Raw genomic sequence first — 144,179 nt, 5'->3', positions numbered from 1 at the left:
TTGCATGGGGGTTTTCTTTCTTTACTTCCCTGACATACAATAAAAAAGATGCCATAGTAATGTTTACATACCTGAAACACCACACTTTCTTTATGAAGCCATATTTCAATTGTTCAATAATTGTATCTGGAATTCTTATTTCCTGAAAAATATCAGAAAATGAATTGTGTGAATCCCAATACACTGGCTTTAGATGTTAACCCTCCTTGAAGAGCAGTCAGTTCAGCCTTAACTGTGGAGCTGCAACTGATGCCTCTATAAAACAGGGAATGTAGATTATAAATATAATTTAATCTAGATGACTGAACCCAAGCTCTGAATAGGTTTTGGCAGCTGCTATGTAACCTCAAAAGTGGTGTTTGAATGACTGGTGTTTTGGCTGGTGTCTATGATACAGTTTACCACTATCAGGATCCATGGAGTTGTTTCTTTTTTAAAGGTCTCAGAGGGTGGCATTGGATAACTGATTAGCTGTCCAAGGGCATTCTTTTGTGGTTATTCCACAGCTTTATTTTGTTCTCCTTCTGTTCCCACATGTATATAAGGCCATGAAGAAAGAAATCATGATTTTACATTGGATGTGGTACTTCCAAATACAGGGATGACACCCCAGGCTTTCTGTATCACTGAAGTAGTTATGGCAGATTCCTTCAAAACAGCATATTTCAATCTATCTGCCTTCTGTAACTCAAGTTCACAACATAGATATCTTGTAGGATCCTTTCCTTATGTATGTTTTGGAAGAACTAGTGGCCACTAGCATTATTTATTATGTGCATTGGTCAGATGAGTACACCGATGATAGAGGATGCAGATATTTTGCAACTTGAGGCTGAGTTATCACAATAGTCACTATATGGGAATATGCCATTATATATGGCATTCCATTGAGTTGTCTTTCCTACAAAGAGCACATTATACATATAGTGTGTAATTTGAACGGACTTTTAGAATATTTCATGTATTTCATATGTAGTGTCATATTATCGTAGAAAAGTAGGGCTGGAAGGGACTTCAAAAAGTTATTTCATTATCTTGAGAACCCTGCTCAAGGCAAAGAAATTACAGGCTCTTATTGCCCTGTGCTTTGTGACCACAGACAATAGTTTGTCCTAATCCTCTTTATAATAAGTCTTCAGATATTTGAAGATTATCAAACCCTTCCTTAATCTTTTTTTATCCAGACTAAATAATCCCAGTTCTTTCAGCCTTTTCTCATAAGTCACTTCTCTCAGACTTCTAGGGTGCCTATGCTTGTGCAGTGAGGCTGCTCCGACATGCTGTAATTACAGCGCATCGGAGCAGACTCAGTTAATCAAGGCTGCTGAAGCACAGTAATTACCACAGTCCATCAGACTCCACCATCTCGTGTAGTAGGGTCCCCACACTGAAAAATGGTGGTGGGGTGCTTTCACTAAAGCATGCTTGATGATCTTTTGTGAAACCGCCCTGCCACCATTTTTCAGCGTGGGGACACTGATACATTAGACGCTCCTATTGCTCCCAGAGCCCCTAGTCATTTCTGTTGTTCCCTGATGGACTCTTTTTAATTTATCCTTGTCTTTCCTGAAATGCAGTGCCCAAAACTGGATGCTATATTCCAAATGAGGCCCCACCAGTGCTGAAGAGAAGAATCACTTCCCTTGACTTGCACTCAATGTTTCTGTTAATACAGCAATTGGTTCCACCTCCCTTCCAACAAGAATACTTTGTTAGCTCATATCATAGCTAACTTGTGGTCTACTGTAACCCCTGGTCCTTGGCAATACTGCAGTCTAGCCAGTCCCTGTATTTGCACATGTGATTATCCTCTCTTAAGTGCAGGACTTTGTATCTACTGAACATTATTTAATACATTTTAGATTATTTTTCTAATTTATCTAAATCTGAGGTCCCTTCCAGTTTACATTTTATTATTCTATAATTAATTCTATCCTCCAAAGTTTCTGTAATTTCACCTATCCCCCCAAATCATTAATGAGTGTATGAAATAGTACTGGACCAAGGATAGACCCCTACTTTCCTCTGGGACTCCAGGCTTAAATGGTTTGGTTCTCATGTGTCTCAGATACTGCTTATCTCAAGATATGATAGCATGGCTGTTAAGAAAAGCTAAGGCACGCAGGTTCAAAATCCCTTTAAAGGGAATCATGGCAGGTGGCATTTTTAGTGAGGTTTGGAACATGCTTGTCACATTAATCCACTGAAGTCTTCATCTGTTGCCCTCCAGTTTGTTTTGTAAAGCATATCTGTTCTTCTTGGCTTTCCTGAGTGGAGAATACTCAGCTTCCAGGAGGATCCAGTGTGAGAACCTTAGAGATTTATCACATCAAGGAGGGATTTTAACTGTGAACATCTGTTCAGCTGGATAGTGCATGGATTTTAGTGATAGATTACATATGTGTACAAATGCATATTATAAATTTTAATATATGTATTTAAACAAGTTTTTGCACCAGATCATAGGGTTATAGGAAACTAGGGGTAGAAGGGACCTTGTGAAGTCATCTAGCTCAGCCCTCTTGTCCATCCCTGACTAAGCCATCCCAGCCAACTGTCTGCCTAACCTTCTCTTGAAAATTTCCCCTGATAGAGATTCCACAATTTTGCTATGTAGCCTATTCCAATGATTAACCACTCTCACAATCAGAAAAGTTCTTCCTCATCTCCAACCTAAATTGCTTCTGCTGCAGTTTGGGGATATTTTTCCCCTACAGCCACAGCCTCAGATGTGTGTTAGGATTTATAATTTTCATGAGCCTGATTTACAGTTTTACTGAGTTGTATTTTATATGCAGGTAAATGAAGACTATAATTTAAGGGGAGAACATAAATGCTTTTGAAGTCTTTGAAAAGTTTTCAGCAACTGTTCTTAGCAAACAGGAGCTGGCAGTTTATAAGATATACATATTAAGTCTGGTTATAGGCAGTCTAAGTTAGTCCATTAAACAACAGGCTATGGCAAGATTTAAATAATTTTTACCTGTAAGAGTTTTCCCTGCACGTAGCATCAAAGTGTTAAAGCTGAAAATGTTGGTGTCACCTTACTATGGGGAAACATAAGATCACAAAGGATCCATCAATTAAAAGATAAAACAATACACACTTGCATAATGGCCATCTTTTTTGGAAAATACAGTCAAATTATGATAATTTTTCTATTCTGTAGATTTAAAAACTATCTATAAAAGAATTTTATATAACATTAGATGCTTGCTTTTACAATTTACCCCTGATCCTGAAGACACTTATGCATATGATTCACTTTACACGTAGGCTATTTCTCAATAACTGTAGATCTTAAGTAGGCCTTAAGTGTCTTCAAGTGTACTTACGTATAACCATTAAAAATTCTATCATCTACTCTCCTTCCTCAGACTTCTTCTCTAGGACTCTAAAGATAGCAGGAGGAATGGGATGTAGCTGCACAGCTCTTTCATTATTTCACTGCCAAACTTTCATGGCCATGGAAAGGTGCTCATGCATCCTCAGCAAGCACTGTGGTCCAGAAGGTTCCAGAAGCCAAGCAGGACTATGTAAGAGATGAATATGCAAAGGAAATACAAAAACAATTCCAGTTATTGACAAATAAGCTTCTTTACTGCCCATTTGTATTGCAGCATTTATTAATATATTATGTATTGTATTTGAAGATTTTCCAAATAATCTACTACAGAGCATGGCCTTGCCTTCTGAATTGTCAGGCTAGGTAATCAACTATCATTGTATAGTGAATATCTTTTCAGATATTAGAGTAATGTGACATTATGTGACTTCTAACCTAAATAGCACAGTGAATCTCTAGATTATCAATTCTGTTATTTATAAATCAGCCTTCTTTCAAACTATGCTGCCTGGGGCAAACTACAAATTCTCTTGATCTTTTTTCCTATTTATCAAATGAGGGTAACAATATTTATCTATTTCACAGGGGTGAATATGGGATTAACTATCTCTGCTTATGCCAAAGCTAAATTTGTCCCATAGCATTTGGTATTACCACCCATTAGTGGTAAGTTGTATAATTCATTATTATTATTATTCTTACCTATTCATGTTTGGACATACATGAAGAGGTTTCTGATCTGCTTTTTTGGCACTAGCAGGAGTTTTGCATGATCCTTCCTCTAAGGTTAGTTCATAGAGAAATTAATTGTCTTAAAAGTCAAGTTTATTAATGAATCCTCAAGTATTCCAGGCTATTTGTTATTAAAGAAGGCATTTCTTGCCATGAACACTGCATGCCCCTGGAGACTGGGGGGGCCAGGGTGAGCTCCCGCAGGTGGTGGTGGCGCTGTCAGCAGTGGGAGTGTGGCAGCGGCAAGCAGGGAGCTCCTGCAGGCAGCCACAGCACTGTTGGTGGGGTGGGGAGAAGAGGGTGGCGAGTGCTGACCAGCAGTTGGCGACCACCTGCAGACACTACTGGCAGTGTCGGCAGCGGCCAGTGGCGACCGTGGACTGCCTGCAGACACTGCTGGCGGTGTCAGCAGTGAGGGGGTGGGGTGGCAAGTGGCAACTGCCTGCTGGCAGTGGCAATTTTGCAGGGGGTGCACCGCCATGCTCAGGGGGTGCACATGCATCCGTGTGCACCCCCTACGCATTGCCAATATTTCCTGCCGATTTCATAGGATATTTCTGAAGCATCTTTAAGAAGAGAACATATGAGTGGGTCAGGAAAGATCCTTCCTTCTGTATCATACCAGACAACTTTAATCAGTAGAAGTTTTGCTTGTAGAACATGAAATGCAGATCAGAGGTACATTTTACCTCTGGGTTAGCTTTTAGGTAACATTCTGTTAGAATTAGAAGTCTAAGTCCCATTTCTAAAATTAATTTAGGAGCCCAAGTCCCACAATTCTTTGAAGTCACAGTGGCCCAGATTCACAAAGGAGCCATGTGTCCACCTTCTATTTAGGCCCTTAACTCCCACTGATTTACTTGTGTGCTCATACAATAGGGTGCATCAAGTCCCTTGCAATCTACACCTATGGGTGCAATACCTGCAAGTATATGTGCACAGATAGCAGTTGACTGTGTACTGTTTGCACTGACCAGATCCTCTTCCCATTGAAACTTTACCCTCCAATTTGACACATTCTAATGTTGTACATACTGCTAATAAATGGTCCTCCTTCCCATCTCTGTATCATGCCATAACTAATAGAATCTTTTTAAAATGGAATATGGCAAGTTTGTATGTTTTTTTGATCAGCTATAATTACACTTGGGTCAGAGTATCATACATGCCAGAAAAGCTGCATTTACTAAAGCCTTTTTCACTGAAAATGTATTAATAATGTATGACCATGATTTGAAGATAATGTAATAATTGCTTGCTTGATTATGTAGCCAAAATAATCATTTCAGAGCTGTTTGATTTTTGCATGGTGACTGCATTTCGTATAATTTTCAGGGCAACAGAAGCTCATCTGTTTGTTATGGTCCAGAAAACAACACTAAAATAATTCTCTTTCAATTTAAACCTTCCACAGCACTTAATTTTACTTTAAAAATACACATAACCCTTGTTCTTATATTCCAGAAAGAAAAATCCACATACAGATTAAATTCCTGAAGCATACATTTTACTCTACTTAAGATCACACAATGGCAAAACAGATAAAGAAAAAATGAAGACAAACTGAGTTGCACATGGTAGCTTATTTGTTAAAAAAAAGTTAACATTGTAGGAGCTTTAAATATAGGTTTCAAATATATGTGTATTAGGTTGCTAGTTTGCTCAAATGGAAATCTGCTGGGAAACCAGGTCAGGTAGTGATTCACAAATGTTATATGCCATCAAAAAACTGTGGTTACAATTAAAAATCTCTCCAGGAGATGCAATCCAAACATATTGCTAAGGAAAAAAAATAATGCAACAATAATAACTACAACAACTTGACAGACAAAATCTAACCTCTTAAGTCCTGTATCCTAAATGAAGAGGGAAACAACACCACCTAAAAGTGGCAGGACATAACCCCAGTATATTATTTTACCTATGCACCAGATGGCCAGTCACTTTTTGAGCTAGAGGGGGAGGTTCCGAAGCCCTCACCTTGGGCCCGACTCTTCTTTCATTGACTTCAGCGGTAAGAGAGGGCAACGTTGAATATTCCACCTATATTTTCCTTCATTTCAAATTTGTACATATTAATTGTATTTGAAGGGCCAAATTCCAGTCCCCATCTATGTATATCCATCCTGATTATCATTTCCTCCAGAAGATCTGGAGAGGCTATTCCATGAGTCTTCCCTGGCATGAACTGTTGGCTATTGTGTGATTAAGATCCAAGATTTGGTGTTAGGAAATTTTCACATAATCTTGTGTAGTTTATCTATTCTCCCAGCAGAACTAATTTCTATCAGGATGTGTGTTTGAATCTGTGGGGTGCATGTGTATACGTGAGACAGAGATGAAAGGATAGGCAGGTAGTCAAAATATAACTTCAGGATTATGTTGCTTTTTCCAGTACTTTGAAGAGGTCGTTTCTGTAAATGACCAAAGAAAGCAGTTTAGAGAGGACCAAAAAATTATACGCTGAAGTTTATTCCTATGTTGAGGGTCAGTCGAAGGCTTATGCATGGCCTAAATCTCACATAAGCCCTTATGCCCTCAGAGAGCATGTTGCAATGAGATAGAGTATTAAAATGAGATTATGCCAATGGAAGAAGGATGGATAATTCTTTTTGGTGTCACAGTTAAAGGGGCACAGAATTGCAATGTGAAGGAAAATAGAGAGAAGTCATATTGGTTAATAAGGGGCTATTCAAATTCTGAGGATAAAAAAATTGTGCCAGAAATGGACACTGTGGAGAGACACCCTGATTACCTATACACATGCTCAGAGGTGGGAGGGACAGAGTGTTTTAATTAGAGTAGTTCCTGGACAGCTGCTATAACAAAAATGACTTACTGTCCTGTGTACTAAGCCCCCCCACATTTCAAAATAGCTGCAGGGGTGCTTTAACTAAAGCTCATTCAATGAGGTTTATTTAAAGTGCCTTGATGGCCATTCAAAGTGTGGGGGGGCTTAATACATGTAACAGTGAGATGATGATGGAGCATCTTAATTAGAACATGGAGCAAACTCAATCAAGTCTGCTTCAATATGTTCTAATTGGAATGTGAATGAGCACATTTATAGGCAGCCCATATGGTCAGATAGTGCTTGCAGGAGAGGGATACAAGCATAAAAAATGAGAATTAGTATCTTTCAACTAAACAGCTAAAAGGGGGCTTTTATAAATGGAATATAGAAAGAAAAGAGGGAAATACCTCCCATTCCGGTCAGTTATTACTCTACATCTCAGTTACTTCTACAGCAGTTTTATCTCCTGTTCCAGCCATCACTTCTGCCCTAACTGCTGTCACACCCACTAAGTTTCTCATTACATCCAATGCTCCCTCCTTCAGTTTCACCTAACATTTGGTACCAGAATGGTAGTTTACCAAGTATCCCAGCAGAGATGCTGATAACTTAGCAAAGAAATCAGTTGATACAGAGAATTATACAGTGAACTTACTGAAGAGCCATGAAGAAACAGTAAAAAGCCAAATGATCTAAAAAAACAAAAGTAAGAACAACTGCCCCCAAACAAATAAACAAAACAGTTGGGGAGGAGGCTCTTAGCCAGACTGGCTGACCTGCTCCACCTAAGCCCGCCGGGGGATGGGGGGACTACTGCCACTGCTGGCCTGCTGAGCAACCCTTGCAAAGCCGGCAGGCCAAGGCACCTAAGGGAGCCCACCCCTGCCCCAGCCCTGGAGCGAGTTGTAGGCAAGGCAAGAGCCCCCAAGGGGACCCTTGTGTGCCTATACACAAATGCCAGGACCTTGGGGAACAAACAGGAAGAAATGCAAATAAATAAATGCAAATAACCATGATGTCATAGGGATAATGGAGACCTAGTGGGAATTCACCCATGACTGGGCCACAGGTATAAATGTCTATACCCTGTACAGGAGGGATTGAGTAGACAAAAGGGGCGGGAGCGTAACTCTATGTAAGGAAAGCTATGTGTCCCTGCAAGCCGACATTGGCACCTATGGTGGACTTGAGACCCTTTGTGTTAAAATCCGTGGGGAACACGGCACAGGGGATACTATGGTGGGAGTCTACTACAGACCCCCTACCCAGGGTCAAGATCTTGACCAGGAGTTTGCCAGGGTATTGGCTGAGGCCAAACACTCCCGGTGCATGGTTGTCATGGGAGGCTTTAACTACCCAGACATCTCATGGGAGGAGCGCTCAGCCAAATCTGAGTGGGTGCAAAGCTTTCTCTCGTGCGTGGATGACCTCTATCTGATGCAGAAAGTCTACGTGCCAAAGAGAGGTAAAGCGCTGCTCGACCTGGTACTGGCAACCAGGGACGACCTGATCAGCGACCTAATGATTGCAGGGAAGCTGGGTGACAGTGACCGCGAGCTGATCACCTTCACCATCCGCCGTAAAGCTGGTAAGTCAGTCAGCAATACAGAAGTCCTCGACTTCAGGAAAGCTGACTTTGACAAGCTCAGGAGGCTTGTCAGTGAGGCCCTAAAGGGCCACAACCCAAAAGGGAGGGGAGTTCAGGGCGAGTCATTGATCCTCAAGGGAGCAATCCTGGATGAGCAAGCAAAGTCTATCCCGTCTCAGAGGAAAGGCAGCAAAAGGGCACAGCAGCTCCCTTGGCTCTCCAGGGAACCAGTGGGTCTCCTGCATCTTAAAAGGAAGACCTACAAAGGAGGGAGGACTGGATCTACCACCAAGGAGGAATACTCTGCTCTGGTCTGGACCTGCAGAGAGCAAACCAGGAAAGCCAAGGCTGCGATGCAACTCCAGCTAGCTACAAATATCAAGAACAATAAAAAGTCCTTTTTTAGATATGTGGGGAGCCAGAGGAAAAGCAAGGGCAACATTGGACCCCTGCTAAACCAGATGGGACAACTGACAACTGATGCCCAGGCAAAAGCAAACTTGCTAAATGGGTAGTTTGCGTCAGTTTTTCACCAGTCCCATGGGATGCCCCTGCCCACTGCGGGACAAGGAGGCCCAGGTGACGGAGATTCCTTACCATCCATCAAAGCTGACCTCATGAAGGAATACCTTGAGAGGCTGGATACCTTCAAGTCAGCTGGCCCTGACGGTTTACATCCGAGGGTACTCAAAATGCTGGCAGGCATCATAATTCAGCCCCTGGCATGTATCTTTGAGAACTCTTGGGGCTCTGGTGAAGTGCCCTATTATTGGAAGAAGGCCAATGTGGTGCCTATCTTCAGGAAAGGGAGGAAAGTGGATCCGGCAAACTACAGGCCCATCAGCCTGAAATCTATTCTGGGGAAGGTCTTGGAAAAGATTATCAAAGAGGCCATCCTATACAGGTTAGCTGACGGCAACATCCTGAAGGATAGCCAACACGGGTTTGTTGTGGGGAGGTCTTGCTTGACCAGTCTCATTTCCTTTTACGACCAGGTGACCTATCACCTGGACAAGGGGGAAAAGATTGATGTCATATATCTTGACTTAAAAAAAGCCTTCAGTCTGGTATCCCACGATCACCTCTTGGCAAACCTGGCTAACTGCAGCCTCGACCTCACCATGATCCACTGGCTGGGGAATTGGCTCCATGGTAGGACCCAGAGGGTGTTGGTTGATGGAAGTCAATCGTCATGGTGTGCGGTGACCAGTGGGGTCCCTCAGAGCTCTGTCCTAGGGCCCTTACTTTTTAACATCCTCATCAGTGATGTAGACCATGGTGTCAGAAGCGGGCTGGCCAAGTTCGCCGACGACACCAAACTCTGGGGTAAAGCATCCACACCTGAGGACAGGAGGACGATCCAGGCAGATCTTCACAGGCTCATGAAATGGGCGGATGAGAACCTGATGGTGTTTAACACTGAAAAATGCAAGGTTCTCCACCTTGGGAGGAAAAACCTGCAGCATGCTTATAGGCTCGGCAGTGCTACACTGGTTAGCACTACAGATGACAGGGACTTGGGGGTCATGACTGACCACAGGATGAACATGAGCCTTCAGTGTGATGCTGCAGCTAGTAAAGCACGCAAAACGCTGTCTTGCATCCATAGATGCTTCTCAAGCAAATCCTGGGACGTCTTTCTCCCATTGTACGTGGTCATAGTGAGGCCACAGCTGGAGTACTGCATCCAGTTTTGGGCTTCACAATTCAAAAAGGATGTGGAGAAGCTTGAGAGAGTGCAAAGGAGAGTCACGTGCATGATCAGAGGTCAGGATAACAGACCTTATTACAAGAGGCTGAGAGCCATGGGACTCTTCAGCCTGGAAAAGTGCAGGCTCAGGGGCGATCTGGTGGCCACCTATAAGTTTATCGGGGGTGTTCACCAGGATCTGGGGGAATGTCTGTTCACCAGGGCGCCCCAAGGGATGACAAGATTGAATGGTCACAAACTCCTCTGCAACCGTTTCAGGCTGGACATAAGGAAGAACTTCTTTACTGTCCAAGCCCTCAAGGTTTGGAATAGACTGCCGACGGAGGCGGTTCAAGCTCCCACTTTGAACGCCTTCAAGACACTTTTGGATGTTTATCTTGCTGGGATCCTATGCTGGGCAGGGGGCTGGACTCGATGATCATCCGGGGTCCCTTCCATCCTGAATGTCTCTGAAATCTATGAAATCTATGAGATGCTCTGAAGGCAAGCCAGAAAGAAAAGAAAAATGAAAAAACAAGGTTGATGTGAAATTATTGCTCATACTCCCATTAGGGCTGGCTGCAATAACTTGTAAAATAACAAATATTAGAAGGGGAGAAAATACGGCGAGTGGAACTGAGCTTGAGAAATGGGAAGCATAAATTTTAAAAAAGGGAATGCGGAAACTACAATAAATCTATACTTCAGTATAGATTTCATGAATTAGTGCACATATTAAATGAACTGCAGTGGTATTGCCTCTGAATTGACCATTGCCATGTGGACCAAAAGCTATCTATAAAAAGGTGTGAAGATAGATATTGAGTTACAAGAAGGGCCCTAGTGGGATCTTGTAGGCGTTAATATTAGGCATGGCTTTAATACATTTCATTATTAATGATCTGGAAGTTTATAAACAGCAAATTAATTACACTAAAATTAGGAGGCGAGGCAATATGCTGCCAAAATTTTGCTCAACTATTTTCCATCTCAGCTGGCAATATGTTGACAGGAGTGCCAGGGGGGGGAAATTCTGCCTTACCAAACAAATATGTCTGTCACTTCTACCTCCCCACTCTGCCCAAAAGTCCATTGTTTCCATTGCGGTCTCTCTCCCAGTCTGTAGGTGTTCCCATCTTCACCCACTGGCCATTACCTTTTAACCCACTGTGTTTTCCCTTCTTTTGTTCTCTCGGAGGCTCTCTCCCAGGTAACTTCCTGGCAGTGCTAGCAGGCAGGAGTGTAATAGTCTTGGCTGGTGACTGTGGAACCAAGAAAGCCATTTAGTAGTCTCCCATTTAGGGTGCCTTATTTGGGGAATGAGTCTTTTTATTCCTGGAGTGGGTCCCCCAACTGCTGAAGGTCTTCCAAGCAGGTGGTGGGATTGGGTGTCTGATAGCTTGTGTGGAATTCACAGATGAGTCTGATGAGTGAGGGAACAAGGCTCCAGGATCACTGCCTATGCTAACTTAGTAGGCAGGAACAGTGGTGCTCATCAGTAGCTACAGGATTTTCATGCAGGGTCTCAGCAGATTTGGCTTTATCTCCTCTCATGTTTCCCATGTGCCACTTGGTGAACCAGTGATGGTGTACCTTTATGTGTACCTAGAGAAAGATGTGAAGCTATTGTAGGGGAGCTTTTTTAGCAGCAATTACTTAGGTAATGGCCATAATGGGCACAGTCAGAGAGAGCTGAAAATTTTAACAAATTAAGGTCACCCCAGCCCCAGCATTTGTGGGCAGAATGCATAACAAAATTTTGGTCACTTTTTCCCTACATGTAACCTAATTTTATGATACTATTATGGGCAGTATTCAGACACCATGATGACAGTGCCACACAGAACCTACATAGAAAATGGTAACTTCAAATATATCCCTTCATTTTTAAATATGTTCATTTTTCTTCTGGTGGCTATTGTAAACCCAACAAGAATTGGGGTGTGTGCTTGTACACAGATGTGTTTTGGAATATGAACCCCCACAAAGGTTGGTTTTCAGTATCTAGACTTTCTAGATGTAAGTAAGTGTACAATGTAATGCCCTCTTTTAAAATTAGGAGTCAGATGGTAAAGTATAATGCAGGAAAAGTTGGGCTGTATTAGGACGGATATATGAGACCTTTTGAACATACTAAAACTCCTGATCATAGTTTTCAGAAGTACTGTACTGGGTGATGTGTACAGTATCATGCACATTATTAATTATTATTGCTTAAATAGTACTTATTCGGTTGTTTATTAATTACCTATCACCATACTACATGGGTACATAAATTAAGTAATGATCTTAAATTTAACTAGCAAATTGAAACAAAATGGAGCAGACATTTCTGTGCTGAAGTTAAGCTTTTTATCATACTCTTTTTTTGCTTGAAGAATCTTTGCACTTCTTAGTTTCACACTGGACTGGAAAATGAGATGCCAAAATACAATGGATCATGTTGCTTTTTTGATACTTACAGTTAGAGTAGAAAGTACAGGACATACCATGAAAGAACCTGTTCTTGGAATATTTCTGTTACAAATATCCCTGGTGGCACTTGAAAGGATAAAAAAGTTAGTAGAAGTATCCAACTTCATGCTGCAGGGCATAAACCAATCACTAACTGCCTTGGGTTGGAAAAAAATTCTAGTTTGGGCAGATCACTCAATAACTGTCTGTTATGAGTGCACCTTTCTCTGAAGCATCTTTACTGGCCTGCACCTGAGAGAATGTGTAACTAGATAGTAGGCAGTCAGACATTGTCCAGATGGAGTATACAGTAGCTGGATGGATGAACTGATAGATAGCTACCATTGGTCTTATACAATACCATTCCTTTGTTCCAGTATTGTGAACTCAAAGGATTCAGATAATGGTAATTATCTGCACCTCTAGAGCTCTAGAGATTTGCCCATTTCTAATACTTTTACATTTGGCTTCTTAGAGTTGCTTTCTCAAATTAGCAGCCAAGTATGCAATCTCCTGCTTCCATTTGTTTCTGCTGTTGCCATGATTTAATAGGGACAGGGGTGGGAGAGGTGCAGCGCTAAGCAGAAAAATGGCGAGATGCCAAAAATTGAGTGTTAACTTGGAGCTACAGCAAACAGGCAGACCGTTAGCCTGAGGCTGCACAGTAGCCCCAAATTCTGCCATTTTGACTGACAAATATTGGTGGATTTGCCCTTCCTCCATTATATCCAAGAATACACATTAATATCCTCCTGTCTTTTCAAGGGTGTTGCTTACCCTAGGGGCCTAAGTTGATCAGATGGCGCTGACTGTTCTAGAAAGGCAGCATAGTCCACTATATAGTTTGGTTCTACTTTGGGCTTGCTGAGAAAGTCACATCACTTCTCTGGATTTCTCTGACACAGTGTGCCTTATATATTTAGATTATAAGATCTCTGGGGGGCGGGGATATTCCCTCGGTGTCTTTGTACAGTACCTAATGGCCTCATTTGGCACCTTCTTTACTCAGCAAACTGTTCTGCTCAACCTGCTCTGCTATGCGACTGTCTGTCAGGGGTACAGTCATGACAGGGGTATGTAATTGTAGCTGGACCCTAGAGGGTCATAACCCAGGGAAAAAAGGATCAGATGGTGTCAGGAATAGATAGGGTCAAGACTAGAGTCAAGAATCAAAGGGATCAGGGAGTAGATGGTTCAGGAGACTGAGGTCTGCAAGGGGCAGAAGCACAGCTGGTCACCCTGAGTACAGCCACAAGCTCACATGGACAGGAAAAGAAAGCAGGGATCCAGACCAGAATCACTAGCCAGGGAGCAGGTGGATGCAGCTGTAAGGAATCTGGGTGCAGGTGATCACCCAAGTAAAGCCACAAGGCAGGAACTGACTGTTGGAAGACAGAGGTCTGGACTAGAGTTAGGAACAAGGAGAGGCAAAGGGGCAGCAAGTCCAGAGCAGTGGGTCCTAGGCTAAATTCTGGAACAAGGAGTCAGCAGGCAGGAATAAGAAACTGGAAAACTAGGGATCAACAGGCAGGAAAGTAAGAAAAAGCAGTCAAAAGCCTAAGGCTATACAAAGACATCTGTCCTGTTGTGTAGCTTTCTGGGTACTGAACGAGCTGCTGCTTATAAGCAGGAAGTCTTGCCCATGCAGGGAACTGGGGCCAGCTGGAAACAGGCCACTGGCAGCCAATCTCTCTCAAGTAGCCAGCTGGGGCAATTTAGCTTGCCTGCTGCTCTGACATCTGATACTGTCCTCTCCATAGTGCCTCACTACCCAGCTGTCTTCATGCCCCTACTACATGAGATATGGTTAATGTTAGATCCCCCGACTCCATGCGGTGCCTAATGACTAGGGAGTTGAGGGTCCGATTGCTCATGGATCCTGGTACTCATTAGCCAGAGCAAGCAGGGAGCAAACACCAACACACATTGCTTGCAACAGCTTTATTCAGAATGGAGACAGCTTCGGACGAGCTCCCTCACAGACACATAGCCCGTGAAACCAGGGGAGCTGCAACAAACAATAGTTTTTTTCACATTTATACACTTTAGTTCAGGTTCATTATTCACTCCGCCTATGTCCCTCCGGTTCCACCCATTTCTCCTCCAATCTCCAGCTCCACCTCTGTTTACTGTTTGCTTCCTTAGCATGGTATTGCCTATGCATTTCATTCATTTACATGCCTCTCTGCTAAGAGCGCATGTGTAAGACTCTGACCTCCGCTTCTTTTGGTCACTTGCAGTTTCTTGCTGACTCTTTCATTTTCTTACTGACTTCAGCACCATCTCCAAGCCTGTACTTCTGCTTTGTCCCCTAATGATAGCCATTGATCTGTATCCTATTTTTACACAACACATCATGCACTTTGCGCCCTATCCTTTTGTTAGGAATCCACTTACTTAAGCATTAGCAAAGTTAGTTACTTTTAATATATCATCCAGCCTTATGACTAGCGGCTTTTGCTGGGGTTACTTTTAATATATTATCCAGCCTTTTGACCAGTAGCTTTTGCTGAGACAGGGGAAAAACCCTTCATTCAGCTGCACACTCAGTACTTCCCAAAATTCATATCGTTACCCTAACAGTTACCATATTTTCAGTTCCAATAAAAGGACACCTGTTGGGGGACACGTCACTCCCCACGCACAGCCCCCTGGCCCTGCCAGTGCCCCTCACTCCCAACCTGCAGCCCCCTGTCCCTGCTGCTGTCCCTCACTTCTGACCCGCAGTCCCTCAACACCCGCCCCCCCCCCGGCTATGCTGGTGCACCTCAGTCCCAACCTGCAGGCCCCAATCCCTGCTGCTGCCCCTTACTCCTGACTTGCCGACTCCTTGCCCTGCCAATGCCCCTTGCTTCGGACCTGCAGCCCCCTAGCCCTGCTGGTGCACCTCACTCCTGACCTGCAGCTCCTTGCTTCCCCCAGCCCTACTGGAGGGGGCCCCCAGCTGCCCCTATCCTGACAGGGCTGGGACATGATAGCTCCGATTCCTGTGGGTGGCAGCGAAGTGAGTCTGGCCCCGGCATGGGAGGGAGAGAAGAGGGGATGCCTGTGGCACCCCCCGCTCTGGGCTGGGGCTCCAGCACCATGCCAGGTGGCCTGGCCATGCACCTCCAGGCAGTGCCCCACAAGCACAGGCTAGCTACAGAGCTCCCCACTGCCCCCTTCCCTTGCTGGAGAAGAAGGTGCCTTCTCCTCCCCCACCACCCATGCCCCTGCCGTGCTGCAGCCCTGGTGCCTGGACAGCTTCCCCCAGTGCTGGCAGGCACCGCCCCACACACATGCCCTTCCACACACCCTGCCACACACACACGCCCCCGGACAGTCACCAAGCCCTGGCCTTCTAAACCCCTGCCCCTGCAGACTTAACTGCATCCAGCTGCTGACGCTGCTCCCATAACCCTGCCAGGCTGCACGCTGGCCACATGCATGCACGTGCAGATGCACATGCACCCGCTGCCACCAATTGCCCTCCCCCTGCTCCTGCTAGTGTAGCTGAGCAAAATCCCAGACATTGGTTCAGATTTCAAAAAACTGCCTGGATGGAGACTGGAGGGTCCAAAAAGAAGACATGTCTGGGAAAACCTGGATGTATGGTAACCCTAACATGAGATGGCTATTAAACTTAAGCAACATTTGGGATGATAAGACACAACACTTCATGGTTATTGAATCCTTATCCAACCCATCAACTATCTAGAAGGGTCGGTTTGGTTTTTGAGTTAGAGTTTGGTATCCTTTTATTTCCTTTCAGTTGTTCTTCAACCACCCCTTATATGTCTGCAGCATTTTAATATGAGCTAGAGAGTCAGCGAGTTAACATCTAATTTTATGTTAACTGCTTGTGTATTTACAAGTATCTACATTTGCAAATGGCTACTTACAGACCTGTTCAGTCACTTTATGTAGGGAGATGTCTATTTACATGTGTATGCAGAACACAGTATGCAAGTTAAGCCTCCAGTTTCATATGCATGCTTTCCATCTGCATTTGCACCTCTAGCTTTTGAAAAGTATTTATAGCCACAGAAAGAGCCAGCCCAGGCAGAAATATTACATTTCACTGAAGGAAAGTTGTTTTAGACCATTTCATAAGGTTTCACCTGTGAGACATGAGGTTGTTTTTTGCTAAAAGTGAAACTTTCAGCATAGGGAAAAGATAAAGCATTATTCATAGTCTCACTTGAAGAGGCTTGAAGAGGCAGAGCGTCTCTTCCTCCATCCAGGATGTTTTGCTCAGCTTTAAGCACGTTTCAGGGTGCGATTGGCTTAGTCTATAACCAAATGCTATAATTTGGAGTGCCCCGTAACAAAGAGTTTGTCATGTGACCATAACAATCACACTAGATCAATACAAAAGGTTATCATAATTATCTGTAGCTTCTTCATTCTTATACTAAGAAAATTGAAATGTGTAGTATAGTTTTAAGGTTTTTTACATGCAAGGCAAAATTCCTGGATCATCATGGCTACAACATCATTCAAATACTACCAAAGTAGTATTTGACAGTATTCAAAGTAGTATTCACTGACAGATGGTCTGTAAAAGAGCAGGAAAGGAGAGCAAGAAGAAATATTTTGTTTCTTACTATGTATTATTGAACTGACTGACGCTGGCGGAGTCATCAGAAAACAGGGCTCTACCTTAATCAGAGTTTGGATGCAAAACATATTTTGTTGCTGAAAAAACAAAGATTAACCATTCTGTATGCTCTTTCTGTATAAAATATATGAGCAGTAGTCTGACTTACACTATTATATGCATCAGGCCAGATAAGCTCACCTACGTATGGTGTGAAATGTTTACTATTTTGCTAAATGTTTTATTTAGTATAATTAGCTCTTCGAACTACTCACATCTATGATATTCAATAAGGATTTAAAAATTCAGTTTTTCTTCCAAGACAGCATGTGACCTTTTCTTTAGAGTTATAATTACAGTATTAAGGGCCCAATACAGACTGCTGTGGAGTACCCTGAATTCCTGAGACCCTTTCTTTCTTTTTAAACCCCCCAATAAAGCAATATGTGATAAAGCAGGTGGACTGTATTTTGTCTTAAGTCACTTCTTCAGTGAAAGCTTGATAAACACAGCCCTCTCTCTTCCCCCCACTCCCCGCACTCCCCCTCCTTTGTATCCCTTCAGGAAGTGAAGTTATAAAACACTCATTGCTTTCAATGGATGATAAGAACAGGTCCAAACCACTATCATATGGCCATACACACATGTATGGCTTAGGGCAAAACTGACGCCAGTGGTCTGATTTGAAAGAGGTAAATCAGTCCCGTTATTTTTAAATAGAAAAGTGACATGGTTGTGATCAGCACACATGACTATCATATGCATATGAGGAATACGTAATGGCTGCACTAGTTTCTAAAATGATTAAAAGGAGATTTGTTTCAAAGGCAATTTAGGAAAATGCCACGGGGCTTCTGTGAAAATATGCCTCTCTCATCAGTGTATTTGCCCTGTAGAAACATGCTTACTAAATCTGTAATATGGTTTACTAAGACTTCCCTGCTGCTGCTGCTACAAAAATACAAAATAAAACAAAACAAAAACCCCTTTCATATCTTCCCCCTTTACTGGGCTACTAGATTACTTTGACCTCTGATAGTAAAATAAAAATATAAAATATAAATCTGAGGCTTGTGAAGCAGCTATATTGAGCAGTGACTAATACAAGGAAAAGGGGGTAAGAACCCCAACATTATTTCCCTTATTTGGGAAATAATTATTCTATATTTGGATTATATAATATCCCATTATCCATTATATCCCAGTATTTGGGATAGATTTCTTGGTCATTTCACTGGCTAATCTTAAGGAAGAAACAGATTATATATTTCCTGCTGAATTACCTGGAAATGTAACAAGGGCCACTTGCCAAGCAAGCTGATTGGTTTAGCTCCTATTGGTCCTAGGGCAGTCCATGCAGAAGTTAAAAGGTTAGTGGCTTTCTTTTTTGGGTCCAGTTTGGCTTAAAGTACTATTCACACAGAAGGTTTCTTTCCCGAACTCCAATGGCCAGTGCTCTCCATCAAAGGCAGTTCTATTTGCCAAACTGGGGTTTAGGTACACTTCTCAGGGGACTTTTCCTATGTGCATATACACAGCGTGCAGCACAGCTTTCCTTAGCTACTCACTTTGCTTTAATAAAAGTCCTGCACACATCTGTATCACATGGCACTAGATTCTGTGCTTAGCCCAGGAGAGAAGGGTCAGATGTCAGAGAATTCGCTATGGCTCCCCCTTATCACAGCTGGTTTTAGCACAACATGACTTAGAGCTGTTACTTTAGGTTGGCCCAGTGTCCTTAACTGTGTGGATGCTAGGAGATGACGGGTGTTGCAGAGCCCTGTTCCACTTTCTACGGTCCTAATCTCAGGACACCGCTGCTTTCCAACATGATGCTCTGCAGAAGAGTTGGGCCAGAGGAGCCCGGCATATGGGACAGAAGGTTTCTCTCCAAAATCAGCATTCTTTGCAATTCAGGTCAGGCAGGGTCAAGTTACAGCACCAATGCGTTAATGAGTCTGGCCCATTCAATTCAAAGCATCGCATATTGGTCACATTTGTGTCAGTTTTCACTAGAACACACCTAGCTCCTTCGTTTGGAGAGTTATTTTGATTGCTGAGCTATTTGAAAGCCCTGTGTTACTAGCCCACCCCACCTTCTGGGACACCAGACAACCCTACTGTCATATGTCTTCTGAAGTCACATTTTGCCTGTGACACCCCTTGCCACACCTCCATCTTAAGCAAGAGGGAGTGGGGAGACTTAAGGATTGGTGACACGTTTGTTTTCAGATCTCCTGTAGCCTACAATGGCATGGCTCCAGACAAGCCAGAGTTCATGATGCATTTGACATTAAATAGTTGGTTCCCTCTGGCTTGCTCACCTCCTAGCACCATGACTAGCTTCAAAAGCAGGGGGTCAAAGGTGCTCACATCCCTATATGCCCCATAGATTTCCCAGGACATAAGAGATATGGGTTTAAGTCTACTGAAGTTGAGGACCCAGGTCCTCCCATGTCCTGCCCAAATGCTCTAACCATTGTGCTATTTAAGGGGGACTCCCCACATAGATATCTCCCCTATTTCCCCATCTTTGTTCCAGTCAAAGGACACCCATCAGCCTTCCCCCAGGATAGCCTGCAATCCTTTTAAAAGCCTCAGGCTGGCTGGGCCCAAACCTTTCTGAAAACAGGTGGACATGAGATGTGCTTGCTACTCCCTGCCCCCACTCCCACTCCAGGCTCAGTCCCTAGAGTGACGGTGGGGGTAGCAAGTTTAGCAGCATCTATCAAGCAGGGGGCTGCTCCAGGGATTCAGCCCTTAGGCTCTTCACCCCACCTCCCACCCCTAAAAAGTAAAGATTAAGGATTTGATTCATGGTGATAGCAGATTTGAAGAAACTATTTACCAACAGGCAGTAGGGGGAGCAGAGGTCACTTCAACAACCCCAATGAGCTTCTGTTCTGGAGACACGTGCAGGATATTAGGTAGGAGATGCTGATGCTATGCCCTCTGAGGACTCTGCTAAGACAGAAGCCCTGTTTGGGGAAGAGTCCTCTGGAATCCAGACACCTTGTATTGCTTTGATTTGAGGAGTTTGACTTGAGGACCTGTCCTTTATCGTTGATATAGATACAAGACCCACATTGAATGCTGCAGATCAAATCCAGGGTATGTAGCTCCAAAGTCTTTTTGATCACGAAGGTGTTTTCTACAAATAACCTTGGTACACTTTTGCATTCACTAAGAGATACTTAAAAATAAGGCAAATGACCATCAAATATCCAGATAAGACAATGGCTAAAGATGAGTATTATGTGCAGTTAAGTCTGCATAAAATGACAAGCTGGTTAGAGAACTTCCCTTTTTTAAAGCACCATTCCAAAATACAAAATACATTTTTTTCTTTACCTTCAGTGGGATACCACTTCTAGTAAGCAACACTTGAGAAGTTACTTAATGTTCCTTTCAGTGAAATGAATGAGAATCATGCATAGCTTGTTCCTTTCCCATGCTGTTACATACAGAGAGTACATATTCTAGAATAGATTAAGCTCTTTTTCTGCAGCAGTTGAGGCAATTGGGGCAGCAAGTTTAGCAGCATCTATCAACAATTTTCATGCCCCACAGTTTTATTTACACACACAAAAACACACACACATTTTCTTGCATACATGCCCCAGAATAAGACATGCACCTTGTTTTTGAAAGGCAGAATGAAGAAAACAAGATCTTCCCTTGTAATAAGTAATTGAGTAGCAGTTCCTGAGGAGCTGAACCTACTCATTGTTTTGCTCCCTGTGGATCACATGCAGGCTTTGCTTTTGCCCCTTCTTACCATATTACCTCACACATAATAAATACTCGAATGTTCAGCAGCTGGCTTTTGGAAGGCATGTGGGAAAATAGTGTGCGTGTATGTTACATGTTTTGGCTGCTTTTCAGTTACCTACCTAATGATAGATTTAGCCAATTAACAGAATCCCTTATGCATGCTATACAGGGCTACATCAATTGTTATTGTTTCAAAAGTTATGTTCATTCAGCAACCAGAAAACCTTCTGTGGGTCATCCTACTGTCTCTACAAAGTCATAGTTCATGATCCAGCCAAAACAACCTTCGAAACAGAGGCCAAAAACTCCAATCAATGGGTGAACTTATGTTCACAGTTTAAATCAATTCAAACATCTGGCCAGCAGCTGGCAGATAACAAGTACCACCAAGAATTACAATCTATTAATAATCATTTTCAGAAGTATGGGCATTATCCTAATAAAATTGGCCTTGAAGCCATTTTTGGTCTCAAATTTCATAAAAAATAACCTGTTAAAATGTATGACAGAATAGAGCAACAAGAGCTATTTGCAACCATTTGGTTGTTACAGGAGTTTCTGGGAACTGAAGTAGAACTGCAAGAGTATAGTTCCTTAACTATAATATTGGTACTCTTTCCAGATTTTAAAAATTGGTGCTTTAAAATCTGTGTAATTTCTTTCATAGCCCATCACAAAAAACCAAAAAAAACCCCAAACCACACTTGTTCTATATAATTTCATTATGGACCATTAATCAGAAACTTCCATTAGATTATATCCTATAAAGCATTATTAGGGAACATTCCTTTCCCCATTGTTTTTGTATGTATTTTTCATGGTAATTTTACCAGGAGCGTTTCATCCCTGCTATTTGCAAATTTAGATTTACTAAGGGCTTATATTTAAGACTTAGACAGAAAATAAGACTATAAGCAGAAATTTTGAGAAAATGTAGGTATCATGAAGTATATGGACAAGTGCTGTGACTACTTGGCCTTCCGCATATTTAGCTTGCTCTACGACTCCTTGATTTCTGCTTTCATGCCTCTGTCTTCATAACAACCACTACTTCCCTCACCAATTTGTCTTGAGACCTGCACTACTTGCTGATTTCCCTCATCAACTGAAGTCTACACTTTGCTGACAGACTCTGCAAGCAGACTGGCTTAGTTTTGTCTGATTAATGTACAATAATTCTCAAATTATAGTGATACTAGTAGTGGTGCCAGGGATAAACACTCAGAGAAACTGATGATGACTGATTTTTGGTGTTTGGGACATGTGCATTAAATTGCTTTTTATCTCTAGGCATGAACACGCAAATATGTTGCTGCACATCATCTATGTAGTGTGGTATTATCTCACAGCACATATGAGATAGCTTAGCACTCAAAAGAAAGTGTGTTAATTTACCTTGCATTTGCTGTGTGTTGAGTGTTCATAAGCATTTGTCTAAATTCATGAGTTATCTAAATGCTCAAGCACCTAGGGTGCAGATAGGAGTGCAGCTCCCAGCTGTAACTCAGAACGATTTCTGCAAAGTGTTCTGAGCTATGTTACCCCAGACCAAACAGAAGTTCACTGTTGGTTCCAGGGGAGAAGGGAATCTAGCTGTGGGCACTGCAATGCCCAGGGCTCTCTTCCAGTGATCGCTGCTTTCAGAATAGGAGGGGGGAATGGCAGTGGAGAGAGCTTGTTCTTGGGGGTTGGGTGTGTGAATTGGAGCCTGCCCCCCACTTCGAGGGGGGGCTCCAATACACCCACCCTACCCTCGGGGGGGGGGGGGGGGACGGGGCACTGAAAACCCCCCACACTGAACTCTCTCTGCTCCCTTTTCCCCTTACCATTCTGGAAATAGTGATATGCTGGAAGCTTAGCAGTCACAAGTTAAAAAAGACCTTACAGTTTAACATCTTTATTTGATACTTCATGCAATGAGGATTCAGATTTTCTCCCAACTGGCCATTTTTGAAACTTTACAACCATGCACTTTTGTTTTGTCACAGCTACATGTTTCCCCTCGCTTTATGCTGTACATGCATTCCTGGAACACAGCGCGTAACTCAAATTTGCATAAAGGGAACCCACTTTACAATATAACAAATAGGGATACATTCCAAGGCCTTGACTGTACTGACTCCCAGACCCATTTTTACCACTTTTTACAAGACAATTTTGGTACTCACCAACAGCAGACAGTACACACAAGCACTGGGAAGTGGTGAACGTTACCATAACTGGGATGGCAACTACAGAAACGTGTCACAGAAAACGAGCGAGGAGAACAGATCTACACAGGAGACTATATTTTGGTGCACGTCACTTCCACAATGCACCGCACAAAGCAGCTGACTGAGGGCTTCCACCACACTGATCGCATAAGAGTGAATTTACCTTGCATATAACAAATTTTTGTTATAAAAAGGTCATCGCATGAGAGTGAATTCGCACATAAAGAACCCGCATAAAGCAAGGGAAACCTGTATAAACTGCTTTCTGTGACCAGATCAGGTGAAAATTGTCACTTCTGTCTACACCACTAAATTCACACACTGCCTTACCACACAGTAAGTTGTTAGTGTACTCTATCCTCTTTGAAAATCTGAATGTCCTCCCCTCTCCCATCTCTTTCAAGGACTTCAAATTTGAGAGAATGTGTCCATCATTCTTCTTTTCTCTAGCCAATGGATTGATTGCTCCTGTACAGATAGATTGCTCAGGACTTTTTCATCACCTGTCTCAGTTTTTAATGGTCTCTTCTTTCCAGTATGTAGGTTGAAGATGTGTGGCTGGTATTGCTGATATTTATGTAGGATACTGCTCAGTATCTGAAGTATATGTACTCATAACAGTTGTAGGATCTTTTCATTCCTGTCATCTGCCATACAAGCAATAGACATTGTGTTCTCTAACAGACCTTGTGTTCCCTTAAGTAGGGAGACAGGAGAAAGAATCAATCCCTAGTGTTCAGCAGAACATTGGTATTCTCCATATTTCCTGTCAATTAATGTTACAGCTGAACTTCCCAAAGGGCAATACATGGATCACTTACAGATCATCACATAATATGGGATGCCGGAACTCTTGAATTAAATGACAGATAAAGATATTTAAACATTTTCCCAATACTATTATCCATGTAAGCAGATGCTGTTGCAGGCAAGAAAGTTATTGAGTCATCAATAGGAAGGAAAGAAGGATATGGTAATCCCTCCAGTCCCCTGAACAGAAAAGTAACATGGGCAATTTTTCTAAGTTTGACAAAGGGCAGAGACTATATTTTAGGTTGTTTTTGAAAGAAAAAACCTTTCAGAAAGTACAAATGAACTAAGCCCAGAAAACTGTGAAATTGCTCCAGAATGGAATCAGAGCTGCTTTACAATGATTTGTGGATTCTTTGTTTTGACCTGGTTATTTGGATGTCTACTGAATGAAAATGCTGTTTTAGTTTCATAGGGTTTTATGTGAGATTAGATGTCTACAAACTGAAGATTTAAACTTCTTCATGTCTAAATCAGTGATTCCTACCCAGGGTGCTGCAAGACCTTTTCAAAGATGCTGCTATGCCCAGCACCTGTGACAGGCAGTAAATGTTTGTTTCTCCTCTTTCCTGTTCTGGGCACTCCAGTGCCCCACAGACAAACAGCATCTCTGGCTGCTCCTTGCCCCCAGGCAGCTCTTGTGTTAGCATGATCCCAGGAGTATACTGTGCTGGGCACAAGCTGGAGGATGGGCAGTAGGCCTGTGCAAATTGGCTAGTATTTGCTTTGGAGTTGGCCAGTTCAGGGGACAGTGATTCAATTAGGTGATTTGAATCACTGTCCCAAATCGATTCAGCTGCCGCCGCCAAATCTCTGAATCTTCGAATCACCCAGGCCAGGCCCATCCCCCACCTGCTCTCCTAGTCCACCAATGGCTGCCCTGCCCATACCAGCTCCTTGCACTCGGAAAAAAAAAAAAGCCCCAACTCACTGGGTGCTGCTGGGCAGGGGGGCAATCCCTGCTGCCCTCCACTGCCTCATGCTGCATGGAGGGCTCTGCACGAGCTCCCCAACCCCCCCGCCTGCCGTCTTAGCCCCCCCATGGCTGCCCCGACCACTGTGGCTCTGGCCCTTTAAGAAAAAACAAAAAAAACCCTGAGAAAAAACCTGCACTAACTGTTCCTGCTTGGCAGGGGTGGGGGAAGGGTGTGTTTTGTGACCCCACTGCCCCGCACCATGTGGGGGGCTCTGCACCAGCTCCCCAAAGCCCCAAGGCTGCTGCAGGAGTGGAGAGTCCTGGAACTTTTCTCTTTTTTGTTTTTTTTCCTTAAAGGGCCGGAGCTGGCCCTGGCGGGGCAGCTATGGGGGTGGGGCTGGGGGAGTCAGGGGGCTTGTGGCAGAGCCCTGCATATAGCATGGGTGCCGCAGCCACCGGGGACTGTCCAAATCAGTGAAGCTCTCTGAATCTTTTCCAAAGATTCGGAGGGCTTTGAATGGATTCAAACCTTTTAATTAGCCCCCTCATTCAATTCGGATTCAGAGATTTGGCCAATTAAGCGAGCCGAATCTCCTCCAAATCGAATCACCACCCAAAGCTTTGTACAGCCCTAATGGGCAGCTGTTGGGCTGCACTTTTCAGCTTTGCTGTTCCTGTGGCCCTCATACTCATGGGGCACGTGGGAAGGGCCATAGGTACATATGGCTCCAGTTGCCAGCTTTCGAGTCCCTAGAATTGAAACATTTGTCCCCCCAGATACAGACCAGGAGCTGGGAGAGATAGTAGAAAAAAGCAGGTGACAGTGGAGCAAGGGCTCCTCCTCCCTTGCTCTAGATTCTAGATTCCCATACACTAGATTCTAGCTAGATTTTTAGCCTCAAGTCACCCCAGCCGAGAACCACTGATCTAAATGCTTTGTTACCACTATTAAATTAAATGCTATGATTTTAGGTATGTTGTCTGGTTGCAATATACCATTTCTCATATTCCTGAAAGGAAGAACTATAGGTGTCTATACTCAGTCAGACCTACTACATCAGTACACCTTAGAAGTAAAAGGCACAATGTCCAACACCTGACAGGCTATATTGGAGACACCAGAAAGGGCATATATGTACAGTTAACCCTGCAACTATAATGACCCCCATAAACCAGATAGTGTTTGGAATTATTCATGGTTGCAACTTAGTTTTTCTTCTCAAAACCAGTAAAATAATTTTCTACCAGTACCTGCTTTGTTATAGAAGACACTTTACCACACATTATTCTGTGATATTAACAACCCCACTGATTAGCAATGTATCAAAGTGATATACCTTAATTGAAGCACTTACTGAAGCAAGAAAGGGAAGTTAATATAATTATCATGAAAGATAAAATGTACACCTGCAGTAAGAACCCTCTTATCTGGTTGAAGACATCCTTCAACTGATAAGGACACTGCTGAATTGGGGCTTAACCATACATCTAAACTGGACTGTTTTTGACATCATCCTTTATGCTTATGACAGCATGACATTTTAGCTCAAGTTTTTACCCAGGTCAGTGAAATGCAAACTGTGGATAAATATTTTAGTAGCAAAATATACTCTCTCATGGATATCAAAAGCAACCTGTACGCACAGATTCCTAAAGTTTTCCAAATACTGTTTTTGTCTATTCATATATAAAGAAGAGTCCAGAACAGAATCAACAAACGATCAGTTTCAGGATACAAATTTTCAAAAATATTCCAGAATTTCAATCTTCATCTCTGTCCATAGACAAACTGTGGCTTTTTTCCAACCCAAAATTTATTAAGATTTATGAGTAAAGAAAATATTACATCTTAAGTTATTACTCATCAGTAGCACTGGAATACATATTTACATTTTTATTTGAAGTCTTCAGAACTTCAGTTCTACAACTGGGCAACATATCCATAAGTGTTTCATAAACTTTCAAACACATATTTATACAGATATTTTTGCATATATATATATATATATATATATATATATATATATATATATATATATACACACACACACACACACACACACACACACACACACACACATATAAAAATATTTCTGAGACCCAAGAACTGAGAATAGTCAAAAGGACATTATTGCTACATTTCCATATTTACAAAAAAAGTGTGTAAAACCATTCAGAACAATAAGCCACCGCAAAATAAGTTTTGAAAGACCCTAAATTATAAAAATATAAATTTCAAGTACACAACAAAAAGAAATCTCTTTCAGCGAAGTGCCCATGAAGTACCAAGACATTTACAATTATAACACCTAGTAGCTTTCAAAGTCAGTACACTACAAAATAACTTTCATAGCATTAAAATGAGAATTCTTAACAACAAAAATACATAAGAACTTCTCCAAACAACTGGCTAACTTTGGAAAGGTGCAATAGCTTAAGTCCAGTGCAAATGAGTATTTTAAGATTGACAAATTTAAGTATAATCCAAACATGTGCTTATATAAAAAGAGTGAAAATGAGTGGCATTCAATATAACCTATAGGCTGTACTACCAGTGTCAATATTTACAAGTATCTTCTATTTGGGCACTTAGTTACACAACAAAAATAAATGTAAATGCCACTAAGAACCTGGTAGTTTAAGTTTAAATAAGAGAGTGTCTAAGTGCGTTGTAAATAAATAGATACTTAACCAGTACTTTGTCTCCTAAATGCTTCTTTACTGATTTGTCCATGAGGAAAACACAGAAAGAGAAGAACTAGCAATATTTCTGCTGGAAAAACGAGGGGTCCTTTGGATACTTAAGCACAGACGTAGGCTCAGAGCTAGTATTTTTTTAGGTGCAATATACATTGACCCCATATCCACATGCCTGCAGAACAAAGCTGAAGCAGCTACACAAAGATCCAGTGTTTGCCAGTTAACAAAATTCTCTTCTTCCAAGTGTTCCCCTCACATAAGACAGACGGAAAGATAAAGGGCATTTAAACACATGCTCTGGGACTATGGTGGGGGGCTCTGGGACTATGGTGGGGGGCTCTGGGAGCCGCTCTAATTAAAGAACCCGGAACATCTTGTGTATCAGCATCCCTGCACTGAAAAATAGCAACAGGGGGCTTTAACTAAAGCTTAAATGAGCTTTACTTAAAACACCCCCACTGCCATTTTCCAGCTCAGGGATGCAGATACGTGAGACACTGGAGTCTGCTGGCGCACAGTAATCACCACACTCCAGCAGACTCTATTAATATATGTCATTTCAGCATGTTGAAGGCTGCTTGTGTATAAGTGCCCAAAGTGACTGAGAAGAAAGCCCTTCCCAGGTTGTGGTACGTATATAGATCCATCTGTGGGAAAGTTGCACCCATGTAGGAAAGGCTAAACAAGGAGAGCTGTTTTTCAAATAAGGCGAAACAATGACTGCCTCTCCTTATGATATGTAATCTACTCGAAAAGCCTTCTCTGAATCCTGATCATATTGCTAGGATTTGGCAGAGAGAGGACCTTATTCACATTTGTGTGCCTACTTTTAGATACAAATATTAGCTCTACACTCATTTGCTTGCACCCCTTAATATTGAGCTTCTTCCCTGAAATGAAACAAAACCAAAACTATGTGAAACAAGAGCTGGGAGGATCCCCAAGGAGGAGGTGGAAGGATCTGTAATAATCACCTTCCTCCAGGTGTTCAGAAATGCAAAGTCCTCTAGTGGTACAGTAGCTACACAAGCTCTGTGTTCATTTTAATCCTGTCCTATGAATACAAGGTACCCTCTTCTCATTTGACTTCTAATCAAGAATATCTGCCAGTGACATTTTTATTTCTGGGAGTTGCAGAAAGGGGCTTAACAAGCAACTATTTGCATTGATTTCTAAAATTTGGCCAAAAAAAAATACTACTTGGACAATGTATATAAGCTTTCCTAGCACAGATCTAGAAGACTGTTTAATAGTTGAGCTAGCTTCTAACTGACTAGTTCCAAACCTAGGTTGAGGATTCAGACTTTTTTTAATTTGGTTCCCTTCTGCAAAATACACACAGAACAGCAAAATACATGCAGCTCCATTCAATGCTACAACAATAGCTGTAACCATGCTGGGTGAACTAAGTTTATGTACAATGGTATGTGGTAAAGTACAGTATTACAGCAACACTTCCACTATCCAGTGGTAAGGAAAGAAGAGAAATGATTAAAGTAAACTTGTCTTCCTCCACTTCAAAATAAGAGCAGCTGTGCCATCTGGGACACTTTCTTTCCAGATGCCCCATTTCATCTCAAGCATCTTCACGTACCAGGAGGGGCTGAGTTGATGAAGAACTGCTACCCACAGAATTAATCCTCACAGAGTGATCTGCAAGATGTCCTTGATTGGCAAGTTTTGCTGGAAGGTTTGAGTAAGCCTGTAGAACACAAGTGGTATTATCATAATTTCACTGCCACCTGCCAGTATTTCACCTGCTTCCTTCAAAGAATCTGAGTTCATCCTTGCCATTAGTATTCCTGTTTTACCACATGCCATGGTGACAGGTATCCAGCAGAAATATTTTCTTGTAAAATTTAAGAACATACTGAAGCAGAATTTGAAAGTGCTTGTGTTTAAAATGATTCAGAACCTCAAAACTCACTTATTAAAATGACAGGAGGTTTTTAAACAAAGACCAAAAGCATGAAATGGAAGTTATCTTTGAAAATCCCTGCCATTAAATATTCAGATTTCTCTTCACATTCTTGCCTTTGTTTCAGTAATCCTTGAAGCTTGCCTAAATGTTAAAGGAAGCAACTGGACACTGGAAGATGCAGTTATGCAGTTTCATCTTTTCTTAAATGATTAGGGCAACACTTATATTGGACCAGAACAAAGTACCTAAAATTTTCAGGAATACATTTTGGCTTTGTACTCCAGCTTCAGGGACGTCTGGTCACTTGCTCCTTAAGTGCAGCTTAATAAGTCATTTCCCACAGAGCAAGAGCCACATTTCTAAAATGCCCTATTTTCTACATTACTACTTTTGTCCAATTATCCATGTAAAATGGTATTCTGGGCACAGCCCTAAGAGATGTAAGCAGAGCAAGATGCCAGTCTGGCAACACTTAATTTCCAAGATGACAGACACTATACAAGAGAAAAGAGCAAATCAAAGAGTCTGAAAAGCTAAGAAAGCAAGAAACCTTTGTCTTGAAAATGCTTCACTGAGTAAAGATTAAGCTCCATTTTCATGGTTGCTGCACTATTTTTCTATATTTTATGATATGAATACATCCTATTTTATGACATCTACAAAGCCACCATATTTTCAAAACATTAAAACTATACTCTTAACTTTTATTTATGTTATGTTATGCCTCTACATAATGCTTAGAAGGTGATATGACCATGCCATTTGGAAATGAATGACAGAAAAATAAGAAAGTCATGTGGTTATCCTAGCAAACAAAATTTACAGACAAAAGCATATATATTAAATGTTGTGCAAGAGTGATACTGTAGTCCAGAAATCATGTAAGAGGCAAGGATTTCTTAGGATGATTTCTTTTATTGGACCAACTATGTAGTTAGGATAAAGTGTGAATGTAAGATTCTTCTTTAAGTTTGACAGATATACTATGCCTGGCTTCCTGTGATCAGAGGCCTGAGGAAGAATGTCTTGCATTCGAAAGCTTGTCTAACTTTATCCCAAATACACAGCTGGTTCAATAAAAGATATCACCCTGAGAAACTAGTGCCTCTTGCATAAGTTGAAAGGACGCTAAGGATAGAATCAGGTTCTCCTTAGTGTATCTAAGTGGCAGTTTTCTATCTGTTTGGTTTAGCTTTATGTTCTGGATGTAAGTGTGCAGGTGTGGACTGAGTGCATGCAGTAAGGATACGCACTGGCTATCTACATGTGTGCATAACTGAGCATAAGTTCCACCCCCCCAACCCCCCCCCCAAAAACCAAACCAAACCAAACCAAACCAAACCAAACCACAAAGGAGGTCCTCCACCTTCAAACCCAGTAACTGAGTGGTTTAAGGCTGAGCCACTGCTCCTGCATTTCAGTCATTGGATAAAATGAATGGAGAGCAGCACAGTGTCCATTCCATTAGGGGCAATGGCCTACTCCCTTCTAAGGCAACAGCCTTACATCACCATGGGCTGCACCCTCCCAGGGGGGCCAGCTTCAAAAAGAGCACTGGAGAAGGGTCCTGATGATGCCTAACCTTAGGTGTGATGGTTACAGCACTGTGCTGGGAAGTCAGAGAGATGCGGGTTCAAACTCCTCTGGGCAAGGGGGCCAAGAAACACTGTCTCCAGCTTCTTGGGCAAATGCCCCAACAACTCAATTATTGTAGCTAAATCATGGGAGTACCCACCTCCTCACAAAATCCTGGTTTTCTGGCTAGCTATATTTTCATAAATTAGAGATAAATGTGTGTACAGAACGCGCTTATGTACATATGCGCATAACTGTCAGGCCAGTATGTGGGCTGATGTGAATGCTTAGTTTTTGTATGCTCACTTCTGTGTCCATACTACTACTTGTGCATAAGTGCCAAAAATGCCTGTACCACTATGATGCAGAAAGGGAAATAGAGTATTACCCTCCCTCTCCCCACCCCCGATCTTTTCAGAATCTTGAGTAAATCATACTGGATTTTGAGGAACTTATTATTATGGACTGAGCGCCAATCCGGAGGCTCATACTTACACAATTAGTATTATCTGATAGCTGCTGCTCAATTAGCTGCACAATTTGCTTAAATGTTGGTCGCTGTAAAGGATCAGCATCCCAGCAACTCTTCATTATCTCATACCTGTGAGTATATTAAATGAAATATTATTGACTGGGCAATTCCATGAGAAATACCTTTTTATTTAAACGATTATTATTTGTGGATAATAAAACTGAGGTCAGATACAAGCAATTTCAGCTTAACTATGTTTCTAACTTGGTTTATATAAAACTATTCATAAAAAATTAGTCACCATACAAATGGTGTCACCAGCACATTCAGTTGTGAATGAAAAGCACTCAATACTTCAGTAGTCCTTAGGCAAAAATCTCTTTCACAGCAATGGACATTTTACATACAGAGTAATTGCATCACAACATCCTTCCTATTTAAAAATAATCTCCAGTATCAAATCATTTGAAAAATTTAACTACCAATTTAGTCTTTAAAGATGCCACCCTGCCCTGCCTTCTGTCTGACTGCAGACTAACACAGCTATCTCTTTCTGCTGTATATGTTATATAATTAAGATTAATTTAAATAATTGTTGACAAAATTTAAACAACTAAAAAAAATAAAAACACCCCAAAACACAACATAAGATGCATTAGTTTGAATCAGGAAGCTTTGTTCCCTGCATTGCAAGACTGCTTTGTGGATTAACAGTGGTAGTTGTTCTCTCACATTTCAACTGGTGTGCATTCTGGACTAAACATTCTGTATCCTTCCTTGATCATCTTATAAAACTTGGAGTCCACGGGCATTCCAGGGTAGGGGCTGCTTCCTGTCAATACAACATGTGACTGATCAATACCAACTGATTAATATTCTTGATTATAAAATGAAGAATAAAAGCTAGTTGAAAAAAGCTCAGCATCCATGAGGTCAATAAGTACTTTACCTAAAGAAAACAGTTCCCAAAGTAAGATTCCATACGACCAGACATCGCTCTCAAAGGTGTAAACACAGTTGAAAATACTTTCAGGTGCCATCCACTTTACTGGTAGTCGAGCCTTTATAGGGGATGAGGGCAAAAAATAAATTAGACAAGCAGGTAAGAAAACTTAAAAATATAAATTACTAAAAGGCAGATGATGGTTTTTAGGTGTTACTGAAAAAAAAAATCCCTCTGCAAGTCATGAGAACAGGAATGCTGTATAGGAATGGATTCATCTTTGTACAAGTTTGTTTACACTTAACACGGTTTCTTACACTCTGTTTTGTGTGTCCTAGCTGCAACTGTTATATAGTTGTTTTTCTGTATACTGTGTGATTTCCAGAATATATTTTTAAAAGGAAGACAGCAAATCAGTAAAAGATTTGTACAAATACGGTATGGTGACTTCAAATAGTCATTCACTGAATATGCAAATCTCAGTTTGGTTTGGCTATTACATGCATGCTGATTATGTCACCTCCTCAGATGTTTCAATATGTTAGCAAACACCCAAGGTAGCTTCTTTAGCTCCTCCTCGGAGCAGGAAAACCTGAACGTTCACATTAAAAAATATATATGTGCATTTGTATTTTGTCTACTCATATTAATGCAAACACATGCATACTCTCTCCCCTAGAATACTAAATGCTGGAAAGGAAGAAATTAAACGAAAAGCTGAAAACCCTTTCCCCCAATCCTTTGACTGACTTCATTCTCTCTCTGCACACCAGCTTCGCTCTGGTTCCCAGAGTTTGTATCTGTAGGGGGAGAATCCCAGCCCCTTCCTTCTAGGTCAGCTTTGAAACAGTGTATACAAAATATATTACAATTATACTGTAGGGAAAAGCCTTTATTTCACATACGGAAAGGAAGCAGGAGGAGGAGGGGAAAAAAAGAAATAAATGCAAAAGGCAGGAAAAATAAAAAGGAAAAGGAAGGCTAATACTGTTTGCCAATTGTTTAACACTACAAGTGATTTGAAGAATATCTGGTGTGAGAAGAGAGAGGCAATTTGAGTTTACCAAGTAACATTTATATTGAAAGTATTTAGACTTTGGGGGGGAAAAAAAGGAAGGAAACCTATGACACAGGGGCTGGATCTGGCTCATCAAGTGATTTCATGCAACTCGTGGAGCTCAGACATTGGCAGTGGTGAAGTCAGGCATTGGAAGAAAGCAGCAGCAGCAGCTAGGTTGTGAACAGTAAACTACCTTGAACAGAGCTGCATAATTCTGGCCTGTCATGCCTAAAAGGTTTCGGACTCCTGTGTAGCTAATTGGAAAACAAGTGGCTTTCAGCACAGTCTGTATTCCCAACATGGTTTAAGATCAGGCCAGACGCAGGCAGCCTACAGCCATGGCTTCCCCAGGCAGCTGCATCCTATCCTCCTCCTCCTTTGATCCACTTAGTCTAAGAAAAATCCTATTGTCAGGCAACCTAAACCATAGTCTAGACAATCAATATTTAATTACTGACCATCTCACAAGCTGTTGGCCTGTGCTTAAAAATCCTAGCTGCACTGAGTGACCAAGGAGAGCCTGAGCTGATGCTGAAAAGTAAAGCTACCTTTTCACTTTAGTTTCTGTGTAAATGCCACCGAGCAGCTCTCAGTCAACCTGCCATTTTCCAGCACTGCTCCGTGGACTCCAATTGCATCCTATGCTGAACTTTGGTAACAGCACATATGGGTAGGACAGAAATGGTGGTGGGAACAACAAATACAGAGTAATACCTATTGGTATGGCTAGTCAACTTTAAAAACCACCATGGATAACAAATCCACAGCATCTGACCAAATCACAAGGAAGACAATTCCTAGTAGGATGCTTTAGTTTAATCTTACATGAGCTCAATTCTCTCTCATTTCTACTTAGGTCCCTTTACTGCTGTGGCAATAATTTGCCCCCCCTATGTTAATGTCTCTTTATACTGCCATGAAAGTATGAAAGTATTTTAGCATAACTAAGAATTGCCCAAAGTGAGTTTTCAAACTTTTCTTTATTGTCTAGATAGAACATCTCTTTCCAACCCATATCTGAGATACAGATTATACATTGTGTGTGTTACCATTTAAAGGTTAAAATATGTTTTTTGCTAACCTCAGAATGTGTAACCAATGAAAATCAAACTTGTTTCCACTTCCCACTTTGTGTCCTACCACACTTGAATAAAGTTTCAGTTGTCTGAGTGATGTTTAAAACAAAGCAAACATCAGGCAACTCAAATTTTAGAATATTTTTGTAACAATAAATTATTTTAGAAATGAACAAAAGAAATGCAATACCACTAAGTTTAGAAGATTTTCAAATAAATGTCTTTGGCCACCTCTACTCTAGGAGTACTTTATTGATATAGGAATGTGTGAAATTATACTGGTGAAGCTGCAGCTACACCAAAAAAAAGCTGTGATTTTTAATCATTATAGAAAAAAACAACCCTCTGAATGAAACACTATATGAATAAAAGCACACTTTGCCAATATAGTTGCACCTACACTAGGAGCTTCTGTTGGCACTGCTGTCTGGACACTGATACACCTCCTCATAACCATGACAAGCCAAAACATGTTGAAAAAAAATGAGGAGGGTAAATACATACTGAAACTGAGATTTTTTGGAAATCAGAATAAGTTTGAACACTTCCTCATTTAGAATAGCTGGAATAAATATTATGTACTTACATTTCCTTTGACCACATAATTTGAGTCATTCCTGATATCTCTAGCAAGGCCAAAGTCACAAATTTTTGTGATGCGACCATGAGTGAGAAGAATGTTTCTTGCTGCCAAGTCCCTGTGTATGCACTAAGGTAGAAGAAATAAATAAAACCTCTGATTATTTTGTCACATATTCAGTAGCTTTTTTCAAAACTGCTACTTGAGCATGCATTTTCTTGGACACACATTTATTTAGTTATACATAATAATACAAACTGAAAGTTATTTTAGTCTTAGGTGCAAACTCAGATAGCTAGGAATTAGTGCCTGATATCCTTTATTATATCGGAAGGAGCATGTGTGGTACTTTCAAGAGTGAAACTTGCCTATGTATTCCCATAGAATGAGTTGTTTTCTGTTCTTAAAGCTTTCTTGAAGTTCTATATTTTCAGCTACAATTTAGTGTTTGCTCCAAGCCAATATTCCAACTATATTTTCTAACTTATGACAAGTGGGGAAAAAAGCAGTTTATCTTCCAAGAAAAAAAAAAATCTTTATTTTATATATGCATAAAATACCACCTGCATGTGTGTAGCCGCAGTGCATCACATAGGCAGTAAGGATTACAGCCCAGCAGCATGGAGAGCTGTGTGCAGTTGGTAAGTTCTGTTGTGGTGGAAGGGGAAGGGAGAGGGAAGGGTCGCGGGGATGCAGATCAAAGCCCCAGCGGTGAGGGAGGGAGTGGGGTTGGGGTGCAGGACAGAGCTGTGGCTCATCCGGAGGGTGCAGGGAGGAGGGGCAGCTCCCTCTGCTGCGTGCACTCCAGGATGGCATGGTGGGGTGCCCCCCCAGATCTGCAGGGGCAGGGCGGGTGGCTGCTGTGGGCTAGGGCCTAGGCTGCACTAGGCTTTTCACAGCGGAGGCTGGGCCAGGCTGTGTTTGGGACAGGGCAGGCGGCAGCGCTGGGAGGGAGGGTTGTGGGGGCTATGGTGAATTTTGGGGTGGCTGCAGCCCCCCCCCAACCCTCTCCCAGCGCTGCCACCACCCGCCCTGAACGCAGCCTGGCCCAGTCCCCACCAGGAAGAGCCCAGATCAGCCTTGGCCCCAGTCTGCAGTGGCAGCCCGCCTCGCCCCATGCAGATCTGGGGGGTACATGCCCCCCATGCCCTCCTGGGGTGTGTGCACCAGCAGTTGCACCCCCCCCCCCTTCCCTGTACCCCCTGGATGAGCTGTGGCTCCGTCCTGTGCCCCACCCCACCCTGGCTGGGCAGTGCCTGCTGCAGCCCCAGCCCTACTCCCCTTCCTCCCCCCACCCCAGATCTTTCTTTTCCCCTCCCCCTCCACCAAAACAGATGTACCAGCTGAACAATTCTCTTCAAGTTGCCTGGCTGCATATCAGAAATTGGATTGGTATTGGCCCCCAAAAGTTCTATCAGTGCACCCCTATATTTTATTTATATATATATATATTTTTTTTTTTTTTTTTTTTTTAAATAGCTTCCATGACTTAGGAGAATGTGATGAAAACTTGAAATATGGCAGAAACAGGGGTTAAAAATTTCAAAAGCACTTAAATAGCTCAGGCACTGGGATTCCATTTAAAAAAATTAGTTGGGACCAGATAATCCTGTAGGTGGCTAAACAGATGCTAGATAAAGTTGAGGCATCTAAGACATGAAGACTGATCCAGATTGACCCCACTCAGTAATCACAAAACCATTTAGGTGCCTATATAATTAAGTGCCTCTATCTTGAACTGAAAAGACTTGTACAACTGTGTTTTCTCAAAAGCAACCCAGATGGGCCATGTAAGCACCTCTTTTGTGCAGCTGGTAAGGGAGAGCATGGAGGGAGATGAGGCTTTAAAAAACTTTTCTTCTCATGTAAGGTGTGCCTGGAATGATTTAAAGTGCATATTATGGAGGACACAACTATCTAGCCACATGGTGAAACTTCTTAATTTCTTCATTTTTCTTTTAAAACTACATTATAAGAAATGCCATTACAAAAATTACTTAAGAATAACATTAAGGTTGACATGTGAAGCAGCCCAAGGTTTAGAAATGACAATTTAAGGTTGACTTTTGGATGTACATCATGGAAACTATCTTTAATTATGTGGCGATCTATTATTTTTCCCACAGGACCACTGCCTCATTCACACCACAATCTAACAAAGTATTTTACTCAGTATGTGCTGCATTAAGAACGTAAGTAGTCCCAGTGAAGCAGGAACAAGAAGAAACGGTCTGGGGTTAAAAGTACTCCTGCCTATTCCTGCAGAAGCGAATGGAAGATGGTCCACTGGATGAGGAGGAATGTTCTTATAGTTAACACAATATGCTCCAATTAGGAATTTTATCCCTGTCTCTGCCATAGACACATTCTTTCACCTCAGCTTTGTACTGTATAATGGATATTATACTACTCTATGAATTTACACTAGTGCTGCGAGATCAGATTAATTAATGTCTCTCATACATGCAGATCCTGCAGTGATGAATGTCAACAAGAAGGCTATATATGGAAAGAAAACATTTCATATTCACTGCAGGTTTTGGGCTGATTTGCTTCAAATAGTTTCTGTGGGGCCACTCAATGAGGAGAATAAAAAGAAATAATAAGCAGACACTTTGTGCACAGAGCTGTGTCTATCCTGTGCAGTGGATGAGATAGGGGTCCTGAATATACACATTAAACCCTGCATTGTAATGTGTATACATAGGAGCTATGAAAAAGATGATTAAAGTTGGAAAGTGGACCAGTGTGCTTTTAAAGCTGGGTTATCCAAAAGCAGCACTCAAGAGTCTTTAATGCTGCACCCATTGATGTCAATGGAAGTTTTACCATTGATTTCAATGAGGGCAGAACTGGCCCAATATTTGGTGTTTCTGAAAGTTCCATTCGCAATATGGGCTTCTTGTTTTGCTTTGTGGGTTTTTTTAATTACATAGATTTTTTAAAAAACATTGTATTAATGTTTACTTGAATCTTTCTAGATTTTACCTTTCCAAAATGATTAGAGGCTTGGGAAGCAAGACTTATGAAAAGAGACTGAATGAACTAGGGTTATTTAGTCTGGAAAAGAGAAGACTGAAGCGGGATTTGATAAAAGCTTTCAAAAACCTGAAGGGCAATTATAAAGAGGATGGAGATAGCCTTTTTGTTGTGCCTGGAGCAGACTGGAGCAATGGCCCCAAACTGCAGCAAGGGAAACTGAGGCAGGAGATTACAAAGAACTTTCTGACTAAGGGTGGTCAAGCATTGAAAGAGACTACCTAAAGAAGTTGGGAATTTCAACCTTTGGAATTTTTCAAGAGGTGGTTAGATAGACGCTGGGCTGGGATGGTTTAGTCAGAGATGATCCTACTTTGACCAGTGGCTAGATTAGAAGACATCATGAGGTCCCTTCCACTTTCCTATAAACTTGCACAGCAACGTAAGACGGGCAGTGTTCTCCTGGGCCATTGAGCAGGCAGACCTCTGCTCATCTCTCCTCCAACCGGTCTTTAATTTGTAATTGTTTAAGGATGCCATGGTTTAGAGTAAGTGTTCTAAAGCATTCAGCATTTTAATCCATTTTGGAGGGATAGTCACCTTTCAGGATTGGATTAATTCATAAACTCCATTCATTCAAAAATGCTGATTCTATGCTAAAGAGGCCCCATAAAACTTCTGTATGGTTTGTGTAGCATCCAATAGCAAAGAAACCAGCTGGAGCTTTAATTAGACTAGCTAAGTGCTCCAGAGAAGAAAGCAAAGGCTGAAGACCAGAGTCCTGAGCCCAAACTTGAAGTAGCTACCCCATAATTATTACTGTAGAGCAAGTGCTATAGAAACAAACATATCAGCCACTCTAAAGACACAAAGCTGGTGTGTGTGGATAAATTGAACAGAGGTTTTCTACTCCTTCAGTCAATCCCTACCATGTCAGATAGCTCTGTTCTAGGGTACACAAAAGAGGGGCTGCAATTCCCATTATCTTCAGTAGTAGATAGGCAACTATTCTCTTGCATTATACACCAGCAAAGTAAAGCTGAGGGACAAGTCATTCCAAGCAGAACAGCAATTTTCAGTGCAAAATTATGGATTAGCAAAGTGTGCAATAACTCGAGTTACTCAAAAGAAATGACTAATCAAGTCTTCAGGGTATAGCAGAATCAGTTCAATTTATAGGGTTTTTTGTTTTTTTTTTAAAGAATACAGTGGCATTATTTCAATGTCATTATGTGAAGAAAAGTGCAGATGCTTACCACCACTCACATTCACAACTTACATTTTTTGAGGCCAGGAAGCTCATGCCCTTTGCTACCTGGTAAGAAAAACTTAACAGATCTTCAACATCAAGTGCCAGTTCATCATCTTCCAGCATAGCAAGGGTAACATCACGATCAATATATGCTCCTAAATGATACAGATGCAAACAACTTACATGTAGGCTACTTATAATTGCCTAGAAATACATTTGGTTTGCATTTAGCAAAATTGTGGTACTAGACGAATACAAGTCATTTAAACACCAACTGCCAGAGGGAAAAAAATAAAATTTGACCCATTCTAAAATGGAAAAAAATATAAATCTGCTTTATTGTTTTATTATCATTATTTTTAACCCTGGTTACATTGAACTAAGGCTTTAACTAAGCACGTTAAGTGGAAAAAATTTTCAAATTGAAAAAAAGAAAAAAAATCTGTATTCTTAATTTTTGGAAAAATGTCCCGGCTGCATACTTACCTGACTTCCTTGATCTTTTTTTCTCAGCATTTGGTGGAACTGCATAAGAGACTCCTGGTTTCATGTCCATGTATTCATTGATGATATCACTGTAGGGACAGTGGATGAGAGTGATTTTAGCACAAACATTTTTAAGAACAAATCTGAATATAACATTTGACAATGATTTAACACTGAATTAATAGTTTTTTATGAAAGAAAAACAATCATATATAAAAAGTGATGAGATTTGACATAGATTGCAAGGATGTGTCTAAAGAAATTAAACAGATCTCAAAATTAGGAGTTTGATTCAGATTAGAACCCAAATGTTTGGTGTCTATCTTATTCATAGCTAAGGTACAGTCCAAAATAAAAATGGCTAGGTGTTTCAGATGACACTCTAATGATTCCTTTTTAAACTCAGCATAGCTTCTCTCACTGTCTTTTGGTAGTTCTAGTGACAAAAGCCAACTGAATACTGAAGAAGTCCCAAACATTAGTTGGGTTACAAGCCCACTTAGATCTTTGCCAGTTTCTGTACATTTTTAAAATGAGTTTGTCCTTCCTTGCATGAAATTCAAAGATATGGATTCTAATACCATATGTCAGTAATACGGATCTAAGAACATTTTTGGAAAGCTGAGTATAATTTCATTTAATGTATTTTAAAATTGTACAAACACAAATAAAAATCAATTTGAACTGCCCAAATACCTTTTATCCAAAATTATCTAGTTACTTGATAAAGAATCCAAGTTTAACCTCATGCCAAACCTGGGGGGTAGTTAAGAGTCATATACCAATAACTTTATCCACCAGTGAAGTGCTGCTTTCTGGGATGTTAAAGAGTTGCAATGTGACAGCACACAGCAACACTAGAATCTGGAAGAATTCAAGGTTAAACCTCAATCTTTTTACAAACATGCACTCAAGTGGTGCAATTCTGTTTTCTATGAGCCTTGCTACACATTGTATTCTGAGCTGCTCAAATACTGATTTGTGTTAATGCTTGCTCCAGTTTGGAGCAAACCTTTTGACTGTCCCCCACCTGCCCAGCTGTGACTTGCCACTAGAGGGTTGGAGAGCCAGAACAGGCTCCTATCTCTGCTCTGTGAGTGTGAGAGAGAGAGATGGGTTAGGTTCAGGGTGGGGAAAAGGAGGAGGCAGCAGGAACATGAAGCTGAGAGGTGGAGAGTTAGTGGGATGGGAGGTGGAAAGGAAATGGGGGTGGGGAAAGGGCGATGAAATGAAGGAAGTCAGCCACTGAAGGGATAAAATTAAAAAGTAAAAAAGTTAAAAAAAAAGAATTTAAAAAGAAATAAACAGGAAGTAAATTAAAGTAGGCCTCATGTTTTAATAAATTGGGATTTAGGACTGGGGTGTGTGCGGTGTTGGTTGTGCTTCCTACAGTGGCTGGGAGGTAGGAGGGGGTGAGCGAAGGTACTTTTGGGGAGCAACTGCCCCTGCCCTAGGAAGAAAATGTCAGCTCATGGGGACCTGATCTGGCCCCCAGCCTTGTTTCCCCTCCACCCATTGGAAGTAGGAAAGTCACACCCCCAGGGATGGGAGGGGAAGCTGGCTTGGTGCCAGAACTACCCCTTGGCCAACAGAGTTTAGGGGGTAGAAAGTTTGTCAACACAAGAGGGTGGGGGACAGGACACTGCATCCTGCGGTGTCGTGGAGCAGTGTTTCTCAACCTTTTAAGTAGCAAGTACCCCCTAACTTCTGAAAATTTTAATAAGTACCCCAACACTCAATTTTCCAGGGGATTTCATATTTACAGACTAATGTGTGCCATGTTGGAAGAAAGGTTGTGTATATAAGGCCGTGATATGACAGATGTCTGATCTGGTGTAAGTAGGGTTGCCATGTTTTACACCAGGGGTGCACAGCTCAAGTATGTACCGGGGCTAGAGGTGATGTTGGCCAAAGCTAGGAGGGCTGAACCTAGTGACGCGCAAAGCACGGTACACCAAATTATTACCGGGGAATGTAAAGTGCCGTGCAATGCACAGCGCACCAAATTTTTTGCCATAGTTTTGAGGAAAGGACGAAAAGAGGGAGAGCGAGAGAGTGTTGGGGTACCCACGTACCCCCCACCTGTGTCTCGTGTACCCCTAGGGGTACATGTACCACAGGTTGAGAAACTATGTTGTCAAGGACTGCAACCTGGGTGGCTCATTTGTGGGGAGTAGCCACACATTAATGGGACATAAGCTGGGTAATATGGAGCAGAGCTAAACTTGCCCTAGAGTCATGTCATTTTAAGCTGTCTAAAGTATGCTTAATACCAGTTCTTGGTGTTAACATGTGGACAATCCAGGGTTTAAGAGCTCCAGGAGCTGCCTAAAATTAGTGTGTAATAAGGCCCTATGTGAGTCTACAGATGGCACCTCCAGGAACACAACTGAATCCCATCATAAGGCAATGAAGGAAAATACCAGAAGCACTGGTATCTCCAAGTATCACCTCGCCAAGCACTGCTTATACCTGACCCTGCTTCTCCTTCAAAGCATGCGGCACATACCAAGAGAGCATAAGTTCATTGTAGTACAAGGTATTAAATATGTAGTGTCCTGTCAGTCCTTTTTGGAGTTTAGTCACTAATCACAGTAACAGGCTCAAGGCTACAGAGAACTGACTGAAATACAGAAAAGAACACGTGCTGCTGTAGCCTGATGTGCCAAATGGTGTCCTTAGTACTTTAAAGAAAGCAAAGAATTAGCAAACAAATCTACTTTTAAATATATTTGGTAGAAACACTTGGCTGTGCATAGAATGAAAAACACACATGCTCTGGGAGAGGGGGGTGCTTTAATTGGAGCAGCTCTGAGAGCTGCTCCAATTAAAGCGCCCAGAATGTCTCATATATCACCAACCCCATGCTTAAAAATGGCAGCAGGGCCACTTTAACTAAAGCTTGTTCAATACAGTAGTTACCATGCTGCAGCAGACTCGATTAATCAAGCCTGCTCTGACATGCTGCAATTACATGATGTCAGAGCAGCCTTGCTGCTCGTGTATAGGTGCCCAAAGAGTTTACCAGCAAACAGACAGAAAGCAACCACAAAATAATGGTGAGAGAGAGAGTTGATAGTTGGGGAAGCCCTAATGTGAAAATGGTGATACATGTTGTCCTGTCACAACATTTGGTGAGATTTAATGCAACAACTTTTCCCAAATACATAAAGGAATAAATTTTTGATGTGAAAAGCCATTTGTTACTGCAGGAACTCATGATAATGCAGAACATTAACACTATAGCATGAAGCAAACTGTCATTCAAGTTGTAAAATAATTATTTGCAATGATAAATTGTAATTATTAAAATGTGGATGGTTAGAGCCAAGGAACAGAATTAAATATTCAAAGGAAATTTGATGAAGTAAAAATGAAATTGTGTATAGTAACTTAGATTATAACCTTAAAAACCTTCATAGCCTTATTACATTGTATAAATGTAATTATTTTTATGGCAGTGTAAGAATGATGTAGCTGTAATGGTCCAGAAATTATTCAAGAGACAAGGTCTTCTTAGAGCTCTATCTGTTTGACCAACTATGTAGCTGGGACAAAGTTAGACAAGCTTTTGAATGCAAGACATAGTTTTTCAGGTGATTTTTAATGGGATTATTCTTTCAAATGCACCCAATCTTGAAAAAATACCACAGAACAAGCCTGTTGTGATTCTCTTTATGAAGTCATCTTTGATTTCCCACATCTCTGAACTTTCTGACAATACATTTACATGTTGATAGATCATCCTTACCAGGAAGGCTCTTTCTTATTCAGAAGGTTCTTGTAAACTGCTGTTTCTGCATGTTCATCATGCTTTGGGCAAATAAATGAATCCCGTTTTCTTCTCAGAAAATTCAGAAGATCACCATAGCAGCAATATTCTGTAATGACCAGAGTGGGACCTACAGATGCAGGAGTTTAAAAAGCAGGTGAGTTTTGCTGTAAGAATTAAAAAACTTATGCAAAAATATTTTTCAGCTAAGCATACAAGTTGTCCTTTTTAAGTTATGCCACTGCACTACTGCCTAGACATGAAAGTCAAAGAAAAGTAACACCAACAGTTTCCCCATTCACAGACTAGTAACTATTGTCCAATTACAGCTATGTCATTCCCAATTAATTTTTCCCCCATCAATAGCATTGCATTGTATAAAAATTAAACAAATAAGTCTTTTTTTCCCTTCCTCACATGATAATGTTTCTGGCCAGACACATCTGTTTGATTTTGTTCACTTCCTGAAGGAAGTTATTTGTTCCAAACGTTAGAGTAATTCAAGCTTTAGACATTAATCCTTTTGATTCACTTCTGTTTACAGTAGAGCTTCACACTCCTTCAGTAGTGTTTTGGAAATGATGTAGAGTGTTATATTCAGCAGTATAATAGGAAAAATCATTCAAACAGAACAGCCTGCTGAGACAGAAAACTACATTGCACTAGATCTTAGAATATTAAAATTAAATTTGAAAGGGGAATCAAGTCATCTACAGAATGGATGTTTATAGATCAAATATATATTTTCTGAATGAATAACTGCAGCTATGACACTTGAATATGTAATCACACTGCCCATTATTTCATTTGTAGGATTATTCTGTACCAATACATTCAAATCTGAATGGTTTCACATAAGATTAATCATTATGGATTTGATATTAGCAAAGGCTACGGTTAAAATTACATTAGGATTTTCATTATAGTCATGCTATTTTCAAATGCTTATAACTTATAAAATCCTCACGTACCAACTCAACCTAGAAATTTTGCTTTATGGTACACTTGAGTAACATCCCTTCACCATTCAGTTCATGAACATACTCAATGTTTTGCATATACGTTGAGCTCTAGATTTTCCAAGGTTCTACTCTTGGGGGAAAAATAATATTAATAATAAAACCCAGAAAGTCTCCAAACCTTAAGGTATGAATTCAGATGCACTGAAGTTAAGAGATGGTAGATCATATATATTTAGCTATATTGTACGCAAGCTTTGGTTCTTTTGCCGATTTTTATGTGCATGTTGATGTTCTTATATTCTTAAATATATACTGTTTTTGCCTGAATCCAAGATGACTTTGAATTTAAGATGACTCCCCCCTCAATAATTACATTCTATATGTGGCAGGGGTGTAGGTTGTAGCCGTGTTGGTCTAAGGACATAGGCAGACAAGGTTCCTTGGGTGAATCTGATATCTTTTATTAGACCAACTTAAATAGTTGGAAAACAATTATTAAGCAAGCTTTCGGGTTCAAAAACCCTTCGTCAGGCTAAGGAAGTTTCAGCAGTTGGTGTGTGCTCTTCCTGGATGGAATGAAAAGTAAAGTAGCCAGAGGCTGGGCTGGTATGCGTACAAGACAGGTAGTCAGTGCAAATGTAGATTGAGGAGTCAATGGGTGAGAGACAGGCTGGGGCGGGGGAGGGGAAGAGAGAGAGAGAGAGAGAGAGAGAAAGGGGATGAAAGTGGAGAGATACCTGGGGAGTCATATGTGGAACATTTATAAATTTAAATAAATTTATAATTTTTGATGTATAGAATCTAATTATCACAGGATCATCTTAAATTTGTCACTCTCACTGCTGCAGTGGGGAAAGCAGCGGTAGGAGGCATGTAGTTCGGGGGGGGTGGGGGAGCATGGGGGGGGCAGGCAGCCTACTTGACCCTTTTCGCTCCTTGCAGTGTCCCCCTTCCCATGGTGCCTGTGCCCCTGTCACTTGCCCCTTGTAGTCTCTTCCCCACACCTGCCCCCAACAACCTCTGCCAACCACAGCTCCTGCTGCCCCACACAGCCTCTTCCCCAACCTGTTCCATGTACTTGATGCATTTCCAGGAGGGAATGGAGCCAGGGCTGGCCTGACTGAGCAGCAGGGAAGGGGGGAGGAGAGAGGGGAGAGAAGTTCTGGGGAGCAGGTGGCTGCTGCAGCACTGACTATGGCCCCGATATGGGGTTAAGGCCAGAGCCAGAATCACAGCAGCCTCCTGCTCCCACCACCCTGAATTCAAGACAAGGGGCTCTGCCCCCCCTCCATGTTGAAAGGGGGGGGGGGGGGGGACAACTTGTCTTGGATTCAAGTAAATATGGTGAAAATGTTCAGGGTGTGCAACGTACACAATTTGCTTGCTTAGAGATCCTTCCTTTTCCACAACTTTGTCTGATATGTGTTTAGGGCTGATAACTTCAGCATTTCATTAACAATTTTTTTTTAAGTTTCAATAGATTATTTCAGAAATGTAGTAGTTACCTGTGCCAGTTCTACCATAGGCACTAATGAACAACCAATTTTAACATTTGTCTTATTTTTGAAAGCTAATGTTACTGAAAACAATGTATACCACACATTTTGTGAGGAAAAGGTTTGTTATGAAGAAAATATTATATGTACTAATCCAATGATGTTCATGAAAGCAGTAGGCCATGTCAACAAAAAAAAACAACCTTTATTTCTATGAACAGTTACCATTTTTCAAACATGGACTAAAATCAGGAATAGAAATCTCAGAAGAGACATTTAAAAGTTACTGCTGGGCAGGAATCTGATTTCAGCGTTCTAGTCCTGGTACTTAACACCACTAAGGAGTCACCAGGTCTCTTCTTCTGACAATACGGAAGTTTTAAAACATCAATAATTTGGTTGCTAACTCTACCTCCAATAGTGCAAGCTCCAAGAAGATTCACGATATTAATGTGGTTACCAAGGTAACTCAGAACTTTCAATTCAGACATTAAGGCTTCTCTTTCCGTTAAATGGGCACTTGCTGAAATGAGAAACATGTTGTTCAGCAAATTAAGCATCTAAACATCTAAGAGAAGTTAGAAAAAAAACACTAAGTACACAGCAAAAACTTACGCTTGAGCATTTTTACTGCTACTGTCATTGCAGCATCAGATTTAAACAGGCCATATGCAGTAGCCTCAACGACTTTTCCAAAAGCTCCAGCACCAAGAGTTTTACCTAATTAATGCCAGACAAAATAGTTTGTTACAATCTTGAAAAGTTTTCCATGGTTCTCTTTATGTTTTAAAAACCCCACAGTGCTAGATAAATGAATCCACTTAAGCCTACTTTGTTAACAAGAACTACTTGAAGGCAAGAAATAATTTCTTCAAATTGCATGCAAAGTTAGCATTCATTGGTCATGCCGGCACAACAAACTTAATGAGCCTGGTATGGATGCCCTCAAATCAGATGTATTGCTCCTGATGGGTTGCCTCCTAAGCCAGAAAAAATATAGCCAAGTCCAGGCAGCAGCTCTGTAGGCAGGATGCAGGCAAACAGCTACACTACTTCTAGTGTAAGAAGCAACCTGCCAGAACAACACAAGATGATTGAGCGGGGCTGCTGCTGGGCACAGCAATTTTACGGTGTAGACATGGCTATTCTTCTACAGCTGACTATTTACATTTTATTGACGGCAGTTGCCATGCTTGACATGTTCTCATTTTACAGTGTTTGAAAAATTCATATTAAACACTCACTCAGGCAAATAAATTTGAACTAACCAAAACTCAGTCGATTTCTAGGAAATTCCCACTTGTGGTCATAAGGAAGCTGTGTTGGGTCTATATAAACATAGTTGTTTCCATTTATTTCTTCCACAACTTTCCACTGAACTTCATATTTGGGTTTCTGGGGGAAGGGGAAGAAAAAAGAAAAAGAATTACCATCTCACCACAAAACCTCTCACAAAATGATCCAGTAAAATGAGTGTACACATCTGATTTTACCTGGAGATATTTGTACACAAGAATCACTACTATGATGCACATCAGTCCTGCTCCTACTCCAAACCCTATCAGTAAAGGAGTAAAAAGGGTATGTGTGTTGGTTTGTTCTAGAAAAAGACAAAGGAAATTTTGTTTAAACACCGAGCAAGAAATCCAACATTTAAAGGTTAATCAAATGTCAAATTTTATTCCCTTGGGAATATTCATTGTACTCAAGCCCACAGGATTTATGCATCCCCTTTCTCCTGGAGGTGGAGCATCAAAACCACCACCACTTTGAATGGACAGAGGTGTGAAAAACCACTGGTTATGGCTGGTGGCATGAGGTGCTACTGTAGAGCAACCTTGAGGTAATTTTTTGCCTTGAATCCGAGTCATTTGTTTCTTTACCATTTTTAGTCCTATTCATTTAGAAAAGATGAAATTAAAATAAATTAAACTCAGCGTTCCTACATAGCAGCAAAAAGTTCTACTGTAGGCCACTGAGATTCTTCCTGTTATGTGTAGTTTTAAAAATAGGATCTGAATCAAATTTGTTTCAAGGCAAAGCTTGTAATTCAACGTTTTCCTAAGAATCCTGGTTTCTTAATTTAGCCAGTGGCCGATATGCTCTCTACAACACATGTGTTGCAAGCAAAATAACAACAAAACATTTGTTTTTTGCAAAAAATAAATCAATCAAGAATATATGCATGTTGCAAATGTTACATCTTTTGCTGTTTCTGCTTTTACAAAACCACAGTTTCTCCTGTGCTGTTATGGAAGCCAAGAGTCAGTGGTACTTTCTAACCAGTGTATTTATGGAATATTATTTTTCTTCAATATTTTTATTACAGTAGCACCTAAAGGTTCCAAGTGAGGGCCCCAGTATGCTAGACATCATCCAAACATAGAGTAGATGTCAGCCCCTCCCTGAAAGAGCTTGTGTCCTGAACAGACAGGAAAGGTCGCAAATGGACAAGCAAGGTGAAGTTGTCTGTACAACATTATGCAGCAAGTCAGTGACAGATCCAGAAACAGAAGCCAAGTTTTCAAGCTGGGATGCTCTTCATTAAACAATACTGTCTCTATATTAGAATAAATGTTGTTAGCTAACAGACCCCAGTTTTAAACTTCTGAAAGGTTATAATAAAGAGTCAAGCATTTAAGAATTACTATTAATCTTTTTATAGGCAGAAAATGTAGTTTACTATCTAATATAATAAAGGGCTTAGTCTGTCCATAACGCTTTTGCTCAAGTGTACATGCACCACCAAGATAGGGTAACTATATGTCTGGGTTTCCCCAGACATGTCCCCACTCTTTTTAAGCCCTCTGATTGCTGTCTGGGCAGGTTCTCCAGGATTTCCCTTTGCTCCAGGGGTGGGAGCAGGGGGAGGGTGATTGCAGGCAGCAGGGAGCACATATGGACCATCCTGCAGCTGCAAAGGCACGCAGACCCATACAGTGCTCGTTGCTGACTCCAATCGTCTCCCCCTCTCCCACCCCCAAAGCACAGGAAAAAAACAGACATTTGGTCAGCACAGGGGGAGTTGGGGCTGCAGTTGAGACAAGCAGGAGGGAGGGGAGGGTTGCCTGTTCTCCAGCAGTGGGAAAGGGGCAGGGGGCAGCAAGGAGCTGTGGCCAAGCGGCAGCGCAGGCGCCGACGCTTGGAGGGGCTGAGTGGCCAGGACCTGCTGCCCGGGGAGGGCAGAAAGGAAGGGGAAGGGGCTGTGGCCAGGCTGCCTGCAGGGCACTGCAGCCTTGTCCCAGGGCAGGGAAGCCACAAGCCTCCCCTCCTCTTCCCTCCAGTCCACGCTGGGACTGGACACACTCTGCTGTTGCCGCTGCTGCACTCCTGAGGACGGGGACAGCTGGGGTCCCTCTGGTAGGGCTGGGGGGCTGGAGGTCAGCAGTGAGAGGCATGGGAGCTGGGGCTTGTGGGCTGGGAATGTGGGTCACTGGCAGCACCAAGGGGATGTGGGTCAGGAGTGTGGGGCACCATCAGGGCCCAGGGGGGCAGGGTACTGCAGTTTGGTGAGTGAGGGGCACTGGCAGGGCTGGGGTCAGTGGGTTGGGGGTGAGGTGCAGCTGCAGGGCTAGGGGGCTGGGGCTTGAGGGTGTGGGGCACAAGTGAGGGGCACCAGCAGGGATGGGGGTGGGGAACTGTGGTTCGGGAGTGAGGGTGCCATCAGGGCCCCAGATGGCAGGGTACTGCAGTTTGTTAAGTGAGGGGGAAACTGGCAGGGCTGGGATCAGTGGGTTGGGAGTGAAGGGCAGCAGCACAGCTGGGGGGGCTGTGGCTTGGCAGTGAGGGGCAACAGAATGGGCAGGGGCAGGGCTGGCCATGTAAATGCTCCGTTGAAATCTGTCATTCATGATGGGCAATTGGCCTGTATTATCATATACTCAGCCTCTATACCAGAAAAAATTATTATGGTAGAAAAGCTTGAAATACACAGGCAATGCATTTCATATATGGGTCCTATAATAATTGTTGTGATGAAAAGAGCTGAACCATCCCATCATCTTAATAGCATTTTATGCAATTTTAAAATTCACTTCAGTCATTACCTTTGACTGCAAAGTTGAAATAGTTTGCAGAACTCCTTGCAACATCATTGGAAGCCTTGCATGATACAGTGCCATTGTTTTTGAATGAGCTGACATCAATGGTACTTTCAACTACTACCCAACCAAATGATGGGCTCGATGAGTTTTTAGAACTGATCTTCGCATCAAATGAAGTTATAGTTGGTGGATCAAAACACCTGCTCGGAACAATGATGGCAATTACTTTCTTATGGATATTTGGAGTAAAGTCCTCATTATCTAAACTTCCTTCTATGGTACAGTTAAATATTTACAACCAGATCTTCAGGTAGCATAAGTTGATACAACTCCACTGAAGAACTGAGCTGAGGATTTTGCTCTTTATAATTCCCCTACTATATGAAGCAAGTACGCTTATTTTAGGAGTAACAGTGGTACCACAGGTAAGGAAAAAACATGACCTAGATCCTATTCCACCTCTAGGTGTCTAAGAACAAAGGGCGTGTCTATTCGAGTGAGTTTAAGGCACATTAGCCATTTTTAAGGCGCATTAAAGGTATGGGTCTACACATGCGTGCCTTTAATGAACCTTAAAAATGGCAATTTTAGGCTATTGGCACCTAAATTTGATACCTGCAAAAGCAGGTATCAAATTTAGGCACGAATAGCTAAAGTACCTGAACACACCTGTAGACACGCTAAGGCACATTAATGCTGTGTAAGTTAACTGATTTGGGACTAACTTTAGTCCCAAGTTGGTCCACACACCGTGTTAATGCTCCTTAGCATGTGCACATATAGACATGCGCCTAAATTATATTAATGCACATTAGGTGTTGCGCATTAAAAGTTTAGGCGCATGTAAAAGCATGTGTAGATGCATCCAAATTCTATTTTACTACTATGTCTGATTGGCACTTACGCACTTTTCAGGCATCTGAGTTACCAAAGGAAATTCTACTTCATCCTGTACAACAGCCTGAATCCTGGTAAGATGTTTAAATTCCTCATGCATCTCCATTTTTACCATATGTGGCTAAGCCTGTCCTATGGTGCACGCTTGGATGCAATCCAGGATGACCACAGAGGCCTCTAACTCAATTTAAACTCCACTGTAATTCTATTTTGCTATGGAGATGCATAATTGTTGTGATCAGCTCCTGAAACAATAGTTGGTAAATTAAATGCAACCCGCAACTGTTTGAAACATGGTGGTACTCATCATTAGTCCAATAGCCCATGATGTGGGAGACCCACCTTCTATTAAGGGGGCTTCAAACCCAGATGTCACACATTCCAACAGTGCCTTCAGCATTTCTTCACTGACAAGGCAGTGCTGAAATGGGGACACTGAACATCAAAGAGGGTAAGAGCCAAGAGGCCAGAAGGAGAACAAGCAGGAAGGAGCCAGTCTGTGGTACAGGAAGGTTAATACTGCCCTGGGAAGGAGAACAATCCCTGGATCCAATACTGCATGTGCATTAGCCACTAGGAAAAATGCACAAACAGCACTAGGACCAGAGAATAGGGTTCTTTCCATGGTGCTCTACATGCTTGAAACTCCCTTCTAGTGGGGCTATAATAGATGCCCATTACTGTACTATTTGGAAACCCTTCAAATAATAAGTCTCAACTACAGTACTTCATGTAGAAAAGGCCTGTTAGAATACTTTACAGAGACTCCTTAACCAGAAGGAATGTACACCAGTGTTTGGAGAGAGGAAAAGAAAACCTTGGGGACTGGCAGATATAAACCTCAAGGTCCTTGACCTTTCAGACAGAAAAAATAAACCTCATATTTTTGTAAAATATTCAACATTCTCTAGCCCTATCTTATAGGACACAAGCTTACTCTCTCCACTGTCAAATCTGTCCTGATATCACACTTTATTTGAAACCCCACTCAACACACAGCCACCTATACAGCTGGATAGAGTGGGAAAGCTAGATTTTGCTGTTACTTTCTTCAGATCACCCTGTATACTGCAGGCCACTGATGCAACTCCACTAAGCCAGAATCAGTCCTCTTTACAAAAGCATAATTGAGAAAAATGTCATTACTTGCTATTACACTACTCCAGATTGACACCACTTGTAAGCAATGCAAATTCCCTCAGAGGAAGTTGATCTAGAACCTCTCTCTCCTGCTTCCTGGGCAAGTACTCTAACCACTAATAGGGAAAAATGGTCAGTGCTTTACAACTATACTGCAAACATAATCAGAGCTTCAGTTGTTCTGCATGGTTTTTTTCTCTCTGAGGAATCAGGAACTGATGCAGATGCACGATGGAAATGGATCACAACGAAGGTGAGATGGGGATAGACATCTACATGGTCACTCTAGATCTCAGCAATCCATTCAAACAAGCTCAGTAATCCAAATCTATAGTTATTTAGGGATCTTTCAAAAAAAAAAAAAAAAAAAAAATGGAAGCAGCATAAGAAACCTAGGCACCTTAACACCTTTGTGGCTCCTGTGCTGAGTGAAACAAGATCACAATGAAGAGAAAGATTCCACTCAGAGGTGGAATAGGATCTGTGCCAAAGACTTCTGAGGCCTGAGAAAAATCATTAATTTAGGAAATACGTGCCTTGCTAGTATTACATCTGTGGCAGAGGAAGAAGTGAGGGACATGTTAAAAAGTGCTTCACAATTACTGTAGCTAAATTGTAACTTTATAGTCACCTTAGAAAAAATATGGTTATTACTTTAGAAGAAGTTAATTTTTTTTTCATAATGACTTCAGCTATATTTACCATGTAACATGTTGTGTATACATGGAAATCCAATTATCCTGTGTCCTGGAAAATTGTGTTATTATATAATAAATACAACATATAATAGCCATATGCAGCAGCTGTTCTGAAGTTGCCATTCTGCAAAGTTTCACAGTGAGGGACATATTCTGTTTAGTGTAAATGGCTACAGTGCCTTCAAAGCTCATTAGCTAACAGCAGAGTTATACTGGCCCTTGCTGTCTACTCCAAGGATTGGCAATGTACAGTCCATGGGGCTTCAGGGGTATTCAGAGTCAGGGTGTTCAAGTGCAGGTACTTTCTTTGTGCCACTGCAGAGAGATGCATTGGAGGCAGACAGCTCCTAGCACCTGCCTCTGACCCAAAATGCATCATTCTGGCCCACAGCCAGAAAGGGTCCCTAGCACTGGTCTACTCTGTAATATACACTGAATATCCTTCACTGAGTAAGCACTGCAACCAAACCAATGATATAGACCTGAAAAAACAAGGAAGCTGCAGCAAGAAGTGGCAGTAACTAATTATCTCTATTTACATTCATTCCTATGGGGAAATGGGTTTCGCTTAGCGCGGTTCCACTTAACGCTTGGTTTTTCCGGAACCAATTAACAGTGTTAAGCGGGGGTTGCCTGTATTTGACTACATTCTCAACCAACTTATTTCAGCTTCCTATTGTTTGACTATTAAGTGTGGGGCCCCAGGTAAGATTTATGTTACTGTCTTCTCACTTACCTCTGCTCAATTCCTGGACAAAAATACCACTCTACTGTAGGGGCTGGGAAGCCAGCTGCCACACACTGGAGCATGCCATTACTGAGTCTGTCTGAAGAAAGAATCTCTGGTTTTGCTGTAACAAATCAAAGTGAACTGTTATGCTTCAGGTCAATATGTAACCTGCATTCCCATTACATTTTAATTCAGGTCCTAAGCTTACCCAAAACTACATTTAATTACCATGGGAATAATGTACATAAAGTTATGCACATGAATGTATGCAGAATCAGGGTCTGAATTACCATATTTCACCAATTATATCACTTTAGCATTGACAACCTATGAAAATATACTCAACTTAAAAGTTTATATTGACTTTCTGGGTTAGATTTTAAGTATCTTTACCTTTGTCATGTTCTTGGTTTCTGCAAAAATTTTAAATCACAGCAAAAGCAGAGAAATTGAGTGTAACACACATACAAATGCTTTCCATGTTTTGAACACTAATGAAATTTCAGTTTTTCTGCTGATCACCTAACTGGCATGCAGGGAGAACACTACTTTTTCATGATTTTCTGAGTGTATCTGCCAAACCATGCTTGTACTGTCTGTCTGTATAAAGTATCATAGCCAGGAAAGGAACTTTAGCAAAATATACCAGTATTTATTTGTACGACCCAAAAGTAGGGATTTATTGTACACTGAACCTCCCTGCAAGCTCTCAAGATCACAGCAAATACAGTAGAAGAAGCTTGTAATGGGTTACTGAGAAAATTAAATGCAAATATTGAAGGCAACTGGCTAAATGGATAGATGACATACAACAGTTAACAGCGATATACAAATACTTTATTATTGGGATTTTAAGGTGTGCAAAGCTTGTTTTTAAAAGCTTCTGAATTTACGAGACAAACTTAATTTTTAAAGGAATATAGAAGAACTCTAAAACGCAAGCCACAGTTGACTTGTTACATCAACAAACATTTTAGTGAGTTTTTTCTATTTCCTATGATGCTATAGTTTGCTTATTAAATCAAGAAACAACAACATTTCTGTTGTTTGTTTAAAGATTATGCAAGCACTAAAGGAGAACATAGCAATACAATTGAATTTAGATTGATCTTAGCATTTTTTTAGGAAGGGGGACTGCCTATAAGAGTTTTGAGAAACTTTTCTGGAACACTAAATAAAGATTCATTTGATGGAGAACCTGGATTAAAAGGCTTATTTATCACCATTCCTCTCCAATATCTGAAATAGAGATTGATGAAAGATTCAATCTAATCTTTAAAGGCACTGATCAATTTACAGATAAAAAATGGAAAGATCTTTACTAATGTGTTATTTTTTACAGATAGGATCAGATTCTAGTGTGTTGTAAATTTATCAAGCTATGCTGACTCTAATGAAGATACTGATCTACACCAGTTAAGATTTGCATACTATAACTTGTTTGTACCAATATTTTCACTGTATAATGTACTTGTTGACTGAATTGGAGACAATCACACATATGCATGTCTTCAATCATGTACCACCAACTAACGAGTCATATAACAGGAATTTCTTCCATCTAAATTTGCATGTAGTGTTTGATGCAAAGCATCAAACAAAGTGCTAAGATAGACTGGCAACATTGCTCATTCAGTGTAGACATTCTGGTTGTGCACATCTTGAACAACAGGGGAGTTTATGGAAGAGATGCAAGTATTCTTTTTAAATTCAACTGCAAAAAAGCCATATTCAGAATGTTTTAAAAAGTAGTTAGCCTGGGACCCAGATGTACACATTTCTTTTGAAATACAAAGTGTGAAGTAGGCAGCATAACCATCCAACACTAATCATTGCTAAAAAGAACTGGAGAAATTAAAAGCATTAAATTAAATTTATGAATAAAGTAAACATGAGATACTGGAAAGTACCACACTGGGAGAGAGGCCTGAACCTAGATCTTTCTGGCTTTGGATGGAGGAAAACAAACCAACGTGCAGGTTTACTGTTCAGTAAAATCTCTAACAGTACTCTAACATGAAAGGGAGAAAAATGAGACAGTGAGCTGGAACGTGATCTGGATTACACTACCATAGGGAGTCAAAAAAAGTGAAAGGTCCACACAAGCCATCCAGGACACTAATCAAGATATGGCAATTCTTTTAGCCCAGCACACAGAGCAAGCATCATATCCAACTGCTTTGGACTCTCCAGACTAATTAACCAGGTAACTATTTGCAACAGGAGCAACTAGAGGCAGCCTGTGGCAGAAGTCCACACCATGGCTCAGACTGTGGAGTCACAGCAAGACATCTTGAACAATGCCACCACACCTTGGCAGCAACGAAGTGGCCCAAGTGAAATCAGAATAAAGGTCTCCATTTAAAATCATCATTTAGCTACACAACTTAAAATCTGCTGATGTTACAGCAGTTTCTCCTTTACAGAATCCTTGTGAGGGCAGGTTAAAGGACCCAAAGACAAAGGGCCATTTTAATTTTCTGTAAGCAATTTCATTCTTCTGGGGTAGCCTCTCTCCCCACTACAGAGTTCTTTCTAGGGTCATCTGTCTAATGGGAATGAAGGGGTATCATTTTAAGGTAGTGGAGAGCTGTATCTATTCTGTCATGTGCAATAGTGAAGCTACCACACAGACACTCCCATTTGTGCTCCAGCTCATTTTAGACTGAGTGGGGGCATGGTCTGTAGCAGAGGGTTGCTTCTCTCATCATTTGTATCTTGTTTCAAATGAATGTGGAGTAAATAGGATGAAACATGGGCCAGCTCTGACAAGTATAGACCCAGATTCTCTTTAAGTGGTCTTCCTCTGAGAGATAATGTACTATGATCGGTTTTATGACTTCCAATGTCTAATTATCCTCAGTATCTGGCAGGCTCTTAATGACTATATGTTTATATGTTGCTTACTTCTTTGGTTATAACATGTTAATTATTTAACGTTTCATTAAATTGTTCTGTACACGTATTATTTCCAATAATAATCAGTCATTAAATGCTTTAAATCTCTAATTTCATTAAGTTTATTAAGTGTTATTCAGCCTTTATTGTTGTGGATTCCAAGCATAAAAAACAAAACTTAAAGAAGTTGTTCCTACATTAACATGGTTGATTTAATTAATTTTATTACAAATCTCCTTTTCCTCATTAACATAGGAAAATAAATACCTAAAGGTAATATTTTACTGTCACTGTTTATAATTATCATCAGAGAAAGGACTTTCTTTCTGTAACTACGTTTTCTAAATTGGTATTAGTCTCTTTAAGACACTATGGTGACCTCTTGTGTGCACTCTGCATTTTCAATAGGGTTTTCTGATGGTAAGGTGAAAGCTGAATTTGGCATTATGTGACCTATAATGTTGTGCTCATGCTGTGCCTATTTGTCCCTCTGTAGCATTTTTCAGAACTGATAACACTTTGTTGATTTTCATTACATTTGAAAATAAGTTTAAAAACAAGTTAACTAACTGCTAGATACACTGTATCTGCTGCTCTGGAATAACTGTTTTTTTTATTTGTTAGTCCCTTTACATACTAATCTTCAATTTATAATTTTATTTTTGGCTTTCATAGCTCCTTCCTTTATAAGGTAATTTATATTATATTTACTGCAAAGAAAGCCTTCATTTAACAATTCTACATCATTTTTGATTAACATATGCTTCTGCTGCATTAATTTTAATCCAAGCCAAATATTCTTTGGAATTTCAGATCTTCTGGCAGCTGGTTTCAAATGGGCATTTAGGGTTTGTTGTAAAAGTGAAATGATCCTCCATCTGCTTATAAATAATAGTTAACCTGGTAAAACACTAAATAGTGTTTACTATCACCCCTGTCTGAGTCAGAGTCACATGCACTAGAGAATGGGTGGGCAATTATTTCTGCTGGAGGGCCACTTAATGAATTTTGGTGAGCTGCCAAGGGCCATAGGGGTAGCCCCACCCTTTGACAGGTGCCCTGCCCCCTGGTTGCCATCTTGGGACTGGAAGTCATGACCCCTAATTCCTGACCTTTGCCACTGGAAGTCCCTCCCCTTGCCCCCAGAAGTACTCCTTTTGGGAAGCGGGTTTGCCATCTTGGAACCAAAAAAGAAACCAAATTATATACTAACAATCAACATTAACAATAACATTTTAATTTTATTAAAAAATATTGTCCTGATTTGTGCGTTTGTGTTGCATATATAGAAGTGATTGCATAATACTTCAAAATTAAGTCTTACTCTTGTATACTGTGGGGGGGTATGGGATTTGTGAGGGGCTGTGGGTGTGTGTATGTGGGGTGGGTGGGAGGGTGTAGGGGTATGTGTGGATATGGGAGGGTGGGTATGTGTGGGTGTGTGTGAGAATGGGTATAGGGTTTGTGGGGTGCGTGGAGGTCGGCTGGCTGGGGGGTGTGTGGGGTGGTGGGTGTAAAGTGTGTATGGAGGTGTGGGTGCATGTGTGTGGTGGGGTGTGTGTGTAGCAGTGAGTTGGGTCCCCCCCCCCGATGTACGCGGGTATGTGGGGGGGTGTGATTGTGTATGAGCAAGAGGGAAAGGCTACTTTTCCCCCCGCGCCAAGCAACAGTTTCTGCCTAGCCACCATTGCTGCTCAGCCAGGGCAGACAAATCCGGAGGCGGCGCAGGGAGGGCTGGAGTGAGGCTGTGTGCGTGGGTCCCCACTATTACTGTAGGGCTGGGACCAGCAGCAGTGGCAGCCAGGAGCCGCCACTGCCTGTGCTGCCTAGAAAGGCAGTCTAGCCTCGGGGCTGCCCCAGCAATGCTGTGTGCCCAAGGGATGGCAGGACATGCCACGGCCAGACAGTGCCTGGGCCAAGTGAGACTGAGGGACTCACCGTGGCCAAAGACCCTCCTCAGGCCATATTTTGCCCACCCCTGTATTAAAGACTGCACCCCAGCAATCTGTGCAGAATTCCAACTGATTTCAGTGGCCATTCCTCATTCAGAATTGGATGAGAATCCTGACGTCAGCCACTGGGATGAAAAGTTATGCAGCTACTTTATAGATCAAATCATATAAAAAAAGGTATTGTTATTCTTTGTCTTTCATTATTAAACAATGAACACTTTATATAAAACTATGCAACTAAAAATCAGCATTTTAAAGAAAATTGTCTACAATGCTCAAATATATGTCACCCTTGCAAAACAGAAGACTGCCAAAAAAGATTTATTTAACACCTTTTACAGAAACTAGAGACTACTTGGAATTGTTTTATTATGCTGTATTTAGTTATTTAAAACTTCAATACAAATCATCTCTAAGGAAATTAACAGTTTCTACAATGTTTGCAGTCCCAATCCATGCATTGATGCTATGGCACTTAGGAAATGCTGCATGCCTCCTTTGAGGTATGCTCTAAACTCACATTATCTTACAGGATTGGGCCCTACTTAGAAAAGAAACTGTTGCTTTAATAGTCCAGAAACTGGATATAAACAGCTGAACCAGGAAGGAAGGAAACTGCATTATTAGAGGTCATAAGCCTGGGCACCCCCAGATAAATTAAGTTGTTTACTTGTACGTGGGCTGCAGCTGAGAGATTCTCATCTTTATCATTCCTGCAGCCACATAGTAATCTCTAGCTTGAAAATTACTACTCACCTGTTAAAAAAACCAAAACCTGGAGCATCTACTTAGTGCACATGCTGTAAGGAACTGACAAACTACTTATGGACAATATATATAATGTCCCAAATCTAAAAGCATCAGTTTCACAGAACTGGCAGTAGCAATTCCTTTGGCTCCCTTTCAGAAGTAGGCCACTTGTGCAAGAATAAGTTCTAGTAGTTCTACAAAACAGCGCCATCTCACATGACTGTTTCCCATGCCCTTCCTGGCTGGTGAAGGACATCCAAGATTGCCCAGTCTTTCTGAACTACCATTTCTGAAGTTAGAAGACAAACAATACAGATCCACACACTGGTAGATCAATGAAAAAACAAGATGTTTCAAACTGCCTGTCTGCTGATATTGCAACAGAATGCCTAGTGGTAGAAATTGTTAGTGTACAGACCTTCATTTAGTTGCTTTCAAAGCAAAAACACCCTGATCATCACAGAGGAGTTGAACCACTGCCCAAGGGGACCCATCTGCCAAAGACACAGGGAACACTACCCCATAACTGTCCTGCATATCAGGGAAAGGCTGGGGATGGGACAGTTGGAGGGCAGGGAGGAGAAGAGGAGAGGAGTAGCCACTGTCCAGCACATCCCCCAGACTGGGGAGAGGCTGGTCTGGGGAATGCGTGGGGAGCATTACCATTGAAATTAAAGGCAGTCCTTGACTTACGACTTGGAATTACAATGAACGGCACTTATGATGTTCAGTGGCAATGTGTAGGGGGTTCACGTGCACACAGAGCGCTGGTGCTCCCCCTGACTGGCCATGCTCACTGCTTAGGCAATGGGCCTGGGGGGTAGGCAGGAGCGCCAGTGCCACCCCTGCAAGTGCCAGCCGATCACTGCACCCACTCCCAGAAGCGGTCACAGCCACCCCCAGAAGTAGCTGCAGTAATTGGCAGCAGAGATCGGCTGTCGTGGGATTGGCCATGGGGGTCCCCCCAGGCAGCGAGATCAGGTGCAGGGGGTCACCCCCCCGGACAATGCAACTGGCCACGGGGGTACACTCCCCCCAGTTGGTAGGATTAGCTGTGGCCTCCCCTCACCCCAGTAGGTGGGACTGGTCACAGGGGAGGCACAGACTAAGGTGGCACCAGTTGCCCATGATGGCTTTTATAAATTGACACCGTCTCAAAGGTCTGTCTATGTTGACTTTACAACACTCGATACAGCTGCATCCAGCTGGTAAGTCTGTTGTGGTGGAAGGGGAGGGGGAAGGGAAGGGGCATGGGGGAGCACATCAAGGCCCCCCACAGTGAGAGAGGGAGTGGGACAGGGGCTGGGGCAAGTGCTGCCCAGGCAGGGTGGGGTGGGCTCAGGATGGAGCCACAGTTTGTCCAGAGGGTGTGTCGGGCTCCCACCACTGCTCCCACCACTTGTCCAGGAGGGCATGGGGGAGGTGTGCCCCCAGATCTGTGTGGAGCAGGGTGGGTCCAGGGTTGCACTGGGCTGCGATCCAGGCGGGTGGTGGCGGTGCTGGAATGGGGGCTATGGTGAATTTTCAGATGGTTGCAGCTCCCCATAGCCCCCGCTCCACTGCCCGCCCCAAGCGCAGCCTGGCCTGCCTTACCCCATGCAGATCGAGGGGCAGACGTCCTCCCCCCCATTTCCGCCCAGACAAGCAGCGGGTGTAGCAGCAGGAGAAACTGGCTGAGCTGCCAGATGAGCAGTGCTCAGTGGTGGGAGCCATCCCTCCCTCCCTGCACCCCCCAGATGAGCCGCAGCTCCATCCTGTGCCTGCCCTGCCCCAGCTCGGCAGTAGGCCTGTGCAAAGAGGGAATATTTGATTTGGATTCGGATTCAGACGATTCAGAGGACAGTGATTCTAGTCGGAGATTTGGATCACTGTCCTGAATTGATTTTGGCCGAATCAGCTTTGGAAGATTCAGCACTGATTCAGATAGGCTGGGGAGAGGCAGGCACAGCCGGGTGGCTCCTCTGACTCTGCTTGCCTATCCCCGGACAGGGGGAGCAATGCGAGAAGCCCCCATGGCTGCCCTGCCGGGCTCCATCCCCTGCCTGGCCCCAGCCTAGTCCCGGCATTTCAAAAAAAGAGCCCCATAGTCACTGGCCACAGTCGATGACCTGGTGAGGGGACTGTGGGTTCTCGATCACCTGGGTGATAGCGATCATTGTCTACTGGAATTCACTATCCAGCGCAGGGTGTCAAAGGCCTGCAGCAGGGCAGTAGCCCTTGCCTTCAGGAGGGCCAATTTCAATGAGATAAGGAGATCTGTAGGAGAGGCACTGAGATCCCAGAGGGTAGGGGAGTTGGGAGTCCAAGACAAGGGGTCGTTCCTTAAGGAGACGATCCTCTGTGCCCAACAGGTGACAGTCCCACCGTGAATCAAAGGGGGCAAGAGTGCTCAAAAGCCCCCATGGCTCACCAAAGACATTCAGGAACATCTGAAAGCTAAAAAGGAGGCAAACCCCTGGTGGAAGGGAGGGGCCATCACCAAGGAGGATTATACCTCCATTGCTTGGGATTGTAGGGGGGCTGTTAGGAAGGCTAAGGCGGAGATGGAACTAGAACTAGCGACCAGGATCAAAGATAACAAGAAGACCTTTTTTAAATACATAGGAAGTAAAAAGGAGGCACTGGGTAACGTTGAGCCCCTGCAGGACATGCCTGGCAATCTGGTGGTTGCACCAGACGAGAAAGCTGACCTCTTTAACAAATTCTTTGCCTTCATTTTTCTGAGCAAGGACTGGGACATCCCCCCACTGGGGCTCCGGACCGACTCATGAGAGGCACCTCCAGCCCTAGGGTCAGAGAGGACCTAGTTAGAGAAGGCTGAGAGGGGATCTGGTGTCCGTCTATAAACTTACCAGGGTGGACCAGCGAGGAAAGGGAGAGGGCCTGTTCCCCCAAGCACTACCCAGAGTAAATAGGAATAACAGCCAGAAGTTGATCAAGAGTAGGTTCAGGCTGGACATCACAGTAGGAGGCACTACTTCACGGTCAGGCCGGCTAGGATCTGGAAACAACTTCCAATGGAAGTGGTGCTCGCTCCTACCTTGGGGATCCTCAAAAGGAGGCTAGACAATCACCTTGCTGGGGTCATTTGATCCCAACATTCTTTCCTGCCCATGGCACGGCGTCAGACTTGATAATCTGCTCAGGTCCCTTCCGACCCTATCACCTATGAAACTGCACCTGCACAATGGGGCAGCTGCCACGTGGGGGGTGATCCCATTGCCCCACACTGTGCAGGAGGGCTCTGCCATGAGCTCCCAGAGGCCCCAATTGCTGCTGCTGATGCAGCTGGTGAGTGTGGGGCTTTTTTAAGTGCCAGAGGCTGGGCTGGGCAGGGGAGCCATGGGGGCTTCTCCCATGGCTCCCCTGGCTGTGCCTGCCTCTGCCCCGATGTGGGGAGCTGTGAGGGCTATGCCCTGCTGCCGCTTGACCAGCCGGCATGGGGCGGGGGGGAGGGGGGAAATGAACAATGCAGACACGGCTTGCTCCAGGCGGCAGCAGGGCATAGCCCCGCTCCCAGTGCCACTGCGCCTGCAGCAGCCCTGGGAGCAGGGGCTCTGCTCTGCCACTGCTTGCTAGCCAGTGTGGAAGGTGCGGGGAATGCGGGATGTGGGTGCAGTAGCACTGGAAGTGGGGGCTATGCCCTGCAGCCGCTTGCCCCCTTCCACCTGGAGCGAGCCGTGCCCGCATCCTGCACCCCCTCCGCCCCCTTGCTAGGCAGCTTGTCCCAGCCCAAGCCCCAGCCCCAGCCCCAATCCCTCCCTCCCCCAACACCAACAGATTTACCAACTGGAGGCAGCTGTCAGTTGCCTTTTTAGTCTATGGCCGAATCTCTGAATCGGCCAAATCTTTTCCGAATCAATTCGAAGCATCCAAATTGATTCAGAGCTTTTACTTGATCTCCCAATTCAATCTGGATTCAGAGATTCAGTCCCTGAATTGGGCCAAATCTCTTCCGAATTGAATCAGCTAATGAAGCTTTGCACTGTCCTACTGGGCAGTGCTTGCCCCAGCCCCAGTCCATCCCTCATTGCAAGGGGGCCTTGATGTGCCCCACCTCATTCCTCCCCCCATTCCCCTTCCATCACAACAGACTTACCAGTTGCCTGCAGCTGTATCAAGCATCTTAAAGGAACCAATCTCCCATTTATAACATTGCTCCTACGGGAAAATTGGTTCCGAGTTACAATGTCTCGACTTAAAACACAGTTTTCAGGAACCAATCATGCTGTAAGTCCGAGGACTGCCTGTAAAGCATGGCAAAGAGCATAGAAGCCAGAGAAGTGTTCCATTTGGTGCCTGATAACTTTACTTCTGATGATGGAACTGGGAAAGGCTAGGGAATTTTTTGAAAGTCGGGAGTGGAGCAGAAGGGTTGGGAATGTTTCTCTCAAGGTTTGATCCTTTTAAAGTATAGGCTGTAACTGTTGAATGTTCCTTCTTATCAGTCAAGTGTGGGATAGTAGGTGACTACCAGGGATGTATGGTCAGTAGGGTTTTCCTTCCGTCTGGTACAGGTTAATAGGAGGGATTTGGATGGTTCTTTCAAATATATGGTCTAGTTCTCTGTTGGAGTATCCCTGCTGGGTAAACTTTCTAGATATCAAGGTCCACACCAGGGATGGCAACATACAAACCAATCACAGACCACCATTCACACCCAGCAGTCTGGCCCTTGCATACCACTTTTTCTGCTCTGCAGAGACACTTGTGACACTTGTCACTAACCCAGAAACAGCTTTTACCATCAAAGGGTGTGTGTAGATGAAATGGGGGCCCTAAATTGAAGTGGTGGGTTTTTAAAAACACTGCTTCAATTTAGGGTCAATTAAAACCTCGTGTCATGCACACACCCGACTTACCTGCCTCTCTGGCTACAGGGAGGGGAGGGCGAGCTGCCAGTGGGCGAAGCAGTCCCTGGGTTGCAGTGGGGCTGGTGCTTCCCTCTGCGGCAGTGGCATCCCCCCCCCCACCCTCCAAGCAGCACCTACCTGCAGGCATCCAGGTCAGGCAGTCCTGGAGGGCACCACAGCTGTGGAGAGAAGCACCAGGCACCTGTGCAGCTCAGGCAGATAGGCAGGCTCTGGGAGGGAGGAAAATCAGGTTTGCTGGGGGGGGGGGGGAGGGTCCCCCTCTTTTGGGCAAGAGCCTGCCTTTCTGAGCTGCTGCCAGGCTGCCTGCAGGGTTTTCTGCAGAGCCCCTGAGCTGCACAGAGCCTGGTGCTTCACTCCAAGTCATTTAAGGTGCGTTACACTGCCGAATTTGCTACAGCGGCTGTAATTAACGCGCAATATGCTGCTAAGGCGTGCAAACACCGACACCATTAAAGCAGTGCGAAAGCATTTAGCCCACTTTAAAGTGTCGTGCACACATGCCCCTCATTTTGTCTACACACGGCCATTGACACTCCATCCTATTTAATGAATAAGATCAGCAAGCACAAAGTGGGACATAACCCTGCCTTAAACATATACGCAAACCTGTCAATTAATTTCCACTGCCACCAAAATCAACACCTCAGATAAAAACATCAGAATCCACAACGTCTCTCCCAGACTGTAGCATCCTCTTCCAGCGCACCAAATGCTCTCAGTGAAATGATGTGGTTTAAGCTAGAGAAAAACAACGAATGATCATAAGAGAAAGACTGAATGCAGAGATTCAAACAGAGGTAGAAGAACACTTTTCACAGAACAGCCACTTCCTTTCTGACCTCAGAGTCCTCACACTCAAGGGATAGTTACAAAACACCACAGGTAGCAGGTCTAGGAACTAAAACTGGTAAGATTACTGAACACTGAAAAACAAGGACTAAACACAGACACTGATTTTATAATTCATTATAATCCACCTTATACCCTTACTAATCTCTCTGTATGCCTCAGATAATAGCAACAACCCTCTTCCCTCTTGAGTGTTCTTGCTCTTCCAATAATCAGGTTATCCTTTATATAAAGGATATTTTTTATTTTACATAAAGCATATCCTTTATGCTGAATTCCTCTCATTTGTTAGCTGCCTGATAATGTCTCTTTTCTCTTAGTCAACAAACCCCACTCCATTCCTCTAAGCCAGGGGTGTCCAACCTTTTTGAATGTGGGGCCGGATCATGAACTTTTTATCACCCAGTGGGCTGGCAAGCCATATTCAAAGACCTCACAGGAAGCCGTATCACATCACCCCTCCAAAAACAAAAGTATAGTGTTTACTTTAATTTCCCATTGCAGCACCTCAGGCCTCAGAAAACAGCTTGGAGGGCTGCATGGCGGCACGCAGGTCATATGTTGGACAAGCATGCTCTAAGCAGACTGGGCTTTTTTACAAGTGTAAGTGCCACAGCACTGGGCACCTTGAAAAGCGCCTGGCACTGCAATGCTTGCAGTTGTATAAGCAGCTAAATGTGTCAGCATAAAGAAAATGGCAGCGGTACACTTTTGAACTAAAACACTTTGGAGGTGCTTTAGTTCAAAAGTGCACCGCCGCCATTTTCCATGTGCTGATGCATATTTCACTGCTTATACAAATGTATGCGGCACAGCGCAGTGCATGTCAGCTTGCATGAGGAGCAGACTCGATTAATCAAGTCTGCTCCAAAGCAGATCTCCGGCGTGTCATGGGACAGAAAGATATGTGTATAAATGCCCACTGTTTTTATTTACACCTGGAGTTTTACCGGGTCATTGTGCTACTTGTTAGTTACCTGAGCCTTGTCTGCTTCTTTCTTTGACCTGAGGAATAGCACTTTATGCCTGAAAGCTTGCCTCAACTTTTCTCCCAACATGCAGTTAGTCCAATAAAAGATACCGCTTACAAAACTCTGTGCCTCCTGCACATTTCCTGGACTGTCAAGATTATATCATCACTCCACTGCTACCTTAAAATGAACAAGTAATTTCCTTTGCAATTCAGGTTGTATGCAAATGAGAACGAGAACTCTTTTCTCCTTAGTTCCCTCCAATACTCTATTGCTTTTAGTTTAATAAAACTGGATCTTCATTACATGGCAATATATGTCTGCTGAGCATGAAGTTCTCTTACAAAACGGTTTCACTGGGAAGAGAAGAGTTCCCTAAAGTTTTCTCTTCATACATTTTGAAGTTTAGCATTTGTTCTGAAGAATGTGATTTTGAATCTAAACATTTTTGTAAGATCTTTCTGGGAATAACTTAATTATGAAAACCTTTGTTGAAAACACGCAGATGCTTATTATTGTGCAGATGTAGTAGCAGATGAGTAAAGGCCACTATGGGCCAGATTCTATTCCACCTACGGGGCATCTAAGTAGATTTAAGAGCCCATGCGCAGTTCTATTTCACTTTGTTCAAATCCCTAAAAATTCATCAATGTATCTACTTTGTGATGCACCTTTATTTAACCCTCCAGATTAACTCATGAAAAAGCAGCAAGGAAGAGGAAGACCCACCCACCTTTTAAACTGGCTGCTTTTCAAGGACATAGAACAGCATGGAAAAGAATCACATGTGGGGCTGAAGTCCACTTATACACCTAATAGGTACAGCAGAATCTATCCCTATGTGCATGAACAGATACAATGATTCCTTTGAAAAGATTTTTAAACATTTTATACAACTTAATTTTTGACAAATAAGAGTTTAAACCAACTACCAAAAATGCAAATTGGATATCTAATCCCTATTAAAATATCCTTCTCCACCCTAAATTGCTGGAGACTTATGGGACAGGCTTGGTTTTTGAGGACACCTATTCAGGTGCTGAGGTACCACCCCACAATATAAACACATCAATTTTTTAAAGCTGCTTTATGCTTACCCTCTGGAATTCCCTTATGAGGATGCTTAGGGAGGTGTATTCCTTAGAAATTAATTCATGCATGACAAAATGCTCCTGCAAAAGTATCCTGTGCATTTATATGCTGACATTTTCCTAGTTTTACAGCATTTACTCTGTGATAAAAATCTCATATGCTGAACTACATTGTGACATCTTGTACATACATTATATTTTGTAAAATGTGATCATCACATAATGAAATATTTCAGACTGTTCATTTTTACTTACTTTTCACGTAGACGCTAAACGTTATAGAGGAGTTGGCATCAGAATTGGATGCAAGAAATGTGTACATGCCTCCTTCTGTTCCTTTTAATCGGGTAAGGTGAAGCTCATTCACATAGCTATAAAAGAAGGAGGCATTAAACACTGCTAGGCTTATTACTTACTGGGGATTTATCTACGCAAGAAATCACTGCATAGAAAAATAACACATCACTTCAGAGTGCACTAATCCGTGCTAACTTTCTATACAGACACTCAGTCCAAAGTATCTTTGTGTGTGATAGTCTACTCCAGTGAGGAGTACAAGTGTCCAAACAGGGAATCAATCCAGACTAACTCTAGCCATCTAGACTTAGTGTCTAGATAAGGGTAAGAAAGAACAGTTGCAAACATGGTGCAGTTAACTTAAAGATATTCCAAATATAAATTAAACAGATTGTTTGTGTCACAGTTTATGTTGTAAACCAAGCTCTACCATATTTAAAGCCCTACAGGGCTGAATCCTACCCTTGCACAAAAAGAAAACCCCACTTAGAAAATGAGCCAAAAAGTTTTGCAGCAGTACGTATATATTATGGGTATATACACACTCTGAGTTCACAGCAAGTACTCAACCTTGGAGCACAAACAAGTGTACTAGGAAATACACTCAACAGGCACAACAGAATGAACACAAAGACCATAAACAGCACAAACTAGGGAGCTTTTATGTTACCATCCACAATTCAATGGCAGTCGGAGCAGCAAAAATGGTGGTCCTGGACCAAAGAGTTGGAGGCATGAATCACAAAGCACAATGAGCCTATACCCCAATCTGTGACAGAAGCATTGCCTGGCCATTTCTCTTCCCCCAGTCCGTTTGGGATTGGAGAAAAAGTATTTCTTTTGCATCTCTCCACCTTCACCTTCTGTGGAGAGATTCCAGTATCTGCCATGCTTACAGTCATTCATATTACCTGTTATTGCCCAAATCCTTGAAGCGGACAGAATGATCAGATGAATTTTGTAATGTTTCATTCATATACATCCACACTTGTTCTTCGGGTTTTGGATATGCCTCACAATAAACAACTAAATTTAGATTTTTTCCAGCATCTATGACTAATGTTGTTTCGTTCGGAGTAGACAAACTGACAAATCCTTTATCTGATGGTAATAAGAGAAACAATTTTAAATAATTTTTGCCCATTTTTTCAGTACTGTAATACACCATTCACTACTACTAAGGCTGTGATCCATCAACCTATGAAACAGGAACCCTTGTTTCAGAGGTGGTGTGCTAAAGCCAACACCACTAGATATACACAGAAATAGATGACAACCTAAGAGCCAATGTTGGGAAATCTTCAGTTGCTTTTACCAAAGTAATTTAATCTTCTGATCATAAATCTGAATATCCATGCCTTAACTCCTGGGAAAACTTAAGTGTGTGCTTAACTTTACTCACTTAGTTAAATCTTTCCATAATCACAGTCCTTGATTTGTTGCTGGCTAAGAAATATAGAGAATAAAAGCAAGAAGAATTGATCATTTATGACAATGAATTTAATGCTTCAGAATTTAATTTTTCACTGTCACGTGTAATTAAGAATTGCATTACAAATGAAGCAATTAAAAGTCATAATTAGAGAAAAAATGTTACGTCCACATGTCTGGATACAATCCTCATAAATGAAGGCATCTACTGCTGTGTCTTAATCCTTAACTTGGCAGATATCATTTATCACCATGAACTTAGATTCTGAAATATCATGGACAGCAACATCTTTACTAAGATGGTTTTCATTTCATTAGTAAATCCATCAGCCTTAATAGTACCCATTTTAAAAGACAAATTCTTCATTCCTACTTCAATTCATCTGTGCACTGCCAGTTTTGGTCCATCTGACAGACAGACTGTGCTATGAGAAAGCTTGTTTGCTGGTAGCTCATGTTCCATAAAAGCTATCACACAACTTAAATCTTAGCTTACAAGGTACTTTGCCTATTTGGACCTTTGCTCATGAATAGCCACACTAAAGTCAATAGCTCTGAGAAGTGCAAGTCACTCCTGCAGAATGTCCAGAAAAGGCTCAAACCCCACAGGGGACAAGTCAGATAAAATCTGCTTCTGAAGGGAGAAATTAGTTCGATGCTAAAACATGAGGTTTTTTCCCCTTCCCAAATTCAGTTTTTGTACAACCTATAGAAACATTCCATCCTTCTTTGAAGCTAAATTTAAGATTAAAATTATATATAGAAATTTGCAAATAAAATTCAGTGATTAAGCTGCCAATACCCAAAACAGATTTTTAGAAACTGCTTAAATGTTGTGCTTTTTTAAAAAGTTGATTATCTAAAATATACCAAAATACATCTTATTTCTTCTAAGTCTTTCAGCTAACATAAAAAGCATATTAAAGTACTGCCTGACACATTCAAAAGGATCTGTCAGGTATTTTATGTATATGACTTCTATGATGTAGAGAGCTGACACAATAAAGAAAAACAGTAGCTCGTCTGACAATTCACATTAAAAAAAGTAAATAAATCCAAAAGAGGCTGCTGGATTTAAAATAGTTGACGGAGGGGGGGGGTAATTTGCTCTTTTGGGGAGGAGGGTGAAAGGTTTTCTTTGTGAAATCTCTGAAGCATATTTTAACAACTTTTATAGCAGCAGAAGGTTGGTCCCCCTGCTTTACCTATGGTAGGTTAGGATGTTATGTATTCTCTTGTGTCAGGGCTGACTGGATGGTTTTGCTAAGAGGTTAGACAATAGGTTTGTACAGGATGGTCTGAAGAGGAATGATGCTGCCTCAGGCAAGGAGTTGGATTAGATGACCTGTGGAGGTCGCTTCCAGCCCTACTTCTCTATTATTGCCTTGAAAATAAAAGATTCTAGCTTGTAACTAATACTCAGAAATTTTAGTTTTATAAAAACATATCATATAGGTATTTTTCTGACTGAAAATATTTTCTGTGTTTTATAAAGTCATTCACACTTCATTAAATACAACACAGAAGCACAGGGCAAGCCTGCTTTTTTCTGTATTTCACAAAAATATCATGAGCAATTCAGTTCTACATTTGCATTCTTAGTAGTAACAAGAGACATTGTATTGAACAGCCTCCCTTCCTTTATTATAAACACTCATATACCAGGTTTGTTTCTTATACTGGAATCTAAGGAAAACATGCATCAAAATGATCAGCCAAATCTTCATCTAGTGTAAATAGGTTAGTGGTACTAAAGTCAGTAGAACTGTACTGATTTGCACCAGCTAATAATCTGCATCACAGATGTATTGCGCTTTTGTTTCTTTTGAAGCAGTAGGGAGAGCCATGAAAAGCAGATTTGTAATGGTATATTTTTGACTGAAAAACTGCTTTTAAAATGAACAGGTGGATGCCCAACTAATCACTATATAATGAAATACTGAGGTTTGATGGCTATATTCTCTTCAGTTTCTACATCTTTTGAAGCTGAGGAAATGAAAACATTTCAGCCAATTACAAAGATTTGCTCAGAATTCTCTTGCTAATTATGCTAATATGTCCCTAATCAATTTAGCAAATTAGCACTTATGGTGGTTTTTAATATTTAAAAAGCACTGCATGTCATAAAAGTTAATAGACAATATTTGAGGTCTAAATAGTCCTTTCAATGCAGCCAGTTAATAAACAAAGCACAGTAAGAGTATTTGTCTGCTTTTAAGTCCAACGTTATTAAATGGGACTCTCCACTGACTACAGGGAGCTTTGGACCAAGGTCCTATTTATTGTAATACATAGCAACTACAAGGGAAATATACTCCATTCTTTTTTATGTGCCAAGATTTCTCCCAATTAGGACTTTATTAAATAAAGATAAATATGAGCTTTCTCCATCAAATGACACATTAGTGTGTCCAATAGATCCAACACAAAATCCTGGAATGGGCTGCTAAAACTATTTAAGTGGAGGTGTAATATTAAGGCAAACTTCTGTAGGATTAATAATAATTCTGCATATTAGCAAGATGGCTTGAGGCAAGAACCATAGCTGGAGGCAAAGTTCCAGCATACAGTTCCATTGTAAAGTGGGTAAGAAGATGAAGAAACGTAAATTATGAACTTCATTAAGATCAAATTAGTTTTAAAATTGAACTAGTTAAGATTGCATGAACCAGAGAGATGGAAACACTGGAAACTCATATTAGATAGAAAAGCAAACCATTGACATACCTTAAGTTACAGTAATTAAAGGACAAATAATACACAAAAAGACTTAATCTTTTTCTTTCAACACAGCACCAATGTACAATCCATTTTAATAAAATAAGCCTCTATTAGTCAATGTTTTAAAGGTGGAGGTTGGAAAGTTTCTATACCTCTTAAAAACGTAACATTTCTCCAAGAAGTATTTACCTAGAACATTCAAGGTTACTGTGGCTTTGGATTTTCCGAAAGCATTTTCTGCTTGGCATGTGAATACTCCAAAATCATTAACTCCCACTGAACTGATGCTCAATGTTAATTTCCTTACATATCCATAATCACCCACATTGTTGCTTCTGCTTGAAACATTCTGTCGGTAAAAAACAATTAACATCTAAAATACTGTGTATGCAGTGTCTTTCCTAGATAAATTAAAAATAGAAGTAATTATAACTTCACTATATTAATATTCATAACTTTAAACCAGAATAATAATCATGACAAACCTGTCACTGGATCTTCTCCATACATAACAACTACATGATCAGCTGTCCTTGAAAAATAATGCACTTCATAAAACTAAATTCCCTTCCCTTTGTTCTTTATTTTCCTTCTTCTTCAAAGCTAACTCATACACCCTTACTGTGTTGTGCTTTACTGTGTTCAACTTTATAAGGTCATGAAAACTCTCAACCCAAATGAGTTCAGTGGGACTTGAGGACACGCAACACCTTGTGATTAGATTTGTAGCTCCTCAGGCAGGGGATCCAATCTGTTCACATGTTTGCAGAGTGCCACATGAATAGATACGAGCCCCAGTCACAAAGTCAAAATCCAAATTTACCCCAGTATTGATATTTGTTGCACTGGTGTCATGTGGGGCAGTCAAATTGGGTTCACTCTGGGTAATTTTCTAATACAGTACCAAGAAAAATTCAGATTCTGCAGAAAGCAAGCTTCTACTTACAGTAAACTAGTTCTAGTTCTTATGTATGGAGGCTAGACTGCTAACCTTTGTGCTGACCTTGTTTAGAAGCTGAGCATCCTTCAGAACACGGTATCTGGGATAAAGTGAGATGCACCATTCAAGCACATTTTAAGGTGCTGGTTTTAAACTATGAAATGATAAGTAGCTTAAGATCCAGTTATAGGAGGAACCAGTTCTCTTCACTATTATTCTACCACAGCTGGGCTCAGTATTAATGCTCTGGGTAGAGGTCCCTCAAAATAGACAAGAGAGATGTTTGTTAGGATGCTGTGTATTCCAGAGAGAGAGAAATTCCTTACATTTTAGTCCTTGGTCTGGCAGAATCTGCATTTATTAACTTTCTGGGCAAACTGAAGGTTTCCTCTCAAGTACTTGCTACGTTGAAGATTATTTCTAGGTGCTAGGGCCATAATTAAAACAATATTTTAGATGGGCACCATCTTTTTGTGGAAATCACATATTAAATTGGGAAAATGTATACATGGATATTAGATTAATTCAAGCTTAGTGCTGATTTATTTTTCATTTAGATTAGTTAATGAAAAGATTTTCAGTTTTTGGAGTTGCCAAAGATGAATTTCATATATTTAAGAATGCTCTAAATTTTCCCTTTTTATAATAATGATTTTGTATTTTAAGTAGGAGTTAGACTACATAGACAAACTTGCTTGGAATAGATTTCTCTCTCAAAAGCAGCAACAACTACTACCAATCACGAACGAAGTGAACATTTTTTACTCTGACCTATTCAGGACAAAATGCAATTTTGCTTCTATTTAAATGCATTAATATTTTGTTTTCTAGCTGTTCCAGTATAAAATTTAATTTGATATTGGATATTTACAAGATCGTATCCTCTGGTATTTACAAAACAAGACTGAAAGGTCAAATTCATTTGGGAAAAAATATTTTCCATGTGGATTTTTATTCATAAAAATATGAAGCAGCCAAACATGAAAAAGTGGGCAAGAAAAGACCCCAATCTTACCACAATCAAGCAAAAAAGAAAGAAAAGAAAAAAAGAAAGGTCTCAAATGAAAGATTTACAAATGACCTTGGCATGCTACCAAAAGTCCCATCTGCAAGTCCCATACAACCAGCATGTCATTTAGGCATTCATAACCTCTGGAACCATGAGCTAGGATTTCGCAACAGATAAGCACTTAGTGATAGAAATTCTGCCAGCACCAATGGATTAGCTAGAAATGGCATGGGGAACCCAAGGGAAATAGTATCCAGCACATATTGCCTGAGGTTGTGTGATTTATCTAACATCACAATATCACAGAAGCCTTTTTTTCTTTGCACACATGGATTGCAAATTATATATTCCAGTCATTACCATTAACAGTAAAAGACCTGCCAATTGGCATGGGAATGTATGCTGCAGAAGCAGTAGAAACTCTTCATAGGAGCTTTTAATTCATTTAAATGACAAGATATACCCTGAAGACTAAACATGTTGTAAAAAGACAAGCCAGTGACATTGTTTAGACCGTTTCTTATGAAATATATTTTAATATACAGTTCCTAGACTATACTGAATTTCTTTACAAGAAGCTGGCAATGCATATTTTGTGTAGGGAGAAAAAAAATCACTTCTGTTTCTAAGAGCTTCTATTTGCCAAAAAAAGTTTGGTAATGGAAGTTGGTAATTTAAGGCACACATGAGCTATGGCCAATATTTTCAAACGTTTCATTGGTCTGCTCTTTGTTTTTTAGAACGAAAAGGTACATTGTGTAATTTAGACAAATTAAAAGCTCCTATAAAAACTGACTGCTAGTCCTGCAGCACACAATCTCATGCTAATTGGCAGGTCTTTTACTGTTAATGGGATGTGTAATTGACAGTCCATATGTTGATCCCTTGCAGCTACTATTCACTTTAATGAGATTTGAAAGTGCTCAGTAGTTCTTGTATCCTAACATAGTGCCTGATTTTCAGATTTAACTTCATATGCTCAGGTTTGCCAATATTGGCCACACAGTCTACCCCTGTACTGTAACAAATAAAGTAGTAAAGTAGAAGGCACGGTAGGTTTGCAACTTGTAGACTAACCAAAGTAGATATAGTGAATATATACCCTGCCTTCTACTTGACGTCAAACTAACATGAGGCATTTATAGACATGCTCTTGGAGGTGGTGGTGGCGGGGGTGTGTGCTTTAATTAGCATAGCTCCAAGAGCCACGCTAATTAAATCACCCAGAGCATCACAAGCATCAGCATCCCCATGCTGAAAAATGGTGGCAGAGGCACTTTAACTAAAGTTTGTTCAACAAGCTTTAGTTAAAGCATCCCCGCCGCCATTTTTCGGCACAGATGCTGATACAACTCATGCTAGAGTCTGCTCCAGAGCATGTATTGGAGCCCGTGGCTATTTACACCTCTATTCTCATAGCACGGTGAAGCCACACAGGAGGATCCACAGTGCACCTCCCATCTCTGCATAGTTCTGTAGGAACAGAACAGTCCTGCCCTAACTAAAAAGGCAACAAACTGAAACTGCCTGAGTGTCTCAAAACACTGCTTCAAAGATGTTCTATTACCAAGTATATTACCAAGGTCCCGTTGTTCTTTGAACTGCATTTTACACATTAGTTAAGACTGAAATGAACTCACCCCATTTCTATGAAACCAAGGCTGAGTCCAAGAGGCACTCACAGTGCTGTCTATATCTTTTATTGTGCATGTAACTTCAAATTTTTCTCCTTCTTTCAGAAGCTGGGTTTGTTTGGATACAGTGACATTTGGAGAGGCTTTGGGAACTGAAAAACAATTTAAGAGTACATTATTTTTCATTACCTTCACAGCCTTTGAAAGGGATAAAAAAAACCCCCAACCCAAGTAATTAGACTCCCAGTGAAATCTGAGACCTAGAGGTCCTCTTTGGCTTTCGCTTCAAGAATATTTTAATTTCTGTCCCCTTTTGAACTATACTTAGAGTAAGGAAACGCTTATTAAATTTTTGCAGTTTGCATGAATAAACTTGGACAATATTTAACAATCAACTATGAGTTATATTCTATTACAATAAAATGATATAGTCTACAGCTAAAAAATAGATGCTGTTAGAATTATAGGTACTATGGAATTATAAAGCAAAATCAAATACAATGTTTAAAATATAACATCTACTAGTTAATTTAGAGTGACCTTCTATTCCCTTTCTGGTCATTTAAGTATCCAGTTTCAGTCATCTGCATGGCATTTTTGGTCATTTAAGGTGCCAAGAATGACACTTATATACAGGTAGGAATTTTATGCCTGGTTCTACCAACTACTTGAAAAGAAATCTAGGACGTGTAAAACTTCAGGATGGCACCTCAAAAAGTAATATATTTAATGGATCTCTCTACTAGGAAAGGCTATAGAGGCCAATAAATAATCAGATTGGTTCTCAACTAAATCTTAAATAACATCTTCCCAAGCGTATTTTATAGTACCCAAGAGACAAGAGGAAGTTGGAATAGAATGGGAATACTTTTGTGACATTCTAACAGTTAATGACAACACAACAGTACAATAGCAAAATAATAAACATCTGAAAAGCCCTGGCTTCACCAACTGAAATAACAATCATCCTCAGTTTCCAAAACACTGCTTATAGGGAAGCCTGATACTAACATTTAATATTAATCATAGTAAGGAAACTTTTCCTAGGAACAAGATTTTCTGTATCAGGCAATTTTTTAATCACACAAAAGTCTTCATAACTGCACTTGTAATGCAAACTGTTTAATAACTGCTCAACAAATTAAGCTTTTTATTTAAGTACTAGTCCTTCTGCTTGATAAGATAACCTTTCAAAGGTAAACCAATGGATTTGTAGCTGCCTAATTTTTCAAGCAACCTGAAACAATAACTAAAATAAAACTGGAAACAGCACCCTTTCATCTTAATGGGTCCTTAAATCTAAATGGAAAGAAATTGTAAAGTCAACCTCGTTACCTGTTTTAATGTTGTTTATATTAGCAGAAGCATTAAACTAATATGCTACCACCAGTGATACTGGAGTGAAGATGCATGCTAGAACCCTGTGCAACAGAGCAGAATATTGCCATCAACGGTTATTGGGGTGTTGATTAAGAAATTCAACTATTCTACCTTCAAATTTAAAGCTGCATCTGGCTGAAAGGGTAAAAGATGCAAATCTTAACCAATACCAAAAGCTTCAATGGCCAGATATAAACTGTCACCTTCCATGTCTTTGAGTGTCAAAAGCTTGACTTCTTTTCAATTTTTCTTGTTTAAAAAATGACAGTCTTTCCGCCATCCCTATCCCTGAAACATGTGGGATATGCAAATTTACTACTAAGATATGGGTCTCACCGAGGTTATACTGAATATACTATGTAGTTCTATGTTTCATTCATTAAAAACCCTTTATTTTGAAATTCCATTTAAAGCTGCTCAGTGAGCACAGACCAGTGATCAAGGACAAGGACATCACAGGCCCCGCTAGCACATGCTAGAAGCTTTAAGCACTCAAAGTGGCAGTCGAGAAGGATGCAGACTTAGAGCTCTATCTAGATAATACTTCAGGGCCCCTGAACCCTACAGATCCCTTGCACCTTGCCAGCTGTCAAAAGCACTAAGTTCTCTGGACTCTGTTCCCACACCTACTCTTCCTCTTAAAATGCAGCTAGGCATACAGGAAGGAGTTTGGGGAGAGGTGACAGCTTGGATGGGCAGTGCTGAATAAGGCCACAGTTCCAGCTGTTGAAAAGTGAAACTCTGTCACTTAATTTATATCTCGTATGTTATATGAGACTAGATCCTTGACTTATTGTTCAAGTGACTGGGAATGTGCATTCGTGAATTCCATCTGCTACTGGCTGATGTGTAATATTAGGCAAATTATTTAAATGAATCTATAAAATGTGTATCAACTACCTGTGTAATTACCTCACAGAAACACTGTAAAGGCTTACTAGAAATGGTATTCAAAAAGTATAAAGTTGACATGGTCACAATTTAGACATGTAGTATAATAATTTCCAGCTTGTGATAAATAGAAAAAAAGTGGGTATTCCATAACATGGGGAAATGGATTATCTTCAAGACTAAAAAGCCAAATTATATTCCTATCAGGTGTTTAGCTAGATTCAGGCACCAAAGTGTAATCCTATTCCACCCTGCCCGAGTCCCTGGCACATAATTAATACAAAAGGTGGGTGCTCACTAGATCACATTAAGCATGGGTGGATTTACAAACTCAAAAATCACAACTTTTTTTTTTTTTTTTTTTAAACAGTGATACTTCCTAAATCTAGGAATGCATAGAACAGCTGCAACTGAATTTTTGACAGCAAAATTTTGGACAAAAAGCATGGTTATTATATAAAGAAACATGGCACTTATTTATTAGATGTACATGCCATCCTTCCCAACAATCAGTTTCTCTTGTTCTAATCATCACATAGACAAAAGGAAGGTGATCAGGTTTGTTCACTTAGCAGGCCAGTCATGCCCAAAGTCTACTGAATAATGGGTTCTGTTGAACTTTTAACAGATCAAATGAATTTAAAAGCTAGTGTCCAATAAGTATCTCAGGACCAGAACCTGATTCAGAAAATCCAGGGTCCTCACATTTCTTTGTAGCTAAATGGAAGTCAGTATGGACAAAAGCACAGAACCTTCTGAATTGTCTCAATGGCAAACATCATGCGATACCCTCCTGTCCCCTTGAAGCTTGCTCCCCCTTATCAGAAAAATCTCTCAAGCTGTTGCCAAAAACTGTTTAGGCCTGTATTTAGAAATTATATTATTATGATTTAGAATTATATGATTATGATTTAGATTATGAATTATATTATTATAATTTAGAAATATATCTGATTTTATTATGTAAAGAATGTAATAACCCTGAATTGACATAATTTAATGAAAGCTTTCCATGAAAAAGTTCCATGAAAAGGAAAAAATTCACATTACTAAGGCATTCATCAGTGTGTCCACATGCATACAGAATATTTAAAATGGCTTACCTCCTCTTACATTCAGAGAAATCGGTTCAGACATTATCTCACTTCCATTCTTCTGTACTGAGCACCGGTAGCATCCTTTGAATGATCTCTGTACAGTTTTTATGAGGATTCCTTTGTGGGGATCAGGAACAAGTTCCATACCCTTGGGCAGCCATGGGCGATCACACATTTTCAGAGTGTAATTTGACACATCTGGATCTGTCAATGGACACACCACAAGAATCTCTCTGTCCTCTTTGGCATAGGTGGGAGAGTCAACAAGAAAGAGGATGTCTGGATCTAGAAGAAAGGTAAATCTGTAAGATAGACTGCAAATGTTAAGGTTCCAAAAACCTTAACTGCCACTTTGTACAAAGAATACATTAAGCTATACATTGAAACAATAAACTGAATAGTGCAGAGTCATATTTGCCTAAACAAAACTGCTTGAAAAACCTTAATAAAAAACAATTTAAATATTGCAGGTAGCAGTATAAATGTGTGAAGTAATTTTAGAAGTCAGTCATTTAAAAAGTTAGTGCAAAAACCCTTATTTGTTCAGTTTAAAAAAAAAGGAAATTACTTTTTTACCTGGTTTTTTGCACAGTATAAAAAAAAAAAAAAAATTAAAGTCACCTCTGAGCTAAGAACAGACCTGTAAGTATTGGGCCCAAAGGAGAATTTTCAGAAATTTATGACCAAGTGAAAGTTGAACAGCAACCTCAATTATGGTTTTCACTTCTCTAAAAGACTTAATCTAAATGAACACACATTGCAAAGGAAACCCCAAACTTATAACTTCTCTCTCCTTAAAATATTGGGGTATTTTTAGGTTACTAAGAAAAACCCTAAAGCAGACTCTGGTTTTAGTTTACATGTCTAGATGGCAGTTACGTATTCATATAACTGCTTTTTTTTGGTACTGGCGCATAGCTTGGGATTCAGATCTGGGTGAGCAAGTGTCCATTCACCCACAGAGCGTACTCAGTAAGGCTATGCTCCAGCCAGGTATGTAGTACCATAGTGCTGCATGTTCACTCAGACATGCACATACGGCTTGGAAGTCCTAAAACTGTAGCAATACCCAAGACTGGGAGGGGAAAGAAGGAGGATGGCCTCTGGAAGTCCAATAATTCAGTGGCTAGGGCACTTGCTCAGGAAGTAGGACACCTGGTTCTATATCTTGCCTTACCCAGAAGGGGAGATGCAGAACTTGCATCTTTTGCTTCCTAGCAAAATGCTCTAACCCCCAGGCCACAGGTACCCAGATACCTTACTAGCCCTCCTCTTCAAGCTGACACCCTGAACAACAAAAAGGGAAATATGCAGAGAAAAAAGGAAGTAAACAAGTCAGAAGTTGTGTGGCTCAATGAGATGGTTACTGCCCCAGATGGGAAGAGGCTCTGAATTCTAGCCTAGGCCCTTGCTTCTAATGGGGCAGAAATTTTCACTACTACTCTCCACCTATTTTATTTAATTAATATCAAATGCAAGGTGGAGTGGGTCAGCTTTAAGATGAGGGCTGGAAAGGGGTCCTGCAGGCAGGTTCAAACCCCCTCAGGATGAGGAAAGGGGGGTCTGGAACTCAAATCTACTGCTCCCCAGGCAAGTGTCCTAATCGCTAGGCTATTAAGCTAAAAACTAGCAAGGAGCATCCCTCCTCCTCTTCCATTTCCTTCAGGCAAGTGTGCACAGAAGGCAATTCTGTTTTGCTAATGGGTGAAACAGAATCTGAAATGATACACAAGTACTAAACCACATGTGTATATAAGAACAACCTACTGAAAAATTAAGAAGTATCAAGTGACACACTCTATAAAATGTTTTCTGCCAATCAAATGTGAAGTAGTATGTAATTTACTAAATATTTTTATGACTAAAGTTGAAGTTCATGTTGACAACCACTTCATAACTGTGTGTGGAAGGACACAAGTGACACTGAGGTTATACCACTAGTTGCCAGGGAGGGGAGGGCATAGGTTCAACTGTGATTTTTCCTGAGTTGCAGAAAACTCTAAGAACTGAACACAAATGAAGCTCAGGTTGAAACTTGTACTGTATGCTACTGACAAAAATGTAGAAGAAAAGCAGGTCTGAATGGGACCAAAGTTTGATGTCTTGCATTAAGAAAGAAATGGTTTATAAACAGGCGAGTAATTTAGGTTATGTCAATACCTCTTCTATAGAGCTCTCAAGTGCACCAACCAAAAAACATAACCCTACCAATGCACTCTCACTTAGCACATGCCACACTTGGAAATTAAGCCACATTTGCTGCTCTAGCAGTGTCCCTCAAGTTCTTAATTTTGAGCTCTTCATCTCTGGCCTGCCTGAGATACCCAAAGGCAGGTATGCAAAGGCAGCTTCAGTGCCTGATTTTGGGTTTGACACATGGGGAGCAGGAGCTGGTGGGCTGGTCATGTTCTTGGTTAGGAGCATCACAGAAATGATAGACATACCCATAAAATCCCAGCACTAAAATTCTCCTGAATGAGAGAGCTCATGTAAATCTCTTGGCTGGTAAAGGCTTAAATCAGTCAAATTTTCACAGTCAGCTTCAACCTGGATGAGTACAGGTATAGCAAGATTCCACAAAAACAACAGCCTAAGATAGAGGGAAAATGAGCAAACAGCTGGTTCACCAAGAGCTGAAACAGGTGTCAACAACCAAAATGTGGGGGTGAACAGAATTACCAAGGCTTGATCCTTTGCAATCCTCCTAGTACACATAGAAAGGAAAGACAAAAGTGGGAGAGCATAAGAGGATCTGTCCAAGGGCATTAAGACATTTGAAAAACTACTCTCATTCAGCTTCTTCACTTCCCCACCCTTATGTATATCTCAGACAGTGGAAGCTCAGCTCACTTTTACAACACAACATGCTGATTTGCTTATTATTGCATTCACTCAGTGGAGCAATGGTGATGCCTTTTGATATTGCTCAGTCTAAGAGGACTGCTCTACATTATATTTACTTGAAAGAGAGTATTACTTGTTTCCTTCTAGAAAAGGAAGCTGGATGTTCCTCCTGCTACAAGAGTGGAATAGGTGGCTGACAGACAAGTTTACGTAATTTTTTGTTGTGGAAATAAAGGAAATGTCTTGATACTGGGCCCTTGCCCTGAAACACTGAAGATAAGTCTGCATTACCTCTAGTTCCACAGGTCCTAACAAGTCTGGTGGCCCAAATATACTCTATATGCAACTGTTATTTCAATGCCCATGACTAGTGAAACAGAAAATGTGTTTTTCAGTGACATTACCAACTTGTGTTCTTGTTCCCTTTTGGGTCCCAGCTGTATAAAAAGAAAGCCTGCTGGGACTTCATATGGAGATGAACTCATTGTCCTGTCATCACATCTGTATGCATCACCATCAGGCCTAGGATCTGATGAACATGACACTTCACACTAAAGGAAGATGGCACAGCTTGAAGATACTTGTCTTACCTCTGGAAGCCCATCAAAATGGAGCACCTTTCCCAAGCAAGTTATGAATGCAACAAAGAGTTTAACTACATATTGTATGAATGCTGGACAGCTTTTGTAACTATAAAACCACATTCACCTGCACAGTCGGAATGATTTCCGCCCCTTGGAAGCAAAGAGAGATCATCCAATAAGCCATCCAGTTTAAGGAGGATGCAAATGCCCTCCTGAACAAAAGACAGCTAAGAAAGTTATCATGGGCTTCAAAAATGTATGCGTGGTGGATAAGATCCAAAACATGTCTGTTATGCACGGTTAACAAACCAAAAGAAAGCAAAGATATGAATTACTTTGAAAAACAAATAATAAGAAATGACCCAGTTTGGGAGATGCTTTCCAAGAATTCCAAGCTTCTGGTTAGATAAAATGACGGGCAGAAGAGCTGGTACTGAATCAAAGGACTAGCAAACTCTATGACTGTCAGGGAACACCACTGAAATATTTGGCCTTATACACTGATTGGAAGGTCAAAGGCAAACTGTGAATGGGTGGGCAACACAAGATCTAGGTATGTACTAGTAATAACCAATGTGAATTAGATGAATCCATCCAGAGCAGAACTTCTCCAGAGATCACACGGCCACTTCTGAGAGTCTTTCACTTTGAAAAAATTCCCTGCTATGCTATGTTGGCACCACTACCTTGATAGAGCACTTCAGGAAGGATTAAACATGTCCCTAAATAAGTTCCCTTACCTTCCATAGAGATTGCTGGCTGGAGGTAGAAAAAGAGAAATAATTCTATGGGCAGTAAGGCAGGCTGAGCAAAACAACCTGCAGGAATGAGCCACAAAGGAACAGGCTTCTCTAGAAATCAACTTGAGCCATTCACTGAGAGAAGTGAGATGGCTACCAAACAAGGCAGGCTGGCAACCTGAAAAACCTTAATGGAGCCACATGTCAGAATCCAAAAGGCCACAGAAAAAAGGAAAACTCAAGAAGTCTTCTGTCTATTTCTGATAATGGAGAGCTCAAGAGGATGTGTTATAATTAGGAACCTACCTAAATCACAGAGCAAGTGTGCTGTGCAGTAGCTCCTTTAATCTTGCTCTTTTTGCCAGGCATTCTAGCTCCCCCACCCCTTGCTGATTGGTGTAGGGGGTCCTGTTGGCCCTGCTGCTGATTGGCCGGGAGGCAAAAAACGCATTTTTAAATATGCTGCGGTTTATATCTCTTGGTGCTGATTGGACAAGGGGCCCCAGCAGCCCTGCTGCTTCCTACCGATCAGCTGGCAGTGTTTTTTTCCTATTGAATTTTTTTCCACCAATACTGTGTCAAATGTTATGGGAGTCCATATCTTCTCCCTGTCCACATTACAGCATTTCTCCTGATCTTGTATTACTGAACATTGCTAAAATATGCTTTATTTCAAACTCACTTGAGCCTCAGGATGGATCCAAGCAGCAAGACTCCCAGGCTGAATCCAGACCCAGCAGCAGCACAGGGGTTGCTCACACCCCTCCACCTCCTCTCACTGCCGACATGTGTCCATTAGAACCCCATAACTGGCATTTGTCAGCAAGTTCCCCCAAAAAATTCCTCTGGGTGAAACAGCTTTGTAGGCTGGATCTGGCCTGTGGGCTATTTGTCTAATACTCCTGCTTTCTTTTAACCTTGGAAGCTCTGACTAGAAGGATGTTTTTTCTTTTTTCTTTTATGATTTAAGGCTGCTCTTTACCTGAGCTTACCTTACAAATAATTTTCATTCTTTCTGTATGATTTAGCAACTTTATATGATATCCAAATCCAATTTAATTAGCTTTGCTGCAGCTTCCAAGTATTCATGCATAAAGGAACACTGCACACACCTCCCTTACCATCAAATTTCCAATATCATGCCTTGGAAGGGAAAGGGAAGAGACAACACATAAATATTTACCTTTAACAAAAACATAAGTGGAAGCACTGACATTCTCACTGTTTTTGCATGTGTATTTGCCTACATCTTTAGTTGTTGCATGTGTTATGTACCACTCCTTTTTATCGGAAGTCCTTTCTTTTGCTGATGGCTTTGGGTTTTTAAAATCCCAACTCACTGGAAGAGTATCATTGCACAGCAGTTTTAAGCTTTGTCCCTTATTCAGAATGAAGACAGGTTTTTCCGGATTAATAGAAGGTACTGTATCACCTGAAAGAAAAGACAAAATTCAGTGCATCTTGTTACATAGCAACCTCTGGCTTGAACAAATGAAAATATACTTACTGTATCATTTAAATACAATTCAGGATTTTGTTCGGGGGGGGGGGGGGGGGGAACACCCCCCAAAAAGAACCAAACAAACAAACTACAAAGCATTTAACTTTACTGACTCTGCAGGTTTCCATAAACTGCTTAGAGCTAAATACTGAATGTGCACAGAATAAACCATGACAAACTGAAACTGGACTTTAAACTACTTCCAGTTATATTAGCATATACTATAGTTTGTTGATAGAAGAAGACCAAAATAATTTTAATTTACATGTCTAAGATGGATTCTAACATGATTTGAGTACAAGGAATCAAGAAATCAGCCCTGATCAAATGTTTTTATTCTACAACTAGACTTTTCTAGCTTAATAGCCATCATTCTTTTAGTTGGTCCATAAAAGGGAATTGCAGACTTCATGGATGGTAAAAATGGCTTCAGTGTCCATTTATTTCCTTTCTTTCTAAGTCCAAATTTGTAACTACTTATAGAAAATCTCAGGATAACGGAGATATCCCTATGCTCCACGTGCAACATTATACGTTTATTTAGTACTTTTTGAGCAGTACTTGTCCCTTCAAAGCTGATCTAAATTAGCATCATCTCTTCTACAATGTAGTGATCACAAAAAAATTATGTGAAATTATTGTATTGCAAGTTATACTCTAAAATACACAATTTCATTTTCCATTTGCACCAAACACTGAAAAAAACTGAAAGAACATATTAGGGATTACCTGCCTAAAATTATTAAGCATACCCAATGAAATTCAAAGTGAAACTGGAAAATGAGAATTCAGAATGAGAATATAGACAAAGCCTCACTAATGATGACCTGTCTGAACCACAAGCATCATGGTAATTTATGCAAATCATGATGAGGCTTGGCAACAGCAATCTAGGACAGCCCCTTGCCCACTCCGAATATGCATTGTCATGTAAATAACCACTTGGTTCTCATAATTATTGTCATATCTCATGGCCTGATGACTTGAAGTGAAAATATATATATTGCAATTAAGACCTGGGCAGCAGATGCCAAAATGACTTGAATTAATTTCCATTAAAAAATGTGTAACCTCCCTGCTTCTCATGTGGTAAAATTCCTCAATAATAGGAAAAGTGTCAAAAGTTCAATCAAAATAATCTTATAATTAGTTTGGCAGAGATTACATTCTAGCCTTAGTTCACTTCTGTCTATCTTTTAGTTGCTCTTAAGGGTATATAAATGGATTAAGAGCAAGTCAGGTAAATGCTCCTACTGCTGATAAATCCAAAGACAATGAAGCAGCACAAGGGAAACAATGAAGGTCAGATCTCCGACAGAGTCTAATTACTTAGTCTGCAGGCTGGATTTCAGGGAGTGAGACCTTTATGTCCAACCATGTCCCTGCTGATTAAAAAAAATTATCACTGCTTGACTAGAAAGAAAAACATTTTTCTAGCACCATCAGAAATATTCCACTAAAGTTCTTCAGGATAAATTTAAACAGGTACATTTGGAGTGTAGTAGTCCCAAATAATGATAATATTCACTTCCCACAAAGAGACATAAAAACATCACTGAACGTATGACCTCCAAATTTATGTCTCTGCCATGCTTACTCTTCTCTCACCTACTCTTATGGCTGGAGTTCAAAGTCTAACATGTTTGCCATCAGGATTATCTCCTAAGCCATTGGGCACCTCTTACAACAGGGGTGGGCAAAATGTGGCCTGGATGAGGCTTGCGAAGCCATTCTATCCGGCCCGCAGGGCCCCTAAAAAATTTAGAAAATTAATATTTAGCTGCCCCTGGCTGCCTGTCGCGCGGCCCTCGATGGCTTGTCAAAACTCAGTAAGCAGCCCTCCGCCTGAAATAATTGCCCACCCCTGTCTTAGATGGTGCGGAACATCCTTACCTCTCAGGAAGTGCCAAAATCCAAAACCTGCTCCAAAGCTTGCAGCAGGTATAGTACAGCAAGTTAACTTCCCTATACTTGGGATGGAAAACAAATAAGCATATGGAATAAACACACTCAGAAAAGAAAAAGGCGGAGTCGGGGGGGGGGGGGAAATCAACATTCCACTCAAGCCTAGAAACCCATTGGGCCAACATGCTTTAGGCATACCAACAGTAATGAAACTAAGTGGGAGATACCAGGGTAGCAGCCCCAGGTGCTGATTTGTCAGGGTGTACAAGAATAATAGCCACCACCACTGCTGGGAGCTGTTGCAGCAGCCCAGCTACACTGCTGCACACCAGCATCTGTAGTTAATAGCATTCACATAAGTCATGAAACTAGTATTACCTCTGGCCATTTGAGACTCTCCAGCCAGGTGCCCATGTATAACTGGACTGCAGCCTTTCCAAGGGCATTAAGCCTAGCTCAGGCACAAGACCAGAGCAAAGCTCAGTCACATTTCTGGATCCATAACAAGATACCAGAAAAAAAATCATAAAATTTGTTATCTTGGTGAATTTTCATTAGCATCTTTCCATTTCACTGGTAAAGGACTTAAGGCACATTCATCAGCAGCTTCACGTTGCGTCAAGTCACCACATAACAAGGGGTTGTGCTGAAGCTGAAGAACAAGACTAGGACTCAAACAAGTTGGGCTCTACCCCTTGCTCTGCCAGACTTCCTGTCTGACAACAGACCAACCACCTGCTCAATACCTAACTTTTCCTCTCTTGCCATACAACTGAGAAGCAAGAAAGGAAGAGGAAGTTCCTAGAAGGTCTGCTTTAAATACGCATCTTCAGAATTGATTTTAAAAAATGACCGTACGACAAAATCTCTCTCACATGTTAAGTGTTGTTCAGCTGAAACCATCCATAGCTGCTTTGTTTTCCACCCCTAGCATGTAGAAGCACAGTTAAATATAGCATAGTTGAACTCTACAGTTGAAGCACTATAATATGAGTGCCGTTATTAACTGAAACATCATACACATTTGAAGAGACGGATTCTTAATATTTTGGATGTTTTTTCTAACAATTGTGTTACCTTTTAGGTTAAGAGGCACAATAGTGGAGTCGTTGAGACATTGCTATGGCTGTAGAGACATGACCTCAAGGCCTGTTCTGGATTTGTGTCAAGGGCTGCCTCAATCAATGAGGCTACATACAAGTATCTGGTTATTCAAAGATGGCTGGATGTCAAGCTATCCATATCACTGTGCAGGAACTGACACACCTTAAGCACACAAGCCCTATAGTCCGCTAGGTTTAGGGAGATCTCTGAACTTCTCTTAGTTCAAAAGAGCCCAAAACTTATTTTCAGTACTTCTCAACAAGCCTCACTCCTCTAAAAACAGATGCAAATTGGGGAGCCAAACTGGCAAAATATTCTTCTATGTTGTACTATAAGCTTATACTACTGTCACCAACCCTCTACAAGATATTGCAACTTGTGCTGTGTTACAACAGTTGCTCTATAACAGTGACTGGCAAAGTTTTTTCATGGCAGGCTGGAATGGCCCAGCTTGGGTCCAAGGCAGGCTGGCACCAGAACCCAGATGCTGCCGCCAGTTACCACTGCTACCACTTCTTCCCACCACCTGGCTGCAGCACAGCATGGACAAAGCTCCCTGCCATCCAGCTGCCCACTGGCCAAATTTTGCCAAGGCCCCCTGCTGCCAAATGCCACCGAAGCACAGCTCTGTGGACTGGATTCAACTGCCAGCCCCTGCTCTACATGGCTGCCAAGGTGCTCTTCTGATGCTCCAAGTGCTAGGCTCTCATTGTCAACAGCTCCCTGTTATAAGCTCTCAAATTATGACAAAGTAAGAGAGGATTGTTTTACTTCCAACAAATGAAAGATACAATGACCCTAGTACTAGCTCTTCAGCAGATACTATTAAAAAGAAAAAACCTCAACAGGACATCTCCAAACTTCAAGGATTGAGCTAGTAGAATGTTATAAAGCTTAGTCTCCCATAGGTTGAGACTGATAGTCACCCCTGCACAATCTTCTGCTCATGTATATCCGTCCCCTTCTTTCTTTTTTTTTTTTTTTTGAAGGCCACTGGGATCCTCCCTGCCAGCAACAGCTTGCTCCCCTGCCTACTTTCAGGTCCCAAGCTGTCTGTTGCTCAGTTTTTTTTCCATAGCCAGCTCAGAAGCCACTCATATGGCTCCCCCCCAAAGCCTTATCTACTCTGACCTGAACAGGTACTTCCTTACATTGCATTCACTGCAATATAAGGAACCTACTATTGGCTAGATGACTGTCCTCCTGCTCAGCAAGGTGGTATAAAGGTGCCCAGCAAAAAGCCAGATGATTCATTACCGTGTTGTTAAAGCAAAATCCTTCACCTTCACCCACCCCACTATTCTATGGTCACAGGATCCACTGTAAGAATCCAGATAAAAATAACCCCTATACATGGCTCCAACCTCTTCCCCTTGCTAACCCTTCATAATTTAGATGAACAGTCCTAATTAAGTTGTGTTAATGTTACAGTGAAAACAATTAATTCATCGTTAAAATAATCAGCCCTGTGATTCATACAAGTATTAAGATAAGTGGAACTACCCCACATTTTCCCAAAATAAATGACATTAGGGTATAAACTTCAAGTGACTAAATTTTCCTAACTGTTTTGCAAGGTTGCAGTAAACTAGATGATACCTACTTTTCCTGGCCAATATGGCTGGTTAATAATCATCCAAAAAAATCTTTAATTGGTGCACCCCTAGTTTAAATTTTTCTTGTCCTACAGTTTATGATAAGAAGAAACAAAAGCTGATACCTAAATGAGAGCTATGCTTTTATTCATCAAACTCTCCCAAATATCTCAAAAAAGGAAAAGGTATAATTCCCTTAATTGAGCAAAGTAATTCCCATGCATCCTCCACCATGACACTGTATAGCCACTCACCTTTATATTAATTAGAAGCTTAATAATGGAAAAGCGTCAACTTTAAATAATTTGATTTGAGAGCCACATCATGTACCATTTAAGTTATGCTGTTAGGCAAAGGTGGCCTGCAGTGCAGCTTTTTACTTTGCAAAAGAAAGTCACCCATGCCAAATCTGTTTCGTTTTCCTCAATGGGTAATTAGATTCACTTACGTGACAGAAGACAATGTTCAGGGATACTGATAACCTGAAGCTCCCACTGCATTCAACTTGGATCATGGGTCAACTGTTTGAGAAGGTACTCTCTCACACCTTTATGTTCCAACTTTGGTATCAGAAGGCAAGATCAAAAAAACCTTTTCACTGCTGTCACCTATACATACTTCAGGATCCATAGAAATTAATTTAATTTTTCTACAGCACTGGTCAGTTTTTCAGGCTGCAGCAGAATGACCGAGCTCAGGTCATAGGCAGGTGGGCAGATGCAGCAATGTGGTGGCTAGGTCCTAGCATCTCCCCACCACAACAAGGGGGAAGTGCCTATCACCACCACTTTTCCACAACATGGCATAAGAGAAACCCCTGCTGTTGAAGCTCCTCGTCCAAAGGCTGAATCTAATGGCTCTCTAGGCTGGATCCAGCTTGTGAGCTATAGGTTGCCAACCCCTGTTTTATCAAACTAAGGAACTGTTGGTCTAAAAACAGTGGTACTCAATTTATCTGGCCTTGCAGACTAGATGAATTGCGTGGAGCTGGTCTGTGGGTGGATTCTGGCACGCTGGCTGCAGACCAACCCCACATGCTCCAGAGTGACCGAGAACACAGGGCCATGTCATCTGGCCCTTAGGGGTCTTGATGTATCTGGAAATTTGGCAGTGGGGGAGTAGAGGCAGCGTTAACTGCCATGACTGCCTGAGCTACAGCCATTATTGCTGCCACAGCTCCCCTGCTGCCAGGTTTCTGGACCTGTAGGGCACACCATGGGCCAAATGACATGGCTCCATGGGCTGCAGGTTGAGCACCATGGATCTAACATACTTAACAGAGCTGGTACCATGATGATAAACAAAATACATTATGCTTACTCCAAATAATGGTGTTCCTGAGCTACTACACTAAGTTTTTGGATGCATCTAAGCTTGCTTCTTGCCAGTGCAGGGGGAGCCCAGGATCAGGCTTTCTCTGCACTGGCAATAAGGCACAATGGGATCTAATGCACAATCCACACAATAGTGCCTGCTGCCATGCACATGTAGCATGGCAGGAAGTGAGATTGTGTGGATCACGCATTCGATCCCTTCATGCCTTTACCTGCATGTGAAGAGGGACCTCCAAAGGTAAAGGTTCTAAATTTTCTTTTCCCCAAGCAGCTTCCCCTTTCCTCAGTAGAATGAAGCAGCCAAACCATGCAAAGAATGTGCCTTGTAAAAGCTTAAATCTTCTTATCAAAGGAACAAGTCTATCATTCCTAATTTAACTCACTCTACAAATGCAGTATAAAGACATTTCTCAAGATGTAGGCACATACCTAACAAACTTAGCTCAGAAATACAAGAAATGGCTGCAACAAGGTTAACAGCTTTGCTGCTTTTGCAGTTTCTTCCACAATGCTACCTTCTAATTCCTCCTTACTCTGCAAAATACTATTTTTTAAAATTCTGATTCTATACACAAAGGCATTCTTTTGACTTTCACCACAACAGTTTGTCTTTGAGCATTCGTAGAACCAATATATTTTAAGTGTACACATTAATCTTATTCGGCACTATGTGCTTTCTACCCAAAGCTACTATTTTAGTAGTTATCTTTTCGTGACGGGTTAATAAACAAAATCAGCCCTAAAGCACAACTGAACTACCTGTAGTTAGGAAAAAAGGGCCTGAACTTAGAACAGCTTAATTGCTAATTCTTACTAAAATGAACACCCACAGAGTCCAAATCTCTGATGAGTATAAACACGGCATTTGCCCTAATAAAATAACTACTTGCAATAACACTTGGTAAGTTCAGCATGTTGCAAGTCCTTTAAACTGACCCCACAGCATTCTATTTTCTTTTTCCCTCCGATTTTCAAAAGTCCTGATCAAGTAAGTGCTCACATAGCTATTATTATGGCTATTACACAGTTAAATAAACAAAATAAAAATAATTTAGAACAATTAAAATGAATCAAGAAGGCATGCTAATGGATAAAATCAGTATATTCAAATTTAATTTTTCATTCATTGCCAGCATTTCCTGGTCAATTTGCTTAATGGATTTTTACTCTCCTCAAACTTTTCTTGGGTGACAATTTTTTTTTTTAAAAAACAAACACATTATCTTTTCTTGTTGTTTCCATTTTAAATTATTTTTTCTTGTAATGACTGAGGTGGCCTTGAAAGATCCTTTCTTGATTTCTATGGAAAAGGTCATTTTCTAGAGCTTCTTATCCCCTTAATACAATTTAAAGCAATGCTTGTTTGAAAAAGGTACAACAAAGGAAGGAAATGGGGGACTTTTGGCAATATGAACGGTAATTATTTCAAGCCTTGGCAGCAACTTTATCAAATAGTAGCAGTTTCATTATAAGGTTCACTGGTAGTCATCTAGATAAAGCCTAGAGAGGAAAAAATGCCAATGACTGAATAATTGTGTTACTACTGCTCTTACAATGGATCCCATTAAATACCACAAGAGGATCAATGCTTTTTACTATCTCTAGATATTTTGTTTCAAGAAAATTACAACAATAAATAAGACCTTCAAATTAAGATAACAATAATATTCACCAAATTATGGGCAAAGGCATGCAGATATAACATGTGTGTGGGTATGTGCATTAAGGTAGTCTGTATATAGGGATGTGTATGTTCATGCATATGAGTGAATGCCAACTTAAAATATGTAAAGAGGGAAACTCGTAGCATTCAGTACAACAGAAATGACTTTGCACACATGTCAGTACACATTTTGTGATATGTTAAAAGGAAAAATGACAGGGGGCTGGTTGAAGCATCTTCAGAATTTATAGTTGTTAACAAAGCCTGCTATATGCAGTCATTCTAATAATCAGTAAATCTGTGCAAGATTGTTTGTGAAATGTTGTATAGATTGGGAGTTGGATACGCTTTTGACAATCTGTCATACTTTTTCCTGGTTTTCTTTTGATACAACTCATCTGCATATTGACTTTATCTCTAGTGTCCACACGTATCACAAATAACCACTTGATTATGCTGTCTGCAAGGTGGTTCTTTATTTCCCAATTTATTAACACAATCATATAATGAAACCACTTATACTTCTAGGTACTGTCCAATTACACGTGTGTGGAGGATTGTAGGCAGTTGACTCTAGAAAGTTCCAGTTTTTTCCACTACTCAAGGAAAGAGTCATGAGTATGCATAAAAGGGCCTCTTAGCATGATCACATTCTGAACACCTGCAAAGTCTGGCATCCTGTTCTGGCATCTTACATGGAAGGAATTTAATTTGTGGGTGGAATTCGGAAGTGTACAATCACTTTTATTCCCTTGATTTGACCTATTTTTAATGTCCAGGAAAGCATTCTTTCAATATTGTATTAACCCCAAATCCTCCTTACGTGTGAAGATAAATTAGCTTTAAAGCAAAGTAAGTGTCCTTACTACAGAATACTAGAACATTAGAAATGATATGGAATAGGAAGCCTTAAAAATCTGTGCTATAAAAAAAAACCAACCAAACAACTCTCCAAGGAGGACCATTACTTTTGTCAAAGATAATGTGACAGTTGTCAATCATAAAATGCAGTTCCGTTTCATACAAAATAGGCAATAATTGGCTAGAAAATAGTCTGGCAGAAAATAATTTGGGAGCTAAAGTGAACCACAAATGGAATGAGGTAACAATGGGATGCTGTTGCAAAAAAAAATAAATAGGTATACACCAATTCAGTATTCATGAGCTGCAGGTAAACCAGGCGGATAATAATCAAGTATTTTTAAAAATAAAAAAAGTGTTATTTTATTTAAAACATTTTTATTTTAAAAAATATGTTGGAAAAGTTTTAATTATGACAACCTGTACTAAGACCTACATTTGCATTAACTGATTAAACCATTAAAATTAAATAAAAATAATATTTCAGAATGCTATTTCAGTTCAGAATAATATTTCAGAAGGCTTAAAGTCAAGCCTTGAAATTGGGGAAGTCACTGTGCATGTACCTCAATTCATAGTTTGCTGAAGACATAAAGCAGCAATTGACAGCTGGAGATTGACTTGAAGTTCAGGAAAAGTATTTTCCCATTAAAATGTGTTATTTGTTTTCAGTTTATTAACTATTTCATTCAAAGGGGAGGAACTTACTGGAAGTTGAAGAAGGAAAACTTTTTCCTTTTCCATCCTATGAATAAAAATTGTGTGCGAGGCTGAGATCTACTACTTCTAAAATCTTAAAGGACATGGTAACCAGATGCAACTAGTTTTATCTACTGATTATAGGCAATACATACTTTGTTTAATAAATCAATGAAACAGCTTTAAATGAAAACTGTTTTGAGAAATTTTTTATGAATTTATCATACTTTGGTTTATTTAAAAATAGTCAGATAATTCTAAACTGCTAGTTTTATTTTACTTGGAGTCCAATTTCCATCCAAAATCAGCTTGGCAAAAATGACTAATAAAATATTAATCAACAAAATATTAAGCAGTGTCAGTCACTATTTTCTTAAATTATAACATAAAAAGTACTAATGTGAATAAATGTATGTTAAACTACGCATTTGCTCAGGTACATATATACAGGCAGTCCTCATACTTACGACACAATTGGTTCCTGAAAACAGTGTTTTAAGTCAAAACATTGTAACTCGGAACCGATTTTCCCATAGGAAACAATTTTATAAATGGGGGATTGGTTCCTGAACCAAGGCCCGATGCCCTATTTTCACTAAAAATAACCCAGACTCAATTATAGATGAGTAATATAGCTACATTAATGTATTTATATTGTAAATAGCAATCACATTGATTTGGATGGACTTCTTTGAGGTGACTTTACTGGACATTTCGAAGGGCTCTTGGTTGGACTTTTTGAAGGATTCTTGGCTAAAGTCTTCTCATAAGTCTTGTCTGCTTTCTTAAAGAGAGTGTCCAAGGAAGTTTAGAGAGATGTTCTCCAGGGAGATGGGCAACATAGTGAACTTGTTCACTGGCATGGCACTGCATCAGATCAAGCGTTGTAAAGTTGAAACTGATGTCAGAAAGTTGAAACAGGGTGTCAACATATAAATGTTGTAAGTGCGAACTGTTGTAACTCGAAACATTGTAAGTCGAGGACTGTCTGTAGTATATCATCCTGATTAGCAAAATGCAGTACTAAATTTAACATATTTTATTGCAAATCAACAGATCTAATTGGTTACCAACTACCATTTGGAGTACAAATGTTTATTTAGGAAAATAACTAAAAAGAAGGGAAAATTAAAACCAAGATTAGAAGTTTAAAGCAAAGTTTCGTGTTTGCTTATTTAAAGCACCTGTATCATTTAAGTCACTTTAAATCAATGTGCCTTGTATGCAAGGTAAGGGAACTACATATTCTGCTCTGTTTACACAGGTAAAGGCTTCATCTGAAGTCCTATGTCCCAATTTATGCACCGCAAAAGCAAGAGGTGGACAAATTACAAATAACTCAGAGGAAACGAAAAGGAATGGTAAGAGGTTTAGAAAAAGTGACCTGCAGGGAAAGGCTGAAGCAATTTGGTTTAATATAGAAAACAGAAGACTGAGGAGAGATGTGATAACAATCATCAAATATATATGTTGTTATAAAAAGGATGGTGGTCAACTGTTCTTCGAGTCCATCACGGTTAGGACAAGTAGTAACTGGCTTTATTTGCAGCAACAGAGATGTAAGCTAGATAAATGTTCTAATTATGAGGATAGTTAAGCACCGGAAAGGTTACCTAGAGACACTATGGAATCCCTGGTATACATGGTTTTTTAAGAACAGGCTCAAAAAACACCTGTCAGGGATAGTCTACTATAAAGACCATCCAAGTTCAGAATGGGAAGGACTAACTGACTTCTTGAGATCCTTTCCCACCCTGTGTGCATTATTTTACCCAAGTCTTAATGTATTCACTATTTCCTATAGACACTTATTTCCAGGATATGGGAGGATTTCAGATTTCACTAGGGAATAAAAAGTTCCTAGCCTTGGTACTTGCAAACAAACATTTCAAAATATAACTCAAGGTCACACTAGAGACTCAAGAACCCAAGGGAAATAAAATACCTGAAATGTACTTTTTAAACATCTCATGACTTTGAGCCATTATCATGATTCCTTGGGTCTGATTAATAACTTTAAATGTCCAAGAGTTATGAATACTCAAAACATTTCTCATGGCTGTCTTTATTTTTGTTTCTATTAGAGCACTTCAGGCTCTAAACAATGGAGAGATTAGTTGTGAAGTTCCTCTTTAGAATCAAAAAGTTAAAATTTTTTTGAACTTGGTATTTGTAGCAAGCCATGAGGAACATATCTGTTTACTACTTCTACTGACGGGGAAGGGAGAAGAAATGCTAATCAAAATGCCTCCATCATCTCCCTTCCCAAAAACTGTAAGTTATTTGCCAGAATTCCAAGTACCAATTTATTCTCAAAAACAACCTTTTTCTATGTTTATGTTGTCTAATGCCCCCTAATTCCCAGATCTATAATTTACCTACGTCTCAATTTAAAGTTTTTAGTAGTTGTTACATAGGTATGTACTCATTTGTCTTCTGATATTTGAAACTGTAATCACTTGATATTCTAAAACCTCAATTACAGAAATGTATGATTGACTACTTTATTTCAATTAAGTTGCCAAAGGGCATTTGAGAAGACCAGAAAAGAGATGTATTTTGTGAATCTACACGAAAACCTTTTACATAGTTTGCTTTTTACACAATGTGTAAAAGACAGTATGATTAATAGTTTTATTCACAGTATATTAATTTCTGTTATGTAAAACAAAAATTAAAAAGATCAAGAACAAGACATATTTTTAGGGATCCTACTTTCAGAATAATTCACTGCAACTCCAAAGAGTAAATCCACTAAGAAATGAACATTTACTATGCCTTTTAATTGGAGTAACTTAGAAAATACAAGTAACATTTTGTTTACACTATGTTTTCATCATTAACTGCAAACTTAACCAGTGAATAAACCATACATTTAATTTTCCATTGTGTCAACCACAAAGCCCGTGAATCTATGGGCATAAAATTAAGACCACGTCTGATACTTTGCAGGGTTAACTTTTAATGGCAGCAAGTGTGCATTAGTCTCTCAAAATTCATGAACAAAAACAACACACAAACAAACAAGTAAAAGAGATGACAGAATAAAAGCATTTTTTAGTCAACTCCCAAACTAGTTAAAATACGTTCTCTTCAGAATTTTGTTTAAATAAACAAACAAAAAAATCTGGAATCAGATAAATGCTTAAACTGGAGACTGGGTTGTTAGCTTCTACTGCACCTGAGCGTTTGCCTTAAATCTCATTCTTCACAGAAAATTTCATAAATACATTAAATAATTTAAGTTCTATTAAGAGTGTTTTTATTCCTCGACTTGTAGTGTATTGCTCAAATACTTTTTTGTGTAGGGGAACTTCATGTGAAATACTAATGGATTAAAAAAAGCAAAGGACTACATGTGAAGTGAGAAATGTCAGCACACTAAAGACTACTTACAGTAAAATTTCTTGCAGGATATAAGAACTCATTTCCTTTAGCCCTTTTTAAACAGCTGAAAGAGACCTGAGGAAATGAGTCAAAATCCTGGAAGATTTGTGTTATGCTAAAAGGAAAAAGAAAAAACAATATCTGTAAAATAATGTGTGTGTATATATGCAGAAAAAGATAATATGCAGTGTCTTATCTCTCCAATGGCATTTTATCTGCAGGGGTACAGAGAGAAAGACAAGCTCAAAAGCTGTCTTATCTTCAGGGGTAGAGAGAAAGACAGCTCAAAAGTCACTTAACCTTGAGCAATTATTGTTTCTCCTCACAGAACCAATATCATAATAGATTGGCTGTCATGTACTGTATATAGATATATATGTTGTTGTAACTCTTTGATGCCTTGTAGTTCTCATTTCTTCCAGAATCTGCTACTCTGTACCTTGAGGATTCCTCAGATTTTTTAATGAAAATTCAGGGTAGAAACTTTTTTTCAAAATATATAAATATTATATTTTGTATTTAGTCAAAACAGTGCTTAAGAACTTTTTTAATTACCCGACATTTCTGAAGAAATATAACAAATGATTTACATTATATGTATTAAAATACACAATGGAATATTAAGATTGTAGAGGTAACATTAGAGAGAAACGCCACTAATTTAGGAGAGTTAAAATGAAAAAAAGTCATTGGACTAAGATATTACCCCTATGACTTATTTCAACTCTACTACTTACTATTTACTGTTTAGCCATGGTGGACTCTCAATCTTTTTGGCTCAGTTTCTATATGTGTATATATTCTCTTTATAGGGCGAGGCAAGATCCTACAATTTATAAACTAGAAAAAATACTGTTTTAACAATACATTTGTAAGTTACAGAAGTAACAATTTTTTAAAAAATATGCTGAATCTTCATATAACAGGACAGTACTATAGTTGGATTAATAGATGCGTTTACATGAAAAGGTCTCCAATTTCAATGAAAAGTATTTAAATTGGATGGAAATATGAATCTTCCTTCCTCTCAAATGCACCACTTCTTTTCTCCTTACACAGCACTAAAATCCTACAGATGAATCAAACTTGGGCACAGAGCACTCTCTCAGTGACAATGGTAGGAAAAGAGTAAAGTAATGGACAATTATGGATACTTCTAATCTGCTTTTGGCAGTGACCTTGAGTAACATTTAAGTGCAAGAGAGTCGCACCTATTCTCCATTGCTTTTGGAGAAGATAGAAACCACAAACAAGAGAGACAGAAGATAGAGGCTGACAAAACAAACTCAGAAATGGGGGGAGGGCATTCAAATGGTTTGAGGGGCTGAACCAATGGCATAAAGACAGCATATCTGAAAGTCTCTTGCACCCTAGACTGGCAGGTACTGGATTCTGCAGACAAACTCCCTTCTCTCTGGGGAGGGAGAGTTCCTCATCTTACTCTCCAGTTGATGGGGGGGGGGGAGGGGGGGGAGTATTGATGGGCTCTGAAAAGAACAGAGTTCAGTCCTCCTTGGTTGCAGAGTAAATGCAGTTGGAGGCTTCTGAGCATGCACCAGAGGTGTAGGGAGGGAGGGAGAAAATGAGAGGAGATTCAAGAACACCTCACAAACCTCACAAAAAAGAGCAAGCTACAAAATGGAGGAAAAGAAAAAGGTGACAGCATAGTGAGATGCAAGGGACAAGGTGTAAATGGCTTAGTTTGACAAGAGAAACTGTATTATAGTTCATGATACCAATTCATTCTTTAACTGCAATAGAGACAGGCATTAAGGAAACAAATGCCTGACCTACTTACATTAGATCTAATGTAAATGTGTATATGACTATATGGAAATAATTATACTTTTGCCCAAAGATACATGTCTTTACTACAGAGAGACTTACACACTAGACTGTTCATTTCTCATTGGTATGAGCAAATCCATCTAAGGTTGCCATTCAAGGTGAGTGCAAGTAAACCTTGTACTTTCTATGTTAGAGCCTGGATCTGGTGACCTTTAGGGCATGTCACAAGACAGACCTGTTTTCTCAGGCTTTTCCTGAGGAAGGGGAGGGCTAATTGGAAGACGGGAGACAACCAGCAGACTGCATAAGGGGCTGGGACAAGAAATGGCATCTGGAGGTAAGAGATCTTGAGGGAAGTCAAGCATAGCTGCCTTTTATATACCTTGTAAGAAATTTGAGGGAGTAAAATCTTGTAAGAGAGTTGTTTGTTCATTTTTGTAGCTCCTTTGACCTGTTGCTTAATTTGTTCAGGGAACACAGTGCAACTCTGAGCAGGTTTTATATATGCACATGTGTTTTATCCATCTTTTAACTGAAAGTATATATCACAATATATATCACAGACTATCATGAAATAAAACAGGAGTCCATGTTTATGCATCCATTCTTACCCCATCTCTCATCCCACAATAAAATGCTTGCAAACATACAAAACCAACTACTGCAGCTACCAGAGTTATTTTATTAGGTTTATTTACTGCCAATATATGAAACCTGTGGCTAAAAATTCTACTACACTCCCCCTGTTCCTGAAATAGTTATTTGAAAACCTCTGCTCCAAGGAGTTGAGAGTAAGAGCCACCACCTTTCATTTAACATCACCGTTCATTGCTTTCCTTCATCTTTAGATGCATCTAAAATAGTAATGCAAGTATTTTTAAGGAATCACGTTACCATTTTTGGTGCAAACAGTGGGCCAAATTTATTCCCAGGTGGGAGTAATTCCTCAAATATTAATGCCCGGCTCTCATAATACTGCAGTGCACCTTGAGACCTACAAGTGAAAAGAGCTAAAAAAGTTTTGACTAGGTGATCCTCTAGGGGACTGTAGATGACCCTTTCACCCTCATCTTCAAATGATTATTTTTCTTTTATAGGTGGAGAAACTGAGAATGAAAGCAACCTTCTGCAAAAATCATGCAGCAGGCTATTGCTGGTACAGAATAAAAGTCTGTATCATTACAATTATACCAGAGACAAAACTGGTTCACTAACGCCTCCTGTTCTCTTCCTTCACTAAGGAATTTGAGGAGGGAAAGGTGAATGTCAGCCCAACAGATCAACATTATGGGTGCAAAGGTGTTATTAGTGGCTTGGACTGATTTTGTCATCGTCTGACCTCCTATGCAATCAACAGGTAGACTGCAGTGATATCATGCTTAAGCTGTTAAGAGACTGATTCTGCAACCTTTCTTCATACCGATTCTCCTTCACGAGCCGTCTCAGTGACATCTGCAGGACTGCTCAGAGGAATGCAGAACTCAAAGCCAATACATACATATATGTACAAATAAAAGTCCAACTAAATTAAACAGCCCGTCAGGCCAGCGGGAGTAAAGCGCAACCGTTTCTACAGCCAACAGGTCCACAGAAGATAGTGATGTGACTTAGCATCACATGACTCAGACGACTCACCCTGAACAACTAGGGACCGTTTACAGCTGGATCAACTTGTGGGCAGCCTTTGAGGGGCCTTTGAAGCCAAGCTCCTACACACGCATCTGGCCCCAGAGCACGATGCCTTTGTTACTCCCCAAGTGCAACTGTTTCAAGCCCATCACCATTCCCGACCCAGCCACCCAAAGAAAAGATGGCAACGCAGCGGTGACGGTGAGCGGACCCCGTCTGGCAACCCTCCCTATGCAAGCACAGCGGCTGTCCCTTGGGACCATTCTTGGTTGCACCCTCAACGGGGCTAAAAAACCCATAAGAATAAGGACAACTCCTTTAAAAACCAGCAGCGTGGGGCACTTTCACCAGAAAAGACCAGCTGCCAAGCAGTGTCTCTCTATCACCAAGCCTGCAAGCTCCTGGTGTGGGGACACGCTGCGGGGAGCCAGGACAAGTGACAGCCAAGATCTGGCTAGGGATGGTCCTGCCTCAGGCAGGGGAGTGCACTAGATGGCCTCTGCCAGCCCTCCTAGCCCTTGTGGCCCCGGGAAGGAGCACAGCCACCCCGAGGGGGATGTTTCCGCCCTGCCGGGGTGGGGGGGCCCGCGGGGACACTTGATCTCCTTGTTCCCGGCGCTATCATTCACTGGACACCGGCGCTTTGTGCCCACGAGCCGCGCGGGGAGCGACACAACAACCCCCGCCCCCAGCCAAGGCTGGTCCCGAGGAGCCCCCGACCGGCTGGCTCATGCCCCCCGGGCCGGCCGCGCTCCAGCCTGCAGTGGCGCCAAGGGCCGGGCCGAGGACCCCGGGGCTCCCTCCCCGGGCTGGGAGCGGGGAAAGTTGCGGCGCACCCGCTCCTGCCTCCCTGCACGCCCCACGCGGAGGCTCCCCGAGAGCGCAGCCAAGCTGGCGAGCCGGGACCCGGCGTGAGGGTCGCACCTGTTGGAAAGCGCAGCAGGAGCACCACCAGCAGCAGCAGCCGTGCGAGCCCCCGGGCAGGGAGCGCGCCCTCCATAACGCCCGTCCCGCGCTCAGCCTCGCCGCGGGTCCCCAGCGCCCGCACGGACAGGCGCCTCCACGGGCAGTTGTCGGAGTACAACAAACACCACCTGCTCCTGCTCCTGCTCCTGCTCCTCCTCCTCCAGCTCCAGCCCCGCCTCCGCACCTCCTCCCGCGACCCCGCCCTGCTGCCGGATTGTCTCGGGGCTGCCGGGCTGGCTTTGCGCTCCCCCCCACCTCACGTTTAAATTGAGTTTAGCAACTCTTTGCCCACACCGCCGATGGCGGCAGTGGAGGATCTGGCGTGGAAAATTCTTCACAAATCATTGGCAGACAAGATTTTTTGGGTAAATCCAGTATCTTTTACTGGAGTGCAACACCCTTGGTCAGACAAGAGGGCATGTGCGCTCTACTTGGATGGAGCAGTCATTGGCGTTTCTTTTGAGGAAGAGCAGTGGTTCTCAATCTGTGGTCCAGGGACCCCTGGGAGGGGGTATCCCCTGACTATGTCTAAGGGATTCCCAACAGATTACTGTGATCAGTCATAAGTATGAGAATACCCACACAAGTCAGAGGCGTCCGCAATTTCCAAAGGGGTTCACATAAAAAAAGGTTGTAAACCACTGAGCTAGAGGAAAGGCCGCATTCCCCACCACCAAGGTGCAGTTAGCACAGGGGTGAGCAAAATACGGCCCGGGGGCTGGATGCGGCCAGCCAAGCCACTCTATCCGGTCCGCGGGGCCCCTAAAAAATGTAGAAAATTAATATTAATCTGCCCTGGGCTGCCTGTCATGCGGCCCTCGATGGCTTTCCGAAACTCAGTAAGTGGCCCTCTGCCCAAAATCATTGCTCTCCCGAATTAGCAACTACTGATCTGGTGAGGTGATCCCACAACTGCAAGAGGCAGCATGTTGGTCCTAGGATGTGTTGTTCAAATCCTCAAATACTAGGGAGTGGGATCAGATTCCCGGGCAGAGAAGGCTTAAAACCTGCACAGCAGCTGGGTGAAACCCTTCTCCAGGCAACCCTTGCAATGGGAGGTCAGAGTAGGATTGGGCTGAGGGAAGGAGGGAAGAAAAAAGAAAACAATAGCTGCAGTTTACTTCATTTGCAAGAAATAAAACCTGATGTGAGGATTCTGGGATGCGGTAATAGGAGTATGTCCAGGTAAGACATCATAAAGTCAGACTCCCAACTTCTGAGGCCTCAGCTGAGGTACAGTGTCCAGCTCACAACACTGCCCTTCCAGATGTAGACATATTGGGAGGAGCTCAGGATGATTAGAGGCTTAGCAAATGTGACTTTCATGGAAAGGCTGAAGAAAATGGGTTTATTTAGATCAAAACAGAGAAGATTGAGGGGGGACTGAATACAGTCGTAGTCAAAATATGTAAAAGGCTGTTAAAAAAGGGATAGTTTTCAATTCTCAGGAAATATGGTCATTTTAGCTTAATTTCGACAAGAGAGATTTAGCATAGATGGAAAAACTTTTAGCTAGGAAGATAGATAAGAAGTGAAACAGGCTAACTACAGAGTCCCTGTAAGTAAAATAGGTGAAAGCCCCTCTAGATGTTCAGGCAAAGGCATGGTAGTATCTGCTGAGCAATCCATATAATTGCACCTCCTGCCATGCCACACATGTATGGCAGGAGGCATGCTTGTGGGATCTAGCAGCAGAACCTCTCATGCCTTACTGCTGGTACAGGGGGATCCTGTGATCACCATTCCGGTCTGCACCAGCAAGCAACACTCTCCCATAAGTGTGAGTCCCATGGCTTCTGGGGCTGAGGGTCCCGCAGCTACCACAAGGTCTGCAGGGACTCAAAGTCTGAAGCTATGGAGCACTGCTGGGCAGCAGAGTCTCATCAGCTGTGGGACTCTCCATGCTGGCATCTGTGGAACTGCTGGGGCTGTGAGTCCCCTCAGCTGCAGGACTCCCAGCTCTGGCTGTGTATGGTCCACCCCTCTGGCTGGGAGCCACATCAGCTAATATGGCTCCTAGCCACAGGGGCAGACCCTGCTACTGAAATTGCAAACTGAAGCTGGATACAAACCGGCTATAAAGTTATTACACATTTTCCAGCAACAACTTTATAGCTGATTGGACTTTTTTAGGGTGAGCTAGTTAATTTGTACAGGTAGCCAGTCTAAATTGTACAATTAACTGGGTAATTGTGTGATACATACATATAGAGGGAGCCTAGTTAGACAAATATTAGTCAGGGTTGATCTAGATATACTTGTTCCTGCTTGGGGAGGAGTGCTGAACTCAGATCTCATCCAGGCATACCTTTCTATGATTTCCATGATTCCATAGCTTGCAATCAAATACTTTTGACTAAGATGAAAGGGGAAAAAAGAAGGGAGATAACTCTTTTGAGAAAGAATTACAATGTATAATTATGTAAACATCTTGCATATATAATTATATATTCATAAATATTGGAATTTTGGCTTATATATTAATTAGCATCCATAGAAATATACATAAATCTATACTTAGCAGCAAGAATGAAATTGCATATCATTCAGAGATAATATAGTATATGTCCTACCTTTCATATCGGGGTGGGCAACATTTTGGAGTGGGGGGCTTAGCTCTGACAGCAGGTAGCTTCCCACCCAGCCTGCACTGCCACTGCTGCAGCTGCAGTCACTACTCCTGTCCCTGCAGTACCATCACCATAGCTTCTCTTTGCTGCCCAGCTGCTGCACAGGCAAAGCCCCCAGCCACCAAATCCCTGCACAGAAGCTCCCCTTATGCCAAAACACAGCAAAAGCCCCTCATGTCTACAAACCAGATGCAGTGGTTCTGCGGGCCATAGGCTGCTGACCCCAGTTTTATACGCTGTTGGTTGTCAGTCATTTTCTTAAACTGCTGGGGTGAAAGCACATTACAGCATGTGACTCTAGACGTATGAGTTCCTATATGCATTCAAAGAATAAATTCCTACCAGATAGCTGAAAGAATGCAGTGCTAGATAGGAAGACACAATTAAAGAGTGTTAAAGAAAACTGTCAAGGAAAAGAAAGCTTGTTTGTTGTTTGCATAAGGATTTAGAGCAAGAGAGAGGACAAAACTTTCAATAGTGAGATGCAACCAGAATAAATGTAGACTTTTTCAAGTGTGTCAGTAAAGATCAGAAAAGCTACTGAAAGCAATATATTATTTTTTAATTTTTGTTCACCATTGTCAGATTTCTCCAAGGTTAATAGCATTGTCCCATATGGTCCAACATTAGATGAAAGTCTTGTGTGGAATGTTTAAAATGGCTCTCACCATTTCTCTGCTCTCTTTCATCTTAGACAGCTAGTCTCTTTTGATGGGTGGTTCCCTCCTTTGCCTGAAAAGTAGCATGCAGTTTTATTTTTTAATAGTACATACACAGTTTTTTTCTCAAATAGCATTCCTTAAAATAACATTTATTACTAGGGGTCAGCCTCACAAAATTAATATTGGAAAGTGACAAAAGAAATCTTAAGAGATGTTTCTTTGTTTTAAATATTTTTGGGAGTGTCTTTGTTTCTTCAGAAATTCTTATAGTGCTTTTGGGTACTTCTTGCTTAATTTGTTCAAGATGCAATTGGTATAAAATGCATCATATAAAGATCTCAGAAAAAAGTTCTCAAGGGTTCATTCTGACAGGTTTCTCCCCATTCCTCTTCTATTGTCAGTCTTATGTCAGTTATGGGCACTGACTTTATTTTGGGTCCTGAACAGCAACAAGTAGACAGGGTCCAATTCAGCATGGCCTTATGCTTTGGACAGTCATTTACACAAACATAAAGCCACCACCAAATCAGAATGGTAACACTCCATGTTTCTGCTGCATTGCTGTAAATGGCCAGAGCAAGAGCAGGTCAAGGAATTGGACCCATAGTTACCAAGTATAATGGAATAATAATGATGAATGAATGTGCCTACTTCTTCTACCTCTGTTCTCATTATTGGATTTCATACACGTTTCATAGTTTCATAGTAGTTAGGGGTCAGAAGAGACATGAATAGATCATCTAGTCTAACCCCCCCGCCACTGGCTGGAGCACATGCTGGGATCACACAACCCCGGACAGGTGTTCATCCAAATTCCTCTTGAATTTACCCAAGGTAGGAGCAAGGACCACTTCCCTAGGAAGTTGGTTCCAGATCCTGGCTACCCTGACAGTGAAATAGTGCCTCCTAATCTCTAACCTGAACCTATTCTCCAGCAGCTTCTGGCCATTGTTCCTCGTCACCCCAGGTGGTGCTGGGAGGAATAGGACCCTTCTTATTTGCTGCTGATCTCCCCTAATGAGTTTGTAGGCAGCCACCAAATCCCCCCTCAGCCTCTGCTTGCTGAGGCTGAACAGGTTCAGGTCCCTCAGACCCTCCTCATAGGGCCTGCCCTGTTGCCCTCCAGCCAAGCAGGTGGTCCTCCTCTGAACCCTCTCAAGGCAGGCCACATCCTTCTTAAAGTGAGGTGCCCAGAACTGGACGCAGTACTCCAGTTGAGGCCGGACCAATGTCACAGTTCTTCAAGTGATGCTAGGTTTATGGATTTAGGGAACTCCTGGAATGTTTTCATCCAGATCAATTAGACTACTCATTGTAGTAAACACCTTACTAAATCTAGAAAAATCACTGACCACGGTCATAGCATCAAATGATTGGTGAACATAGAAAAGGTCTTGTGTTATTTTGGTACCTAATCTCTAATTAAATCCATTTGGATGTTAGTTTAGCTCAGGGATGTCAAAGATCCATCCTGTGGAGCCCCTTCCATCTGGCCCACTGGGCTACTGAAATTTGGAGGCAGGGCCAGAAGGAGGGCCTGCCACAGAAGTCAGGACACTGGGCCCCAATGGTGCTGTCAATTGGCAGCAGGGCACAGAGCCAGAGCTGTGCAGATATAGCCTTTGCTAACCCTGTGCCTGCTGGACCCCTACCACCACCCCCAGAACTCCGCCACTGCTCACAGACCCTCACTGGCAGACCCACTGCTGTTGTCAGCCTCTGTGCCTCTGTTTCCAGACCTGCTGCAGGTGGCACCAGGTCCACAGATCCAGCCTATGAGATTTGGATTAGGCCTAGGGTCTGGTATGAGTTTGACACCCCTGCCTTAGATAGTTGGATAGCTTCGAACAATTTGATTACTAGGACAAGGAAAACTACTTTATACTAAATCTTTACAGTATGAATAATCCATGGGGTATTAAGTCTATAGCAGGTTATATATAAATAAAAGTGAGATTCAGTAGAAACTTTTGGAAAGGCAATATCCCTCAGCCAGACAATACCATCTATAAACTATTCAACTTAATTGTGGAATAATGAAATATCCAGACAGATGATATTTCCTTCCTCTCTTCCAAACTGCAGGTCGGTATATCTTACTTTAAGATTTGCCATTCCACAGAAAATGGAAAGGCCAGCAATCTAGACGGCTATAGAAAAAACTCTTCCATGGGTCATGGATGCTTTAATAAACTATGATATGCTTGGAAATGTACTGATTTTGCTTGAACACATGTTGTTTCTATAATGTAGTGCTGTAGTACTTTATCAGAACATTGCCATCTAAGTCTGGTATTCCATTTATACAAACATTTAACAATTAAATCGTAAGGATGTAGGGTTGGTCCATGCTAGTTAGATCCTATGCCATAAGACACAAGTGTTCCACCTGAAACTGTTTTCTTGGAGATTTGAGGGAAATGTCATGGTTTCTCATTCCTTTTAGTTGTATTATTTTTTTAAGCCTAGTATTTCCTCACACTAGAAAAATAATGGAGGGAGAAGGGGCAGAGGATTCAGATTCTGATACACACACAGATACACACCCTTTATCTGTATATAGTATGATTTTATTGTCTTCTCTGCAGTTTAACTGAGGACATTCCCATAAGGCTTAGCATGAGAAACACTAAAATTAATGCAAATAAGACAATACTTACCTCATTATGCTCTGGAGTATGAACCTGTAAATTACATCCATTCACTCTCACTGAAGAAAAAGGTGCCTCATATTTTCTCCTTTTTATCCAATTTGTAAAATGCTCATTAAAGCCCATTGTCCCCATGATATAAAATCAGTTCTGCCATCTTAGTCAATTAAAGACTTTTCCTACATCTAATGTCAAGAGAAAAGATGTAATCTTCACTGAAGCTTTAAACACTATATACTATTTTAAAGACATGTCTTGTGTTATCACATGAATGGCATGCCATTGTAAAAACTGTCTTATCAGCATAAGCTTAAGTGGAAAATAAAGGTTGTAATCTTTTTGATAAAAAAGTTTACGAGTTTGTAGTCTGCAATCTGCATTAAGAAAAGAGATCAGTCCTTATAAACTGCAAAATGCTGGTCTTTTCTTTGTCACATGTCACATTTCTCACATAGGCCCCTATTGAAGAATATAGTTATAAGTTTCAGGCAGTAAGGGAACTGAAAACCAAAGCAATGACCTTGCTTGAAGAAAAATCAAGCAGTAAGGTCTCTTCTTCAAGGTTTTTTACCCCCAAGGCCTGAGAGTGGTGTGTACAGCAAAACAACAAAATAGTTTAACATAATGAGAAAATACACAAAACCAACCCAGCTTGCATGCAACTTGATCTTGTGACTAATGAGTGTGGAATTTTGTCTTCTGCTTCTCTCAGCTTTTATGCCATTTGCTGGGTTTCCCCTGAATATATCAGTTTGGGTCTTGAAACCCCAACTTTGCTCTTTTCATTGTAGTGGATGTCAGGTTGATGAGGAAATTAACTCCTTGTTGCCTGGAAAGAAAGTCAAGTGTAGTACCCATTAGTATCCAGTATGGGTACGAATTCCACTTTATAGTTCATGAACATCCTTCTGGATTTCCTCCAGATCCATTATTTTCCAACATCTAGAATCTTAATAAATTTTGAAAGGGATTTATCAAGTAAGTTTTTTCCCAAGATTATTAGTCATATAGGAGTCAGTCAATTCCTCTGGTATTTCTTTAAATTACATTATTTTGTGAATTAATTAATTTGGTTCATTAATTAATTAACAGAACAGTTCCGTTTGCATCTAAGCTGCACTAAAAATAATAAAACACTCGATTGGTCTGATGTACCTCAGAAGAATGAATTGGAGAATAGGATGCTTGTTTCTCACTTAAATTCTCTGTTGCCCACAAAGCTGGAAAGTTAAAATTTGCTTTGCTTTATGACCTAGCATAATACCGGTGCTTAATTTAATTTAATTTAATTTAATTTATTTAATATTTTTTATTTAGTTTTTTTTTGGCTTTTAGCTCTAGCAAGAGCTTTCAAAGTTTGCCAAATCCCATTTTAGTTGTTTATATATGTATTTTTATGGAGCTTTGTCAGTTCTCTTACATTATCCCCTCACCATTTAAAATCCTGTGTCCAAGTTTCTAGGTTAACTGCATCACTGACTCATCCTGGTCTTTGCCAGTACACCCCCTTTCAGGTCTCAAGCCTGAAGCCATCACCTTTCTCAGGATAGAATCACATGATTTGTCTACTCTCAGACTGGGTCCTGGCTGCAGTCCCGGTACATAAATTTTGATCAACTCAGCCAATCTGACTTATGTCCAGATTCTGCAATTCTGTCCCCTGTGGGAGGAAGGACACAAGTAACCAGTAACCAGATGGTCTTCTTAAAACAAAGCAGTATTTATTAGAACCACAGTATTTCAGGAAAAAAAAAAATCCAAAACCATAAACAGACTTTATGCATATGCAGCTTTTACCAGGTGTTAAATCATCTTCCACAGGGGAGGCTAGTAGGTTTAACTTCCTATGAACTCCTTTACACAGACTCTCTCTGGATCAAATTTTCTGTGTCAGAGTTCACTGGCAAGTCCTTGGACAGCTCTTGGCAACTAATCTTTTTCACAGGAATCAAGTCACTTTTTAACTGTTCATGGCTTTCTGCTTTAGCAACTCCCAGCTTTGACAAAACTATTGCAATATGTTGGAGATGGGGGAAAGCTCCTCAAAGCCAACAGCTTTCTTATTGTTTTTATTCTGTACTCCTACCTGTGTGACCTCTTGAACAGTCCCTGTTAAATTCAGGCATTATAAGCATATAATAAGTATTCTTGTATCCCTAATATAAATTATGTGGTCTATATCAAGAACTAAATTACATGTCAGTATTCTTTGATTATAATATAGCAGTTACACATCTCTTACAACCTGTTCTCATACTGCATGACGGTAGGAAGTCTCTAAAGATTATTTTCCCACCAATCTTATTCCATCTTCATATAATCCCACATTGTATGATTGCTAGAGGGAGCTTTTATTCATATCAGCATACTTCCTAATCTTATGCTCAATAAAATTCTTTAAACCCCAAATATTGATGTACAGCAGGTCCAGTTTGCATCTATAACCTCTACTGAAGTTAATGGGAACTGTAGGTGCTTAGCATCTCTGAAAATTAAGTCTGCTATGTTTAACTTTCAGCTCCCTGCTGTAATACATTTACAACAGGGGCATCAAACATCCAGCCTGAGGGCTGAATATGGCCTTCAGACCTGTGTCATCTAACCAGTACGGTTTCTGGAGAGGCCAAGATTTTGGCAGTCCCAGCTGCCCCTAAGCTGACACAGCAGTTCAGGTGGCCATGGGGACTAACACCACTTCCACCTGCCCCACTGCTGCAGATTGGTTTGAATCTGGCTAGCAAGGAGCCCTGTGGCATGGATCTAGCCCACAAAGTCAAATTACTTTGATATGCCTAATCTATGGCATGAGGGTCATCCTGGAGAATAGTCTGCAATTGCACCTTTGTAAATCTATGTAGTCTATGTGGTATGGCCTGTCTCTATGTATATCTGAACTAGATATCATAAACAAACAAACAACAAAGTATCAATTCTTGATTACTCTAAGTGGATTCAGGAGTAAAAAGAATATTTTTTTTTTTGGATGTTGCCGAATACCCACCAATATTTATAAAAACATCTACTTTTTCAGCATTTAGAAGTTTTGTGAATTTGGCATGTAATATATTTAGATTTACTGCTTCTTTTATTAAGAATTCAGTCCTGTAAGCATCATGCTGGGACAGAGCCTACTTACAAGGACCTCGGGACCAGACCAGCCTAAAGTCTCTAATTTGTTTCACACTGACCCATATTTTTCAACATGCTTTTCCTGAACTGCTCATTTCCTCTGTAAATGGTAAATTTCTAGTCATTAAAAGACCACTTATCTTTTTTGCTGCTCTGATTCTAAATTTAAGCAGAGGTGGCTAACTCAGGCTGTGTTATGTTTGGTATGCATAGATGTTGTTAAATAAGCATGCTGTAGATATGCAACTAAACATTTAATTTTTTTCCAAGGTAGCATTTCCCTATGCACTTTCTATTTTATCCCATTTAGACAGCTGTGTCATGGAGTTCCTGCACTGGGGTACTTACTTGGGATCACTGTGACAATGAGTGGATCTTGAAAAGCAACATGTATTTTTCTCCAGTTAAAAATAAATGAGAAGCTTTACTAATATGCTAGGGACCTAGGACTGTATTATTCAGCTGAGGATTGAAGCAAAAACAAATATAACTTCATTGAAATGAGTTAAAAACAATCTGCAAGGCTATGAAATAAGAGATTCACTACAAGGAGCAGCTAACAGACAGCAGAACTGCAGAATAAAGGCTAGCTGGATTCTGGAACAGAAAGACCATAAAAAAAAAAAAAAAAAAAAGAAAGAGTCAGTGAAATGAAGAGTTTATAAGAGATCAGGTAGATGGTAATCAGCTATGAACTCAATTGACTACCGCCACACTGCTTGACTAGAAATGCTGCTGCTACTGCTAGGCAGTTGGGTGGAGCAGGAATCAAAGGAGAGGGGGTTACAACTACCCCAGTGATTCCCTGCCTGGATCTGCCCTGGACTTTGGCCTTGTCTCATTTCTGAAAGTGCCACTCTGAAGGCAACCCCAGCACAGTTTCTAAAGCAGGGGAGCCCCTGGCTTCTTCATTTTCAGAGTTAAAAGAAAAAGCATACATATTCATTATATGAGGTTTAAAAGCTACACTGAATGAAGGTCAAGCATTCCCATTTTATTTGTATTATATTTTTTTAATTCAATAACACTTCTGACAAACACAAAGTCAAAAACGTGGTCATATTTTAACAATCTGGAATATCATTTCTTAATGTCACAGAAAGCCATTAGGTTTGGTCCCCTACTATTGCTGGCTGCTGTCAGAGAAAATTATCCGTCTAGGTTCCCAACCTGGTAAGGGAACACTTGAGGATTCTCCTGACCCCAACGGGGCTCGTTTCCCAGCTGAGACTCAAATAAGCGGGAGACGAGGTTGTGGTCTTTCCAGTTTATTCGGCCGAATGTTCCCTGTCCTCATAAGGGCAGAGGCCCCGACTGCAACTCAACACACATATTTATAAACTTCAGTTACATAAGCTTTTCCATAATGCATGCGCAAAACACTCAGCGGAAAATTACCAACACAGCATGAATCTGCTCATCCCACATGGTTGGGCCCAATCACCTTGCTTGTCCGTTTAGATTGACAGACCAGTGGCAATCTCAGTGCAAGGTTGCATCAGCCAGCATCAATCAGAGGTCATGCAGAGGTCACGCTAATTTTTCTAACAATTTTCTAACAATCCCCCCTTATGGCCAAAGGCCTATGGCCTGCTAGCCATTTCCCAGGTTTGCATAACATTGAGATTAATTACTTTTTGCATAACTCGGACTACACATGCTTTAATTACAGCAATTACTAAAATAATAACTAAGAAAATCCCTAATCCCCATAAAATGTATTCTAAGATATACCTTCCCCACATTCCTAGACTTGAGGCGGTCCATTCCATTACTGACCAACTTCGTAAAGAGTTTACCCGTCATGCTGTGTCTTGAATTGTTTTTACTACGGCAGTTATATTGTCAGAGTGGTCAGGAATGTAGGTGCAGCAGGGTCCTCCTGTGATTAAAGCACATACCCCTCCTTCTCTAGCTAACAAATAGTCTAATGCTAGGCGATTTTCTAAAGTCATAGCACGGTTGGCAGAAGCCTGTTCTTGCAATAATCCAATGCCCTCTGCTGTGCTATTGGCAATAAGCTCTAATGCATGTGCTAACTGGTTGATGCGGTGATCCAGAAAGAAATTTCCAAGGAAAGGAGTCGAGACACCTATGAAATGGGTTGCACCTTGCCAAAAGCTATTCCAATCCTGTTTTTGTCGTTTTGTCCAAACAATTGGTAGTTCTGAACGGGTAATGAATGCCCCGGGCTCAAGGAAGGCTCCTCCAAAAATACAGTGCCCTGCCCAGAGCCAAGGTAGGCTGGTATAGGCTTTGGTACCGCAAATGATAAAATGTCCCGTTAGAGCATACTTGTGAATATGATGATCTTCGGGGCAAGGCATTGAGCTACTCTGGTAAGTAGGGCCGTTAATATATGAGCAACTTGGTCCCGTGTGTGCGGGCCAGGAGTGACCCGGGCCCGTTTTGCGCACGCGGGCCGTGGCCAGCAGCCCGGGCACGCGGGGTCGGAGAAGACCGGGGGCGAGCTAGAATTAGTCACGGACACTTAGTGGTTGATTTAAAGATTGTTTACTTACACCAGAGATGGTCTTGGTGTAGGCTGGACAGTTTTCCAGGCACAGCTCCGCTTAAATCCTCGTTTGAGGATTACGACAAGTTCACTTTCTCCCACAGAGTTGTTGAAGCTCCGTGGGTCTGTCTCTTTTGCGCGCAGGAAGGGATACGTCTAGGAATCTATCGGCGACGGGGAGAGGCCAGAGGCTGGTCAGGCCCCTGTTGCCTTTTAAGAAATGCATTGGGTCCGTAAGGATCCTCAGCGCTTAGAGATCTTCACACAGCATGAAGTCTCCTCCTCCTGGTGTTCATGGAGTCCTCCAACTTGGGCGGAAACCACTCAAGCTCTTTATACAGCTAGCAAGCCAATCGCTAGCTGCCACGTATGCATAATTTAATGTGAACCAATAATGTGGCTCCAATTTCAATACAAATGGCGGGAACTCTTTGCACCGAGCATTTCTTAGATGCAAAAAGAAATGCACCATGCAAAGAAAGCTACAAATTGGCGGGAAATTCTCCGTTGCACCGGGGTTCTCTTCTGCAGCAGAAAACTCCACCGTGCAAAGAAGCTGCAATTTAGCGGGAAAATAATTTAGCAGTGCCGAAGCACACAAAAAACATAAAATCACAACTTTGGGTTGTGACACCGTGGAGGGGCCGTGTATGCAAGACAGGGTGCAGTTATGGCTCCAAGTCCAAGTTTTATCAGAGGTGGAGCATCCTATAGAACCTTCCATAAACTGCCATACATAAGGACGCTGTAAGGAGCTGCAAGGGGCAGAGACATTTCAGGGGAGGTATCCTTTTCTTTCAGCTTCTTTGGCCCCTACTGCAGTATTGTTAGGCCATATTAAGTGTGTGGCGTTAATGGTTAGTTTACAACCTGGTTGCCATCCTAAAAATCTCTTTCCTATTCCACAAGGATTTTCCCAACACACCCAGGCTGATAACATGACGTCTGAAAGTACTATCTCTTTAAAATAAGGATTATCCTGCCAGGTACTTATTCCAGCTCTATCCATATCAGCCCATTCTGGATTACAGAAGTTCCCTTCCCAAGGGATTAAAGGATAGGGTGGAAAGTTAGTGGAAGGAGGTTGTTTGCCACATATCCAGCAATCAGATAAATTTAGGGCTTGCGCTATGGCTATAGTGGAAATCAGGTAAGTGTTATCTTTCCACTGGTCTTCCTGTTCTGTATCACTTTCCCATAAATAGGCATTTGTTCTATGTGCCCAGAGCAATAATCCTGTCAGGATAACCCACTGAAATGCCATTATTAACTTATAACTTCCCCTGCTTCCACAGTGAAATACAAACACAAAGTATAACAAGAAAGGTAATACAAAGCAATCCTAAAAACACATATATTAAATGTTCTTGCATTCCTGTTAAGGAGCCTGGACATTGTTGGGCGGCCAGAAATGGTCAGGTCCCCGACAGGGTTAAATCTATCAAGTTGCACCAAAGATACCAATAATCCATCTGTCAGGGATGGGGTTCCTCTAGGAACCCCTTAAGGTACCTTAATTTATCCACACTGAGGGATCCCAATATCGCCCACTGGAGTTCAGGGTTCTCATAAGTGTAACCGGGCCAGATACTAGTGCATAAGGCTATAGCTCGCTTCTTACTCAATTGGCCATGTCCAGATAACTTATTCCAGTTACTTAACAATTCTCCAAGAGGACTACTGGCAGGAATTGACTGTTTCTGTCCCATCGTCACTCTTGGCGGACGTCCCTTTTCCCAGATAACCTAATACACTATAAAGTTCCCCAAGGACCCTGCTTTCTTGGCTACCCCAGACCTAACCAATCTGGAAAGGCAAGTTCTAGGGTGCCTCAAACAGGTTGGAGGACTTATCCAGTTAGAAGGTCAGAGACAGAGATGGTTCCTCAGTGCGCGAATAGAGACATAAAATGCACCACACAGATTTATCGGCTCAAAAGAGTCAAACGGGCAATTAACTAAAATTGCCTGTGTGCCCAGGTTTGAGGAACCGGAGAGCAGACTGGCCTATAACACATTAGACGAGACAGACACGACATATAAAAGACCACACCATGCCAATAAAATTGCAGGAGTCACCTTATCGTCCTGTCGTATCTGCAGCCTCAACCCAAGACTCCCATGGTGAACTCACCTCTGTTACGGCCGGCCGGGGTTTGGGTTCAGGCGGCAGTGGCGACGCGACGAGCTGGGTGCTCCTGGCTGGCTCGCCAAATTGTCGGAGGAAATTATCCGTCTAGGTTCCCAACCTGGTAAGGGAACACTTGCGGATTCTCCTGACCCCAACGGGGTCAGCTGAGACTCAAATAAGCGGGAGACGAGGTTGTGGTCTTTCCAGTTTATTCGGCTGAATGTCCCCTGTCCTCGTAAGGGCAGAGGCCCCGACTGCAACTCAACACACATATTTATAAACTTCGGTTACATAAGCTTTTCCATAACGCATGCGCAAAACACTCAGCGGAAAATTACCAACACAGCATGAATCTGCTCATCCCACATGGTTGGGCCCAATCACCTTGCTTGTCCGTTTAGATTGACAGACCAGTGGCAATCTCAGTGCAAGGTTGCATCAGCCAGCATCAATCAGAGGTCATGCAGAGGTCACGCTAATTTTTCTAACAATTTTCTAACACTGCACACAGCAACTTCTAAGAGATTGCCAACAGCTCATACGGCAGATCCCTCAGTACCCTGCCAGTACCACGTTAGAAATGCTTTCACTTACCTTTGTCTTATGCTTTACAAACTTTACCTTTTCTGTGACTAGCAACTTTTACCCCACACTTTAAAAGCTATATATATATATATATATATGTATATATATATATATAGACCCAACTAACATACCAGTCACTAAAAAGCAATCACTTTTGGCAAGGAAGATGGCAATTATTCAGCAGCACGTAAAATTATGACACAAAGTGAGAATCCATTATCCAACTAAAACTGCTTGGATTATTTGTTTAGGCTTTTCAGATTGAAGTTAATAGACAAATTAGCATTTGGTTATTACAGTTATCACTCCAACCCTTAAGAAGCTGCACAGTTCTGTTACATTTTGGAGTTCTGGCCAGGCCTTAATGGCCTCTACTACCTCTGGCTCTGGTCCTATCCCCTCCATGGTGATCACATATCCCAAAAAATTCACTTTCCTGCAGTAAAGCTGATATTAGGCAGGTTTAATTTTTAAGTTGGCTTCCTTCAGCCTGTTAAAAACTGCTTTCAGTTTCTGCAAGTTCTCCTGAAAGGTTTGATCTATAACAATTATATCATCCAGGTACACCAGGCAAGATGTCCCTTGCAAATCCACTAACATGCTATCCATCAATCTCTGAAATGTATTAGGAGCATTACATAAACAAAAAGCCATAACATTAAACTCAAAAAGTCTCTTCTTGTGAAGAAAGCTGTCTTAGGTCTGTCCTTTGGGTGCACTTCCACCTGCCAGTACCCACTAGCTAGATCTAGAGTGGAGAACCAGTGAAGCTTTGCCCAGGAGGTCTAGCATGTCATCAATTTGAGGTAAGGGGTAGGCACACTTAACAGTAACATCATTCAGTTTACAAAAATACACATAAACCAGCATACCTCCCCTTTCTTCTGCAACAACACCACAGGGGCAGTCCATGGGCTGACAGAGGGCCTGATGATGGCTAAAAGATGGCCTCTTTCCTCATCTCTTGCAGCTACTAATCAAACTCCTTCTGGAAATGGATGGGTAGTCTTCTAGGCAGGTTTGGCATTGCCAACAGGACTGGATTAACACATAGACAAACTAGGCACAGGCCTAGGGCCCTGAGCTGTGGGGTGGGCGGGCCTGCTCCTTCACTCCGTGGTGGTGGTGCAAATGGCCTCGTCTGCCTCCTTTCCCCTTGCCTCCCTTCCTCTCCTCTATGCTAGCCTCGCTGCTGCAGAGGCTGCTTCTTAGCTAAGGTGTCCATCGAGGTACCTCAAGAATAGAGGACTGTCCCCACCACCAAAACATCACATGCCTCCTAAGGCTGGGGGCGGACCCAGCAGTGAACTATAGAGGACATAAAGGCATCCGGTTTCATATCAACAGGGGACAGAGGACCAGAAAACCAGACTGTCCTCTGTGAAACCGGACGAATGGCCACCCTATTCCTAGTGGTGGCTTTGAACCCATATTGCCAAGTCTGCTTATAATAAGTGGAGTTGGGCTTGTTTTTAAAAAAAGTTGCTTTGATTTTTAGAATCATGGGTTGCAATGTTTTGGGCTTTTTTATTTAGAGGTTGCTTGTTTTGGGCTTTTCTCTAATGCAGCAGTTCCCAAACTGTGGATCCTGGCTGCAGAAACAAGATGGGGTCACAGAAAGGCCCAGCCCAGCCAGCATGCAGCTTCTGGACAGGATTGCTGCTGTTGCCACCCCAAGGGCCTGCATGCCTTCCCCAGCCTCTGGCTTGCTCCAAGCACCACACAGGGAGAGGGCATGCTGCAGCTGGGTGGGAGCACAGAGCTTGGGTGGGCAGGGTGTGGATGTGAAGGAGGGTGGGAGGTGTGGGGAACCCCTCCTACACTCCCTCCACATGGTGCACAACCTCCATCCCCAGCAGCAGCAGCCCTTGGGACAATCATGGCCCATGCAGGCCTGGGCACAGCTCCAGCCAGCACTGTATGGTGGGAGCAAGGAGTGCAGCCCCATCTGCTTCCAAGTCCAAACATAGCTCTTTTTTCTGGTGATTATTAACTCTCTCCTTGCATGGACAATGGTGGCACATCAAAAGTGGCACATAGCCCTGGTCTACTCTGCAGCAGAACTGAGAGCACGTCCCTATTTGCAGCTCCCCAGATCTGCACATGGGCTACGTGGAGATGGGTGCAAGAGAAGTGGCTGGCAGGGCAGCGCTCTTTGCCACCATTGTGCAGTGCTAGCTGGAGCTGCACATCTCAGGGCGCTGGTGCCTGGGCGGGCCCCAGGGGCTGCTGCCACTGCTACCAGAGGCAGTGCTCCATGGTGGGGGAGTGGGGCAGGGGTCTCCACACCTCCCAACCGTCCCTCACACCCACACTCTGCTCCCACAATCCCCTCCCACATACACACCCCAACATACCATATTTCCCCCCACACACACAGCTACACCCTCTCACACACACTTCCTAGCACCATTTTGAAATGTATTGGGCTTGTTTTGGGCTTGACTGGCCTGGGGCCCACAAGTTTGTTTGACTATGGCCCATTAAAGAGTTAATTCAGGTCTGACTGTCAGTATTAATCCAGTGCTTTGTTAAGCCTGTATGCCCTAGGTTGTGGTCTCCAAAGCTGACTACATCTGCATACTCCAATAGGACTTCTTGTACTGCCCTCATTTGCTCAGGCTCCAGGTCACCATGACTTAACATGAACATGTTCCAATTTTCCTGCATTCCACCAAAGTTTAGTGCCTGGCTCTCCTTTGAGCTCAGTAGTCTTACAGCAACCAATCTCTCTGATCAAGGGTCCTCCTGAAGGACAGCCACACCTGTCTCAAACATCCCCATTACAATGTCCTGATATGCAACCTGTGGTTCTGTCAATGCATTAGCAACCTGCAGAGAAATTTCACCTTGTGGTTCTTACCCACTGTAGTTCCCACTAGGAATCCTGATTCATCAGTGAACTTAGATTTTAAAAAGTCCTCTTCTTCATGGCACCATCTCTTCAGCTCATTAATGATCATCATCTCACTTCTAGGAGTTATTGTTAGGTTCTTCTGCATTACCACTTTGCATTCCCTCATTTGGTCAACTGTGGTATAGAAGGGGAAATGCCTCCTCAGAAAGGAACATGAAAAAATCTACAAAATTCATAAAAACCTGATAAATTTTTAGAAAGTCAATGCCTAACAAGGTAGCTTAATTGGCATCCTTTGCTATGAGCATTTTACATGGCATCTGTAGGCCTTGGAAGTTGATGGTTGTACTCTACTTTCCCAGAATTGGAAGTGCTTCTCCACTGGATAACTTGACTGCTAGCCTAAAGGGTTGAAGGCTTCTTTCTGTCTCTGTTGTAGCTTGCTCCCATACACAGCTATATACAACAGATACTTGAGCACCTGAATCTAGAAAGAAGTCTCATTCTGTGCTCTGTCTGCTAGCAATGGATGGGCACCCCCTCCACAGCCCATCTTCTCTCTGAGCATGCCCTCTGGAAGTGATCTTGGCTGCCACAGCATTCTCCTGACAACACCCCAGACACTGTGGTCCAGGAAAATCTCCCCTTTCATGTCTGCTCTGGGGCTAGGTTTCCCTACTTTTCTTGAGCTGGTCCAGTTCATCTCAGATCTTGCTCAATGCCTCCATCACCATTCACAAGGCTGATGACTCCAGTCACATGTGTGCTGCTGACTTCTCCGCCCTAGCATGCATTTGCACCACTCCATCTCAGTGACTAGTTTTACAACATCATCCAGGTTATGGGCCTTCCCCAACTGAAGCTGGGCCCACACTGCTGATGAACTTGTCATGGACCAGTAGATCCTGTATCTCAGGGCTGATTTGTGTGAAGGCCTTTACAGATAATCATCTTAGGGCAGGGTTTGCAATCGGAGGTTTACACATACCCCTGGGGTACTTGGGAAGTCCCCTGGGGGTACACAGCAGTGATGCAGAGAAGTGGAGGGTGGGGCCACCAGCACTTTGTAGTGCTTGCACTGCTGCGTGCCACCAGCACTTTCGTTTTCGCCAGAGCTGCGTGCCGCTGGCACTTCTGCCATTGTGCACCACCGGCACTTCTGGTTTCGCCACCACGGTTGCTCCCCCCCCACACTTGTTGACTGGCTGCCAGGGGACTCCCTTCTTCTCGACCAGCTGCCGGGGGTACACCAACTGAAAAAGGTTGAAAACCCCTGTCTTAGGGCAATACCAAACTCTTGCACCAATTCTGCCAAAGTCTTCCTACTATTAAAGAAAGCTGCACAGTCCCAGTCAGGACCTGAACCTGTTTCCAAAATATTCATGAGGGCCCCTGTCAGGTTCTTATAATCCTATTTGGCTTCACTGATGAGCCCATGGTAGACTTCCCTGGCCTTCCCTGTGAGCAACAGGCTCAGGAATTTTTAACTTAATATCCTCATTCCCTCCATTTAACTCAGCTGCCGTTTCAAATTATCCATGCAAATCACCCCATTGTTGTTGCTCCCTACCATAGGGTGCTGGATTGACTATAGGCCTTGAGACACTTGCTGGGGTATGTGCATTTCCCCCTTCCACTAAGGGTACCCCCTCCTCCATGGTACTCATCTTGCCTAATCAAATGTCCACACAATAAACAAAATCTGCACACTCACTGCAATAGTTTGCCCAGCGCATTTTGGCTTGTGACCACCAATCCTCATTTGCCCCCCTTCAGCATCCCTCTGCTAACACCAATTTGTACCAAATCTGCAGGCCCAGAAACTGGCACAAGAAGCAAGGGGAGTTCCTACTTCTATATAGAAAATCACAGGGGTTAGAGTCATAAGCCAGTGGGCCAAAGGGAGGGAACAGGAATAGGTAAAGAAACATCAACACTGTGGTATCATATACTCAATACCTTAATTTCCCTCTGACACCTCTAGACTAGGGACAGAAGTTACACCAACCAGTTTAAGTGATCAGAAACTGGTTTAAACCTGTAACAGAACAGAAGCTCAGCGGTTGAAACTGGTTTAGGATAAACCTGGTTGAATATAGTATCAGACTTAACTGATTTGGGTCAAACCAGTTTATGAAAATTCTGCACAGACCCCTTCCTGGTTCAAGTTAAGTCACAATCCCTCAACATCCCAGCATATTTTGAAGGCCTGGACTGGGCTATGCTGTCTGCTCCAGAGAGCAGGAGCAGTGAGGGCTAGCTGGAGCAGCGAGGGTCTGGCTGACAAGTGGAGGGGCAGAGGTTGCAGCCCAGTCTACTGGAGGGGACAGGGGACTGAGGCAAACCCTGGCTGGGGTCTGGGGCCAGGGAGTAGGGGTTAAACACTCCTTCCCCCACTCAAATTTACCGCTGGCTGCAAGTGGACTACAAATCCCAGAGGCACCTGGAAGTAGGTAGAGGAAGTGATGAGCAACCCTACAGAGTCCTGTTGCTGTGATTTTGGACTACAAATCCCAGAGACCTGGGGGTAGCAGGAAGAGGAAGCAAATACACAGCCCATGCTGGTTACATGCCAGAGGGCTATACTCTAGCATGCCCTAGCTTTTGGCCAGAGCCATTACAGGCATGTAGCTGCATTCCTGAATCAAAGGTAAATGTCTGTTTACTTCTGTTTCAATTTAGTCTCTGCAGTTTAGACTAGCCTGCAAAGACTGAATCAATTCAGCCTCAGGGTTTTTGACTGTCTATACTTAGCCCTGGAGGTGTCCCCAAATAAGTCTTTAGATCCTAGAGTGCTTAAACAGCAGCATGCAGCTGCCCTCAAGTCTGAGTCCAACTCTTTCAGTCCAGAGTCCTGGCTGTCTGACTCAATGAGATCTTCTCGCTGTACACTCCTCTGTGTAGGGCTGACCAGGTTCCATATGCACACTACTCTCTCTTCCTCTTACTTCAGCCTCAAGGTTCCTCTTCCTTTTCTTTTTGCCCCCTAACACCTGGGGGTTTCTGGGAGTTGTAGTCCATATCAGCAGGCAGCACAGCTCTGCAGATTCCTCCTGCTGTTACACACATTATACTCACATTAAAACAGGGTGCTGTCACTACAGAATACACAAGGGCACCTGCTTGGTCAAATCCTAGAGCAATCTCTGCATTGCACTGCTGTGGATAGGCTAACTGAAAAGCTTGGGACTGTGCTGCCTCAGCGCACTGTGGATAGTAAGTTAAACAAGGGATCCAGGATCACAGCAGCAGCATGTGGGTGTAAACAGATGTCTCATTTGAACCACAGATTGTCTTGGGGTTTAACCCAGATGAAAACAGGTATAGCACAGTCATTTACACAATCTGCCTTTCCAACTTGCATTGTAGCTACTTTGCCAGTAGGTAGACAGTGAAATGACCCCACATCCCTGGAACGAACCTCAGGAATTGTAGTTGTGTACCTGGATGTCCCAGGAAAAAAGTATTAGTACCTTTCAGCTGACATACTTCAGAGGGACTTGAAGTGGGACAGGCGATGTATATGTATGATTCCAGGACAAAAGGCTCTTTTCCCAGGAAAAATACAACATCACATACAACACATAGCCTGTGACTGCTCACAGGACAGCAAGGTTGGAGCTGAGCCATGTCAGTTGGCATGGGGAGTTTGCTGCCCTATACTGTACATTACAGCAAAATTCTCTTTCTCACTTTCCCATAGGCTTGGCTGAGGGACATCTTGTCAGATACATCTTTCAAACACATCCCACAAAACTTCAGAAACACCCTACTCTTCATGGCCAATAGCCAACTATTGGTCTGTGCCCTAGATCTCTCTCAAAGGCTGGTTGCTCTATGCCTCTTCAAAGTAGAAAACAAGTTTTGCTTCAACAGGAGGACAAACAGGGCCGTGATCTCTCTCTAAGATTGGTCATGTTTATGCTTAACTGCTACCTCCTCACATTCACCATAACTAGGTTTCCAAGTTGAGGTTCAGATGCCTCCTACCAAAAACAGTCATTGTGTATCCCTTGCCAAATCCTGTTCTCTTTCCTGGAGTCTCCATTGCCATATCCTATAACCTTATACTTGGGACATAACTGCGATGCAAGCACTTTGAGGTTGGATGCTAAGGGGTCAAGGGGATCAGGAACAGATAAAGTAAAGAAAGCAAGGGTCCAGATCAGAGCTCGGAGTCAGGGGATCAGAAGTAGACATGTCAGGAGGCTGAGGCCTAAGAGACCAGGACACAGGCACTCACTTAGATAGAGCCACACGCCAAAGTTTAGGGGTGGGGGAAGCAGGGTAGGGATCCTGACCAGTATCACTAGCCAGGGGGTCTGGAGTAGGCATCTATAACTACATGGGACCAAGACATGGGTGACTGCCTAGGTAATCCACAAGCCAGGCTCTGGCAGGTAGGAACCAGGATAGAATCAGAAAGCAGGACTGAGAACAGAGGAAACAAGGAATGAACAAGCAGGATTAGGAGAGCCAGAAGTCCTGGATTAGACAGGGAAATATCCATCTTGCTGAGTAGCCTGCTAGGTACTAGAAGAGCTGCTGCTGCTTAAAAACAGGCAGCCATACTGTCCAGGCAACTAGGGCCAGATGGGCATAATTGATCCCAATTTTCAAGAAAGGGAGGAAGGAGGACCCAAGTAACTATAGGCCTGTAAGCCTCCCCTTGGTGCTGGGAAAGATCTTGGAGAGAATCATCAAGGAGCACATCTGTGGGGGGCCTGCAGGGGAGATCATGCTCAGGGGCAATCAGTATAGGTTCATCAAAGGCAGGTCCTGCCTGACCAACCCGATTGCCTTTTATGACCAAGTAACTAAATCTTCGGATGATGGTGTCGCCATGGACGTAGTCTTTCTAGACTTTAAGAAGCCTTTGACACTGTCTTTCATCCCATCCTCATCAATAAATTAAGCAACTGTGGCATTGATGCCTGTACAGTTGGATGGGTAAAAAATTGGCTGATGGGGCACACCCAGAGAGTAGTGGTGGACGGGTTGTACTCAACCTGGCGAGATGTGAGCAGTGGGGTACACCAGGGCTCGGTCCTCGGGCCTGCACTGTTTAACATTTTCATCAGCGACTTGGACAAGGGGGTGGAAAGCACGCTGTCCAAGTTTGCTGATGACACTAAGATGTGGGGCGAGATGGACACAGTTGAAAGGAGAGAGAGGCTGCAAATAGATTTAGACAGACTACAAAAGTGGGCAGACGAGAATAGGATAGGGTTCAACGCAGACAAATGCAGGGTGCTGCACCTTGGGAGAAGGAATCCACAGCATACATACAGGCTGGGGAGTTCCCTTCTTGAAAGCACAGAGGCGGAAAGGGATCTTGGAGTCATTATTGGCTCAAACATGAACAGGAGCCGCCAATGCCAGACTGCAGCCAGCAAGGCCAGCCATACCTTGTCATGCATCCAAAGGTGCGTCTCAAGCTGCTCCAGAGAGGTGATACTCCCCCTCTATGCGACTTTGGTCAGGCCGCAGTTGGAGTACTGCGTCCAGTACTGGGCGCCGCACTTCAAAAGGGATGTGGCCAGCCTGGAGAGGGTTCAGAGGAGGGCCACCCACTTGGTGAGAGGGCAGCAGGACAGGCCCTACGAGGAGAGACTGAGGGATCTGAACCTGTTCAGCCTCAGCAAGAGGAGGCTGAGGGGGGACCTGGTGGCTGCCTACAAGCTCACCAGGGGAGAGCAGCAGCAAATAGGCAGAGCTCCTTTCTCCCCAGCACCACCTGGGGTGACAAGGAGCAACAGTCATAAGCTGATGGAGATCAGGTTTAGGTTAGAGATCAGAAGGCAATATTTTACAGTAAGGGTGGCCAAAGTCTGGAACCAGCTTCCCAGGGAAGTGGTCCTCACCCCTACCTTGGGCATATTCAAGAGGTGGTTGGATGATCACCTGTCTGGGGTCTTGTGAACCCAGCATTCGTTCCTGCCTGTGGCAGGGGGGTCAGGCTCTTAGATGATCTGTTCAGGTCCCTCCTGACCCTAGCTACTATAAAACTATGAAACTGTGAATTAAGACACGCAGGTAACTGGGTCACAATCCAGCCAGCTGGTTGCAATCTGGCTAGCTCGCTGCCCTGGTTCCTGACACCCTAATACTGGGGCTACTCCAGAGCATTTCTCTGCATACTCAAGGGCCTCAGAAAGAATACAGAAAGACAGCCTCAGAAGTACTTTTAAGACACTCCTCCCCACCCCCCGACCATATTGCTGCACAGAAAGACCTGCTATTCCTTTTTGTCACAGAGTAAGCAACACACAGCCAGAGACTGATCACCATTTCCAAGATGGGTACACTGAGGGAAGGTGTTACCTACATTACAGGTAACTCTCTGTGTAGGCTACTGATAAAAGAGGCAGAAACAGGTCTATAGTACAACCTTTTATTTGCTTGCACCTTAAAATATGAGAACAAACATGTATCCTAAAATCTATCTGGCTACCTGCAGCAGCACAACATAGATTCTCACCTATACTAGCTGGGGAGACTAGAGAGGTGGGAGGAGGGTGGCCCACATTGACAGCAGGTTTTCTTGCATTTGCAGAGTTCAAATTTCCCTCCAGTCTATGCCCAATATTTATAGATGGTCAGTTTTAATATTCTAATAAATGACCTTCTGTTTGTTTTATTTAAATTTCTTTTTGGAACTGGACTGAACCAGATCTTTTGTGGACTTGGAAGTTGTCAATTATTTGGGTTTTATATCCTTGGGAAAGAGGGAGGGTTTCTTATCTCCTTTCCTTACCCATTGTGAAGTGCTGTTTCTGTTTTTTCTTTACCTTACTTTGTGGCCTTTCTGACAAGCTGTTTTTGTTTTTACAAATTATCTGTGCGTTTTAACAAAAATATATCTATTATAGCAAATGACATTTAATACATTCGGTTACATCAATCACTACTACTTCCATTTTAAGATAAAGCTATGATATAGCGTATATGGGTTATTTAATGTATGGTCTTCTCTTATCTCCTTTTAGGCCTTGTGCTTTGTTTAACTGTGTTTGATAGTTTCCTTTACTTGCTGACCAAGTTAGTTGCTGCATCTGCAAAAGTTCACGCTACACTCACTCAGAAACAGGCTTTGGGCCTAGGAGGAAAGCATGGGATCCTGCATCCTCAGAGCCATTACATTTATTTTTTAAAGTCTCTAAAGGCGGTTTACAAACAAAGACAAGTGGGGGAGACAGCTCTTTCAGTTTGGCTTTGAAAACAGGCTCTTATCTGCAGAGGTTACTACAAACAGAGTAGGTGAGTCCCGCTATCAGGATCTCAGGCAAGCTTCTGTTCCAGGCAGCTGGCCAGCTACTGGCCACAAGCAACCGCTGATAGACATCCTGCAGTTGGTCCAGCCATTCCCCCAGAGTTCACCCTTGGGACCACTCTTGACCACAGCTGGGGTTCAAAAAGCAGCAGGAGGCCTGTGTGTCCCTATGAAGGAAAGACAGGCAAGACAAACACAAGGGATATTGGGGGCCATTGTAATAAAATATCTATTGGGGAACTCTGTGCTGTTGGGGAACCCTGGGCACAGCCTAACTGTGGGCACAGCTAACTGGGCACAGCCACAGCCACACTCACAGTAAAAATGGTCCTCAGACTGGTGCTGGTGTTGCCTTGGAGGAAGCTGCCACCATGCCAGTCCCAGTCCCAGTCCCAAGCTACCACCATTCAACAAAGTGTAGACCAGAGGAGTTACCGTGTGTGGGCAGAGCTATCTGTCTCAGACACCTGTGGCTGTCAGCTGGCTTAAATTGGTACGTGATGCAGCTAGCCTGGAGACACAGGCGGGATGTTAGATACACTCAGAGGTGAACACCCATATGCCAGTGGATGAGGGAAACAGGCTGCCAACCAAAAATATATACATGGAATGGTGCAGAACCACCCACCCTCCCCAATGAGACACAGAGATCTGAGGGAACCCGTCTAAAAGATCCTTGAGTTCATGCAGAGACACTTTCTGGGAATGAGGGGAAGAGTTACTATTAATATTAACCATTTGGCATGACTTTGACCCTCAGAGATCTACTAATACTTTTTTGTCTACATACCTGATAGTTAATAGTGAATGTCCAGAACTCCATAGCTGGGTGTGCAAGGGTGTACACAAACAAAACCATAATCAATGTGGCTCAGTCCAACCCTTCACAGCATTCCTTCAGCATTGATTGTAGACTCACCATAATCAGTGATGTGTGGGCACTGCAGGGGGCACTCCTCCTGCCCATCCTTGGTTGTGGGCTCTGACAGTGAGGGTTTCAGACGCATCTCTTCTTCCTCCTCCTAGCCCTTCTCACACACCCTTTACTGTGGAGTACCTTGAACTGAGGCATTTCACTTTTAATGGTTTACAGGTTCACAAAAGTTTAGGGCTGGAAAGTTTAGGGATGTTGTGAGCCCCCCTGCTCTGGGCAGGAAAGACTGCTGGGGTCAAATAACCCTAGCAAGGTGTGTAACCAGGCTCCTTTTGAAGGTCCCCAGGGCAGGTGCTTGCACCACCCCCACTGGGAGTTTATTCCAGAGTCTGGTCACACAAACTGTGAAGAAGTTTTTCCTTGTATCCAGTCTGACATCTTGGAGTTTATGACTGCTGCTTTTGGGTTTCCGCTGGGGTGCTTTGGTGAATAGTTGTTTGCCTAGCCCCTGATGCTCTCCCTTGATAGATTTGTAAGCTGCCACCAAATCCCCCTGAAGTCTTCTCTTGTCTAGGCTGAACAGTCCCATATCTGTTAGCCTTTCCTCATATGGCTTGCTCTTCAGGCCTCTAACCATATGAGTGGCTCTTCTCTGGACTCTCTTAAGCTTCTCCACATCCTTCTTGAAGGGTGGCACCCAGTTATATTGTGCAGATTCACCAAGCCCTCCCTCCCCCCGCCTTCTCCCCCCCCCCAAAAAAAACAAAACAAAAAAAACCCACCAAAAAACCCTACTTGCCTTTTCAGGGCTACACAGTAATATTCTATCACGTAGCTGGAGACATTGCCGTTGCACTTTGAGAATGCCTATGGCTCTCTTCATGACTGACCAAGTGAGCTTGTGGGATCCAATGTAGTGCTGTTCTGCCTTGTCCTTGGGGTGCTGTAGGTGGGTGGGGAGCCAAGACTGGAGCGTGTATCTGTGATCACCTCAGAAAAGAGAGAAGGGGATCTGCAGAGAGACCTGTATCTGGGTTGGTTGTAGTTGGCCCACAGAAGTGTGGTGACTGCAATGAGGCAGTCTTCCCAGCACACCTGAGAAATTGGGGATGAAGCTGCAAGTTTCTCCATGGGCAAAGTGAGATTAAGGGGACAACAATAAAGCTCTTAACCTGGCAGTAAACCTGAAGGTTTCTCCATTGTGGAAACACCTGAGAATGCACAAATGGGACCAAACAACAGACCCACACTGGATCCCAAAAATCAACTGTGATGCCAATGTACTCGATTGCTGACCATCATATTCCCCTGGCATAATATTGGTTTCTATTCAGTCAGATGAGAGCCACCTATGGGCTTCTTGATGTTGATGTTGATTCAGATGCCATCCACAGCACCCAGGGATCATGGGAAGCTCATGATCTGGTGAAACTCCAGATCCAATGGATTCTATAGTCAGCTGCTATCCAGGGTCTAGATGGTGACCTGCTAGAAAAAGATGCCAGTGTACAGCACGCATATACAAGACTCCAGCAGCTTGGCCATTTCCAAGATAGTATGGTCGAAGGGAAGGACTGTGGCCCATTCCAGTTGACTAGTTTCCTGGATGCTGGAGAAAAAGGAAATATGTAGGCTGTATCTGAAATATCACTGGTATTAGGATCAGTGTGCAAAATATCTATTCCTTGGACCTCTGTTAGGCTCTTACTCTACAGGACACTGTCTTTTACCTGTAAGCCTAGTTAAGTCAGGGAAGGTTTTGCTACACTCACCTCACTGAGCTCTGACCTTGATAATTATTTATATAACACAGAACTCCAATCTAAGGCAGTTAATTAATAAATGGATATAAGTTCCATTGCCTGTGTATCCTCTTGGCGTAACAATTTCTCCCCCCCACCTTGTTTTTCTATGTTCTTAAAACAGACCATAGTGGAAAAAAATGTTATCATAATTGAGGGTTTCCTTACAAGTGAAATTAAAACAAAACTTCCCTATATTCACAGTGGTATAGATGCTAGAACCCAACTCTCCTAGCAGGCATAGTGCTCAGGCCTGTATTAATCAGCCACTGAATCCACGTGATTTGCCTTCAGGCCATTATTTAAACCTTACCAGCACCCCATTCTCCTAGCTCTGACTGGTTCAGATCTAAAGCAGTTAACATATGTGCAACCTGAAGGCTCTTTTGCCAAGATGAAACCTCTTGTTTAATAGCTGTTATACAGGAGTGGGATATAGGAGAGAAGGGTTTTATCACCAGGTCAGCCACTACTTTACTGGGTGATCTTTGGTAAGTCTCTTCTCTGTAGATGAGCTAGGTATGATTATTCTGTACCACAACTCTTTGATCCCATCCATGCCTGACCATGGCCAAGCACTGGTGGTGGTACATTTACTCATCCTCCCTCCACAGCCTGGCTTCTGGGACCCAGGGAGTTACTGGCTTCCACCAGAGAAGCCAGTGTGTACATTGTTGTGTGGGCACAGGTCTTCCTCTGCCTAGAAGCTTTCTGGGCACTGGTCTTTGTGTCCTTGGCCCTTTATCTGCCAAATCAGTGCCATTTGTTTAACTGTCAGCCAATAACTTGCAAAGGCTGCAGAGAGGTGACTGCTGCACCACTCCAAACACAAAGCTTGAGAATTCAAAGGGAGCAAGCATTCCCCTCCTCCACCCCATCTCCTACTACCTTGAGGGTAATGGCCGACCAGTGCTGTAAAAGAGCCAGCCTCACAAACTGTAAGTGGTGTGCTGAAGGATTGTGGGCATGGGGCTGAAAACCTTCCTGGGATGAGAGATCTGCCTCTAGTTCTCCCTCCACCCCCTCAGCATGGACACTAGACCCACTGGCTTACCCTGTGATCTGCCATTTCTTCCCCTGAAGCAGCCCTGGATAGCACAGAGTTTGCTAGGACAGGGAACCAGAGGGAACTTGGACTGACTTTTGGGGCTGGCATCACCATTAGAAGAGTCTAGGACAGTACAGCCAATGCTGTGGCCACTTAAAGGACAGCCTGAACTGCAGTGTTCTGCAGCGACCCAGCCAAGCAGCTGACCTGATGCTTGATTTAAAAGTCACTTGATTTCTCTTTTCCTTGTTCACAAGCTTTGCATTGCTTGTAATAAAGAGCCCTTATCCATCCCTACTGAGCTATTTTCATGGGAGTGAAGGCCATCACAGCTACTTTCTTGGAGTGGGATCTAAAGCAAAAAGGTGATGGCAATGGCAAACCAGGGGGACAGGAGAATGGGGAGGGAGGAGCTGAGTAGTTCATTGTTTTAACATCTGGGCATGAAGTTGGGCTAGTGTCTTATTTCAAGTTCTGAGCATGAGTGAGGCCAGGCACAACAGGGAAGGTCCCTATAGCTCTATCACTATTGTGTTTTTGGTAGGGGAATGGATGAAGCATTAAGTGAGCAATTACCGTAAATAGTGTTAATCGCTGTCTAATGGAACTGGGAACCACAATATAATGATGGTTTGTTGACCATTATGGACACGCTTCCAAAAAACATTGCCAGTTCCATTAATTGCCCAACTAAACTAAAGTGGTACCTATTAGCACAGCGTAGCAGAACATCCCCCAAGCACAGTGATGTGGTTCCAGAGAGACCCAAAGTGCAATTCTGCAAGGGGGCAGAGGAAGAGGACAGAATTTCAACCACCCAGTGAGCCATTGCAGTTCCACAGGAAGCACTTTGGCTCCTTGCGGACTGTGCCCTGTTGCCTGGCCTCTCCTTACATGACTGCAGAAGTAAGCTGTCACTTACCCCTAGAAGCAGGATTTGTCCTATTACAGCCTGGGTCATCTTTGGGAGTGGCTCTCTGTTGGGGGAGGGCTGGCTGGTATGCTGAAGATGGGGAACTGCAAGCCCTCATTGCCTGAGCACAGATCCATTTCAGAGTCTATGCAGCTCAGACAGATGGCCAAGGACTTGGTGTGGCTTGACAGGATGACCTGGGAGTCTGTAATCTGGTTGCTGTAATGACCTGATGTGCTAACCTGCAAGAGTTGAGCATCTTTGACCACAGTCATGTTGGTGTTCTCATAGCTTTCCTGGCCAGCATGAGCCTCTGTGTCCACCGCATTTTCAGATATGACTATATCATTACCATGAAGATATGGGACAGTACCTTGTAGTGGATGCACATGACCCTGCATGCACCCATCACACAGTTGTTGTCCTGTCCTTATGAACTGCTGCCTCAGTGCCCTGCACTAGGACTGGTACTGGGCCCAGTCACTGTCATGTCTCCAGGCCACCATTTCCATCATGATCCCTTTATAGATCCCTTTGTTTCAGTGGTTTGACAGAGTGCACACTTGTTCTCCATCTCCCCACAGATGGCAATGAGATCCACTACTTCCTTTCTGGTTCACTAGATGCTGTAGTTGTTCTAATGCTGCACTCAGATTGAAGGGCCATGGTGTAGTGGAGGTGGATGGGTGTGTTGGGGTATGAAAGTCCAAACTTGCCTCAATGGGTAGTGGATGGATCTGATGGTCTCCCCAACAGCTAGAAGGTTAGGTGGATGGAGGTCCCTGGTCGCTGGTTGTGTTTGAGGTTGGTTCAATGGATGCAGGCTCCGATGCTAATCCTGGGTGGGTGGTGAGCACAAAATGGTTGGCAAGCTGCCATGCAGTGCAATTAATAGGTGGGAGTAGCCACCTGAAGCCTGTCACCTCTGGGTAATTGAGTTCTGTAACCAGGACCAGAGTGGCAGCATGGAGATCAAGAGAAGCCAGGATGCCCCAGAGCTGAGGCAGTGCATTGTTGGGTGCCTGAAAGACTGATTGGAGGACCAAATGGAGGACCTGTTTATCCTTTGATGATGTTCTGGGACAACTTTTTAAATGTCCATTGCAATAGCATAGGACAAACTTAGCACTTACTGTCCCTCAAACCTTTGGGGGGTTTGTCCTGTGACAAACAATGATTGCACTTTGTCCCATTTTCTCTTGGATCACAGGTGCCATCTGTTTGCAGCCAGGTACCAGTTATGATAATTAGCAATCCCAACAGTGTTGCATTTTAGCAAACTTCCCATCTCTTGATGGTTGCTTAGCTTTAGCTAAGGGACTTATGTGTAGTCAAATAAAACACAGATTCACTCTATTTTGTGAGCTACATGGGTAGTAGTACTAATTCTGTGCCAATAAATAACTACCTAGTTCTGTCAAGATTTGTTTGGTTCTTAGAGTTTCCAAGTTTTTCCAGTGCATCTGTGTAATTTTTCAGTTTCTTGAACCTGATGCTTTGCCCTGCTAACAATGTTCTGCAGCAGGGGTGCTCAACCTTCAGCCCACCAACCAAATCCAGCCCCTGGCACCAGGTTATCTGACCTGTGGGTCTCCCCATGACTATGTGGGGAACTCTGTAGGCTATGGCTCTGTGTGCAAGATTTGGGATGCAGGGCAGCACAAGCCTGGATCCTGGCACTCTGGGTCCTGGCAAAGGCAGCATGGAACCATAGGGCTGTGAGTCCAGTGCGCAGAGTTGACACAGGGCCTTGGAGCCCTGATTTTGGCACATGGGGCCTGGGTGGAAATGGCACAAGGCCACGAAACCCTGATCCCAGGCTGCAGGGCCTGGGCAGAGACAGTATGGGGCCACAGAGATGGATAGATTCATAGACATTAGGGCTGGAAGGGACCTCATAAAATTGTTGGGTCCAGCCCCCTGCCCAAAGGGCAGGAAGTCAGCTAGGGTCAAAGGATCCCAGCAAGGTAAGCATCTAAATGTTTCTTAAAAGTGTCCAGAGTAGGTGCTTACACCACCCCTGGGGGGAGCCTATTCCAGGCCTTGAGGGCTCAGACAGTAAAGAAGTTTTTCCTTATGTCCAGCCTAAAATGGTTTTGCAGGAGTTTGTGACCATTGGACTTTGTCATCCCTCGGGGTGCTCTGGTGAACAAGCGCTCCCCCAGATCCTGATGCATACCCCTTATGTACTTATAGGCTGCCACCCTGAGCCTGCGCTTCTCTAGGCTGAAGAGGCCTTTCCCCTTAAACCTCTCATCATAAGGCCTGTTCTTTTGCTCTCTGATCATGTGCATGGCTCTCCTGTACAGGGTGTAGCCATTTATATCCGTAGTCAAGTCATAGGAGTCCCACCAGGTCTCTGTTATCCCTATAAGATTGTAGTTGTTTTTGTTTAACAGAAGGATCAGTTCCTCTTGTTTATTCCCCAAATTCCTGGCATTAGTGTACAAGCAAATAAGTACACTGTTGGAGGCCCTAGGCTTCCTTGTAATTACTGAGAAGCTCTGTTCCTGGGCTAGGGTAGGAGTGGGTTCCCTTGAGCATCCTAACCTGCTGATTTTGCGGTTGACGCTTGGTGAGCTTGCTCTGGTGGTTGTCCTCCCACCCCCCAGTGAGCTTAGTTTAAGCTTGTTTTCTGGCATGCAGTCAGAACAGGGCCCCGATACCAGTGTGCAGGGGCATCATAGGGCCCAATCTCAGGGTGTGGGGTCAGATCCTGTCCATGGACTATCATTCATTTGGCCCTTGGGGGAAAAACGTTGAGCAGCACTGTTCTATAAACATCTTGAAGAATTGTAATTTGTAATTTTTTTTCTAGCAAAGCCATTAAGATCAACCATGACTTTTTTGTAGGTATGCATAAGAGGAAGAATATGGAGAGCATTTTTCATAGCCCAACTACACAGAAGCTGCCAAGTGGAAGAAAGAGAGAGGCTACTATATCTCTAGTAACCAGACATGGGAATAGATTTTTGAAAAAATAGAGGGATACCTCTGGCTTCTCCAAGACAGCTGTTTTGAGAGGGGTGATGGGGCAATGCCTACCAGGAACAAGGGGTTGGCGGGAAAGCTAATCATGCTTTTAAGCACCTAAGAAGAACTGAACATTTCAGAGAGAGAAGTCCCTTGGCCTCTTGCTATAGTGCGGTGCATTCCAGCCACACCTCTGACATTTCCTTTACCCACCAGAAATTTGGATCAGATGCTTTATGTCGGATCTACATTTGCACAAGAATATTTCCAGAAGTTCATTACTCCTACTTTCAGGCACCTCTAACCCTGGTATATCATGTCCAATAATTTTGCCCTGGAAGGACTGAAGGACCCAACAACATTCAAGATAGCTACACTCATTTACAAATTGTCAGTTAAAATATTTCTTTAAAACACCAACATGCTTATCAAACTTCTTACAGTGAATATGGTAGTTGCTCAGTGTGAGTTTGCCCTATTGTTACCTCCTGTTTGTGTAAATATCCAACAGACATAGTAAGAAACAAATCGACTTTAAAAGTAAATATATTTTATATGGCTCTTTCTTGTTAATCAAATTATCACTTTTAAATTTGACTAAATTGTTTTATTGTTTTTATGGTTCTTTTTATTTTTACTGAAAATTTACAATATTTACAGTAAGGATATGGTCTAGAGGTTCAAAATAGTTTCATATGTTTTGGACCATGACATTAATTTTTATGCCATTTCAATCTATTTTGAGCTACAATTAAAAGCTCCTTTTTAAGAAACTGTATCTAATTTCTGTGCTAAATCAAACCAGGCAGCAGTGGATGTTTTTACTTTAAATTGGAATATCATTACAGTATTGATATGCAAGTACAATGAAGAATTGTATCTCACATCATTGCAAAAAATTGCATTGTTGGAAAAGCCTTATCTATACTAGAAAGAATTTGTTGATTTATCTATGAAGCAAACTTTCCTAGTAGAGATTCTGGAAAAAAATGTTGTAGGTATAGATTATATCAGTTCCCTGAAATAAAATAAGCAGCCTCATCAGAATGATATTTCAGCTGACTGCATCTCCTTTATGACTTTTGCTAGCATAGGTATATTGGTCAAGAGCATGGTTTTTGTTTTTTGTTTTTGAACTCTCATAGCTGACACAGCTGTAACAGAAAAACTTAAGCACAGGCCAAGACAAACTTGGCAGCTTAAATAAAACTGAAATCAGGAAATTCAAAGTTATATTTTCCATTTCAAATATAATTTACCCTTAAGTGATTAAGTTACAGTTACTTTTTATATACACATACAATTTAAAAAGTATTTATCATATGAAAAAGGAAAAGGATGTGCAAGAAAATATGCAGCAAGCATTTCTATTTGTAGAAACTGTTGTTTCTTTTTACAAAATGTAAGTGCTGAGCATAAATTACTTAATATTATCCCTTTTAAAAGTCACATCCTGTGGATTGCAACTTTGTTGCATTACTTCAAACATATCATTGTTCTCTTTGAGGAAAAAGCCCATGGCAAGATTGAAGTTTATAAAAGCAACTCATTTTTTAGTTAGCTAGGCTCAAAAACAACATGTGACAAGTGTCTTTTGCTATAAAAAACACTTTAATTTTCACAGTTAGATAATGCAAAATGACAGAATAGAATTTTGTCAAACTTTTCCAGGGAAAAGAAAATGTTCCACAGACCTCTTTGATATCCGTGACTTGGGAAGCAAGGCAGGAAACTCAAGGTCAAAATGCTCATCCCCTGCAAAAGTTTAATTTGGCATAATCCCAAGGGTTTGGGTAAAATGGCATGAACTGAATTCCTCTTTTGTATGATATCAAATAAATTGTTTGAAATAAATAAAAAGGAGGTGGAGTGGCAATTTTAGCAACACCTAGAACCACAATCAATGAGTTAAAAGTGGTGTGAAATGAGGCATAAGGAAGCCCTGAAGAGGTGCCCATGACATTGCAAGATTTGGATTCTGGAGTCCTTGGATTATCTGATTAACAATAATCAAATTGGATTTGAACCAGCCTAGACATAAAATGAAGACTACATTCATGATATGGGTTGGTGATCTCTAGGGATGGAAAATATTAGGTACCTGTCTTTGAAACCTTCAGTCCTGACACAGTGAAAACATTCAACAGGGTAAATAATCTCTCCTGGATTACTCCACTCCCTGCTTTCTGGAGCAGCAAGTCTTTTTCTGGGGCATCCATCTGAAAGATTCTGCTCTCCTCCCACCCATCCCATTCCAATACAAACAGTGCAAAGAAACAGAAAAGCCCCGGTGCACCACTTCACTAATCCTCACTGGATCCTCTCTCTGATTTGCCTGGAGCACAAGATCACCATGGTTTCACCATCTACATAGGCTGCTCAATGTGCAATAGCAACTGGCTGATGATCAGTTTTCTCTCTCTCAGCAGAGTGCTCACATTGACTCTAGAAGAGTTGGACACCTTCACTATATTCAAGCCCAACATTTCCCACTCAGTTTACCTAGTATCAGACTTCTATATCACCCACTGTCTCTTCTAGACAAATGCCCTATTCACAATCAATGTCATAATATATTCTGGTTTTCTTTGCCATCACCCTTCTCCCTTCTTTTCTACTGCTTTATAGCCTCTGTGGGCATGTCTACATGAAATGTTTACTGTAGAGTAGACTAATTAGCTCTGTAGTAAAAGTCTTAGCATCTACATCTTCAGGGCTAGTAGGCTGGAGTAAGCTAATAATATTCATAGCAGGGTAGTACTTGTAAATATAGGGTGTTTATACATGTGCTCTGGGAGTGCTCTAATCATAGCTCCTAGAGCGTCATGTGTATCAGCATCTCTGCACTGAAAAATGGTGGCAGGAGAGCTTTAACTAAAGCTTGTTGAACAAGCTTCAATTAAAGCACCCCTGCCACTCTTTTTCAGCATGGGGGCACTGATACATGTGATGCTGGAGTCTGCTGGAGCACGGTAATTACCACGCTCCAGCGGACTTGATAATTTGAGTCTGCTCTGACATATAGCCCATTGGAGCAGCCTCACTGCATGTGTATAGGTGCCCATAAGTACTACCCAGGTGAGGAGTTCTTTATTCTGCAGCACTGTACATCTAAGTGCTGATGCGACTGGCTGGGGCACAGGTGTGCTCCAGTGCGGGGCTGCCAGGGCTTCTGCAGCATGTTGAGCCAGGGTGGCAGGCTGACTTATTACCAGATTTGCCCGTCACTTTGGGGTGTGCTTATCTATTAGGAGTACATTTCTGGCGTCTCTGTAATTCTATCAACGTGCTGCTTGTGTTACTTGTGTTTCTATATGGAGCTGTATCTCTCTCTTCTGCAAGTCCTCACCCCCAACGGAGCTATCTTGCAGGACTCAGTTTCAATGGGGCTAGGTTCCTCCAACCAGGTCAAATGGTCATAAACTCCTGCAAGACCGTTTCAGGCTGGACATAAGGAAGAATTTCTTTACTGTCCGAGCCCCCAAGGTCTGGAATAGCCTGCCACCGGAGGTGGTTCAAGCACCTACATTGAACACTTTCAAAAGCAAACTGGATGCTTATCTTGCTAGGATCCTATGACCCCAGCTGACTTCCTGCCCTTTGGGCAGGGGGCTGGACTCGATGATCTTCCGAGGTCCCTTGCAGCCCTAATGTCTATGAAATCTATGAAATCTATGAAAACCACTGACTCAGTCAAACACACGTACGCATGTACAGACACAGATTAACAGGACACACCTGAGCCAGGCCAGGTTATTTAGTATTGGCAGGCTAACACCCTCATATGCCTTGAACTCAGTTCATCAGGGCAACAATAAAATGCAGTCAGACTTAAGCATATGGGTTAGCAGAGCACATCTGAGTCAGGCCGGACTATTCAGCATTGATAGACTGTCACCCTCACGTGCCTTGAACTCAGTTCATCCCTTATTTCAGCAGGTCAATAATAAATGCAGTTAGACTTACATACACACACGCTAACAGAGTACGTCTGAGCAGGCTGGGTCTGATCAGCACTTTCAGCTGATACCCTCACGCGCCTCAAAACTCAGCACATCCTAATCTCTTGTCACAGTGGTCCTAGTAGTAACCCCCTTGATGATCAGACCCCACTGTAGTATTGGGCATTACAGAGATCTTTGGCTTAGGAAAAAGAAGCTGCAGAGCAAATGGGGAGGTCAAGGGGAAGACAGAGATCTTTGGCTTAGGAAAAAGAAGCTGCAGAGCAAATGGGGAGGTCAAGGGGAAGAAAGAGTAAGTGAGAGACAGAGAGAGAGAGTATAACAACCAGCTTGACCATAAAAGTTATTTATTGCCTGGTATATGAATTTATGATGATACCACTATTAATAGCCATACAAGAGAGACACATAAACAGTTACAATATTACATAGTTTCAATTAGGTTTTTGGGGAAGTCTAGCTCGAGTTTGATTAGCAAAAGTCAGGTTTAAAAAGCTGTTCCTGGAGTAGGAGAATAAAAGTCAGGTTCCTGGAGGTAGACAGAGAGAGTTGGGGTCTCACCACTCAGCGAACCTTGAACCAGTCGAGGTTCCCAGGTGTTTGTTGGAGCTTGCAGATAGGCAGAGTCCTCAGCATGATCAATGGAGGGATTCCAGGCAGAAAAGGAGTGGAACTGGTGTGGCTTTTTGGATCCAAGCACCAGTACAGAAACTTGATCTTTGGGTAGGGGTTTTGTAGAGAACTAGCAATGGTTCAAGGGAGAACACTAGGTTTGTTTATGGGTAAACAATGGCTCATATGCTGGATAACAGGAACTGATCACTCTTGACTATGGGTGACATTACTGAGAGAGCTCACAATACAGACAGGCAGATTCAGTGTTACCAATAAAGGAATCATTACTAGAATTGGTATGATAACTGCTGAGCTGGGTGTGTGTAGACGTGGGTTGATTAGCATTTGGAGCAGGGATCCCCCATCATGCAGTGCTCCCCTGCTTCTCTGGTCCCAGAATTCAGTGCAGTCCTTGCCTTGGAATCTGTTCTCCATCCTGAATGCTAATGAAGGTGCATTCCTGTCCCATTTCCCATTTAAATGAGTTGTCATCTGGTTCCATCTCAGATGCAAATGAGACCAGAGGAGTTGCTTCACTCCTATCAACTCTGTCTGGAGGGGTTTAGGTGTGTATCCCACTGCATCTTCCTTGTCTTTTGTAAGTCCTTCCTCTAATCATTTCTTGTTCAGGCAGAGGTGGGGAGGGGGAGAGTCCTTTGTGAGTCAGACAGGCTGCATCCTGTGCCAGGGTTCCCCAAGGGATACGGATCTGAGAGATAACAGACTCCCTGGAACCCCTACCAGCTGGGACTGCTCTGACCTGATGCAGTCCCAGGAGCATATGTAAATACGGTGCCAGGGAGCAAATAAACTGGTACAATAAGCTCTGGAGTGTATTGTGTTGCATTAATATGCAAGTGTAGATGCACCCAGTATCTAGTATAAAAATGATTTCATAATTATTTCTGAGGTAACCTATTTGAAGTTTTATGTAATATTGACATGCTGAGGAAATGAGAGAATGGGAATAAAAAATTGCATATGCTTTTAGTGCCTCCCTGGACTTCAGCGGGCGGAAATTTAGATCTAAGAAACAAGTATCTGTGATAAAGGTCATATACAGAGGTGGATTCAAAGGAGTTCAGAGGGCAGTCATACCTGCCTTTTACAGTGAAAATCATGTGCTGGCAACTCTATTTCCCTGTGGTGCCAGATGCTTGGGTCCCTGTGGTGTCAGAGGCACAGCTGGAACTCTGGACTGGAGTGGAACCAGATGGGGAGCAGGTAAAGAATCATAGTATCATAGTATCATAGTGCTTAGGGTCAGAAGGGACCTAAACAGATCATCAGGTCCAACCCCCGGCCCTGGGCAGGAACGGGTGCTGGGGTCATATCACCCCAGGCAAATAGCTGTCCAGCCTCCTCTTGAAGACCCCCAAGGTAGGGGAGAGTACCACCTCACTTGGGAGCCCATTCCAGAGCCTGGCAGCCCTAACTATAAAGTAATGTCTCCTGATGTCCAGCCTGAACCTTGTCTCTAACAATTTGTGGCCGTTATTCCTAGTAACCCCGGGTGGTGCCTGGGGAAACAGATCCTCCCACAATTCCCACTGGTCCCCCCTGGTGAGTTTGTAAATGGCCACCAGATCCCCTCTCAGCCTTCTCTTGTGGAGGCTGAACAGGTTCAGGCTCTTCAGCCTCTCTTGATAGGGCTTGCCCCACTGCCCCTTGACCATGTGAGTGGACCTCCTCTGGACCCTCTCAATGCTAGCCACATCTATCCTGAAGTGTGGCGCCCAGAACTGGATGCAGTACTCCAACTGCATCCTGACCAATGCTGCATAGAGGGGAAAGATCATCTCCTTGGACCTGCTTGTGATGCATCTGTAGATGCACAACAAGGTTCAGTTAGCCTTCCTGACTGCTTCCTTGCATTGGTGGCTCATGTTCATCCTGGAGTCAACAATGACTCCAAGATCCCTTTCTGCCACCGTGTTGACAAGAAGGGTGTTCCCCAGCCTATAGGTGTGTTGCTGGTTCCTTCTCCCTGGATGCAGCACCTTGCACTTGTCTGTGTTGAATTCCAGAAGGGCAGACCCTCCTGCTGCTTCTGCTATCCCGAGCTAACCCAGGTGCAGGGGAAGTTCTAGGACTACTCCTGCCCTGCTCCTGCAGGGAACAGCTGCTTGGGGTGTCAGAACCCTTTCCCCTCCCCCTCTACTGTGTTTCCTTAGCTGGCCTGAGCTGGGCAGGAGTGGTCCTGGGTCTTCCCCCATCCCCAGGTCAGTTGACAACAGCAGTGGTAGCAGACTTCCAGGTACACCTGTGCCCTGCTTGCCTCTGGGTGTCCCCTGTGGTCTGGGAGCAGGCACTGGATGGGGGGACCTGCCTGCTGCCACTGCTATCCCTGGTTAAGCCCAACACCCCACACTGACACTTACTAAAGTCCCTGCTACAGTGGAGCAGGAACAGCCCTGGGGCTCCCCTGCCCTGGAGACAGCCAGGGACAGTGGCAGCAGTGGGCAGGTTGCTCCTTCTTGCACACAGAGGAAACCCTAGGCAACCCCTGCTGAAGAAGGAGAGACAGGAATGGGAAGGGAGGTTCCTGCACTGGAGGGGAAGTAGTGCTGTGAGCAGCACTGGGGTGTGGTGGGGAGTCTTATCTGTTTCCCCTGGCAGCTATTGGCATGGAACAGTTTGTCCACAGGAGGGGGAGGGGGACATTCTTCTATAGATTACATCTCTTACAGGTGACACTTTGGGCCAGATCCCATCCCTCCTATTCCACTTTGGGCCTAGATCCACTAAATGCATAAGTGTGACCCTATTCCAGTTTGTCTGAATCCCTGAAAAATGTTAATATACCTAGTTCTGTAATGTTATCCTTAACACTAATTCACATAAAGCAGCAATCAGGATGAGGACCAATCCGTCTTTTGCATTTACTTGTTTTCAGGGACGTGAGCATGATGGAATAAGATCACATTTAGGCACTTAAGTGCACCTGGGTGTCTAGTAGGTGGAGTGGTATCTGGCTTTTGGGGTCTTTATCCTGGGAAGAAAGAAGCAGAAGTGTCTATTAAAGCAATGGGATTGGAAGCAGCAAAGATCATCAGAATTAATGTAAATATAATTGTAATGTTTTTAATGTGGTAAAACAAGTTAAGAGGAAGACAGAGGGATTTGGCTTTACTGATATTTGCAAGATAAAAAGATGAGCTAAGAGGTCTAGAGATAAATATGTTACTTTGCCATACCAGATGTATAATTCCATGGAAACAAACACACAGACATAAACTGTAAAATGCTGCAGGGCATTTTCTAATTTATCAGCATACGAAAGAGAGAAAGTAAGTATAAATGTCACAGAAGCAATAACCCAAATTAAAAGAGCATGCATGGTGTTTAATTCTTATGGATAATGTGCTAAAGATTAAGTTGCAAGCTAATAAATAACACATTGCACACTTTAAAGTGGCAATGTGTAAGTCATGCCAAGAAATATAAAAATGCTGTTCATTTAGGTATAGATCATAATCTAACTAGTTTGATCCCTATGCGGTTTAATTCCCATCATATTAAAAAGGACACTGGAAACTTAAAAATAACACTTTTGTCACTGTTGTGAACTATAGTATGTATTACCTAAGGCCCTGGTTCTACGGTTGATGGTGTGTATGTAAGACCCTGTACTTATGCAGAATCCCACTGACCACAGTGGGCAGACCTACATTTACTATAGCCAAAATGAATTAAACACAAGCTTTTTGGACCCAGTATTATTCCCCTTTGACAACACTGTTTTATTATTATGATTATAGAATAGATGAGCTTCCCAATTTGTTTGTGTGGGACTTTCAAGCACCATTTTGAGAGAAAAACTTTATTTTTTAAAAAATGGAAAATAAAATTGTATAACGCTCAAATTATGGTAATGGCTTGTGTATAGTTCATAAAAATAATCTATGGAAATGGACTTCAAGCTGATCATGTTCCCCTAATGTGAGTGTTTGGCGGACACTAAGTAAAAGATAATCAACAGTAAGGGCTTAGTAGGATAGGATTAGCCAGCATCTTCCCTCTGCCCCCCCATTTTTCACTCACAAAAGCCAGATTTTCCTGTCTGCTGAAGTGAACTGGATAGAGCTCCTACCAAAGGCTGCATATCCTTCTCAGAGCTCCAGCCCAAATAGTGACTAGAAAGTGATAAAAAAAACAGTTTCTACTTAGATCCCAGTGTCTGGTGGCAAGGGCAGCAAAGGAACAAATTCAAAGCTGGAGCTTTGCATAAGCATTCATTTCAAAATAGAGCCAGGACTTGAAAACAACTGGGTTTGATTCAGATTCACCCCCTTTTGCTTGGGTAGAAAACTAATCTTCATATTATGCAAATTGTTTTATTACATTATGTAGATAGTTGTGTGGAAAGATTTTTAAAGGAAAGCAAAGAATTAAGTTACCTTTCTCTCATACATGCTCTGGAAAGGGCGTTGAATTCCCAATTCAAACATGTACAGGATCAAGATGTTCAGTGGAAGGTCCTCAGGGAAACCTACCTTAGGCATTACCTGCCATATTTGGAATCAGATAAATTATACTTTGTTATCATTCTCCTCCACTATAAATTAGATCTGATACCCTGCATGTGAATTTGCCTACCTTCCAACGGTCTGACTGTGTGCTTATGAATATTTCCTCTGACTGTTGACCAATCGGTTCTTACAGAGCTCCTTTGAATAAAATGTGTCTTTCATGAAAAGAAGGTATCTTTAAAGTAAAAGGACTGAAAGAGTGAAATTAGTTCAAAGTCCAAATGCACAAAGTAGCAAAAAAATAGTAGAGTTTTCCAAAAGCAAACAATTGTTTCAGTGGCAGTTATGTCTTTAAGTGCCTCTTGAATCTTCACAATAAAGATTTTCTGATATATTTGTTTATGATTGTGGCTCACTGCATAATGCAAATAATAAAGCAGTACAGCAAGCATGAAGCATGACAAGAAAAATACAATTAAGATCAGGCTCACAAATCCAATTTGTGTATGATATGTCCTCAAAGCATCCTTTTCTTCTAAGTTACACATTTGAAATCAGGAAGACACAGCCTAATTTTCATTATCTTTGGATGTCTAGTAATGTATCATATGAACCAAACTTAAGCAAGTGTTTTTTTCATAAAGAACAGATCCTACCAGACAAACTTCATAGCTTTTGCTTTGGTAGAATTAGCAAATTAGTGGCTGAAGGGAACATGGTAGATGTAATGCAGATTAAAAACCTCTCCATTGATACCCTGCTTTGCAAAATTTCACTCTCAAAAATAATCCAATTAGCTTGGCTGTAAAAATGGTCACATAAATCAAAACTGAAGTCTGCAAGCATAACCAATCTGGACATTTAAAATATTTGCGCTCTCACAATTTAAAAACTTTCTCCTACCATGGGAAAATAATCCAAAACACAGATAATTCTCAGTGTGTGGAATTACAATTCTAAACCTGGCTTGAACACAAGAACTAAAGGCTTTTGAAAAGCTTGTAGACTTTACTCACACCTTATATAAACAATCAAATAACTTCTATACAGTAGTCTTGCCCATCCCAATGAAGCACAACTCAATTGGATTAATACTGTTTGTTCTCTTGGGGGACCTACATTCACAGGACTCATCAGTGCTATGATAGAAACATAATTTAATATTATTTTATTCACCCACCTACTTCTGGTTATTCTAATATTTCACTCCATCAAGTCATTCTTTTAACTGATTCCATACAAACTGAATGCTGTTGGTGTTGTATTATCACATGTATTAAATAATAAATAACAAAACTTTATGCACCAGGATCATAATATTAAAGACTGGGTCTCATTCTATTTAAATAAGTGGCCTGATTTTTCAAAGATGAGCAGCACCCTCTGAAATACATTAAAGACGCTTTAGAAATACATTTATTAAACATTATAATTTTATTGTAAGTGTTTTCTCCACTTCTAGATTCTGTGAACCTGTGAAAAAAAAGTTTATTTGGGATCAACATTTGTTCTAGTGGCAGTCTTCAAGCCATTCCTGAACCTTCATAACACAGACTTCCAGATATATTTGTTTTGGACCATGGTTTATTGCACAATACAAATACAAATAGTACAGCAAACATGAAGCCTGACAGAAAATTGTAAAAGGGATATTCCCTACCTTTTAAATGCTGAAGAGTTGGTCACTTCCAAATTTGATTCTAAGATGAACTATGTTATATTTTAAATACACAGAATAAATAATTTTCTAGTTTGCAACAACCAAACTCAGTGTGAGGATAGGAGCAGGAAGAACAAAAGTTCTTATTAACAGAAGAACAAAAGTTACATTTACAGCTTGCAGTGAAGAGGCTTTCACAAGGCAATGAGGTATATAATTTACTTATTCTTTCATTTTATAGAAGTGAGAAAGCAAATATAGGTGTTATATTCCTGAAATATTAATCGCACAGGGAATCTATGGTAAAATCAGTTCAGGAAAAAGCTGAAGAGAGGCTGGCAAAGGGACAATGAATTTGCCTAGGC

At 42.1% G+C, this 144,179-nt stretch overlaps 1 protein-coding gene across 1 annotated transcript; it reads right to left on the bottom strand.

Annotated features, from left to right (window-relative positions):
- Positions 1-28,886: 28,886 nt before the first annotated feature.
- On the bottom strand, positions 28,887-101,233 carry KIT (KIT proto-oncogene, receptor tyrosine kinase). Its single transcript, XM_006274133.4, has 21 exons — positions 101,022-101,233; positions 83,815-84,063; positions 78,470-78,748; positions 75,102-75,247; positions 71,702-71,861; positions 68,272-68,461; positions 67,319-67,434; positions 53,685-53,799; positions 50,217-50,413; positions 47,664-47,770; positions 47,439-47,565; positions 46,786-46,890; positions 46,583-46,693; positions 43,692-43,842; positions 39,941-40,029; positions 39,482-39,609; positions 35,230-35,352; positions 32,514-32,625; positions 32,297-32,396; positions 31,588-31,693; positions 28,887-29,298 (listed from the first exon to the last, which is right to left on the bottom strand). Exons 1-21 carry the CDS (start codon positions 101,095-101,097, stop codon positions 29,173-29,175), a joined length of 2,913 nt encoding a protein of 970 aa, XP_006274195.2. The 5' UTR covers positions 101,098-101,233; the 3' UTR covers positions 28,887-29,172.
- Positions 101,234-144,179: the final 42,946 nt, after the last annotated feature.

This window comes from Alligator mississippiensis, chromosome 2 (genome assembly GCF_030867095.1).
Source record: "Alligator mississippiensis isolate rAllMis1 chromosome 2, rAllMis1, whole genome shotgun sequence".
NCBI classification, from domain to species: Eukaryota; Metazoa; Chordata; order Crocodylia; family Alligatoridae; genus Alligator; species Alligator mississippiensis.
The sequence above is the reverse complement of the archived record's forward strand: the minus strand, read 5'-3'. Positions and strand labels throughout refer to the sequence as shown.

Coding starts and splice junctions, on each gene's coding strand:
- KIT (XM_006274133.4), bottom strand. CDS start 101,097: ATGGAGGGCGCGCTCCCTGCCCGGGGGCTCGCACGGCTGCTGCTGCTG. Junction 47,566..47,663: donor TTGTGTACAAATATCTCCAG/GTAAAATCAGAT, acceptor CCCTTCCCCCAG/AAACCCAAATATGAAGTTCA. Junction 29,299..31,587: donor TATCAGATAATACTAATTGT/GTAAGTATGAGC, acceptor TGTGTTCTACAG/GCTTACTCAAACCTTCCAGC.